The sequence below is a fragment of the Botryllus schlosseri genome, chromosome 11 (assembly GCF_051294905.1).
Source record: "Botryllus schlosseri isolate E-star chromosome 11, Bs_hap1, whole genome shotgun sequence".
Taxonomy (NCBI): Eukaryota; Metazoa; Chordata; class Ascidiacea; order Stolidobranchia; family Styelidae; genus Botryllus; species Botryllus schlosseri.
Window position 1 is genome coordinate 1413571 of NC_137246.1, and position 131356 is coordinate 1544926.

General features: G+C 39.9%; 5 protein-coding genes and 1 long non-coding RNA gene across 8 annotated transcripts in view; 2 read left to right on the forward strand and 4 right to left on the reverse strand.

The window, feature by feature from the left end:
- Positions 1–553: 553 nt before the first annotated feature.
- On the reverse strand, positions 554–28141 carry LOC145450235 (inter-alpha-trypsin inhibitor heavy chain H3-like). The gene is made up of 21 exons (XM_080328733.1): positions 27182–28141; positions 26686–26758; positions 25837–25872; positions 25684–25775; positions 23790–23918; positions 22458–22597; positions 20717–20881; positions 18835–18966; positions 18271–18415; positions 15995–16172; positions 15552–15672; positions 15368–15488; positions 13932–14118; positions 13326–13453; positions 11681–11769; positions 10555–10691; positions 10381–10493; positions 7799–7942; positions 6956–7141; positions 4087–4268; positions 554–1507 (listed from the first exon to the last, which is right to left on the reverse strand). The coding sequence occupies exons 2-21, from the start codon at positions 26714–26716 to the stop codon at positions 1333–1335; spliced, it is 2631 nt and encodes an 876-aa protein (XP_080184859.1). The 5' UTR covers positions 26717–26758; positions 27182–28141; the 3' UTR covers positions 554–1332.
- Positions 28142–38101: 9960 nt separating this feature from the next.
- Positions 38102–50228, forward strand: LOC145449941 (sulfotransferase 1B1-like). The gene is made up of 2 exons (XM_080328382.1): positions 38102–38335; positions 49638–50228. The coding sequence occupies exons 1-2, from the start codon at positions 38243–38245 to the stop codon at positions 50085–50087; spliced, it is 543 nt and encodes a 180-aa protein (XP_080184508.1). The 5' UTR covers positions 38102–38242; the 3' UTR covers positions 50088–50228.
- Positions 50229–54526: 4298 nt separating this feature from the next.
- LOC145451058 (protein SLC31A2-like) lies at positions 54527–62738 on the reverse strand. The gene is made up of 5 exons (XM_080329540.1): positions 62583–62738; positions 62408–62500; positions 62246–62352; positions 57229–57360; positions 54527–54728 (listed from the first exon to the last, which is right to left on the reverse strand). The coding sequence occupies exons 1-5, from the start codon at positions 62668–62670 to the stop codon at positions 54621–54623; spliced, it is 528 nt and encodes a 175-aa protein (XP_080185666.1). The 5' UTR covers positions 62671–62738; the 3' UTR covers positions 54527–54620.
- A 3375-nt stretch (positions 62739–66113) lies between these two features.
- Positions 66114–79544, reverse strand: LOC145451059 (YY1-associated factor 2-like). The gene is made up of 5 exons (XM_080329541.1): positions 79342–79544; positions 74876–74982; positions 71940–72019; positions 68080–68201; positions 66114–66397 (listed from the first exon to the last, which is right to left on the reverse strand). The coding sequence occupies exons 1-5, from the start codon at positions 79371–79373 to the stop codon at positions 66298–66300; spliced, it is 441 nt and encodes a 146-aa protein (XP_080185667.1). The 5' UTR covers positions 79374–79544; the 3' UTR covers positions 66114–66297.
- A 17158-nt stretch (positions 79545–96702) lies between these two features.
- On the reverse strand, positions 96703–116398 carry LOC145449451 (relaxin receptor 1-like). Of its 3 annotated transcripts, XR_013918262.1 has the most exons (7): positions 113154–116398; positions 109192–109321; positions 105988–106136; positions 105745–105926; positions 105439–105564; positions 97082–97243; positions 96703–97019 (listed from the first exon to the last, which is right to left on the reverse strand). XR_013918262.1 is itself a non-coding variant. In XM_080327810.1 (4 exons), exons 1-3 carry the CDS (start codon positions 101683–101685, stop codon positions 97237–97239), a joined length of 225 nt encoding a protein of 74 aa, XP_080183936.1. In that variant the 5' UTR covers positions 101686–105426; the 3' UTR covers positions 96703–97019; positions 97082–97236. The 3 variants fall into 3 exon arrangements, 2 of the variants coding, with proteins under 2 accessions (XP_080183936.1, XP_080183935.1); XM_080327810.1 differs by lacking the exons at positions 105439–105564; positions 105745–105926; positions 105988–106136; positions 109192–109321; positions 113154–116398 and adding exons at positions 98169–98244; positions 101544–105426; XM_080327809.1 differs by lacking the exons at positions 105439–105564; positions 105745–105926; positions 105988–106136; positions 109192–109321; positions 113154–116398 and adding an exon at positions 101544–105426.
- Positions 116399–127967: 11569 nt separating this feature from the next.
- Positions 127968–131356, forward strand: part of LOC145449452 (uncharacterized) — a 4933-nt gene continuing 1544 nt past the window's right edge. The window contains exon 1 of the long non-coding RNA XR_013918263.1: positions 127968–131276. This is a non-coding gene — a long non-coding RNA (uncharacterized LOC145449452). The remainder of the gene's footprint in view (positions 131277–131356) is intronic.

The following is a 131356-nucleotide window of genomic DNA, read 5'->3' on the forward strand; positions in this document are numbered from 1 at the left end:
TGCCCAAAACCCTAAACTACTCTTCAAACTTCCATATAGCAACACTGTCAAAGGCTACCGTGCAGTGGCAGACCAGATATTATGTTACATTACCTGTTCACGATGGTAAAACATGACCCGTTGAAATGATTTGTGACTGAAAATTGTGATTTCTACATATCCGTGATCTTCCGTACTCGGGCGGACTATGGAGTATATATGATGAAAATGTCTTGAGAGAGTCCGTTCAAACGTTAAAATTAGAAAAGGACTTGTGACTTGGAACGCCGTTGGTTACTAAAGCCGTGGACGCAACGAACTATCAGACTGTCATGAGGAATACTGATATTTAATATGGTCGTAGCCGGCGTTGCGTAGCGTAGCGGATTTCGCTTTCTAAGCAAGTCGGTATGGCAACTATTGGCATTATGTTTCCTCCTTGATATATAGTTAGTTACATCTTGGCTAAATCTTGGATCTCTATCCATGTTATCATCGCCAAATAAATGTGGAGATTAGTTAGTTCGTTCGACAGCAGTAACACGAATGGATTGTTAGGCTATTGGTAAAAGGGTACTGTCGTAGTTTTTTTATTCATCACGAAACATTGGCTTAACATATATTTCCAGCACGCAACATACAAACTTTATTTTTTTGCTGGCGAATAAAACGAAAGGAGAACTCTTACCTTCAGTTTGATGAAGGTTTGCATTTCCTTGATAGTTGCAGGCGAAAGTTACAAAAACAAAGCACAGCAAAAGTTACAACAACACACACAAAAACAACAAATAGGCCTACATTTATTTTTCAGATTCAGCACACAAATTCTCTGCGGTTCCCTGAGCATTTGCTAATAAGGAATGATTATTTTATCGAGGCCGTGGAATTGTTCACATAAAATATCATTGAAATCATGATCCAAATGATAAGTTCGAACTTGCGACAAATCCTCGCATGTACAAAAACAGATATTACAGAGAACGTCGAACAATGCTTGCAAATAACGATCAAGAATGCAGAGCTGGTATGGTAATTTGTTAGAAACCTTTTACAAACCATCAATTCGGCATATTTCATGACCACAGTAATTTTTGGGAAATAAATACAACGTCTCGCCTAAAAGTCTTGTTGAAAGCATAAGTAACTGACTAACTAACTGTAAATGCGAAGAATGAGGACATTTTGGGATTTTAAGCATCCTCGGAGGACCATTCACTTTTCTCGAGAAAAGGGGACGAAACCTGCCAAAGGAGGATACATGGTAAGCCTACGTAGTATTGGTGGTAATCTCAAAAAGTCCGAAATATCGTGAAATTTCGAAAGGACCTTTTTGACGCCAAAGTCGCGCAGAATTCAGGTATATTCGGCTCGCACTCCGTTGGGTATATCCCACAGAGAATGGAGTTTGAATGAACGCAATCTTTCTCCGAATAGATGTTGCAGATGTCCTTTCGCGAGCCAGCAATTCACCCTCGCTGGCAAATAAGGTAGCTTCATGCTGGAACGTCGCACTTTTATTTTGTCGCCGCTGCAAATATGAAAACATAAGATCAGTTTATCAGAGGTGTGGTCAGTTGGGCTGGTCAAAATTAAGTGCCCGGGTTAATTGATTCTGAATCGAGTATTAAGTGCCGAGTCGAGCATTCGAGGATCACTCATAATGTCGTGAACACAGCACGAATGATGCGGATAGTTCAGAAATATCTCTTTCATGCAATCACAAAGTTTCCACATTATTGGTATTATTTTATTAGTATTGACAGGGCCATATGTTACGAGTGTTATGAATTGGATATCACCCAAGCAGAAATGTGAAAAAGTGGGTGGAACAGTAGGGTTATTCAAATCAAAAATGTCACTCAATTTTAACCTAAGCGAAGTTATTGATGTTCAAAATTTAGGATTTTAAATTATAGTATATACGGTGGGGACATCTATAATAAATAATTAAATAATTTACCACCGTAAATGGTATATCTTTCAGACCCAGAATTTTGTAATCCGGTAACGTCGCTTCTAAAGGTTGGAATTGAGCCAAAATTTGCTTCGTTTTTTCAGACAATCTAACAATTTCATGGGGTGGCCAGTAAAATTTGAGAAAATTTTACATGTATTTTTATCAAATAAAATCTAAAACTTTTTTTCCTATATCGCAATGGTTCAATAGGCTGAAATTGAGCCATAATTGGTGTGCAGCGTTTGTTTCGGCAGCCTAACAATTTTATTAAGTAGTCAGAAAAATTTAAAACAAAAGTTATTCTTGAACAGCCCCATTGAACACGACTTTAAATTGAACAGTGAACACAACGACTTGGACTCGGACTCGGTCCTCTGTTCCCGACTTGGACTCGAGTCAAAACTATAAAAGTCAGATTGCCTTGTGACCAGTGCTGTGGAGTCGGTCAATTTTACTACCGACTCCAACTCCGACTTCGACTCCACGCATTTTCAATGTACCGACTCCGACTCCAACACCGACTCCAACAGTATTACCAATTTACTTTGAAAATGATATGCCACAGTGACGATTAAATGACTATCATATAACCATAGAACATATGCAAACATATGATTAACGATGGCATGCAAAATTGTTTCATTGTGGCACAGCTCGAAATATTCACTATTCTAGGGTTACCATATTTTGGAATCCGTAAAGGAGTACACTTTTTCAAAATTTTCAAACCGAGAATTCCCGAGAAAAATCTTGAGAAAATGGTAAACTATTCAAAATGGTCAACTTCCTCGCCCAGCACCCAAAATACAGTTTTTCTTTCACGTTTACAGGTATTTGACTGACAAAAGGGTCATTTTTCCGGCTCGGCTCCCAAAATGCCCGCCGAAGTTATACTTCAGTGCTGATTTACGGTATATCACTCCAATGTCACAGTCAATTTGACCAAAATTCTCAAAAGAGAGGAAAAAATCTCAAAAAAGAAGGATATTTGGGCGTCCTCGGAGGACATTTTCAAAAACCTGAAAAAGGAGGACAAATCCTCATAAAGGAGGACGTATGGTAACCCTATAACTATGCATGAAAGATTGTCTTTCTTAATATCCTTCCCTTTTTCATGCTTTATTAGTTTTTTTATAACATGGACTCTCTAATAACCTAATATGTATGTATCATTCAAACACGACATGTAGCCCATCCTGTATAATTAAAATGTAGATAAAACAATCGCAGTGTTGCTCTTATGTATGAGTCAGCAACTAATACAGAGATGCATCTTACTAATTTTCTTATTACACACTGTACTGATTACAAGCATACCACACTCTCACTACTAATAGACATTGATCATAAACGAAATTTAGGAAGTAGTCAAATAGAATATGTCTATTCTAATTTACAGAATTGAGTCCAAGTATACTCGCAATTAGGAGATAACGTTATCTCCTAATTGTGAGTATAGCTGGACTCAATTCTGTAAATTACGCGTATTTATAATTTCCAGAAAGGGCTCCAATACTAAATACAAGAAATGAGATAATAAATCATGCGAAGTGCTTAAAAAATTTCAAGTCAAATAAATCTGCTACGGAATATTCTACTTTATGGTCACATACGAAGATCTGCGATGAATGTGGCTGGTCCCTGGTTATGCCAATGCGTCGAAACTGATGTTTTAGTCGTCATCAAAATTCGCGGTCAGGCTAATCAAATTTCGTTGGACTTGCAATTTTACGTGATGTTATATTAAATTTCGGGAATTACCTCGCAAGCCACACCAAAACTTCTCGAGGGTCACATTTGGCCGGTAGGAAACGGTTTGGCCGCCCCTGATATGTATCGTTACTAGTAACAGTGATTGATGGTACATAAAAATCCTATTATAGTTATTATAGGTAATTCAAAGATACCTTTCATGATAAAGAAGTCGGAGTCGAAGTCAGGGTCATTTTCCCAAACTCCGACTCCGACTACAGTCAGTATTTTTTCCAGGACTCCGACTCCAGCCACAACAGTTTTCACGACTACGACTACGACTCCATCAAGCGAAAATTAGCCAAACACCGACTCCGACTCCACCGACTCCAACTTCACAGCCCTGCTTGTGACTTGACTACAACTCTGCTTTTAAATCTGAAAATGATTCAACTCACTTGTACAATAAAAATACTTCGCTTCTTTTCTCGTCCGTCACTATTCTTGCCTTGTCATCTCCATCATCAGTTAGTTGTAGATGTCCGAATACACCTCCGACTTTTTCGGATGAGTAGTTCGGCACTATGAAGTCCAGGTGATTGCGTGAGTTCGGCCGTCCGTTGCTGTATTGAACCTCCACCTGAGTGAAGTAATCATGAGAAGTTTTCATAGGTTTATGTAATGGGGAATCGCTACTTCTACTTCTACTTGAGTACCAACAGTGACTAATTTGACCCACTCTGGAAGTTTCTCAGCGACGTAGGTTTGATTTCTTTCAATCGTGTTGCTTCGACACCGATGTTCATTTTACACACAACCGATATTATCAGCGAAATTCCTCTGCACACAACCCGACGCGACGCGATCTCCCGCTGAGATGATCGCGAAACTAGGTCATTGATTGTCATGCTCTCGGCAATCGTCGCCGGCCTCATTCATCACGTCTCCAACAAGCCTAGTTCCGCTGACTTGAAGAATCTGCAATAGGCCCGGTGCGCGCTATACCATCGCTGGCCTGCACATTCGCATCTGCACTGGAATGGTGCCCACGATATCATCGCTGGCCTTCACAATCGCATCTGCAATAGGCCTGGTACGAAAGATATCATAGCTGGCCTAACTATCACGTCTCGGGCCTAGCATGCTTCGGCTTCTATCTCTCGATGACTTGGAGACAATGACGTTAAGTGTATGATGATTAGCGATTGTCATTAAAGAGCGACATCGCGAAACTGACTGACATCGAATGTCCGCAGACATGTGCGTGCGTACATGCGTAATTGATTTCTGCTAATACTTGAACATAACCACCAGATGATGTGTGTCAAGGCTTGAGTTATAAAAGATGAGAAAGGGTTGAACCACCTGAAATCGGTGCCGTTATGGAACAGATTCCATAACAACTCGGACATTTTGACTCGCGCAAATCGTCGCCGAGGCTACGTAATACGCATTTAAAGGCGTGCGTATATTTAATTGTTCACGACAGATCAAGGACTCACTAATTGACAGTACTTCCGGACTCGTTGGCAAGCTTATCATACGCGTATGTTCATCAACACGAGTAGATTGTATAATCGTCATTTACACATGTTTGAGTTGTTCAAGAATAACTTTTTTCCAAATTTCACTTGCTTAGTGATGAAATTGTCAGGTTAGCATTAGCAATGTCATCATCCAAACTCTAACACAGGCCTTTATCAAGATGTGAGGGCGTGAAAAAGGCATCACTCTCCCTTCAGACATGCCGGGAAAACGATACTTGGTCACACCGAAATGTCCAGGTTTGCCACCATACAATACTATTAATTTAAAAATGATCGAAATTTGGAGATGAGATTGCACGGCTTCTAATGATCAGAATTGATGCAGTTTTGGCGAGTAGCGTTTTTGTGGGCAACATGACAATTTTATTATCAAGCAAGTGAGATTTGGAAAAAGGTTATGTTCGAACAACCCTAACGCATGTATGTTACCCTAAAGAATTGATGCTATATTGGAAAATTCGAAAAAATTCGAACCCCCCGTTATTTCAATACCCACTTATTTATCGAGTGACTACGCGCCTGAACAGGAGCCTAGCTAAACGACCTATTGTGATCTATTTCTGTTGCATCTGTGGAACTTGCCACTAGGGCTTGGCAAAATCGAGTATCTGAGAGTTTCAATTCAGAATCGAGTATTTACGAGACGAGTGCTAGAGTATTCAAATATCATTCAACTCCGCTTGCAGTGTGATGTCTTACCAGCGCGAAGCGCGAAATCGTTTCATAATTAATGAATGAATTCGATCAATAATAATGTTTCTTGCATATATTGCGGGTCGCCTCTGTATTATGCTGGTCTCATTTGGATAGGAAATAATTATTCGGCGCTTGGACATATCAATATCGAAGATTTCGGTGAGCATGTGTCTATCATTTTGTGCAAAGGTTTCATCGCCGACGATCTTTCTGCGAGTGCTGACGCGAAGTCACATGTTTGACGACACGTTTTCTCATAATTGCGAGTATAGTTCGACTCAATTCTGTAAATTGGCGGTATTTTAAATATGTAGTTTTCTGGAGGGGGCACCAATACTAAAAGCAAGAATTCCAGTGACAATAAATTGCGCGAGGTGCTGAGAAAAATTTCCATTCGAATAAATCTGCCACGAAATATTCTACTCTATGGCCATATACAAAGATCTACGATAATATGGCAGGACCAGGGCTACGTAAATTCGTCGGAAATAATATTGTAGTCATTAACATCCAAAATTTCCGGGTCAGGCTAATCAAAGTTTGGTTAATATTGCAAGTTCACAATAAATTACCTGTATACATAATCTTTTTTCGATAATATAACTAATTCCGAAAAATACCACACGGGCTACATTTGGTCAGCGGGCCGCGGGCTACTGGTTGGCCACCCCTGTGCTACATATTTCGTATGCTGCGATGCGACCAATCGAGGTTGCAAGACTTCTACTGTACAGTGGCAAACATTCAGCTGATAAATGAAATCCCGATGGCAAGAGGTGCACAATTTCGGTTCTCGAAAGAATCACCTCTCCCTATTCTCGACTCGCGTCATAAAAATTAAAACTCGACTCACATGCTCGAATCACTGTGCCCATAGCACGACTCACAAGTCATTGGTGTTGCGCCTGTTTAACGTACCAGGTACCTGATCATTCGAACTTTGGCGTGTATCTCATTAACTGGACCTGATGATGGCCAAGGGTGGTCAAAGTAGTCACCGTTGATACTATAACGTTTCTTGTCCGAATACTTGATATATACTTGCAAGCTTTGATGTGTAACGAAAAACTATTTCAGTACCTACCACAAAAAGTAACTTCCTAATCCGGAGATTGATGATGATATGGTGTTTTCTGATTTCAGGTAGATGAATCTTCACGATTCCAAATTCGTACGATCGTCGATCAGTCTCGTGCAATGATATGTTCAGTGAATATGCTCCGGGGTCGCTTGGGTTTAAGTTGCTAATACTGATAAAGTCGCAGTCTATCTGTAACGTGAAATCGGTACCGACGGAAAAGAATGATGCTTTCAACCGTAGAGTTAGACAAGTAGAAAATATTCAGCTTTTACAAATTGAATTGTAATTATAATTATAGCGACACACTTTTCCAAATTCGATTGTAATTTGAATTTTAGCGACTCAGTGTTTCAAATTACATTAGAATTTGAATGATAGTGACACATTTGTTTCCAAGTTACATTACAATTAGAATGATAGCGACACCGCTTATCCAAATTATATGAGAATTAGAATTTTGGCTACATAGTTCTTTCGAAATTAGATTCGAATTATATTTACCCAATTCGGACAGACTGGGAAATTGAATTGAATTCGGAATAAGCACGAAATAGGCCTACAACAAAAATCAAGTTCAATTTATAGCTAGTCAAAGTTCATTCACACAAGCACGACAAGAGAAACTGTATGTACAATGAACTTGATTGTTCATTTCGCACTATATAGTTCTCACGTCGCATTTTTAGGAAATGTTGATTAGAATTAAAATAGAAACATTTCACAAATCATATTAGAATTAAATTGAAAGCATATTAGAATCAAAATTAGAATTATTTAGTCGTCCAGATCTGGTTTCAACAGGTAAGGACAAAGCGAATACTAGTCGCGTCAATGTGACAGCCATACCTGTAGTCGAACGTCTTCTTCAGGTAAAATAATCGCCAACTTTGTTACGAATAATCGGGCTGTGGGTGTTCGATCCTGTCCGGTCCCAGTGATCAGTCCATTGATGATAATGGAGTTATCATAGTCGTGCAGCAAATTTACAATCTGTTATAAAGATTACAATCCGTTAATGTATAAGAGTAGGTGTTAGCCCTCATCCCGTCGGCGTACAATATTGAAAATTATATACTTCAAGAATTTCATTGGCAAAAGCAATATACATTGTATATAGCATGGAACAAGCATTCGTTGTATGAGCAGAGGTGGTCTTAGCAGGCTGTGTTGCTACTCAAGTAGCGATAGAAGTAAAAGTATACTCTTAGCGAAAAAGTGTACATTGACACCCATGTACCACCCTTGATACACGGGTGTGTATATACACCTGTGATACACGAAACCCAAACCTATATCTCAGACTTACATCACACGGTATAAATCGAACATGACATTTTAACCCAACTGATGCTTGCATATGGGAGCGAAGGAAGTTGTGCACGTATAGGGGTAGGCATGTAGGATTTATAACCGGCACATACATAATTTTGAGTTAGGTCTGTTTTCTGTACCACTCTTTTGGCTAATATGGCGTGGTACTCAACTAGGCTCGGCCTACTCAAGTGACTATGTTTGTGGACTACTTCCCCTTACACTTTTTACGCAAAAGTTTCACTTTTCACACTTTTGATTTTGAAAAGCAGAAAGTGGCCTTGGGTAGGATTACCATACGTCATCCTTTAGGGGGAATTGTCCTCCTTTTTCAGGATTTTGAAAATGTCCTCCGAGGACGCCTAAATGTCCTCGTTTTTGGCAATCTCGTCCCTCTTTACAGCTTTTACAGCTAACATAATGGATAGATTCCAGTGAAAATGGGCATAAATGACGCTAAATAGGAAATTCGGGGTTCGATCGAAAGTGACGACCTTTTTCTTAGTCAACCCACTAAATTTTTCAGCAAAAATAGCAAAATCGGATGATTTCAGTTTTGATCGACTAACTTTTCTGATCTGGTTAAAGCGCCCTCCTTTCCCGATTCCAAATCATAGTAATCCTAGTGTTGGGATATGTTTGCATCGCTTTTACCGGTGAAATTGTTCCGCATGAAAAATATCCATCTATCTCGTTACTTGAATGTATCTTCGAAAATGGCGCTATTTGTAATATACTGTGCATTTTCGCGATTGTAAGAAGATGCGTTTTACAATTTCGAATTAAGCCAGCTGGGATTAACAGTTAAATTCGTGCTATAGCCTTCAACCTATTCTACTTTTTAAGCTACTGATTTGCGTACTGTCAGACATTTCATTTTCTGCTACCACTTGAAACAGTTTTAACTGGTGCTGGTAAAATAAACTTCTAGTTACATTGTAGCAGTGTTGGGATCAAGTCACTACCTTCGAGTCACGAGTCATTTCGAGTCATTGCACATTTTGACTCGAGTCAAGTCAAGTCAATCGATTTTCGAAGGTGACTCGAGTCAAGTCAAGTCACTCGTTTTTTGGAGTTGACTCGAGTCAAGTCGAGTCAAGTCAAGTCAAGTCACGAGTCAAGTCACAATTCAAGTCAAGTTGCCTTTTCGAAATATGAGGCATGGTTACGCCATTGCATTTTGCTAGCATTTTGACATACAGATTGAGTGGTCATTGATTTTGAACCGATGAACGAATATAGAGTTAAATATACACGCAAGAAGGCGCAGTATCGGTCACATATACGTATAACTGCTAAACTACGTAGGTAATTGCATAGCCTCAGTTTATAGTAACCAGCCAAAATAGAGAATTGAGAAACGAATTGATAAGATGCAATACATTACCCATTTACGAAATGATATGATACAATTCCAGCTTGCACCAATGGTTCAGGACTATATAAACTATATTCGAATTCAATTTCAATAGAACAAGAGGTTTGGTTGAGGTATAGACAGAGAACAGAAATAGACCTGTTGCTATTAAATTACTTAACTATACTAGTTTACGACAACGTAAGCTGCAAGGTCAATTTAATTGTGAGAGAATAATGGAGGCTCAGTTAAACGCACGATCATTGAATGATTGGTCGCTTTCGCGGGTTATACTAGCGTTTTGCGAACAATCCGAACATATGCAAGATACAGTGATTTTTATCGAAACCGATAACTTGATGACTTGAAATTGACTCGTGAAATTTGCTCCGAGTCACAAGTCAATCCCCATTTCTGATACGCCGAGTCTAGTCAAGTCAAGTCATTTTAGCAAAGTGACTCGAGTCAAGTCAAGTCATACGAAAAAGATGACTCGAGTCTGACTCGAGTCAAGTCATGACTCGAGTCATCCCAACACTGCATTGTAGTAGAAATCGGCAGATTAATTCTACCTGTACTTTGTTAACTACGCTGACGCTGACGCTGTATTTGTCAAATGTTTCCATTCCAGTCTAACTAATGAGGTTATTTACAACACCATAGCGTCGACCTGCCACAACTCCAAGGCCTAATGAACTAACTGTATTTCTATGATGGCTTCTTCATAGTTCATAAGTCCTATCCGCAACCAAATATTTACCTCGTTAGGTCTCCCGACCCAGTTGAAACAGACCGTAATGTCCTCGGTTAACCTGGCGATGAAATGCGGGTCACTATGGAACGACCAGCGAGGACGAGCAGCGCTTGCGGGTGCTGCGATGGATTATACTCTGATTAGCGCGGGGCAGTATTTCCCGTTATCTTCACAATGCACCTGAGGGGTTTGTCATTGATGCTGGCACTTCTGTTTTTGGTGTATCCAAAACTGGCTGCTGAGCTGATTTCGTGGAAATTTTGTCGTCATCAGGTTTGACCACCAAAAGTGACGTAACTGGCGTCACCAGGTGGAATCTTAAAAGTAATGGAATGTAACAAGGTCGGTGATGTCACACTTCGCTTCAACTCCATCCAGTTAACCACTGGCACCCTGCCGATCGGGACTTGCCCCTGGCGCAATTTCATAATCAGTAGGGGAATCTGGCTTTCGGACTGTAACGCTCTTAAAATGGGGAATATACACCTTGGCTCTTGAAATATTTCATATTTATGGCAAAATTGTAAGGTAGGAAATTAGTTCTTTGCAAATTTCAATTCATTTGCCTGATTTCTACTTTAAAGCGTGTTCTCTAATGATATTTAAAAGTATTTCCTTTTCGTAAAATTTAAAGCCCATCGCTGAGCTTTGGCCATTGATGTGTACTTCCTACCCCAAAGAAGAATAACCACTGACATACTGGGATGATTATTGTCAGTTATCATCTTCGGGCCACAATCCAAGTAGCTAATCCCCATCATCTCCCAATTCATATGCACTTTCTCTATAGGGGCTGGAAGATTTATTGGAAGTATCCTTCCGTTAATCTTCACTTATCTATATGAATGGGGTGTTTCTACTCTTTTGATTGGAAGTGGAGAATGATATTAACTGTGATCTTTCCCATACTGTTTCACGAATTCTTGAGATGCTGAGATAAAAGCCACGACAAGGTTTACGCTGACTGTTAAATTTGTTATTTGACTCGTATATTTTGAATATATTCTATGAATAAAATATTCTTCACTATTAACTATTTTAATACAAAGTGGAATATTTTAAACTGAAGTGCTGATAAATACAACGAGAATTTAATTTTTCTATTTTATTACAAGCATGCTTTTTGTGATTAAAAATGCATATTAAGATCAATTGGCCGTAAACCTAATCTGAAGGCAAGAACAATATAGGGCATGGGTCGAGATTAACTATGCGCTTTCATAACACGACTATATTTCTCCAATTCCTGTCGGATTCAAACAAGTCAATCGTGTATATACGGCCGTTATTTGAATGGTGAACTTACTCCAAAGATATGTTTATAGCTTTTTGCTTGAGCAGCGCCTTCTCTTCGGGGTCTTTCGTCGAATGCATATCGTCCAGTATTTTTTCTATCTGTGTAGATGCAAAAAAGTTGAAAATATCTTTAACGAGATATTTTGGAGATTAATTACGGATATTGGAAAGAAAACACGGGCATACTTTTTAAAACGAAGCTTTTGGAGAAGTTCTTTGATTCTTACAAATTATATTTCGTGAACGCGTTTTCATTGAACTTCTGTTGGTTTATATGCTTACATTATATAATAATTATGGAGGAAGGTGTGGTATATCATTTTGTTGGACTCAACAGTTAGTTACCAAGCTTTTCATGGCCTTTGGTAGGCCATGAGCTAATATCCATCATATTGGTCAGAAATAGGCTGCTGATTTTATTTAACAATTTAATACTACATGTTCTCCAGCAGTTTTAAAAGTCAAAGTACATGTTTGTTTGTTTGTTTGTTTTGAGGTATTCATGGTGTTTGTCGACTGCTACGGTCATTTACATCAGGCAGATAATCTTCATTATTTTCCGTAACTGCCGACTTATAGCACGGCCCACCTCTAGGCTTTTTGTAATCACCGTTTGCGCGGATGAGGTGGCGAGGAGGAGCCTAGGTAAACCTCCAACACTTAGGTAGCCTACATGTATTTACTATACAAGTTTCAAATTAAGTCTAGAAAACCTAGCTGTGAAATAGGATCACCCAGTTTATTGTGATATAGGGAGTAAAGTGTTTGTATATAGATTTCATCGTAAATACCATTTGCCGCTTCATAATTAACGCACATGCACTTTTACCTAAAAGAGTGCGTGCTCACACCAAAAAGGTGGTACACTAGGGTAACGATATTTTTTGAAATCTGATAAGAGGATACTTTTTCAAAATTTTCAGACATACAATACTGGAGTAAAATCCAGAAACAATGGTAAATTTTTCCCGACTTTGTGGTTGGTTGACTAAAAACAAAGGTCAACTTTCCTGCTCAGCTCCCGAAATAGCCGCCGGAGCGTTACTTCAGTGATGATTTACTGTATCTCAGTCCAATTTTACCCGATATTTAACCAAAATACTCAAAAAAGAGGAAAAATTCTTAAAAAAATAGAACATTTGCGCGTCCTCCGAGGACACTTTCGAAAAAGTATAAAAAGAGGACATATCCTCTTAAAAGAGGACGTATGGTAAACCTGTGGTACACAAAACAGAACCAAACACAGAATTATACTGCAGTATACATCAAATAAAACGTAATCCGATCGATGCTTGATAAATTTGAATAAGCAAAGATGGATCGCGAATTAAGGAACGTATAGGCACGTAGGATTCTCAGTGCTAGGTCCGCTTACAAAAGTTTAAAATGTGCTTCTGTCCGTTCTCTCACGATATATTTTACAGTTATCCAAATATAGTAGAGTATAACTATGCACAGAATCTGGTAAAGAGGTATTAGTAAAAGCAATAAAGGAAATGTATCTATTGTTCTGTTCGTCACAGCAAGCCGCTGACATTTTTTAAAATTTATATTGGATTTGATTTGGTTGAAAAAAACCAAGACGTCCAGAATTGACACTGCAAAGAATACACACTCTTTCGCTAAGAGTGTGACGAATATTCACATTACGTCACCTTCGTCATGGCGAAAGCCTTTTGGACGAATCGATCGATGCGCTTGCTCTCCATTTTCTCTCTTATGTCATTTGCTTGATCGAGGTAAAAACTCGTTGTTATCGTTGTCGACTGTGGAAGTGCCCCATCTGTAGAACAAGAGGAAACGTATCAGGTCACTATACCAGACTTGGACAACTAGATAATCTAGTAATCTTATTACTGTAGATTAACCACATAGCGAAATGCTGGAAATTCTAATTCAATTTAGAAAATTTTCCATGCTCTAATAATGATTAATCTAATTTATCGTTTTCCTGAAAATGCTAAAGAAGAACTGCATAGCGCGAAACGAAACAAGCTTGCTATATAGACATTTGTCGTCCTGATGCTAAGAAGAATGAACGCTGATTTGATATGAGCTGAACTTGATGCTTGTTGTATTTCTTTCAAATTCGGAATTTAATTCAATTTCCAAGTCTTTGTGAACTCAGTAATTCTAATCTAATTTGGAAAAGAAAATGCTTTAATTCTTATTCGAACCTAATGTTAGGTAGCTGAAAATTGTTTAGTGGTGCAACACCATATCAGTTGTTTTTTTTTCGTGAAAATGACAACAGAACATACCTGAATCGAATACAATCTCATGTGGCCCTTCCTGGTAGGAAGACAAATCATCACGCAATCGTCCGATGGTCAACAATTCGCCGTTGTTTTTGACATGGAGAACCTCTTCGACAACTTCCGGGTACTTTATGGAATCTACCAGTGAACTGTTAATTCCGCTCCTGAGTTCGTCGACGTAGTTTTCGATCTAAATATGGAATAAGCGGCATCATAAATCGCACCGAGGTTCCCAAGTTATAGCGCGACCAAGCTTTTATCATCATATCGGCGTTCCTAATGCACGAGAATCTTTCATTATTATTCATAGCAGGGATGTCTAGAACTAGTTTGAGATATCTACAGTTTCAGATATCCCCGCTGATTCATAGTAATCAGAAGGAATCTATGTACTGTGTATCTGAGGCAAGGAATATCTAGATCAATAGCTCTAGATATCCCTTACAGGAAGCGAACGACTAATTGTGCGTGTTGGGTGAGATAAGAATAGTATGGGTTGGGTATATGAGGGGTTAAAAGTGAGTGCCGTGAGAGATTTGAATTCTTTAATTCATTCTAATTCTTTCTTAGACGTAAACAAGTTTGTGTTAGTATTTTATTGTCTCTAGTTTTGTTGCTTAAATATGTCAGAAGGTTTAAATCTTACCAGGGATTAAGGTGCTCGGTTTTAGCATGAGATGCGTCATTTTAGTAATAATATTGATATTGAGTAATCGCGTATGACTAGGGTTGCATTTAAAACAAACGGTGTTTTAAAACATTTTAGACAGTGTTTTAAACAAATTCCTTAAACAGAACAATTTTGAAAAACGTTATCTAACTATGCCATAATTGTGTAAAACTTCGAACATGTATTAGATGTAGTATGATGAGCATACGGACGATTTTCACCCAATATAGTCGGCGTATACCATGCGGGGTGGCTGGAACACTCGAAATCGTCGTCGGTTCGAAAATTATAGCATGTTTATAAAGACACAATTGTCAATGCCAATCCACTGTGATGTCTCAATTAAAGATACGTGACGTCATGACTACAAAAACAAGAGCAACAAAAAATATATAAATAAATGTTTTAAACAACGGCCATGTTTTAAATTTCTCCAATCAATGACGTTTAAATGTGGAGCCGAATAACATAAATTTCAAAACACTGTCTATGAATTTAACGTTCATCTCGGCTTGTCGCCCCATGTAACAGTGTAACAGTGCTAGATCTTCATATTTGGTCTCTCCTTCTTTTTTAGATACTTTTCATTCAGCACTTTTATGGGGGCGCAGTCAGAACAGTGATATAAGGAAGGAAGAGACCATATAAACCTCCAACTTATCGACAAGTGCTACTTTCGAGATTCGAACCGAGATTGCCCACTTGGATTTACAAATTACTAAAACTCCCCCACACACGAAGAGCCAAGTCCTAATTGCCGACGCAATACCTGTAAAGCTGCATCAAGATCGCTCAGAATTTTCTTCCACCTTCCATGGTTGTCACGCGCGATTTGTTTCAACATTTGATCGTCTGCGCCGTTCCCGAATGATATCGTGTGTACAGTATATCTAATGGGAAAGTCACGTCAGGTTTTAACTGAAACTTGCAAGTTTAATGATGCAATACTCAACCGTTTTCTGTTCATTTTGTTTACGTTATTCAGCAGAATTTCAGGGCTAAGATTTCCTCTTCCGTCTGATAAGAGAATGATCAAACTGTCTTCTGTATTTCTTTCTTGGTTCAATCTATCGTCTGTGAAATTATGGAACACCTAGTCATTTATGTATATCATTTAATACACTGGTTCATAATATTTTTCCAGGCACTGACACAGAAATGCCTAAATTTGACGTATCAAAACATTTTGTAAGACTACGCATTGAACTATACAATGTGCCCATCCAATGTTTGCTGTGGTTTGGATCGGCGGACCTCAAGGTTTCAACACCGAGCCAGATTCATACTTTTTCTGACACGTCCGGAGAGGGATCGGAGCCGGATTTCATTTTGAAGAAACAGGATCTGAGTCAGACTAAGGAATTTGTAACTCGGACCCGCGCTACCACATGCATACCTTCTGCTGACATGATCTGGATTGCTTGGTGAAGAGCCTTCCAAATCGCAGTCGAGTCCTGCTCGTCCGGGCCTCGCACGAAGGATTTTGCGCTTCGTATGTTATCTTGAGATGCGTCTCGCATAGAATCGTCCCAACTTCGTGTCGAGGTCGAGAATTTCATCACGCCGATTTTGTCCTGTATTGGTAAGATCCACTTTATATAGTGTAACTAGGGTTGGGCACAATGATTCCAGCACTCGCATATGAATTGAGCATTGATTCCAACGATTCAAGGCGACTAGCGAGAGATCCTGTGTCCTAGTCCAGAAATAATACGCTACTTGCCACCGAGCGTGAATTTATCAACGATAACTATTAGGGACGGTGTGAACCTCTAAAAGATTCGGGCTCGTGTGAACGCCACGTGACGTCATATTGCTAATTCCAACCCTACATTTCAGTGAAGAAATAGCTTATATATTGATGTACACGATGCCTAGCGACGACTCGGGCCACATAATGTCACAATGCTGAAGTACATATTGACGTTTTAAACGTCGCCAAATGTGTCATCTGGGACAATCAAATGATATAATAATTCCATAATATCAAAATCTTTCGTCGTTTTGCCAGCAATTTCTACGAGGACTTGCAAGGGAATAAGGTTACGCCTTAACGGCCTAGGCCAAACGGACAATGTATGCGGAATCCGAGTATTGCTAAGTTGATATTGAGCAGAGCGAAAATAGGTTTATGTACTTGCTAACGATAGTACCCCTGTAACAAGTTACACACCAGTAGCCAACACCCCAATTGCACAGATTTGTTTTTTATGATACAATAAACATGTCAAATGAAGATTGACCCCGTACGCCTGCTAGATCTTTTTACAGCAGACAAACGATATCAATTTCATTGATTGGTTGAATAAGCATGATTCAGTCACGGTGACTACGCCTACTCTTACATGTAGTGCATTTCGCTGTTGATGTTGTGAGATTGCGGGTCAAGCTCACAGCATTGAATCACTTAATATTCACAAACGGAAAGCTGGATATTTCGAGCAAACTTTTGTAACAAAGCAAGTAAAATTTTTGAGATTGTCACGCTGCATGCTCGTTTAGTGTTGATTATTTATGCTGCCAGCGCCTTGCATAGGGTGGCCCGAAGTGGAAGTGCAATCAATTACAACCAAAGATGTTCTAATGAAGCGAAAATTGTGATATATGAAAAAGGTTCACAGTGCGGAACCTACCAAGGTTCGTTTGTGAACGTGAACCTCTAAATTTCCGACGTTCACACATAGAACGCGAACGTGAACCTCACATTCACACCATCCCTAATAATTATAGTTACAGCACTATTTTCGAGGAGCTTCTTGGAGGCACAGAACTTCAATATACAAAGCTGTTTCAAGAGAAGGAGTTCGTGTACATTGAACTCTCTCTTATTCGAAATTTCATGCTGGTGACGTCATATTTTGTCACGTCATTGTTGATATACAATGTTCTTTCCAATTCTCTACTAGTCGCTGACGATTACCCCTGAAGAATACTATTCTCCGCCGTGAAAGCTTTGGAACATCGATTGGTCGTATCGCAGCATACGAATATGCAGTACAAAGCTACGTACTTTAGTGGAAATGACATATATTCAGAATTGAATCATTGATATGTAGGCTACTCACATTTGCCTAGATTTATGTAGGCCTATAACGAGAAATTCATACAAGAATGAAATCGTTCAAAAATGATTGAAAGTGAATGCAATCAAAGAACATCGTTATCTGACAAGGCTATAGGGATCCCCGAATATTCCGTCCGATTACGCGTAATTTTGTACTTAAGGTAAGTCCATAATTGAGCAGGTACGGATTTCGGAGTCAAGTTACCAAATCGACCGATCGATATACCCTACGTTCCTTCGTACTCCATTTGGGCTTATTCTAATACGTCAAGCATCGTTTGGATCAAAACTGTTGTGTTTGATTTGTCCCACAATATCATTTTGAGCTAGCTTGTATTTTCGTGTATCACATTTAGGGTGTGAATAAACACTCTTTTCGCTAAGGGCACACAATCTTCGTCGACATGACTTGGCTATAAATAGCCTAACTCGCTGTTGCATAATCATTCTCAGGCTCAACCAGGCTGGTGAAAATTGTACCTCTCTCGAGTTCCCCAATCTGTTTTATCAAGATTTGAATCGCCAAATACACAAATCCTGTTTGGCTATACGATTACTTTACTATGCTATGTGCTTCAGGAATAAATGCTACTTCCGAGGAATCGTACCTCTGGCAGCAACTTGTCCAGAATATTGTACATCGCCTCCTTGACTTGCCACATTTTGTGACCTACCATCGACCCGGAGTCGTCAAGACAAAATATCAGCCTCCTCGGACGAATTGGGATGTCCGGACCGAAGTACATGAAATATCTGTATTGATATTGAAAAAAGGAACACAATTCTACTGATAATGCAGCTTCAAGCCAAAAGACTCTTCATGTATTGCATAGAAATAACAATTTGTCTTTATCACTAAAATTTTAAAGTTTATTTCAATCTCGACCTTTTCATTACCAGACAGGTAGCCCCCGGACTGTCTGCGGACTTACCAGTTTTACCGGGGAGGATAATAATAATAATATAATAATACCAAGTTCGCTGGAAAGTTCCCGTTCAATAAATGCATGTTAAATCTGTTTGTCCATCTTTGAAATGTACGAGTACAGTTGATAAAACGGTCATCTGTGAGATCAGCTTTAAGTTATGCTTCTCGTAAATCAAATGACGTAATGTTAACTATTGGGATTTGGGATACTATTATCAGGGCTTGGCACAAATTATTTACGTACCCATTATCAACTATCACGTCGCCCGATGTATGACGTTTTTCCAATTCATAGCTCACAGAGAATACTCCACCGCGTGCGAGTGCTGGGTTGGTAAGCGCATTGTTGCCTGCAAAGCTGACTCTTGCGGTATTGCTGCCAAATACAATAATTTACGTGTGTTTGTGGATTTGAAGAGGAGGTGATCGTCATATTAACAAACAAAAATCAGACATTCATGAAAATGCAACGTTCAGCACTATATCTTTTAATGCAAACCTGATGCAACGACGTCGCGACTCTGTGGTATTGTGGTCAGTGTTGGGATCAAGTCACTACCTTCGAGTCACGAGTCATCTCGAGTCATTGCACATTTTGACTCGAGTCAAGTCAAGTCAATCGATTTTCAAAAGTGACTCGAGTCAAGTCAAGTCACTCGTTTTTTGGAGGTGACTCGAGTCAAGTCGAGTCAAGTCAAGTCAAGTCACGAGTCAAGTCACGATTCAAGTCAAATCGAATTTTCGAAGTAAGAGGGATGATGCAAAGTCACTACATTTTGCTGACTAGGTGAAGGACAGACGAAGTGGCCTTTATCTTGAATCAAATGACGAATAAAAAGTTAAATATAGATGCAAAAATGTGTTGAACTGCTAATAGCATACGTGAGTGACGGTATAGCTTCATGCTACAGTCTGTTATTATGAGGATCAGATCAGCCAATATGGAGGATCGAATACGAAGCCTCGAGAAGTTGAACAAATTTATGTGGTACAATACACTACCATCCCACCAAAACATTCATGAGAATATAAACGCATAAGCTATATTCGTCCGATTTAAATCATACACGAGTGTTGGTAAAGGTAAGCACTGCGCAATGTCAGAACTGAGCTCTACAAGAAACAAAGATACGCTTCCATTAGATTTCTACTCCTACTGCGACAACGTAAACTGTGATGGTTACGTTTGCGGTCAATTTGTTTGTAATGTAACAATGGAGGATCAGTGAAACGTACAAGCAGTGAATGACTGGTTGCTCTCACAAGTGACATCGGCGTAACGCGAACAAACCGAACGTACACAAGATAAGGTTGATTTAATCGACATCGTTTACTTAATGACTTGAAATTGACTCGTAAATTTTGCTCCGAGTCACGAGTCAAACCACATTTCTGAGGCGCCGAGTCAAGTCAAGTCAAGTCATTTTTGCAAAGTGACTCGAGTCAAGTCAAGTCATAAGCAAAAGTTGACTCGAGTCTGACTCGAGTCAAGTCATGACTCGAGTCATCCCAACACTGATTGTGGTCAATTTATGAAGATAACGATCTTTATGTATAAATCGGTTTTCTAGTTTAACGTGCCTTTTCGCATGCTACATGCTTCTCCTTTCTTTATATAAAGCTTCTCTGGTCAATATATTATATGAGATCTGCAGGCCTACGTACAAAATTTTGACATCGCTTTCAAGAAGGGAAAATGATTAAAAGGGAACTTTTTTCCTTTCTACTTGTATTTTAAAACTATCTACATATACCATAGTAGAATAGAACCAGATCAGCGATTTCCAATATCTTTTGCGCCACGGATTAAAGTCACGTAGTTGCAGCAGAAAATTCCTCGTTAAACTGAAGTTTCCACCATTAACAGCATTTACTCTTGAGTTACGCACACTTGTCGTAATTATAATACATTTTGGGTTAATTATGATTTTAAAGGTTCGCCGCAAAATTTGTTTTGTGATTTTAACCCACTCTAACATAAAACAGGCTGCAAGCCACAGACTATAGATGACGTTTGATAAATTAGGGTTGTGTTTATAGACTGAAAAGGTAATCTCATGTCGACCGACCATTAAAGCTTTCTACATGGAGTGTGTTACCGAAACTCGAGAAGCATAATCTCTTACCCGTGTACATGTGTGGTGCTCCCGGCATCAATACTCCCGCCCCCGCCGTTAAGTAGAATCGGTGGTACGTCAAGGTTTATTATTGTGTTCCGCTCTTGTATATAAACATCCACCATGAGTAGTTCAGACAAGGAATCTCCGAATAGAATAATCTTTTCCGTGTACCTGTGTTTAAAAATATCTGTGATTAGTCTCTGAGAAGCAATTTCACACCGCACAGGTGCCAACGGATAAAGTGCGATAAAAGCATCATCCCCGGCCTTCGAAGATTCATAATTTGACGAGAAAAATGAATAATGGGGACGATTGCCGATATAGGTGGCTGTATTCGACTGTGGGGTTCTTTTCAAACGATGCTTGAAAATTTTATCGCGGGTACGCACACTTTAGTTGTTTACAAAACTAATTTTCATTATATGTTTACGACGGTGATTGCGCATATATCGTATAGCAAATCGCAATTGCTAATTTATCATTAGTAGGGCTAGTTTTGCAAGCTTTGCCACTTTTTTTTATACCTGCCGGGAACTTCCTGAATATTCAGAATTTATGTAGTATGGTGTTGTAAGCTGTTTGTAGGAATTTAATATCGCAACTTTTTACTGTAACTTTGCAAGCATTGCGCAAAATGTAAAGGATTGACTTGAAAAACATACTATCAAACTATGTCTAGTGTGGTTCTATTCTCTTTGATCTACATAACAAAGAGCTATGTGATGAATTAGCTGCATCTCAATTCTATCTATGATGCAACACTTGGCTTGCAGGCTAGAAGTCCAACAACCCCAGCCAAGCTGTATTTCATCTTTGAATCTTAGCCTAATGTACTAGTCTGCTTTTAGAGGCGCAATAATTGTATTGCGTGGGAGCTGTTGGATTATAAACCGGAACCTTTCGAGTATCACACACCCTTATAATTTTTATTAACTCGTGCATAAATTCAACTTCTGTTAAAATTAAATGAAACTTTCTCACAATTTTAGTGCAACAAAAACTTGCCCTATTCATTAGGGGAAGTAGTTTAGCGTAAATCAACAAAATGTTGGTTAGTCGGGTTTTCTAGTGATCGGCAACTATGACGTTGGTTGTTATTGTACTTGTATACTTGGTATAATTATAATTAGGACTTCTCAACAGTATGAAAATAAGAAATGTTCAAATACGTATATATTGCCAGTTCTGTATCACATTAAAGACTCCAGTTGGCATTTTTTCGAACATGCCTCTTATATTTCACTTTGTGACAAAGCTGTGGATTTGATCACAGCACGGATATGCCATTTCCAGTAACGTGCGTAGCTTTGTATACTCTATATTTCGTATGCTGCGATGTGACCAATCGAGGTGTACGGCCTTCCACAGAGTAAAATAGTATCGAATCTATATTTTTCGTAAATAAATTGTTATAGTAGCAAGCAGTGTGAAATTTCAGTACTCTTCCAGCCCTAATTTAATTAGGCTAATTATATTATGATAATAGGTTACTGTGGTCTTTTACGCCGGGTCAAAATGCAGTCTGAAAGTGTATTGCAGTTCTTCTCTTCGCCGCAGAAGAGTACAAATTTATCCAATGTACATTGTACATAGACTTCGGGGATATGATCAAAATTTCCGCTCGTGATGATAAAAGTAGCGGGCATACAAAACTGGATAGGTGTTTGACTTTCCTGTGAGTATTAATTACACAAAATGGGTAGTGGATAATGTGATTAGAGCGCGCACGTTTCCGAAATAGAAATACCTGCCGCCGACGCTCCTGAGAATTTGCTGATAGACCAATTCAAAAGTCACTGTCGTATAAGCGCCTACGTTCACATCGGTGGAGAAGATTTTTTCAGCCTTCTCCCGAGTTTCAACCAGCCCGGCGGTTTGACCTCTCTCCTGTGAGGGGTAAATGAAAAAAGACATTTTACTAGGGCTGGGCCCAATGATGGCTCGAATCTGAATAGAGTATAAATTCAAATAATTCGAGTCGAGTTGTGGGAGATGATTCTTATGAGAACTGAAGAGTAGGCTACTAAGAGCTAATTCATCAACAAATATGATAGTTTCGATACTATTTTCCGCTGTGGAACATAGTAAACATCGATTGGTCATATCGCAACATACGAAACATTTAGTACAAAGCTACATGCACTAGGATTAGTGAAAAAATATTTCTGAGAAGTCGGGATGAGTCGACATTATTGTTAAAAAATTCAATGAAATATGTATATAGGTATTTATAGGTATATGTCGATAAAGCACCAAATAGTCTTAAATGAGATGTAGCACTAGCATTGTATTCTTGGTGATCGCATACAAAGTATAATATATTAGGGATGGTGGGAACCACTGAAAGGTTCAGGTTCGTGTGAACGCGAACCTTTTTGAAAGGTTCTGTGTTAACGCGAACGTGAACCTCGTGACGTCGCGTGATGTCAAATTGGTAACTTCAACCCTACATTTAAATGAAGTGATATATATATGTACACGATACCTAGCGACGACTCGGGCAACATAATGCCACAATGCCGAAGTACACACTGGATTTTTAAAAGTCGCTAAATCAACTGGAGCAATCAAATGATACGATAATTCCATAGAATCAATATCTTCCGTCGCTTTGCCAACAATTTCGACGTGTACTTGCAAGGGAGTAAAAGCTTTCGCCTTAACGGTCTAGACCAGGCCGGGTTGTCAAGCAGCATGCTCGTTAAGTGTTAATTTTTATGCTGCCAGCCCCATGAATGGAGTGACTCGTAGTAGAAGTGCAATTACTTTTAACCAAATATGTTATAATCATGTGAAAATTGTAATATATGAAAAGCTTCGCAGTGCAGAACCTATCAAGGCTCGTTTGTGCACGTGAAACTATAAATTTCGGAGGTCCACACACAGAACGCGAACGTGAACCTCCCGTTCACGTTCGCGTTCTGTGTGTGAACCTCCCTAGTATATATGTAAACTTTCCACATTATTCATACTGTTATCACGTCATTATGAGTGATAATCTCGAACACTCGATTTAAAATCCACTCAAGTGTAGTCAATGTTGTCGAGCCGTAATTATGTAATTGTTACGCGACCTAACCCGCGCTTTTTGGAATTTCTTTTTAGCTGCCGCCTTCTCCTCGACCGCCGCCTCGTAGGTCTTGCCGTCGATTGTGATTCGAAAGCCGGATATGAAAGCTTCATTTGGCAGCATGATGTGGAATTTCACCTGGATGACACCCGAAGGACAGAAATCACATTCTGCTCTTTTGAACTAATTCTACAATTATACAGTGTAACCATAAGGATGGAAATTGGTGTATTGACAAAATTCACACGCGTCAGGTGCACATGGGGACAGCAACATGAAAACAGAACCCACGCTGTAAACGCAAATGGTGTATTAACCTCATTCCCACCTTAGAGTAGGGTGTAAATCAGGTAGATGTCACTTTCAGGTAGCGAATTGCGCTTTCGCTCACAATATAGGTGAAAACGAGTCAAATACACCAATTCGTAGGGAGATATATAGCACGGCAGATTAGATTATTAAATATAATTGTATAGATGGACAAATTAGAGCGAAATGTCGGTAATTTAATTCTAATCTAATTTGTGACATGTTTGTGTGCTCTAATTTTTATTTTTTTTTATCTAATTTCTGGTTCCAAGCTTCCTGTACAGACATTTGCCATTCTTGTGCTGATGAGAGTGCCTTCCGATTTGATATAAACTGAACTTCGTTCAATGCCATAGTTTACGGGAATGCAGTAATTCTAATTCTAATCTAATTTTGAAAAATGTTTACCGGAAACTAAAATCTTAGTTATAATCTAATTTTGAGAAATGTAGATATAATTCTAATTATAATCTAATTTGACAAAAAATACACACTCTTTTCGCTAAAAGTGCGGAATCGTGAAATATAGTTATAAAGAGTGCTATATATTATATGTTTTAGAGTGACTTATATCATGTTTGAGGGCAGTGGCGTAGGCCACTCATCAATCACTATGCACTAAACTTGCCATCGTCTCCAAATTGAGATGAATGATTTGTTTGCTTACAGTACAGCTACACCGACAAATGTTCGTTACTGATCGTCAATGGCGGAGGTCTCATTTGATGAGTCACTGTTCTGCTATTTCGCTACATCTTAAGGCAACTTATTGCCACACAAGAATTCATTGAAAGGCTGCGCATTCGCAGTCGTGGCACAATCCAGTGAATTTACGCCGAGAACCCTTTTAAATTTCAAAGTGAAATAACAACGTAATGCCGTAGTCTATGAATATATGTGAATACTGTCCAAGAGCTGCTTGGTGGTAGAGAACTTCAAATGCAATTGAACAATTGAATTTGAGATAAACTCGAATGTTATCATTTGACACTCGTCAGGGATAATCGTCAACAACCAGTAGAAAATTCGAAAGAACATGGCATATCAACGATCATATCACCAAATATTGCTCGCGTTTGGACGACTTATACATTCCAGTAGTGGTATGATGAAGCAGTACGATCATTTGGCTAGCGATTATATAAGATATGTCTTATAGTAAGGTCTGTTAAGTTTTACCTTGCGACAGATTCTCGCTAGTAAGAAGGCCCAGATATAACAGTGAACGTTGGTCAATGCTTAGAATATCAATCATGAAGGTATGGCTCGTAGACACAAACCAACATTTATTAAATCAGCAATTCATTATGTTTCATTTTTTTGGAAATAAATACAACTTCTCACCTATAAGTCTTGTTATAGGTATAAGAAACAAACTTGAAATGCGTAAAATAAGGATATTTGGGCAATTTTGAGCGTCCTAGAAGGACCATTCACTTTCTTTAAAAATCATTGGTATTTATGCGAAAGTTCCGCAGACCAAACATATAGCCTCATTATTAAATTGCAGCATCAGGTTGTATACGCACATAAAACGAATTTATTAGGTTATCGTTACGGCTACGGCAATTAATTTATATTCAGTGCAACTAACCTGCTGGGTCGTATTTTTGTCGTTTAATACCTCGCTTCTCATGGTGGTCTCGGCGAAATGATTTTGCACCACGCTGACAACAGAGAAACCTTCTATAAACGATGGTATACTTATTTCGTGGTTGTGAAGCAAGCTTGCAATGTAGCAACTCACTTGTTTGCACTGCTCCAGTTAATGCAATCCACATCCCTACAATACAGGATACGAAAGTGTACTGAATTATGTACCGCATACATTCCTACTCGCTACATATAGTCTGCTGATTAGTTTAAACTGGCCTGAGTGCCCGGACTGTCGTGTTATTAGTGGTTGGTCGTCTGTAGAACAGACAATGCGTTACTATAATATTGATCAATCGGAACGTATGGCCATTATAAGATAAATACAATCTCTGATATACTTTCTTATTTGAAGTGACTCTTGGCGGTATTGAAGTCCAATATCCAATTGAATAATATATTCATATTGAAATAAACATTGTTTACCAACAATCGTACCACCAAATTCTTTTCAGTTATCTATTATTTGCTACTATTTGCACATGCACGGATAGAACTAGACTAATTTAATTTGTATGGCTGAGACATATTGATTTGGAAGTTTATTTAAAAGTGCGACCACATATATGTGCGATCCGCGTAACAACGTGACAACGGTTGTAACTTAGAGGTTGTCGCCTCTGAATAACTAAGCTACCGGTTAATTTTCCCGCGAAAACTCTACACTGCATGTTCACTATTTGCTCTTGTCTGGTAACAATGTACCACATTTATTGTTAATGGTTATTAATTGCAACATAACGGTGATGATATGCCTTATGAGCATGTGATCATGGTTCGTAGATCATCTACTTGAAAGCATTCCTCCCATGCTAGCGTTTGATATAACTATGCTTATTAATTCTAGCATTATATTGAGTTCAACAGTATTGTATAGCGTCCCAGATGAATTCGTTTGGCGGGCCGTGTGTTTGACATCTCTTGATAAGACAGTGTCGCTCACCTGTGACAACGAGTTGAGCCAAAGCGTTCATCTCCGCATATATTCTTCAAGTTTTCTCAGTTATGTCAGCTACCTGAAGAGAAAATTTCATCATCTACTACCGTGCTTATCAGCTTCATGAGGTGGCATTTGGCAAGGGGCATGTTAACGCGATTCTCACATTCGCGCCAACTCCACTGTCAAGCATCATTTCGATTTGAAATTGTGTTTGATTTACATCGTGGTATGATTCTGAGTAGGCTCCATTTTCATTCATGTACCTCTTTGTGGGCGTGAATATCTAATCTTTTAGCTTCGAGTTTATACTTACTAATACATTATTATTGAGCCCACTTGCATGGACGACCGAATAAATGGACTTTTGTAGGAGTTACTGCCTTATTGATGACTTCAGTTGACAATGCTGTCTCAACCGGGCATTCGCGTTTATTAAAGCTAGCAACGAGTTGAAATATATAATCTCAAAATTGATTTCACACGTATTACTGACGTATACCTGTCATATGTACCCGATGTTCATCCGATTTCCTCGTGCGAATAAAGTTTACCGAATTAAACGGGTAACGTGTAATTGCTGCAACGATGCTACAAAATAAAAATATTTTGTAGAAGATATCTAGGTCCACTTACGGCGCCTGTGGCCCAAGGCCTGCAAACAATATTCAGGTTTCTATCGCATACGATTTCGATAAATCGATTATGGTAACGTGTGGTATCGACGCATTTAACCTTTTCTTTCGTCGGGAATTGCTATTACAAATTAGAATATTCATATATAGAACTACCTAGACTTGGGCAACTAGACAATTCTAGTTGTCTAATTGAACTAATAAGAGGGAAATTCCGGTAATTTATTCCAAATCTAATTTGTAAAATGTTTCTAAGCTCTAATTTTAAATATTATCTAATTTCCGGTTTTCCTGAAAAGGCGACAGGAGAGCCGTATAATGCGAAACCGTCATGCTTACTGTACAAACATTTGTCATTCTCATACTTATGAGGATGAACTCTGACTTGATACGAACTGAACTTGATTGAATCTCGTAATCGTCGCGAATTTAGTAATCCGAATTCTAATCTAATTCTGAAAAAACTGTGCAGCTGTAATTCTAATTCTATTCGAATTTGAAAAAATGCGTAACCTTAATTCTAATTCTATTCTAATCTGGAAGAAGATGTGTAGCTCTAATTCTAATTACAACCCTAATTCGGGAAAGTTGAAAATTTTATAGTCGGGTAACTCAACAAAATTTACTTTCATCTTTCACTTACTAACCCTGCTTCTGAGAATGCTCTATATACTATGTATTGTTTACAGCTACGCGGTGATGGTGCTGCCTTTTCACTCCTAATCCGTTGCGAGTGATACGCGCACAAACAGAGATAAGAAGCGGAGATGAACGGAGTGAACAAGTCAAAGAACTGCCGAACTGTATAATCACTGGAAGGCGGCCAACCATTTCAGTAGGATCCGACTTGGACTTGTTCTGATTATGAATCTCCGACCACACACAGTCATTCCGGTGTCGTTGAACAAGCGAAAAGTGTTGATATTCACAAGACGCGTATGGCGGAATATTTCACCCTATGATTGACCGTACGAATAAGTAGCCTATTAACAGTTAATAATTAGCCTACTCCAGTTCACCGTACTGCTTGCGGTAAACATCCAATCCACTGTTGGCCAACCCCGCTAAGCAAATGCATGGTAAATACCCGCCACAGGATGATTGTACGGTACAGTAGCCAAGTATTAAAAATTATATACGTGCAACTGGATTTTCAAAATGCTTCGACTGCACTCGCAAGGGATGGTTCTGCGTGCGAACCTCGGAAATTTAGAGGTTCACGCTCACAAATGAACCTTGGTAGGTTCTACACTGTCAACCTTTTTCATATATTACAATTTCCACTTCATTATAACATCTTTGGTTGAGATTTATTGTATTTCAACCGCGGGCCACTCTATGCTTGGCGCTGGCAGCCCAAAAGAGTCAACACTAACCGAGGATGCACCTTGACAATCTCAAAAATTTTACTTGCTTCGTTACAAAAGTTTGCTCGAAATATCCAGCTTTCTGTTCACGTATATTTAGTGACTCTCTGCTGTGAGATTGACCTGCAATCACACAACATTAAAAGCGAAACACACCACATGTAGGTAGTCTTGGAACGATGCTTATTCAACCAATCAATGAAATTGATATCGTTATCTGATGTAAAAAAAAATTAGCAGACGTACGGGGTCAATCTTGATTTCATATGTTCATTGTGTCATAAAAATTAAATATGTGCGATTGGTGTGTTGGCTACTGCTGTATAATGTGTTAGTGGGTTAATATCGGTAGCAAGTATAGAAACCCGTTTTACACTCTGCTCAATATCAACGTAGCAATACTCAGACGCCGCATACATTGTCCGGTCTGGCCTCTGAGACCGTAAAGGCGTAGCTTATTCCCTTGATTACCCTGCAAGTTTGGCGACGTTTAAGGCGTCAATATTTACTTCAGCATTGTGGCATCGTCGTCGCTAGGTATCGTATATACAATAATATAGCTTATCACTAGGGCAATTTTTTTTTACCTATAAAACGGAAGATTTTGACCTAAAAAATCTAAATTTTGACCTTTTTTGACCTAAAAAAACTGAAATTTGACCAAATTTTGACCTCACGTATGCAAATTAGGTATTTTCGCATATAATGTTAAAATTGTACTACTTATCTTCATTTCTGGTTGGAACTGTCTGTTCTTACAAAGTAGATTGGCCTGAAAAAACGTTTTTGGCTCGAAAACTGACAGATTTTTACACGAAAAACTAGTATTTTAACGAAATCTGGCCCTATGAAGAATTCTAGTAGTTACATTACGTATTCTGGTGGAAATAATTAAAATTTGTTGTAGTACAACGAAAGATCCTTTCCTACATTCTCGGGTAGAAAGTGTCTGTCCTCACTACGTAGCTTGCCAAGAACGGAGAAAGAACGTTCAACAGCAGCATTTGTTGGCTGACAACACTCAAGTTGTGTGCACACTGCTGGTGACAAACCGTGTTGCTTCATTCGGACAATGTTGTCTATATCACAATTTTTCAGCTTGCGCTTCTTGATATAAGAACCATGCAATGTCCAAGCAGTCTTGCTTCAGCTAGGATATTGCGGTACGTTGACCATAAAACGATGTCACTATTTGTTTCATTTGACCATTTATGATTCACAATGAGCAGACGATGGTCCGTTTACAACGGTAGGCCAATAAAGTAGGCTACAAGCTGTAAAATATCAAATGATAAGTTCACCGACAGCGCAAGATCTACGATACAAACGAAATGCAGAGGTCAAAAAATGTTTGACTTTGTAAACAATTTTGACAAATTTTTACCTAACGCTACAATTTTGACCTAATTTTGACTTCTTTTGACATGTCAAAAAAAATTGCCCTACTTATCACTTCACTGATATGTAGGGTTGGAATTAGCAATATGACGTCACGAGGTTCACGTTCGCACTCACAAAGAACCTTTCAAAAAAGTTCGCGTTCACAGTTCACACGAACTTAAACCTTTCAGACGTTCAGACCATCCCTAATACACACTCTTGAAGTCCTAAACTAGAGCTAGAGCTATACTTACTTTTCAAAACACGCAACTAGAACTAGAACCACTCACTTTTCAAAATCCGCCACTAGAACTACTCGCTTTCAAAACTCGCACCTAGAATTAGAACTATATTACCTTTTCAGAATACGCAACTAGATCTAGAACTAGAATGGCTCAAATTCAAAATCCGCATCTAGAACTAAAAGTACTCGCTTTGCAAAATCCGCAGCTAGAACTAGAACTATTCACTTTTCAGAACTCGCTACTAGAACTAGAATTACTCTCTTCTGAAAATCTGCCACTAAACATAGAACTACTCGCTTTTCAAAACTCGCAACTAATTTTTATTTCAGCGTAATCGGATCGGCTTTTCACATGAACAACAACGAAATTGCTGAAGACTGACAAATACGGAAATATCGGGATACAGAATAAACTATATTACGTTTTCACCCCCTTTCTACGCACTGTTATATAGTTGAATAGTTCATTCATATTGAAATGAACCCGAATATTTTCGGTTAACACTAGTCAGGGGTAATCGTCAGCAAGTAGTATAGAATTCAAAACGAACATGTTTTATGACGCTGACCCCTGACGAGGGTCAGCCGAAAATGTTCGGATCAATTTCGATAGGAATATACTATTCAATTGTATATTGAAGTTATGTAGCCTACCTCCATGAAGCTCTTATATAGTCGTGGTAACTCTGAGCTAGGAAGTCTGAATGCAATGGAGTTTTTCTGCTCTGATCGTATCATGAACTTGCTGAATTCGCTGCTGCAGTGTTGTCCAAACCCGGACACGCTGACCTCATGCGACACACGTGTCTGAATTTTATACTACTAGCGACAAAACTCGCAGTACATTACGATTCGCGACAATTTAAGAAGTTCCCAACTAACCTCAGCTCATCATTTCAAAATGACACAAGATTGCGATATATTGCAAGGATATGTAGCAGTCGAGACGACATGAATTAGTCATTCAATCAGACAGCTAGGTCTGACCTTGAACATATAAATAATAGGCATGTACGCTAAATAGAGAGTTACAGGAAATTCCATAAATACGACAAGCGACGAAAATGGAATGGCATAGGTCTATAATCGAAAAATGTCAGATTTCGTCCGGTGGTCTTAGCGACAATTGGACAGGCAACAGAACAGTAGTTCTCAACCATTTTGTCTTCGCGGACCACCTTTGGACCGTCACGGAACCACTTTGGACCGCCCCATCACACACACACACACACACCTACACACCAAGTTACAGTTCAAATATAGATCAATTACCGTGCAACCGTCACCCGTCATGAGCAAATATTAACTGCAAGCTAGTGATAAACAGCAGCTACAAAATGACTTTTCTTCAAAATAGCATTGTACTATTTATGTAGATATTGGGAAGACTTTTTTTATTCCAAAGTGAATTATGTTGCTGCATTTCTTGAAATACGCGACCGTGGCCGTGTGCTTAAAATTCGCATCTTCAATATGATATGAACGAGTGCCAAAAGTCCATTTCGACAAAGATAGGTGTTGGCGAATGTAATAATAACGCGTAACGCTTCCGATCACATCTTTGGGTATAATCGCACCATATATGGCACCAAAATTGAGAATCAGGTTTCTAATGAACATATAGCGTCCAGCCTAGTCATTTCTGTCTAGCAGTTCACCTTGAAGTTATTCTGGAAAAGCGGTTAAGCATATCACGCGAGAAAACGGATTATTGCAAACATATTATTTCTTAAACCCCCAAAAAACATCTCTAAACAGCAACATATTTATATCAGAAGGCTATTGACAATTTTGCAATTAAATTGAGTCTGCACAGTAGAATATTTCATTTCAGACGGCCATTCCGTTCATGTTTTAGCAGTAATTAAGCGAAACGGCCTTCTGGTTTTTCTAATTAGAATAAAACACAAATTAGGTTATCAATAGGGCGATTTTTTGACCTGAAAACGGAAGATTTTGACCTAAAAAATCAAAATGTGGACATTTTTTGCCTGAAAAATCTTAATTTTGACCAAATTTGACCTAATGTATGCAAGTGAGGTGTTTTCCCACATAATGTTACAATTGTACTACTTATCTTCATTTCCGATTGGAACTGTCTGTCCTTACGAAGTGGTTAGGCATGAAAAAAAAATTTTATGCCTCAAAAACTGACAAATTTTTACATGAAAATACTTTATTTGTCGAAATCTGGCCCTATAAAGAATTGCAGTAGTTACAGCACGCATTATGGTAGAAATAATTAAAACATTTTGTGGTATAACGTAATATACTTTCCTACATTCTCGGGTAGAAAGTGTCGGTCCTTACATAGTAGTTTGCCAAGAATGGAGAAAGAACGTTCAGCAGCAGCAGTTATTAACTGGCAGCGCTGGTGACAAACCGTGTTGCTTCATTCTGGCAATAGTTTCTACATCACAATTTTTCATCATGCGCTTCTTGATATAAGAACCATGCAATGCCCACGCAGTCTTGCTTCAGTTGGGATATTGCGGTACGTTGAGCATAACACCATGCCAACCTATTTGTTTCATTTGAATGTTTATGATTGAAAATGAGAAGACAATGGGCCGTCTACAACGGTAGGCCTATAAAGCAGGCTGCAAGCAATAAAATGTCAAATGATAAGTCCACCGACATTGCAAAATCTACGATACAAACGAAATGCAGGTTGCAAAAAAGTTTAAACTTTGCAATAAATTTTTACGTTTTTTGACCTAACGCTACAATTTTGACCTAATTTTGACATTTTTGACTTGTCAAAAAAATCGCCCTAGGTATCAACCATTTTTTATAATTGGAGGTTTAGCGGACCACCAGAAAATACTTTGGGTACCTTCATGGATCCGCGGACCCCATGTTGACAACCGCTGCAAGGGAGCAATCTAAATAAACCTCGGACACGTAGGTAGAAGTTATGAATGAGATTATGGCCGAACTCAAACCCATATCCCATTAGCGTTGAAGCAGTGTGTTGATCGCCTTCATGAAATAAATCATAGATTCATAGATTCACACAATGTGAACCAAAACAGGAATGATGGTATTCCTGACATTGGTGGCCAGTAGCGAAGTACTTCAACTCTAGTAAATTTGTCTACCTGCTCTTATCCCGCGAGCAAGGACTTTACACTATTTACCCGGGTATTATTTTTATACTATACTCATAATTCTACTTTTTCTACGGAATATGTTTGTATCATACTTCTGACTGGAATTGTCGTAACAACTATTCGAAAGATCAATTATAACGAGATCGTGAAATTGCTTCAACGACATGGAATTGAAATTATATACAACCGTCAAGATTCTCGAAACTTTTCCGACTCATAGGCTGGCTGCAGTAATTTTTTGGAAATAAATACCATTCGCCTAAATGACTTTTTGCAAGTATAAGCATCTTGTTTGCTTGCTACATCCTGTTTGTAGGCGCCACTGCTTCTCGCACTGTACAGACATTGATTTTAACCACATATTTAACTATAGTTGCAACATTCAAACACTCTTAAAACATAGCCCGGATCGTAATTAACTACGAGTGATGGGAATACCAAATTGAACAAAGAGCTTCCGTTTAGCATCGAAGGCAAGGCAGCCGTGCGCGGTGCTATCCAAAGTTGACATTGGATATTGGATAGAGCCAGTTAACAGTCTCAGTCTTATAGGATGCTCTGGCACAGGACTCAAGACTTGAGATTTCCAAAATCGATTACCTGAGTGCATTATTCTTCGAGTAGTGTCGAGTATTCGAGCATCATCTCGTTACGACGACACTACAGTATGAATGATACGGAAAATTCAATTATGTAACTTCTATCAGCCTTGGGCGACTATAATGCTAGTTTGCTTTTATCAACACGCGGTCGGGTCATATTTTATGGCCCGCGATCTGATTCGACATTTCGGAAGAAGGCTTAGAATGGCATTTTGAAATACTGGAATTGATTTAAGTTGCAATGTGTTGTTATTGTCGTCGTTCAAGTTAGCTGCTCTCCTGTTTCCAGCATCACTATTCCTCGCTAGCTGAAAAGGCTTTGGCGATGGTGACAGCAATCCATTGAGGCAGAATCAGCTGATATGGACGTGCTTTAGGCACATTGCTTTGAAGTGAAATGGCCCAGACACTTTTGAGACCGAGACGCTTAAAAAGCGGTTTTGGGCTTCCCCAAAAGATCAAGCCGTGCGAGGTTATATTCATTCAGCTAGTACCGTGCCTCACTATCCCCAATATCAATTCCTCAGTCGCTGAAAAGCGTTATCAGGTATTGCTCATAATTCAAAATAAAAGTGATGATCTTGACACTTTTTGTTGTAGTTGTATTTCTTTCATAAAATATTATGTCTTTTGTGGTAACTATGACCGTCGCCCATGTTGGAGAGCATAACGTTGTACTCACGTAAAGTATTAAAAACGTGACTGTTGAACTGTGTGGCCTATTTTTGTCTCTATATTGCATTCTCGCAGCCTGCAGCCTCGCAGCGCAGTATGTTAACAAATTTGACTCAATTTCAACTAGTAGAAGCGGAGTCATTGGAGTTTTTCGTTGATATTTAACGGATTATCCTTGATTGGTGGATAATCCGAGGATTATCAACGAAAAACTCCAATAACTCCACTTGTACTAGTTGGAATTGAGTCAAATTTGTTTTGCAGAGTCTCTGAAGACAGCTCAACAATTTCACGGGGTTGACAGAAAAATTTGAAAATTTTTTTTTTAATTTTCCTGTTTAAATTAAAAATTTTAATTGGATCTGCGGAGCCCTATACTTGTTAGAATTGAACCAAATTTGGTGTGCAGCGTTTTTTAGGGTAACCTGACAATTTAATGACTGACCGACTGGAATCCAGAACAAAAAGGTATTTTTGAACAGCCCTACTGCACACTGTACAGTTGCACTGGCAGTTTTCATGACATAATTGTTATCAATTTTAACGCGTAGTCATAAGTCTTGTTTTCAATGTTGCCTAATTCGGTTCCTTCCTGTCGGACGACTAAAATAAAAGCTCATCAACAGGCAAGTTGCCCGCGCAATGGTTGGTAAATCTCATGTTGGCCTTTAGTCGAAAAGCTTGGCAACCCAAGACATAGAGAGAATTAGACATCATTTGCAAATTACGATTCAGTTGCATGGAAGAAGAAAGAAGCAATATGAATCTTCGCGATGCAGTCACAAATTTATGGAATTTTTGGAATTATACCATGATATTGTGACTGAGCAAATATATCGTCTGGCTGTAAAATCGATGTAAATATAACCAAACGCTCCTTCCCACTAGACAAAATTAAAAATATTTGTAGTAGCTTAAGTGCTTGGCTTGAACAAATAATTAAGAAAGACTGCAAGTCCTAGTCCTTTATTACTTGACCAAGTGCATGTAGACTAGATATAGGCCCTATGCTATTTGACTATACTTCCTAAATTTCGTTTATGACCAATGTCTAATAGTAGTGAGAGTAAGGTGTGCTTGTAATCAGTACAGTATGTAATGAGAAAATTAATACGATATATTTCCGTATTACTTGCTGACTCATACATAAGAGCAACATTTCAATTGTTTATCTATATTTTAATTTTATAGGATGGGCTATATGTCGTGTTCGAATGATACATACATATTAGGTTGTTTAAGAGAGCCCATGTTGTAAAAACTGATAAAATATGAAAAAGGAAAAATATTTAGAAAGGCAATCTTTCACGCATAATGAATAATTCGAGCTGTGCCACAATGAAACAATTGTGCATGCCATCGTTACTCATATGTTTGCATATGTTTAATGGTTATATGATAGTCATTTAACCGTCACTGTGACATATAATTTTCAAAGTAAATTGGTAATATTATTGGAGTCGGGGTTGGAGTCGGAGTCGGAGTCGTTAGGTATAAACACTCGGGAGTCGGAGTCGGAGTCGTAATCGATACATTTAAAGACTCAGGAGTCGGAGTCGGAGTCGGTCCATTGAAAATGTGTGGAGTCGGAGTCGGAGTTGGAGTCGGTAGTAAAATTTACCGACTCCACAGCCCTGATGCAAATGTAATACCGTATAACTAGTAATTGCCTACGAAATCCGGTGACGCAGTATTAGCAAAATAAATAGGCAAAACATATTTATCGCAGTGTTGGGATTGAAGTCAATACCTCCGAGTCACAATTCATGTCGAGTCATTTTAACTTGAGTCAAGTCAAGTCTGTCGATGTTTGAAGGTGACTCGACTCAAGTCAAGTCAAATCACAAGTCAAGTCGAGTTAAGCTTTCGGAATATGAGCCTATGAGGCATGATTCAAAGTCATCGCATATTAGACAGGGTTACCATATGTCCTCCTTTAGGAGTATTTGTCTTCCTTTTTCAGGAAATCAAAAATGTCCTACGATGGCGCCCGAATGCCCTCCTTTTTGGCAATTCGTTATCCAGCCAGGCATTGTGAAGGCACAACTTAAAAACGCCATAAATGACGCCAAATCTGGATTTAAACGGTATTGACTGCATGGATGACTGAAAAAGGTCCACCAGAACCTAAATTACGTTAGAGCGGGTCTTTCGGAAGTCAAGTAGTAAAAACAACTGTTTCAAATTTTTCTAGTCTACACAAAAGTATTCCGGTCAAAATGTTTAAATTACTTTCATTTTCGTCATTCATTTAAAGTTTCGTGAATTGTAAAAAGTGTCCTTATTTCTATATCTCAAAATATGGTAACCCTAGTACGGATTGGGTTCTGAATCGAATATCGAATATAGAGTAAATTATACGTGTATTGTATTGTATTGAAAAGGTGCGACGGTAGTGCTTATATAGCTAGGGGTGAGCAAAATCGAGTACCTGGGCGATTCGATTCTGAATCACGTATTACGATTCGAGTCGAGTCGAGCATTCGAATATTACTCATTATGACGTCACATCAGAATGTACTATGTCAAAATTAAAATATGAACCTTTCATGCCACCGCAAAGAACATAATGCCTGTTATCCGTCACTTACTTTGGTATTTTTTCGACAGTACCGATTACATTGCACTTCTTGACAATGTTGTGGGATGACCACGCCTTCGGAAATGTGTTATTTCCAGTAACGTTCGTAGCTTTGTACTATGTCTCGTACGTTGCGACACGGTCAATCAAAGTTTTAAGGCTTCCTCAATGGCAAATTGTATTAAAATTATATTAATCGTTAGTAAATTAATTTTCAGTAGCAAGGAGCGTATAATTTCAGTACTCTAAAAAATCACCTTGTACTACTCGAATCGAATCAATAAAATTAATACTCGATTGAGATTCGAGTACTCGAATCATTGTGACCAGCCCTACGTGTAGCCTTATGAGGCTTTGTGCTCCACGACAATGGCAATTTAATCAGTTCAATGCATTTATTCCATGGCGACTTTTCTTTCACTCCCTCTTCCACGAATCAGTCATTTATCATTCATCGGATCTTTGCAGCGGCTGTGAAGTTCACTGTCTTTTCACCGTCACTTTCTGGGCTTTTTAAGTCACTGCAACCGCAGGAAGACCGGCAATGAGGATCCTAGATAAATCTCCGACACATAGAAACTTGGTAGAGCTGAGACTCTAATCAACAACCATTGTGTCGTGATGGCGTCGCTTAGCACACTGCGCCACTCGTGAAAAAGTACGCTGTGTCGCGGGTCCACCAGTAGAGATTGTGACGTCAGTTGGTGAATTTAGATGATGGTAAAGTTGTAATACGAGCCATACTGACACTCACGACAATTAGTATTAACATTCGATGCTATTTACAATTCAAAATGACTCGCTAGTTTACGGCTTTATGCAGACGTAGCTTGTTGCAGGTGTATCAAGACCCATCTGCCGTTCCAGCTTTTGCCCTACGAAGTACAAAAAGAAGCCGTCGGAAAATTGATTTACATTGCTCGAAATCCTAAAGACAACTGCGTGTCATTCTATCATTTCCATAGAATGGCCAAAGGAATTCCCGAGTCTGGATCGTTCAGTGAATTTTTTGAGCGTTTCACTCACGGAAACTTGCTGTTCGGCTCTTGGTTTGACCATGTCGATTAATATTGGCAGGTATGTGTTACGTTTGTCGTAGCGAATATGGAATGTTACCGAAATCTCATATGAAGCAGCTATTCTGAGCATATATTTTCTAGGGCCAGGGTTGTAACCAAGTCAGAAGGTTCTGAATCACAAGTCGATCTCACTTTTATAGTTTTTACTCCAGTCAAAACGAGTAATTTTCAACTCACCACCGAGTCAAGTCCGAGTCCAAGTAAGCTAGTAGAGTGTCGAGTCCGCAGTGTTTTGACTCGCGAGTCTGAGTCCAAGTCATTATGTTCACTGTTCAATCATTAGTTCAATCCGCTTCAATCCACTATTTTCGACTCTGTTCGGATGATATAGAATGGCTCGAATTCACAGTATCGAAATTTGCTGCAGTTATAATAGTTTCTAGCCCTATTTTCCAAGTATCAGGACTGACAGACAAAATGTCAATCATGTGGTGACTTCACTATTCTTCGAACTTACAATGAAATGTCTGTCTTGGCTGTCCTAGTCTCGGGTCACGTGACTTGATTCGAGTCATACGTAGTTCGTCGATAATGTCGAGTCCATATCACACTTAGAAATAAATATCGCTATCGGCAAATTGGAGGAAAATATATCGGCAATTACCTTGGCGTCACAACACAGTATAGGACAGGGGTGTACAACATACGGCCCACGGGTCGCACCCGGCCCGCGAAGCAATTCCGAGTAGATGAAAAATACGTTTACTACCCATCACATGTCCAACCAATGTTGGGATTTTTCTAAGGAAATACCTCCACTATTACTCCATGACGGCGGCGAGTATCTCATAGGCCGCATTATAACCATGCGACAGCGGTATGGTGGTCTTACCAGGACCGTAACATGCCGCACCCAAACCCCTAATTGGGTGGGGGGGACGATCTCGAACGGGGCCCAAAATTATTTCGTAAATTAGCATAAATTACAGATTTTTAGGGGGGCATAGGCTATATGCAACTATTTAAAAAATCAATTCGCGCTAGGCGCGATTCTTGGTTATTGGGTACTCACCCCAAAAGAAAAACTACGCATGATTTATACAAATAAGCATTTCGGCGTCGGCCGTTACCGCACCACGACGCAACAAGACGTGTACAGTTTCAGACCATGTAAACTGGGCCGAAAAGGACAGCCCTTTTGCTGACAGAAAACTTCTATATATATATCAGACATGGGGTAATCGCGATTAGTAATCGTAATCGATTACCACGATTACAGCATTTTCAAGTAATCGTAATCGCAATCGATTACATTCGAAAAAATTCCGAAGTAATCGTAATCGTAATCGACTACTTCGCATATTTAATCGATTTCTTTGTGAAAGAACGATTACTTTTTATTTGTACGACGACTGTGACATAAACTGAACATTCGTTAACAAGCAAGAGATATTATGCCAGTTATTGAGTCACAAACGTCTGATTTTCAAATGCCATTGCTTATTATTACGTCAGAAGTAGCCTATTAGCTTTGCTAGTCTTTGCGTAAGAAGTATCCACATTCCACACTTATAGTAAATAGATATTCGATGTACATTAGTGTGATTGTAAAACACCCACCGTTCAGTATATCGGGTTATCAATACATTTCAGACGCCACTATGTACCTCGCTGCAGGATAATTGATCATCTCTCTGCCTAGTTTAAAATCGCAACTTTTGTGTTGATGTTTGGTTATGCTTAGTTAAACGCAATTTGACCGTTGCTGCTTGGCGAGCAGTAGGCCTATGTGCTGGTACGAACGTACACCAGACAAAGAGTTGAAATTTTGTACTCGTCAAATAAAATATTACGGTTTCCACAACGAAGCATTAAAAATCAACAGCTGCTGATATACATCATAACCGCGCCGTTTTTGCCGTTTCTCGTAATGGCCGCTTGCATTACATTATCTGTATTAAGTTGAAGGCAGAATTTTATTTTCACCTTCTCTTATTCTCATATTATTCTACTCAAAACGGGCGTCAATTGCTATTTCACGATTCTTTACTGAAGATTTGGACCTGCCACCATAGCCATCGGCTTATATACCATGTTAGCGTGGGTTGTAGCTAGAATCAGGATCAAAACAGCAAAATCGTCCTCCACTCCAAACGTTGTTCTTGGGCCCCCAAAGGGTAGTCAATTTTTAACTTGAAGATTTAATTTCGTCAATAACATTGGTAATTTCATTATATTGCATTTTTAATCCTATCTCAGCCCCCGATGGTCAGACTTACCTGAAGAGCAGGGAGCTCGTAATCCATAATTATAACATCTGGTATCTTGCAATAATTAATGTAGTGCATGTTGTTAATTCGTGACCTCCGGTCTGTTATATAGTCAAAAGATATTGTAGTGACCCAAACTTAGAAGACTAAAAGAAAAACTTTCGTGAGACGCACACACAAATTGTCATGTCTAATGCTCTGTGGGTGCCTGCGTGGCATTTGCATCGTGGGCTCAGATTGAAAGGATCAGACTGTTAGTCTAGCCCACCCAGCGCGGCTATTGACAATGGACACTCGCCCCAAATTTCGGCCAACGCCTTTCTCTGATAGCACACTTCGTAGAGTAGCATGTTGGCCGAAACTGCACATGTCTTTTGGTGTGTCGGGGCGCGGTATTGACTGGCACCAAAATGCCTATTACTATGAGTTATGCATCCTTTATTTCTTGAGGGGAGACATTTGCATTTCGAAATCAAGCTATCTAGAGACATTTAAATGGCAAAGCTCAAAGAGAATTTTCAAGTTAATGAAATTTGTCGAGAATACTCTATAACAGTGCTTTTCAACCTTTTTGAGCTCCATTCGCACTTTTTTGGGAAATAAATTTCATTCGCACAAACTAATCGAAAATTGTTATACAAATAGATGAAGATAGACCTACTCAACATTTGTTCAGATGTGCAACAAATTGGATAACTATGTAGGTTAAGCTATCAAATGTCTCATTAAAAAGGCAAATTTTTTTCGCTCGTTTTACTTCCAATTATTTCAATACAATCCTTCTCGACCAAACAATGTTGTTAGTAATTTGTACAAGAACTTCTACTAGCGCTTGGATGGCCAGGTCTTAAAATCTGTTCTGCACTCCTATCCAAAATACAGCGTATTTTTCGCGAGTGAAAAATGCTTGCTGGCAGAAATCGTTTTTGAGAACTGACACATAGGTCCCGTGAAGCTCCAGTTTGACGATGAAAAACCCACATGTTTGTGCTGAGGCTTTTGTCTTATGTCTTTGGAACATAAGGTGCTAAACGACCAAGGAGAGTTGTCACATTAGAGCTCGATACCTGATGATACGTTGCTGCAACTTCTGTCTCGCAAGTTTATGGGAAGAGCAAACAACTCATGGTACTGCGTGTTCTACTCTTCACCTTAATCTAACTTGAGAATTCATAACAGTTTATTAACGGTAAACAGCTTTTAGACTACCACCAAGATCTGAGTTTTTGTGGCATCTCGCGACCCGAGCCTCACCCATGAAGAGCAATTTATATTTTATATTACAGTTGTATGCTACGATTTTACGGGCATGTATGACATACAGAACGCGCACATCACAATTCTAACTAACACAGCTCTACAACACGTGTCTGACGTACGCGATTTCAAATTAGGGCGAATTAAATTCATCTACGTATCACAGTTGTACTATACTGTCTACTCAGATTGCAAGAACGCGACTATTCCGTGCCGACAACGGAGCATATCCAATCCATCCCGAACGGTTTGGCCATCCAGCATCGGTCATTTTTATACCGAGGTTTTGTCGCCGCTCATGTATTTGGCACCGCATTTTATCACCCGTTTATTCGCCAAAACTTTACGTCTTCATGTGCCCCGACGCAGAAGTGGTTGGCCTCGAAATGAATGAGTCTCATAGGCCTGAACTCGCTGGTTGCACACCCCTACACTAGTTCATCCCAACGGTCTTCGACCATGATTTCCAGAAAAAAAATTTGCTCATGAATTCCATGCCATATACCACATTTGCTGCGCGTCTCATTTTTTGGCTACAGTACCCAACACAGTGACCTTGGATATGTAAAAACGATCGCAGGATTTTTTGCAATAAATTCAATAAATATTGCACACACAATCACACATTAACAGATTGCTATGGCACCGTGTCGACCCAAAATTATACCCTTTACGGTCTCTACTTTAATAACCATGAAGGGGTATAAATTTACGTTGCAGTAAACTTGCGAATGTGAGTCGCTGTGATGATGGTATTTAGGCTACTACTATCCTCGTACCCCGCGCTAATCGAACAGTTGTGACGAAAATATGATGATTGTTTAGCCAAAGAAAGCAGAAAGTCAATCTGACATCATTTTTCGAGCCTGTCGCAGGGTCAGACGGACTGATATGCTATATGTCTGCCACTATAGAGATTGTAGAGATCTCTATACTGCCACTACACCAACTTACAAACCAGACTTTTGGTGACGTAATAATTATAGTGTGGGAATAACAATTCCCTATGGCTTGTAAGAGCTACGATTAGTGGTGCGTCGTATCAAGTTTTTACAATTGCGTCGCACTTACAAAAGTTACACTGATTCTAAATTTCCTATCAAGTTTATTTGAATTATTCCTCGTCAGAAAAGTTAACAATTAATCACGATTTTCATTCGCACTTGATCCGGATTTTCATTCGTACCATTCGCACCACCTTCGTCATTCGCACTTGACCCGAATTTTCATTCGCACTATTCGCACCACCTTCGTCATTCACACTGCATTTTTTTTTCATTCGCACCAGTGCGAACCGTCACACAGGTTGAAAAGCACTGCTCTATAATTTATGTTGGTTCACGAAATACTTTTTAGTCCCCTCCGAGCACGCTCCCCACCCTATTGGGGAATTTGGGGTGCCGCAGTTATGGACCTGGCAAGAATGCAAATCATTGGGGGCGATAAATCGTCCTTTATAAAATGGGCAATATGTACATTATGACGTAACAAACAAATGTTTTAAAGAAATATGTTATCTCATTAGGCCTTTTCAGCGCAATCCATGTATTGTCTTCCAATATAACTGCTAAGATGCAAAATAAATGTAATCGTGAGTAATCGTGATTACTTTTCCAATGTAATCGTAATCGTAATCGACTACTTCCTGATTTTGCTGTAATCGTAATCGTAATCGTAATCGCGTGATTCCGAAGTAATCGTAATCGCAATCGATTACATTCATGAAGTAATCACCCCATGTCTGATATATATATATATATATATATACATATATATTTAATTGTCCATAGGCGCCTAAATGGTAAGCGAAGAATGTTCCTTTCCTGACAATCGGAACCCCACAAGAGAAATGCCAACCTTCAGTGAAAATTTAATTGTCAGTGAAGAAATACCAATTTGAAATTGTGTGCGTCTTTTAGTTTAGTACGTTTGGGAGATTTCAATATCTTTCGACATAGCAGACAGGAGGTTACGAAACAATATCATGTTATGAAGGTATTACACCAAGGTAATTACACCTCTCGAATATGTTCAACTCTTATTTACGGGCCCAAGAGTTTCCAAGACACCTCATTCAGCTCTACCGGGAAATCTGATTACGTGAACAGGAAGGACAAAAAAAATTTGATAGCAACATATATGCAATTCCCGATCATATTGACCGATTCGATCATGAATTGTTGAAAACTTAAGGCGAACTAACGCGTCTCACTAAACAGTACAATAAATGATTGTAATAAGTAGCGGCAAACACGAACAACCTGATGGGGAGGGGGGTCTGGGGGTCGAAGCCCATCGGAAGTTTGGTTTATCATACTATAGGTGGCCCACGACCAACATTTTTTTTTTCGGGGAGGAAGGGGTGCTGACGAAGTGCTGTTGTGGTCGTGGGTTTTATCATTAGGATCAAGTCGCTAACAGTGACTCCCAATTCCGATTAGGCAAATAAGTGCATACATAGTTCATAGTTTTATGGGAAAATCGACCCATTACTAATTATTAACATACGCGAAAGCTAATACCAAACCGCTATATGCAGGTTAAATTAAAAATATATTATAGTTATATAATATAATTCAACTATCTGTGCATAGTCGCACTGCTGCATCACCTCTAATTCGAAAGATCCCAGGCCTCAAGAGAAACCCGAGTCGTGATTTAATAATAATGAAGCAAATTCCAAAGTAGGCGTTTACAATTAAATCTCTTGTATTCGCCACAACGCATACGTAGCTCAGACGCCAGTATGCGACTAAAACAAAGGGAACAGCTTCTGTTTAAGGGTTTATAACTGTATTCAACCACCCTGTCATCGTATGATTACTAATTCCATTGTATGCGAATAACTGTGCAGCTAGTACAGTGGTCGGGAACCTTTTTCGTCCGAAGAGCCATCTTGACCCAATATTTTCCATTTTAACTCCCAAAGAGCCATACATGTCAATCAACTATTGCGTCACAATTGAAAACTCGTGACGCCATGGTAGCACAAATTCGAAATCGCTGCATGGGATTCGTAGTTTGCAACTATTTCCTCGGTGATATCTCGTACTAATCATGCTAATCGTCTTATTTGAGTAATGAGTATACCAAACTTGAGTTAAAAAGATCTTTTGCAAGTTATATATTTTTAATCGTATTGCACTGAGTAGCCTGTGATATTTTTCAAAGCTCAAGACAATTAACATTTAGAATTCCAACAGACCTAGACAACAGTAAAAGTATGAATATACTTTTACGCGCTTTTTACATTTGATGCATATTTTGGTGTTGCATGTTATTCCTGATGGCCTTGTAGTCTGGTTGATATTTGTTGTTCATAAAAAATTTGAGACTTTCTTCAGTTCTACGAGATCGTAGATTCGTCTTGATGCGAGGACCCATGATGACATACGTAGGTGGAGAAAAACATGATCACTATACAGCAGTATACGTATACACTGTAATGTGTGATGTGTCATTGACGTGGGGTCAGGGGAGACAAGTGAGGCAGCGCCTCACCTGTCTACTAGATTTTGAACTTTTGACTACCAAATTGTTCGAAAATAAAGAGCGAAAGGAGAGGTATAAGGTACATGTGAGGCACGGCCGGGACATGCCTTACCTGCGATAGCGCAATTCGTCGTATATATCTTAGAATTTATAATAACTGATAGTGATCGAAAGTAACTGTCGCACTGATTCCGATTCTATTTCTGAATTCTCAACGTATTCAGCGATAACATAACGTTGCGCCACACGCCTATATTTTGACAGCGACTACAAAGCTACGTTATCAATCAATAAGGTGGATCGCTATGGCGTTGTTTGTATAATTTGAATGTGTAATTGTGAATGTCATTTCCACCCACGACAGTTAATTTCTTGCCGTAGATCAGGTGGAAAAGGTGTATTTGGAAACTGTATTGTGATACAGGCGCTGCCATGTCTCCTATAGTCTCTTCCATCAATCAACGTATCGTGCAATCCATGATTTCGTGCTGGGTATATCGAAATCCGGAGTGATATTGGTCGCCGGCTTACATTTGAGGATTTTGAAAAGGGGGTCCGAGCCCCAAACCCCAGGCCGTGTTTTTTTGGCATATGCCAAAACTGCCAAAAATAACTTATTTTTGGCATTTTGCGATTTTTATTTTTGGCAGTTTTGGCATCGTCCTCTAAATAGATAGTTTCAGCCTCGAATTAGTCACAAAAACGCTTTATTTGGGCTAGTTTGTCAAAAGACACCACAAAATTTGCAGCATCCACGTATAATCAGTGCCAACAAACAATAAGAAGAAGAAAATACCTAACGATTTCATAGGTTAATAATATCAAACGAGACCAAAAAATATGCAGTATCCATCGGAATCGGTGCCAATAAGCAAAAAAAAAAAGAAAGAAAAGCCTAACAAACACGGTCAGCAGCTGATTGTTACAGCTGTTGAATAGACTTAAATCGTTTGCACTTGTAACAGTGCTTCCAAACTCAGGTCAGCTAACTTTCTCCTAAATTCATTTCTCGGCCAGCGAATCTGGGAAATATCGGCTTCAACAGTAGCCGTTGAGGGAAAGAATGCTGCCAGTCATCCACAAAAGGTTTTCAGAGCTTCAAAATCTTTGGAGGGCCGAACCGGCTTCCATGCATCATGAAAGGAGATCACTTCGCCAGTGCCATCGATCTCATCGCGGAAAGAATTTTCTTCCCGATACTTTTCCAGGAGTTTCCTGTGTTGTCTCTCAACACATTCTATTTAGTAGCCCGACTATCATTTTTCCTTCAGTCTACCGATAGATTTTCGGAGGACTTTTGTCACTTCAGGTGGCTTTAATATTACCAACTAGGAAGGTTAGCTTGTTTAAGAACATTGAAACAGGTGGCTTTAATATTACCAACTAGGAAGGTTAGCTTGTTTAAGAACATTGAAACAACAAGACTGTCTGGCAAAACGAGACTATGCAGCTCAGAAATAGACAGACAGTTTGTTGCGTCACAATGTTCAACTCGATCACAATGCAAAAATCGTGGTTGATTTTGGGGGTTCCAGTTCTAATGAGCAGAATATAATTTATAATTTAATAATCAGTACTGCGGCAGCTTCTTATTGATACCCGTTTTATCAAATTTAGCGCTCGACAAGCCGGTCAAAAATGGTCGTAGAATTGCCTTTGGACAAATGGAAAGTATGACGTAAACCAAATGCAGTCAGCCGTTCAATCTCGCTGTGCCCACACCATTTAGGACACCATGCTTTCACCCCTAATGGGTGGGCTGGACCCAGATTAAGAAACCTGCCTTTCACAAACGCTCTTCTCGCTTGTAACGCGGTCCTGTTAATAGCATTTTCAAATTTTTATTTTTGGCAGTTTTGGCATCCGGCTGCTGAAATGCCAAAAATAACACGGCCTGTCCAAACCCTGAATACGCAACTGTATAAACCTCTCAAAAACATGTTTATACTACCACAAGAATAATTATACTGGTGGTGCTGAAGATTTAATAACAGGTTGCTGCAGTTTTGATAAATTAACCACAAAAACTAAAATTTCGAAAAGAGCCATATCTTATGCCCAAAAGAGTCATATATGGCTCTCGAGCCATAGGTTCCCGACCACTGAGCTAGTAGAACCCCCATTATTCGTAATATAATGTGATATACTATTGCGCATAAAAGCTTGAAAATAAAGTATTAAAATGAAAAACAAATGCGTAGAGTAGGAAGTAGGAATTTGGAATCGTTTGACTGCCGCGATTTGGAGGTTTGAATCCGGCCCGCGACTCAAGTTTAGCTTGACACTCCTAGTAAAGGGAGTCAGAGACTCACTATCGTCGATTGTTAAACTGGAAATAGTCAAAGTAGCTATCGCTGGTACTCAAGTCAAAATAAAAGTATCGTCATACATTTACATTCAAGTACAAGTAGTAGCGGTGATCTCTATGTAAGTAAAAAATTAAATATTGCCGGCATATAATTCTGAAAGTAGAAGTATTCTAAAATCATAACCACTTGAGCAATTAGTGCAAGTAGAGAAAACTGACTGTATTCTGAAAAAATGCTATCGATTTTTGGAAATGCCATATTTTTGAATATCGGTGAATATAGCGGTGTTATCGGTGAAGGTGGTAGCAGGGATGGTGTGAACCTCTGAAAGGTTCAGGTTCGTGTGAATGCGAAACTTTTTCAGGTTCCGTGTGAACGCGAACGTGAACCTCATGACGTCACGTGACGTCATATTAATTGCTAATTCTAACCCTACATTTCAGTGACGTGATAGCCTATACTAATGTACACGATACCTAGCGACGACTTGGGCCACATAATGCCATAATACTGAAGTACGTATTGACCGTTTAAACTTCGCCAAATGTATCAACTGGAGCAATCAAATGATATAATATATAATATAAAACCAATATCTTCCGTTGCTCTGCCAACAATTTCGACTTACAAGGGAATATAAGCTTACGGCTTCACGGTCTAGGCCAGATCAGACAGTGTTTTCGGCGTCCGAGTATTACTACTACTACGCTAAATATTCGCAAACGGAAATCTGAATATTTCGCGTAAATAACTTTTGTAACAAAGTAAGTAATTTTTCTTAGATTAGCAAGATGTATGCTCGTTTAGTGTTGATTTTTTATGCTGCCAGCGCCATGCAGAGAGTGTCCAAAGTTGAAATGCAACGAATTTCAACCAAAGATGTTACAATGCCGTCCGTATTATAATGTATGAAAAAGGTTCACAGTCCAGAACCTACCAAGTTTCGTTTGTGAACGGGAACCTCTAAATTTCGGAGGTTCACACACAGAACGCGAACGTGAACCTCACGTTCACACCATCCCTAGATGGTAGATATCTGTTTTATCGACATCGACTTAAAAATACGATATCGGTCGGGCCGTAATATTTTAGAGTGGGACATGGACGGGAAGTCGGATTATATATCCGGCCGGTTGTTCTCATTTTTAGCCGGAGCCGGAGCCGTACTTGTTTTGATACGGCCGGAGTCGGATCGGACCCGGATCAGTACTTTCTATACCAATAATAGGGCAGCATTACCAATCTCGATCCTCGAATCGACAGTTAAAGTGAAAAGTTCATGGAAATAAACAACATGTTAAGTTCAAGTTGACATAACTACTTCAAATAAGGGTCCTTGATCCTTGAGTTTTTATTTTTCCTGTTTGCATTGTTTCAATCAATATTCAATACCATCCTGTGAGTATAGATCGGATCGGATCATGGTTATTTCTAGAAGCCGGCCTAGGAGTCGGACCAGAGTCAGGCCTGAGCTTTAAAGAACAGGATCGGAATAGGAACAGAGAATTAGTCGATCACTACCTCACTATGATATTTACATCCGCTGGGATTCCATTCTCCTCTTAATGTGCTATGTGAAAGCTCTATGTGCGGTGGTCGTACGATATATGTAGAGTTGCATTTAAAACAGATGTTTTAAAACATTTTGTTCTGTCGAAAAAAGGCAATATAGTATGAGCCTTAGTGCGACTTGCACTAGATTTTGTCGACGTATACGATATGGAATGATAGGAACCATCGAAATCATCGTCTGATCAACAGTTAAACCACGTGGTATATCACCGGAACGAAGTATATGTTCTGATGATGATGGCCGTAAAATGCTGCATGGCAATTTAACCCTAGTAAAAGATATCCCATCGGCGGAAAACCTCTTTCTTCAAATAAGCCACATTGACCCCATATTTTCAATTGTAATTCTTAAGGAGCCATTGAAATTGCGTCAATTTAGATGTCGCAGGAATGACCGAGCTCGATGTACTTCGTATCGTACGAAGACATGAAAAGAAACTGAAAAGAAGAGATCAAAATGTTAGCCAATTTCCTGGAGAAATATCTGTCCGACATGCAAGTCGACGTCATCGCCAACCACGTGTCGTTCGAGAACATGAAAGACAACAACTGCGTGAATTACTCCCGTATGGTGGCAAATGGAGTTTTCGACGCCAACATTGCGAAATTCATGAGGAAAGGACAAGTCGGAGACTGGAAGAATCATTTTACTGTCCGTCAGAACGAAGAATTTGATGCGTTATATCAAAAAAGAAAAAAAGGACGTAGTTTATTTTTGTCCTTGATGTTTTTGCGGCATATACACCGACTCATGATACACATACACACGATCTGCGCATATGCATACCATGAGTGCATGATGTGCATATGCCGCTGGACAAGGAAGTGCAGACAGCCTTTACGGCTTTCTAAGTCATGCACCACCCCTCCATGCTATCCCAGTAATGCATGAGCGCCAAGCAGGGAAGCCATGGATACCAGTGTTACTAATCAGGTCTTTGGTCTGACCCGGCCGGGAATCGAACCCACGACCTACCGGTCAAGAAGCCGGACGCTTAACCATTACGCTATCTTGTCGGTATATCGAAAAAGACGAGGGATTGGACGCTGGAATTCGAGTTTGAGATGAGATTTAATTATATCACTCCTTTCAAATGGAATGATATTTTCTAGAAACACTAGCTAGGTAACGCTAATGTTTTTATGAGCATTTCATGTTTCATTAGGGAGTTCAATTATTTCGGAGCTATATTTGTATACGTTACATGGCGTATTTTTGACCACATTTCTTGGTCATGCCTAAGGAAACATTCTGGATACAACTCTGTCAAAAGGTGGTCCCCACGGCATTAACCGATGATGTTGGGTCTTTTTCGTTCTACTGCTGTATTGTTTTGACATCTGAGTATAAAGAAAATCAATTAATTGGTGTAGGGGAGATGTGGTACCGATGAGACACCGGGACAGAAAATACTTGAAAAATTCTATGTGATAATCCCATGATTACAGTACGCGACTTTGTCCACAATGGTATGCTCGCAGAATCTTTCCTCACATGCCAAAAATTTCGACCTGCGTGAGTTATAGGGTCTGTGACAAATGATTTACGTTTTAGGGGGTGTGAAATAAATTTGGATCGACATATACAATTTTCCATTTCACCCTCCATAGACTAACAAACCCGCAATAATTTTTGAGGTTGAGTATAGGGATTGATTCAGAGTATATACTGACACATATTTTTGAATCAATACCATCCTCGAGTGGACAAGTTTCAATTCAATTACAATATTTATAGGGTGGGAAGCCTATGGTACCATATAGCCAAATCAAGCAAAATAGCTGGACCAATTAATCACACAACAGAAACACGCCTACATGTATAGAGGCTGTAAATCATAGTTACTGAGGTGTTTTATCGCTATTACGAGGTATTTGAAAGTCAAAATGTCGATTTGCCGGTAAAATGTATGAGCAATTAATTCTGCAAGTTTCGACGGAAATCAAAACGTGATTTTATCCCAACATTTGAGTTGATATATTTTATTTTATTCTTGAAGGTGGCGACGAAACATTCTTCATTGGCGTGCTAGATTATAATACACAACAAAACAAGATGAAGAATTTGAGTTTTGAGCGTAAGTCTCATAGGTCCCATGATCATGTGCCATTGGACCCGCCGGGTGGGGACCGATGATACGTTCGAGCAACAGATTTTAAACGTTTATAAATATTTTGAAAAGGAGGATATCCATGTATATGAGCGTGATCGGTGGAGCTTGCATCAAAGTGTTGAGACAGCAAATGATCTACTATTCTCGGCGGAAGATTTGAGGTCTAGAGATCATTTTGTAATTTTTGATCCGACCGTACCACATCTAACTTTCTTCCAAGCAATATAGGGCCTTTACTACTTCAAGATCGCCTGCGGCGCTGGCAGTTGAAGTGATCTAGTATCATATATGCAACATCTCGGCAAACTGCGATCCGGCGGCCAAAGGCGGCCCGTGACACGTGATTCTGAGCGGCTCGTGAAAAACTGCTTGGAATTTTGAACATAAAGCTAATTTTGAATGGTGATGCGTGGACTAAAACCACAAACTGAGCCGGAAATGCGATTACTTTGAAGCCTGTTACGCGTGTGCAGAAGGTGAAGGGTGTTTGTACCTTATTGCAATGAGTTCCTAAAAATGATCTATGAAAGTCATATTTAATCTACGTTGTCAAGGTTGCAGGGATGGCGTGAACCTCTGAAAGGTTCAGGTTAGTGTGAAGGCGAACCTTTTTGAAAGGTCAACGCCAACGCCAACGTGAACCTATCATGTCACGTGACGTCATGATGCTAGTTCCAACCCTACATTTCAGTCAAGATATATAGATATGTAGGCCCTACATTGTACATATTAGTGTATTGCCAACGATAACTAGCGACGATCCAAACCACATTATGCCACAATGCTGAAGTAGCCTACATGGTGATTTTCTAACCGTCTCAAAATGTATCAACTGGGTCAATCAAAGGATATATTAATCACATAAATTTCGACGAGGACATGCAAGGGACAGCAAGTTTACGCCTTGACGGTCTATTAATCAGTCAATGGACAGATAATCTTGTCTTCTGCCCAAGACACAATGACCGGACAATGTATTCGGCGTCTAACTATTGCTACATTGATATTGAGCGGAGTGCAAAACGAGTTTCTGTTCTTGCTACCGATATTACCCATTAACAAGATATACAGTAGCCAACGCCCCGATCTCACGGATTTGGTTCTCACGATACATTAAACATATTAAGTCTAGATGGATCCCTATACTCCTGCTACATTTTTACACCGATTATTCTTCATCTCAATTTTATCGATTGGTCGAATAAGCATCATTCGCTGACTATACGTACATGTAGTGTATTTCGCTCTAGATGTTGTGTAATTGCTAGTCAAGCTCCCAGCAGAGAGCAAATAATTTCAATTGAAGATGTTAAAATGACCTGAAAATGGTAATATATGAAAAAGGTTGATAGTGCAGAACTTACCAAGGTTCGTTTGTGAACGTGAACCTTTAAATATTTGAGGCTCCCACACATAACGCACACGTAAACCTCGCGTTCACACCATCTCAAGTTGAAACCCTGTTCGTTGCCATTGTTACTTTAGGAATTACGTGGTATGTGCTTTTAGTTGTTGTACCATACTTTTCCATATTAGTAATTCGTAAATCAAGTCAATCTGTGTGAGTGATTCGAGGTCATCGTCACCATAAGCGATGTACGGAAATGGGCATGTTGAAATAAAAGAAATATGAACGCCGAAAGCAGAGATTTCAAGAATATTGGAGCAATGAATGTTTGTTTACTGAAGTCAGAAGTAAACCCTTCTGTTTAGTCTGTGATGAGCAGGTCGCCGCGTTCGGGGAATATAAAATTGCAGTGGGCATTGCGACAGAAAACGAATGGGTAATATAGACACTTGGCAGAGGCTGAGAGAGAGAGAGCGAATTATGGAAGACCTGCTATCGAAATAAGAAGTCAATTTTACCAAGATACACCGTTCGGAATGTAGCGACAAATATCAGTTTTGTAATATCTCGATAAGCACAGTAATTAGGCCATTCCCGGAGGACGAGTTTGTAAAAGAAATTCAGGCGCGCTAATATGCCCTGAGAATAAGAAGAGATTTGACAATGTCCCGATAGGCGAGCCGCCGTCTGAAGGATAGAAGGCAACGCGGAAAGTCCGCAAAGCAGATATCGAAACGAGTGCATTCAACTCGGCCATGGAAATCATTTTCGTCTTGACATTGTCCTCATTAGGAAATATACGTGCCCATCTCTAGTATGAATGGTGTAAATACGGCATGTAATGGAGAGACTATAAACTATATTGATATCATATAGGACAGTGGTCGGGAACCTTTTTCGACCCAAAAGCCATATTGGCCCAATATTTTCAATTGCAACTCCCAAAGAGGTATACATGTCATTCAACTGTTACGTCACAATTGAACATCCGTGACATATTGATAGCACTAATTCGTACTATTCGTATAGTGTGCGTCATATTTTTCTGTCCATATGACTGGGTGGAGCCAAACATGGTCACTACAGCAGTACATAACCCACGTGTGTTACGTCAATGACGTGGCGTTAGGGGAAGCAAATGCGGCAGTGCCTCACATGTCGTCTGGGATGAGTGAAGGAAAATTGTGAACCCTTAAATGGTGGTTGGCACGTTCCAATGATTTTTATGAATGACTGGATTTTGAACATTTTTATTCCCAAAATCACGCATTTTAAATATTTATTGTTCGAAAATAAACCACGAAAGGAGAGGTAAGGCTCAGATGAGGCACAGACGGGCCACGCCTCACCTGTGACAGCGCAACTCATCGTAAATCGCTTAGAATTGATAATCACAGATCTTAATCAAATGCAATTGTCGCGCTGATTATGAAAATGTAAGTATTGATCAAGTTCTAGAATATTCTTCTGAATGGGAAGATCGAACGCGCGAGTGGTGTTAGCTGCCCGTGCGACAGCAACTTTAATTTGGGGATTTTAAAAAGAGGGCGCTACGAGCCCCTAACCATGGACACCCCACTGTCTTGACCACTCAAAGCCATGTTTATGCAGCCACAAGAATAATATTTATTCTCGCCGTCTTGAAATTTACTGACAAGTTGCTGCAATATTGATATATCAAGCACAAAATTGAAAATTTCTCAAAGAGCCATATCTTATACCAAGAAGAGCCATGTATGGCTAGAGAGCCATAGGTTCCCGCCTACTGATATAGCAGGAAGCGTATGTATTTGAATATATATTTCCCTAGGATGGCCTGCTCAGCATTGTATAACACGCAAAACTATGCTAAAAAAACACCATCAGCGATAAAGGAATGCTCAAACGTGCAATTATTCGTATAAAGCCGCAGTTTATAATTGGAACTGCATTTATGCAAATAACGGATATAAAGTTCAGTAAATCAAAAATCACAATCTGATAGGTCAGTTTTCATTCCGCCGTTATCGTAACCCTGACTCTTCACCTTTCCATCTACAGTTTCCAAATTCATCGATGGATATGTTTTACTCTGAAAATATAAAACATGACCACCGTGGCGACAGATGTTGCGGAAACTGACGCCTATGGAAGACTTGGACAACTGGAAAAGTGCCAGCTTCTGTGAATTTGATTAGAATTAGCATTATACTAATACATTTGTTTGCAAATTAGACGATAATTAGCATGATAGCTCCACAGCTGTTTTCGAATTAAATTACGCTTAGAATTACTGAATCCGAGTCATCTTAAACTACTTGAAGTAGATGTAGAATTGACTGACTTTAAATCTACTCAAGTACGTAAGTAGTTTTGAAAATTGTCCTGGTTCATTCGCATGGACTATTGAAAGCTGCAAATTGAGCTATGCGGAAGGTGCAGACAGCTTGGTTCGTAATGATGCATCACAGGAGGAGTCAGTTTTCGACAGAATAAGCATTTGTCCGCATCATGGGATGCAAATTATACTGTTGATATGAAAATGCGAGACTAACCCTTAATTTACTGCAAACCCTTTTTTAGAGAATATCATGGCATGGCGCCCTACCCCATATTATAAGGCCCCAAATTTAGGCGAAGGGCAATACGGAAAAGTTATATCGGATACGGTTTCAACACTTTGCGCGATTAGTATACGTTAATAACAAATATTGTGGATCGTAAAATTTATATTTAGTGTAGCTTTATTTTCGGAAAATAGAGACATTACTAAATATAGAATGTAAACGTGGAATGCCAACGACCGATTGTGCAGCTTCGTTCCGCTTCGCTGCAGCTTTACTCTGACTTATTTTACGGCAGCTACTGTAGGATTTCTGGCGATCCAAAAGTTGTCTTCCAGAGCTCAGAACTTACTGAATCTGATCTTGATCGAAAGCTACTGTCGCACTGATTCCGAAAATATCAATCAAAATACGGTTAGGGTCCGTACTTAGATGAAAAATCACCCTGTATTGTTCAGAACAATCGGATGACCGCAAAACAATGACTATAACAATGACCCATTGCGGCTCTTCGATTGTTCGGACAATGCCGATTATTCAGACTTGGAGGGCGAATTCTAAGCGGTTCAGTGCCTGATCATATTTTCATTTACATTTTCGGAGTCAGTTTGACAATAGCTTTCGATCAATACCAGATTCAGTAAATTCTGCGCTCTGGAAGACGACTTTCGGATTGCCATAAATCCCACAGTAGCAGTCGTAAAATAAGTCTGAGTAAAGCTTCAGCGAAGCGGAACGAAGCTCCAAATTCGGTCGTTGCCATTCCACGCTTATATTCTATATTACTACACCTGCTTTTATGCTTCAACATATATGTTCTGCAGACAAAATAACTTGAACATAATAAGAACTTCACTCAATGTATGATACTCGGAATTGAAAGTGAAATACAAATACCATTTCTAAAAAGCGGAAGATATATTTCATGTCTTTTGTCCATAAAGCTTCAAAGGTGATCTACTATATAAAACAGGTGTAACGTTAAAAAAAAGTCAAATTTTCCAGATTAGCAGGACAGGTCATGGGCTGCTAGTTTACGATATCGGAGGTAATTGCTAGATTGCGAAACGGTAATTTCAAACGTTATGATGGGCCATATTTACCGTGATGAAATATTTGATATGCGCGACAATGCGGTGTGAGAGGAACCAAGCAATCCAGTACCTAAATTATATTCACTGATACTGTTGCGAAAACATATTTGTCACTCCATAACTACTGTGCGCGAAGCGCAACAAGATTTCTGGGCTTTACTTGACTTTTATGAATATTAAATGAAATTTCTCAGACCATCTTTCGTATTGGAGGATTCAACTACTTCTACTTAACAAACTGAAAATAGCGAAAAGTAAGTAAGTAGATCACAAAATATATCGCAGTAGAAATAAAAGTGGATAAAATCCGATCTACTCGAATAAGTATCAGGAGTAGAGGAAAACTACTTGAGTACTTCCAAAAAGTAGAAGTACTTCGCAACTGACCACATCTGGTATATCCCCACAAAAACTTAGCAAACACGGAACGAATACATCTTTGCTAAATTTTGTTGTTTTTGAAGACGGTTCAGCGTGTACCAACTTGGAAGATTCTTGGGCTTCAAATAATGAAGATTAGAATACTCAACACGTAGGCTACTTGTGCGCCTTAGGTTTGCACCATCTCACATAAGACTGTGCTGCGTTAATTTTTATATTATTTAAAGTATCGACGATTCTCAGTGTACTTTTTGATGCTGAATCCAAAACTGTTATCCATTTTCTTCGATCATGTCCAGTTTTTTGGCAAATTGCATTTGAAATTTTCGACAACTTCGGCTTTCATCGTCTTGCAATAGAGATTTGAGATGTCCGATAAATGATTTAGCAATTGAATTAAGTTTTGATGAAAAGAGTCTAGAAAATGTTATGACGAAGACCATTCCCTGTAACATTGCAGTGTACAACGCCCATTCATAAAGTATTCAAGTATTGCTGCAGTAATCCGATAGTGTTATTACAGAAAATAACATGGAGAGATCGTAGAGCTTACCTGGTCTCGGGATCCTTTGCTTGTAACAATGTTACTCACAGCGTATCCAAGAAACAGCCCGACTACGACGGATAGAAATAGCCATGAGTTATATGTCATTACGATTAGCATGAACAAATATCCGGAGAATATCTGTGCAAAACATAATTACATGTAATGGGCGGCATGTAGTTGCAACCAAGTCACTCGGTTCCGAGTCACAAGACATATTAACTTTTGTATTGCCTTGAAGGAAATATAGACATTTCCACTTCAAAACTTGGTCAAGTCCGAGACCTATTCAGGGAGAGGAGGGTCGAGTTTGGGTCATAGTGCGGATACTGGAGTTAGAGTCCAAGTCCCTGTGGTCGGTTCAGTTTCGAGTTCATGCCATGATCAACACTACAGCTCTGATCGGGAGACATCGAATGCCACACATTCATAATATAGAAAATTTCCTTACTCTTAACGGTTTTGGACCTATTTTCAAGTACCATTACTGATAGATGAAATACTAATAATGTGGTAGCTTTACTATTCTTCGTAGTGTCTGTCTTGTTGAGATGAGCTTGGATTGGGATTTGGATTGGGGTAAACCGGATTTGTGACATTTTGACGGATTAGGACTGGATTAGGATTTCAGATAATTTTTAAGAGAGAGAGAGAGAGAGAGAGTCTTTATTTTCATCCAACCAAAATACATAAAAAAACGGCAATGATAGTGGTATAGAAAATATATATGCACAAGTAGAGCTGTTCAAAAAAAAACTTTTTTCCTGAATCTTACTGGCTACGTGATTAAATCGTTAGGTTGTCTTAAAAAACGACGCACACCAATATTGAATTCATTCGAGGCCTGCAATATGCAAAACAAATTTGCCTCAATTCCAATCCTTGATAACCCTGGATAATCCACGAATTATCATCAAAAAAACTCAAATACCTCCTCTTGTACAGGTTGGAATTGAGTCAAATTTGTTTCGCCTCGATTTTGAAGACAGCACAACAACTTCATGGGGCTGACTGAAAAAATTTGAAGAAAATATGTTTTTGCATTTTTTAAAAATTGAAAAAAATTCAAATTGCATGAAATCCGCCATTACCGGGTGGAATAAATTCAAATTTGGTGTGCGTCGTGTTTTAAGGCAACTTAACGATTTAATCACGTAGCCAGGCAGATTCAGGAAAAAAGTTTTTTTTTGAATAGCCCCAATGCACAGTATTCGGTATTAGATAGGAATGATCGATACGGCCGAGAAGGTCAACTAGTCTGATCAGACCTGCGTTGAACAGGTACACCTGACTGTATACAGTTTGGCTGTAACAAATGTTGGTTTAAAAAGGAAAATATAAAAGAAAACGTAAACGATGGTAGCAAATGGTCAATAAAGCAATGTCTGGGCGAGATAGGACGACAGTGTTAATATAACGACAGCAGGTGATTAAGTAGGTATTTTTTGAATCTATTATAAGGCAATAACTCACGAATATATTGTGGTACTTCATTCTAGATGATAGGTCCTGAGAAGTCGATAGATCTCTAGGTTAGGTTGCTATTGGGTGGGGGCAGGTAGATATTTCCCTTTGATGGGGATCACGTGTAATGGGAGTGGACATTTTTAGCAGGTACGAAAAAGTCATAAAACACATGAGGCAAACATTTGGAAAAATATTTGTGTACAACTTTTGATACTTGGAGGCGATATAGTTCGTCAACTCGCAAAATTTGATGCTTACGGTAGTTGGTACGTAAAGGTACAGATGAGATTGGATTTACCGATGTTCGGGGAGATTGATGTCCTGTGGCGAATGTTAACAAAGTTTTTCGTCCTACCAAATATACATCATGCTCTTTGGCACTCATTATGCGCTTTATTTCTCTTTTCAGAATTATAGGCATAAGGTGTAGACTTTCTAAGAGGAATTATCGGATTTCTGGATTAGGACTTGGATTAGGATTTAAAGTTTCAGATTCGGAATGGATTAGTACTTTGATTAGGATTTGAAGTTTCGGATTTGGATTGGATTATGACATAGAAATTTCAAGTCAGCTCATCTTTGCTGTCTTGGCCGTCCGAGTCTCAAGTCATATGCGCAATGGTTCGAGTACAAGTCGAGTCAATACGAAAATTGACTCATGTAGAGTTGAATCATTTTCCGTATTTCCGAAAATGACTCGAGTCAAGTCGAGTCACCAATAAATCGCGAAGTATGCAGAAATATTCTCGGTTTCCATTTTACCTGACCAGCGACAAAATATGTCATCTGTATTGTAGGCTAGAGTGTAGACCAGTAGTTCTCTAACTATTTTCGACACGCCCGGTTGGTTGATAGTGAAAATTTTCGCACCCCCCTTATCGCCATATCAAAAAATACAAAAAAGAGCAGCCGTAATGTTTGCAATCCCAGTGCGTTGTATGGTGGCATGGAAGGTGTTACAAGTAGGGCTGGGCACAATGATTCGAGTACTCGAATCTGAATCGAGTATTAATTTTAATGATTCGAGTCGAGTAGTAAAAGACGATTTTTTCGAATACTGAAATTATACGCTTCTCGCCACTGAAAGTTAATTTATTTACGAGAATGATAGTTTCGATACTGTTGAAGCCTTGAAACCTTGATTGGCGGTATCGTAGCATACGAAACATATAGTACAAAGCTACGAAGGCTACTGGACGTAGCACATTTACGAAGTCGTGATTATCCCACAACATTGCCACCAGGTGCAATGAAATCGGTATGGTCGAAAAAATACCGAAGTATCTTTTATGAGATGGATAACAGGCAATATATTCTTTGTGGTGGCAGAAATGGTATATATTTGAGCTTCAAGTATTACATTCTGTTATGACGTAATACTGAGTGATACTCGATTACTCGACTCGACTCGAAGCATATTTCGTGATTCAGAATCGAATCATCCAGGTAGCCTACTCGATTTTGCCCAGCCCTAGTTATAAGTGTTGACACACTTCTGAAATGCGGAATTTGGACTAAAAAGATAGCAATAATTATGATCTGTAGCTATATCGCACGGAGTAGCCTACGAAAAAACTTCCTGTTGAATATTTTGGTAAACATTAGCATGTGCAACGGTGGCAGTAGCACTAATATATATTTGCGAGTTTCGTGTCTAGTCCTTTCTATTACCCCGCTATACACGCATTCACCAGTTCACAGCAGAGAGTCACTAAATATTCACTAACGGAAAGCTAGATATTTTGAGCAAACTTTTGTAACAAAGTAAGCAAAATTTTTGAGATTGTCGAGGTGCATGCTCGTTTAGTGTTGATAATTTTTTTTATGCTGCCAGCACCCTGCATAGAGTGGCCGCAGTTGAAATGCAATAAATGGCGTGAAAATTGTAATATATGTACAAGGTTCACAGTGCAGACAGACAGACAGATAGATTCTTTATTCGTACGATGATTGTTCACACAAATATGTAAAAAAGACAAACACAGCGATATGACCACATCAAGATGTGTAGTCTTCAAGTCAGCTGTAGTCAAGGCGTAACGTTAGAACATTTATATCATGCAACTGTCGGTCAGTAACACTTCAACAAAAGATTAAACAACAAAACGCAAACGCAAAACAGTGGTAGTAGAAAAAAAAAAACTGTAACACTAGTTCAAAATAAATACCAGATTATACTCTCAGGTCTCAATATGTAGAAATGAGCTGAGACTTAAAATTCCGACAGAATGATGCAAATGACAGACCTCTGTGCCAAGGTTCGTTTGTGAGCGTGAACCTCTAGATTTCTGAGGTTCGCACACAGAACGCGAACGGGAACCTCACGTTCACACCATCCCTACAAATAAGCCTACCACTATATATTCCAGAGGTCTCAAACTCAAATGTGCCCGCGGGCCAGTTTTCCGGTTTTGACGACGCCGCGGGCCGCAGCATTTATAGGGGTATTCTATGTCTTATTTCCAAGTTGGCGGTAATGAATTTTCCTATTGAAAGTAAGCCGATCCGGCAGACTGACAGTAAAAACACATCGTCAAAATGTGATTTACTCTTGCATCAATTTAGGACTGGTACGAAAAGAATCGTCACATTTATAACTATTTGAATAGAATTATTGTTGTAGGCCTACTTGATATAGATTAATTATAAGATAGAGACACCACATGGGTGGACAAATGTATATGATGCCATCATAAAAGCTATCGGGTTATAATTTTTCAGCTACTATGAATATTTTGAATTTAACAGATTTTTCGGTTGAACATTGTAATTCCAATCCAGGATTCGGGTATACTTCTGATAAGTAGGCTATATTAATCTCATGGCCAAATATCTTCAAATATAGGAGCAGAAAAAAGATATAAATATAATATAAATATATTACTGATTGTGTCCTAGTGATTGAAATGTCGGAACGCCGAACGGCCCGTTGCTGTTACATCGTTGGAGCGTACCACTACGGTACTCGGTACCTTTAAGTGGCCTAAATAACATTGATTAGCGACCGAAGATGTAAATAACAGATTGCCAATGGTTGCCATAACTACTTGCTTGCTTAACGAAATACCAAGCTGCGACCTTCTAATTTATTACTATTTGTTGCGTCCATGGTTCTAACAAGTTCACGGCATTCCGAGTCACTCTAAGTCCACTCGAGTCATCTTCATTTTGCCATCGAGTTAGCCCGAGTCTGAGTAATTCTTAGAAATGTCGCGTCCAAGTCACGAATCGTCTAAGGGTCAGGTTTTGTCATCATGAATTGGAAATGTGGCGAAAAAGTGAATCTTCCACTGCATGGTAGCGTTTGCAAGTGATGTGATAGTGAAGTTTGGTGAATAGTTTAAGCCTTTCGGTGCAATATAAGAGATAATTTTCACTTTATAACCTGAAAAGATATATGTGACACTTATTATTGTCAAATTAATAAAACTCTAAAATGTCGTCGCGGGCCGCACAAAATGCTCTGGCGGGCCGCGTGTTTGAGACCTCTGATATATTCGATCATATTTTACCCCGTAATAATTACAGCTACGCAATGGAGCTTAAATTTTGTTATTACCTGAATAGCATATAACAAGCTGTTCAGAAGATGCAACATCCACAACGCCGTAAATAATTGCGAGTCGCGTTTCTCCTCGGGAGTAGATATTTGTTTCCGCAAACGATCTGATGATTGTAAATCGGATGCAGCTGCGTAATAACCATTATTTCAGCATAATACCTTGATGCTGGCGTCGAAGCTCCATTCTAGTGCGCTTCAAAACCTCATACACGGCTGCCAAAACGGCTATGCCGAAACATGATGTAATGAGTCCTAAAACGGTAAAAATTGACAAAAATCAGCTTACATTTCAAAAGTTTACCATTGGCCAATTTCCTAGATTCTACTATTCTACCTGAAGTTTCTTTCACCATCCATTCTTCAAAGACTATATGAATGGGAAGCTGATCTTGAAAGTACATCGCGTGCGATGACATATCCATGCTGGTAGACAAGCAATAGGCCTATTTTCCCACTTTATCTTACACTGAAGATGTGATTATAAAATAAACGGGAAAGGCGAGATGAAGAGATCTATCTTTTATCGACTATAGTTGGCCCTCTAGTCTGACCACGACCTGACCTATCGATCTCTCCTTCCGACACCTCTTTTTTCAGGCTGTCCTTTTATATTATCCTCTTTCACTTTTCATTCAGTGTGTAGGTTATGCCTCCTTTTTTAGATCACCTAGGCCAGGCGGGTGGGTGTGTGATTTCTAAGACTACTCCAAGTCGTTTTGACACCTTCCTATTTTTCATTGCATCACACAGTCTTGTGGTGTATTGAAATGATGAAATTGTTAGAAATAAATTGAATCGAACTAAATGGCTAATCAGCGATCGAACATAGCTCGTAGGCTAGTAACTTTAGAGTATATATTACGACATCAGCAGTTGTTGCACTGTATTCGAATAAAGACATAGCCTACTTGCATAATATTGACTTCCAACTTATATTAGTTATGTATACATAGTCGCTACGTCAATTCGAGTCGATGTTTGCGATTAGACTAGATGCGGGCGGTACAATGCAAACAACAATGTCAATATGATACCAGCAAGTTCAACATGATAACTTTATTATTATTCTCTCTTTACATATGACTTTCTTCATATTGCTATAGTAGGCTTATCATACGTCCTCTTTTAAGAGGATTTGTCTTCTTTTTTAAGATTTTGTCCACTTTTTTGAAAATTTAGGTCAGATTTAGAGGAAATTGCGAGTGATATGCCGCAAATTAGCACAGAAGGTAAGCTCCGGCGGGTATTTCTGAGTGAAAAACGGTGATTTTAGCTCTGAGCGAAAAGATGACCTTTATTTTTTTTAGTCATCCACCTGGCAATGTGGAGAAAAAAATGGTATTTTGAGCTCTGAGCGGAAGTGATGACCTTTTTTTTTAGTCAACCGATCACGAAGTGGGAAAAATATACCGGTTTTTGAGAGAGAGAGAGAGAGAGATATGATATTCTTTTTCGCCTGCACCATCGAGATGCGTTGACGACGGAGTTGCGATACGGCCCCATGAGGTCATCTAGTCTGCGCCCCCGTTTTTTTTTCTCCTCCATGCTATCCGTGATTGACCCGGCCGGGAATCGAACCCACGACCTACCGCTCGAGAAGCCGGACGCATAACCATTACACTATCTTGCTGAGAATTCTTCTCCGATTTTGCATGTCTGAACTTTCTGAAAAAGTGTCCTCTTTTTAGATTTCCAAAATATGGTAAGCCTATGCCATAGCAATGTCGGCTCAGTTCTTCAATGGAAATCAATCACTGAAAGTAGTCAGTGACAGAGTTGGATCAACTGTAATTTGTAATTGAGCTGAATGTAATAATTATATTTTTCATGAAATTGTAATTTAAGCATTTTTATTTTGTGTAATGATAATTGTAATTTTAATTTGATAAAATTTTTGCATAATTACTATTTCAATAACGGTACGTTGTTTAGAGCCCTGGCTCTCTCTCATATATATATATCGCGTGATTTATGTCTTTTCCTCTCGCACCACGTGGCTTACCATTTATTAGCCCTTCTAGGCTTTTGTAAGACACCGCTTGGAACAGATGGCGACAAGTAGCTTTGATAGCCAGCGTGTGAAGATGGCGAGTGCGATAAGAAACAGGTCACTAACTTAATCAGCTAACCTTGTAGGTCTTTTATGTTTGCGAATCTTAATCCAAGGAAATCTGCGTCCCCAATCAAAATCATCAATCTAACCCTGATTTTCCACAGACTGAATGATGTCTTGAACCTGCAAGTCCGATGTTAGTGTGGGACATATTTAGTTTTGCTGATACAGTGTCCACTGTCCATTTCCATCTTATAAAAAGGACATTGGGCGAGCATCAAAGGGCAATAGCGAATGTAAAACCAAAATTTGGATCTTGAATTAAATATTTTTGTGCTTTGAGCAATCTGTATATAACTGAATATTAGGGATGGTGTGAACCTCTGGAAGGTTCAGGTTCGTGTGAACGCGAACCTTTTTCAAAGGTTCTGTGTGAACACGAACGTGAACCTCATGACGTCACGTGACGTCATATTGCTAATCTCAACCCTATCTTTCAATGAAGTGATAGCGTATATTAATGTATACTATATCTAGCGAAGACCCGGGCCACATAATGTCACAATGCTGAAGTGCATATCGGCGTTTTAAACGTCGCTTAATGTATCAACTGAGGCAATCAAATGATATAATACTTCCATAAAATCAATTTTATCCGTTGCTTTGCCAACAATTTCGATGAGGACTTGCCATGGAATATATGCCTACGCCTTACAGTCTTGGCCAGACCGGACAATGTATTCAGCGTCTGAGTATTGCTACATTGATTTTGAGCAGAGTGTAAAACAGGGTTTCTAGACTTGCTACCGATATTATCCCATTAATAAGTTATACAGCGGTAGCCAACACCCCAATCGCACGGTTTTATATGATACAATAAACATATAAAGTCAAGATTGATTGGTTGAATAAGCATCATTCGCTGACTACATGTAGTGTATTTCGCTCGTGACGTTGTGTGATTGCGAGTCGAGCTCTTAGCAGAGAGTCGCTAAATATTCACAAACGGAAATTTGGATATTTTGAGCAAACTTTTGTACCAAAGCAAATAAAATTTTTGAGATTGTCAAGGTGCATATTCGTTTTGTGTTGATTTTTCCTGCTGTCAGCGGCATGCACAGAGTGGCCCGTAGTTGAAATGCAATAAATTTGTACTGAAGATGTCAAAATGAAGTGAAAATTGAAAATATATATGAAAAAGGTTCACAGTGCAGAACCTATCAAGGTTCTGTTGTGAACGCGAACCTCTGAATTTCCGAGGTTCACACACAGAACGCGAACGTGAACCTCACGTTCACACCATCCCTACTGAATATTTCACCAAAGGAAAACACGTATATACGCATTGTAGGATGTATAATTGCAACGGCTAGATAATTTACGTGTGTGTGTATGTGGGGGGGGGGGGGGTCAGTGCCTCACGAGCCATGAACCTTACCGCACGTCACTGTGGCACACAAGTGTGCCGCGACACAACGCTTGAGATCCACCGAGTTAACGTGATAAAGCGGCTCTTTCCCTCAATTCTCCAGATAATTGCGCACATAAATGCGATTCACAAATACATTTTGCCTAATTGGACTACGATCTAAAATAGTTATGATATTGGCTTACAGTAGATTTTTACTTATAAATTGCTGCTTCAGTTACAGTAGAAAGTGACGTCTTTACCTGAGTAGCAACAACTACTTTGACCACACCCGAACTTACTCAAGTACTCTGCAAAAGTAGAAGTACTTCGTTCGTGACCACCTTGTATGCGATCATAACATGAATCTGTAAACACAGGCCTCAGTCCAAACCACGGGCGACTGACTTTTTATGCAGCGATTTACTTCGAAAAACGACGCACATTATTATAAAATCATAGGCATAGTGTCGAAATAGTAACATGGGTAAAAAGAACGTACAAAACGAGAAATATCTGCGTAAAAAAGCATCATCGGTCACTCGGAATAATGAGGAATGCAGTTCATGGGGCCAAAGTTTGGTAGATTCATTGCTTTGGCTGAAACTCCATGAATACGATCGTTCGGTCGTTGACGGTAATGTTGTACTCGTTCACAGAATTCCTGTCTATCCCTCGGATATGGCACCTGCAAGAGTACATGGATGTCTTGATAATCTAGAACAGGGCTACTCGAATATTTTCAGCAACCACACAGTTTCAAAAGTCTAAAAAATTGCTTAGGTCTGATAGTACTACAATGAAATAATTTACTGTCATACAAATGTAATACGGTGTATAACTAACTATATACAAAATCCGGTAACATTAGCAAAATAAACAAAAAGTATTCATTGTTCTGTTAGTCACAGCAACTGGGAGGATTGGCAATTTTTATTCCTTGCTAGCTCATTATATCTTAGTTGTAAATGAGCAGTGCTCAGATAGGTCTCGCTAGGGTTACTATATTTTGCGATCCGAAAAAGAAGAAACTTGTTACTAATTTCTAGAGATAGGCTAGTGGGCGAGAAAAGGCGTATTTTTAGTCAACCCGACCAGCACTGTCGACAAAATCCAGATTTCACGCCATTTATTATATTAGCCTACCCTTTTTAGTTGTCCTTGTACATTTCGCCTGGCTCTCAAAGCTTAAAAAGAGGACGAATTGCAAAAAAAGAGGACATTTCCGATTTCTTGAAAAGAGAGGACAAACTCCAGTTCCGCACGCTTGCACCACTTACTCGTGTCATGTGGTTATGGTTCAAACTGTTTTTGCTTCTACTTTAAAAAATTTTCAGGCAAAATACCTGACACTTTGGAGAAGCTTGAAAGTAGTTTTGAGATGAGATTGTTTCACTTGTATGTGACCTGTGGGATATCGTCATGAGAACAGCGTGAAACAGCCCTGTATCTTAGTACAGTAATGAAACATATTTTCGAAGATTACCCAATTTCTAGTTGCGTCAGTCTTTTTCCCTTAAACCGATTGCCGGCCAACAGTATGCAAATTATCGACAAAATCTACTTTTCAATACCACTTACTTTAGTACTCTTCAGACCTTCCATATTCTACAGCAACTTCACGATATTTTGACACGTTTTGGAAATTGCTATTTGTACTCGTAATTCCGTACAAATGCGTACCTCTGCTCGAGAAGTGACACAGACTACTTGCACCACACCAGGGTCTCACTGGCGGTTGACCTGGGTTGTAACTTGTAACCAAGTCACAAGGCTCCGAGTCAATCTCACTTTTATAGTTTTGACTTGAGTCATTTTCAATTCACCACCGAGTCAAGTTCGAGTCCAATTCATCGAGCAAAGGGCCGAGTCCGAGTCCAAGTCATTGTTTTGACTGCTCAGTTTCCAGTTGAAGTCTCGGTAAACTCACTTTTTGTAACTCTGCTTGTTGATATCGAATGGTTCGCATTCATAATGTACTAATTTTCCTCAATTTTAGTAGTTTCTGGTCGCATTTTCAAGTACCAGTACCAATAGAAGAAATCCCAATAGTGTGGTAACTTGACTATTCTTCAAAATTACAGTAAAATGTCAGTCTTGGCCGTCTCAGTCTCGAGTCATGCGCAATGACACGGGTCCAAGTCGAGTCACTACGATTGACTAGAGTCGAGTCATTTCCGTATTTTGAGAAAATGACTTGAGTCAAGTCGAGTCATCAGAAAATCATGACTCGAGTCATTAGAACCCTGCGGGAGTCTTTATATATTAGGCTACTAATAAGCCTATTGAAATTGTAGCATCAGCAAATCATAAGATTTTGAGCATGAGTCGCATAATAATAAACCGGTACTAAACTATATGATAGCATACCTGGCTTTCTTAACCTTTTTGTACTTGAGCGTGTGGGAATGCTTCGAAGTATCGTGCGAGTCATCTTTCAATTTTTTAGGCACCGGGACGCCCGATGCTGGTGTAGACGGACCTGGTGGTATCTGACAGTAGATCACATTCTATGTAACAAACCACCAGATTTCCAAATGCCCAACTAGAACTAGAACTGAGCGTATGAGCATATAAAGCAGCGTATTAAGCAGAATAAACCGAAATTGATTCGCTCAAAAACACGCGCAAATGAACGCACGGAGCTCGCATGCCAATACAAATTAGCTGCTAAACAGATTGTTATGACAATTACCAAGCAACTGCTTCGGCGATTGGTCAACATTTAAGTGAAAACCTCGCCTGCGCACAACACTATTATGACAATAATGTTCACTCTCATTGCACGAGGCAGATCTTTATTTCATATAAAGTGTTGGAGTGGAGTCTAGCATTATGCAATTGACTAAACCTATTTTATGCAGACTAAAAGAATTTCTCTATAGCTGACAAATTTCTCACTAGTTTGTTTCGTTTTGTGGTTGTAATTGTTTAATGTTTATTTACAAATTGTGCTACTATAGCAGGGGCGGGCAACTTCTTCATCCGGCGGGGCGGATAGGGGAACATGAACATGAGGCGGGCCGGATTCCTAAAATTTTTTATGATTTTAGGGGAACTGCCCCCGTGGTAAAGAGCCACAGATCCGTCCATCCTACCCGGCACTACCCTTTGTACATACAATTCCGAGACGCACACATTCCTGCAGTTGCGAACTATATTTGGATTGGGCGTCCGATTCACGGGCGAGCCCAAATCGGTGATATGAACGTGATCAGAAAAGTCAGAGTGCACTCGGCTTCTAGTCGCGCGAGGCGCGAATTTTTTTTTGCATAAATGAATGAATTTGATCAATGATATTGGTCAGTGTCTGAACAGGTGGTTTTTTCCAAAATTTACAGCACCGACAATAATAATTTTGAACATTGATCATGGCATAAGAATAGCCTACATACATTCATGAGCTTATCGCAGATTATTCACTTCGGGCGGGTTCATTCTTATTAATTACTTTGTTGAAAACTCCTGCAGCCAAACGGCCTTGGGCTATTATAGTGTATCTATGGTACTGTATTCTCATAATCATGACATGTACGTAGAGACACTAAATCGCGCGAAGCTCGCGATTTTTTTTAGTTTGAATTCATCTACCCGAAAATATTCTACTATTCACAGATATTACGAATATTTTCATAAAATCTGGGAATGGCATGGCCCTATTCGCCCCTGGCCACGTCAATGCGATGAACATCAGTTGTGTTGGAACGTCGCTTTGTCTTGCTAATGTTCATGATCGGAAATGTTTGTGCCTAATTGCCTGTAGACGGCGACGCGGGCCACATCACGTAAGACCGTAAACTGTTGTCGGGCCGTACAAAGTCCCGTAGCAAGCCGGATCCGGCCCGCGGACCGTATGTTGCCCGCCCCTGTACTATAGTATGGTATACTTTCTCATGGTCTGTGATTTTGAATGTTGCGTCATACTTTACCTTTTTGCTTGTGCTTTCAAATCTGTTTAAATCCCTTTAGTGTGCAGTGAACTCTTGAAAAGTCATCGAGTTCAATAAATATTCTACCACAATGGATGTTGTATCGAAAGCTAAATTCAAACCAGCCATTTAACTACAACTAACAAAAAAATCCGAAACAAACTGAAACACAACAACTGCTAGATTCCATTCCAACCAACTAATACGAATCCCTAAATGAAAATTTGCTAAGAAATCATGATTATTGTAATCGGCATTTCAATTGGGAAATGGGTGAAGTTTCGACCTCCCAAACCTCACCCCATGGCTACGCGACTGTTAGTATTGATGCCTCATTTTTAAAAATCCGCAACTAGGACTAGAACTCCCCAAAACACGCCAGTTAGTTGGCAGTAAACTTCCTTATTGGTAGTTTGTACAAGTCTGCTCGTAAGGTGAGATAATCAGCACTTGTAGCAAGTTATTGATGTTGAAAATGATGAGTTTTCTATTGCTTGAGATTGGGAAATTGTTAAACTGCTGTACATTGCATATCTGTGGTGTTGTGTTAGCCTTGCCCCTCTTACCCCTCGGTATATTCTGGACCTTTGGTAGCCAACTATAATCTCTAGTAAGCATAACTATGAGCAATGCATCAACCCAGTTGTCAGGATATTCTTTCGGATATGGTATTGTTTCGATCTTCTGGATTATTTATTGGCAAGGCTCGACACAATGACTCGAGTGCTCGAATATGAATTGAGTATCAATTCTAATGATTTAAGCAAGCGGTAAGATAACTATTTCGAGTACCGGTAAGTTACCCTTAACTCTTACGAGGTGGGCGTATCATATATGATATGGCATGTCTCCGACACCGATCTCTCCATGTTGACACGCCCTAGACATCAGGTAGTACGCTTTTTGAAAAGGTGAGACTCTTCCGATGCATTTGGTACCTTACTCAAAAATTTTGGTTCGTAAAAATAAAAATAAATAAAAAATAAATGAAAATATGGTTATCACCTAAAATTTCCAGATATTTTTCGAGTGGGAAATATTGTTGGAATATCTGCCAGAACATCAGCAGTCGAAATGTACAGTATTCTGTGTAAATGTTCACCGTCTCAAACATCAAAACAATTTCTGGAGAGTTTTCTGAGGGGATTTATTAATTTTGGTCACGTTTCAGTGATTTTCAAGATCTGCGTCAAGTTCAAGTGCAAATTCAGACAGCATACGAGTCATAAACAGGTTTACTATGCCTGAAAATGGTTGAATATGACAAAAAAAAGCATATCGCGTTGTTTCATGCCATAAACCGGACAGTAGGGGCCGATTGAGTCTTGATCATGACTCGACCTTGATGACCACGCCAATTTGTAAATTTTATATGTATTTTCCATTTTTCGATATCTGACGAACCGCGCGGTTTACAACCATGGTTGACGGCTTGTTTGAAACCAGGCAACAGTGGCTCCGCACTGAAGCATCATATTTTTCTCTCTGACGCCATCCCGAGGGTCAGCCTTGAAAATTGGGAGAGAGATTTTTTTTGGGAAAAAGTTACTATATTTAAACTTATTAAAAAACCTTAGACATGTCATGGGATGTCGATCAAGAGTGGAATCGGTAGAGGGCTATACTCCGCCCACTTTTAAACTGGAACGGCCCAGATTCAAGTCTTGATAGGGTCACGGTCAGAATTTGAAAAGTGAAGGTCAATTCTGCAAAATATGGCCCCACCTCGTGTGGGTTAAGTATAAAGTTATCCCGGTTTACGGTACTCAAATTATAGGCTCCTTGTCTCTTGTCAAAGACTTGATTTATCAACAAAAATTAAAGTTTCCATAATATTTTAAACCGTGAAAGTCTTGAAAACTCGGTTGGACGTATTGCGGCATACGAAACATGCAATAGTAGTACAAAGCCCCTGTGAGGTTGTGATCAGCCCGCAGTATTGTCGCAAAGTGCAATGAAAGAGGCATACTCAGAAAAATACCAAATTAACGTTAATGTGTTGTAGAAGTGGCTATACATTCTTTGGCCTACATATTTAAAAATACCTCCAGATCTTTCATACTGTTAACACATTATAATGAATGATGGTCGAAAGGTCAACTCAATGTGTAATACTCGATTCAGAATAGAATCTTTTGTCTTAGGGACTCGTTTTTGCTTGTCGCTAATCACGATTAGAGCGCGACTAGAGTCATGTGGTGACAAATCATTTCTTTACAAGGTTCTGTACAATGGAATACGGTGTATGTGGGTATTTTTATAGACCAGTCATCTCTATATTGGCTCATACTAGTCAACAACCTGTGATATGGTAACCAGTCTTGTTGCTTCTTGTTGGTCGACGATCTGTTGACTCAATCTTGGCTTGCGGGTGGAGGTGCCTGAAAATAGATGTAGAATAGTAATCACTAGAGGGCAAGTTTTGGTTGCACTAAAATCGCGAGAAAATCGCGAGAAAGTCGCACTTAAGTTTGACAAGAGTTGCGGTAAAAAGTTGTGTTTATCATTTTTGTTGAATTAGTAGGGTATGAGATACTCGAAAGGTTCCGTTGTATAAACTAGTTCTTGTAGAGCTGTCGAATTTGTTACTTTGCCATTTCACGGACATTCTGGCGAGACCGCCAAAAATTATATTTTTTCCAGGTACACAGCGAGAAATTTACAATGCGGGAATAACTTTCACCCAAAAACCTAAAACAAGTCAAATAACCACAACCACCCCAAACCACCACCTGCAAACTTGACCCACGGGTTGCAGAAAAACTCACTCTTTAACAAAATCAGCCTGAATAAGTTAACCCAGTGAAAATGTAATTTTTGACAGGCTCGCCTGGGCGTTCGTGAAATGAGAGACGATCTCAAATTTAAATGACAGAATTAATTAGGTGATTATTTACATATTGTTCGGACACGGTCGTGCTTGGCAGGGGTAGATGAACGTCTTGCTTGCAAGCCATTGTGTCAAATATAGCACAGTGGGATGCAGCTAACCCATCATAGCATCAAAGAGAATACAACCAAAAGAAAATAGAACCATACTAGAAATAGTTTATAGCATGTTTTTAATACATTCCTTTACACTTTTACGCAATATTTGATAAATGCTGCAGTAAAAATGGGTATGAAAAATAGAGAAAAGTTGCGAAAAATCCCTCCAAACACCCTAAAATATCATAGTGCAGAGATTCTGGGTATCTAGGAAGCTGAAAAAAAAAGTTGCAAAAACTTGCCCTAGTAATCACCTAGGCTACCGTACTGTTGGCAATTGAACTACCTTAATCTCAAACTTTAATAAACACTTAAACAGTCATGCCAAATCAACAGTCTTCCATTTCAATTTGGTTCAATTCTTTGATTACTCAACAGTATTAGAATTTGTGATTGACATAATTGCATGATTCCGCGCCCATCAACCACAGCCAGAGTTAGACAACTAGAAAATTTTAAGCTCTTCCAAATGAGATTACTATTAGAATAATGGATACAATACATTGTTTTTCCCAAATTAGATAGAATAAAAAATATTGAGTTCGCAAACACTTGGAAATAGAATTCAATTCCGAATCAAAAAGAAATATGACAAAAATCAAATTCGGTTCCTATCAAATCAGAGTTCATTATCATAAGTACGAGAATGGCAAATGTGTACAGCAAGCTTGGCTCGTTTCGCACAATACAGTTCTCCTGTAGCATTTTCAGGTAAACAAAAGAGTTGATTAGAATCAAAATGTGAGCATAGAAAATTTCACAAATTAGATTGCAATTAGATCAACAGCATTTCGCTCTAATTAAACAGCTAGAATTACCGGTACCTAGTTGGTCAAGTCTGGCTGTCATAGTGGCAATACCAATGTGCTGCACCAGGGGTGTAGCCTACATTGTACACTGTACAAGTAGGCTACAATGTACATCAGAGGTCTCAAACTCAAATGTGCTCGCGGGCCAGTTTTCAGTTTTGACGACGCCGCGGGCGGCAGCATCTATAGGGGACAGGGGTATTCTATGTCTTTCCAAGTAGGCCATATTTGACGGGGAAGAGTGAGCTGATCCAGCAGACTGACAGTAAACACACATCGTCAAAATGTGATTTACTCTTGTATTAATTTAGGTCTGACACAAAAAGAATCATCACATTTATAACTATTTCAATAGAATTGTTGTTGTACTTGATATAGCCTATATTAATTATAAGATATAGACACCATATGTGCGGACTAATGTATGATGCCATGCCATCATAAAAGCTATCGGGTTATAATTTTGCAGCTACTATTGAATATTTTGAATAACAGATTGATAATAGAGACTGATCTGATATGAAAACATTTTTAGGTTGTGCTGTAATTTCAATCCAAGATTTGGGTATACTTCTGATAAGTGGGCTATTAATCTCATGGCCAAATATCTTCAAATATAGGAGCAGAAAAAAGATGTGAATATAAGATAAATATATTGATGAATGTGTCCTAGTGATTGAAATGTCGGAACGCCAAACGCCCCATTGTTGTTACATCGTTGGAGCGTACCACTACGGTACTCGGTACCTTTAAGTGGCCTTAATAACAGGGTTTAGCGTCCAAAGATGTAACTAACAGATGGCCAATGGTTGCCATAAATGCTTGCTTAGTTAGCGAAATACCAATTTGCCACCTTCTGATCTATTGCTATTGCCCTTATAAGCGATTAGTTTGTTGCGTCCATGGTTTTAACAAATTCACGGCATTCCGAGTCACTCCGAGTCCACTCGGGTCTTTTTCATTTTGCCACCGAGTTAGCCCGAGTCTGAGTAATTCTAAAAAAGGTCGCATCCAAGTCCAACTCACAAATTTCAGTCACGCATCGTCTAAGGGTCAGGTTTTGTCATCATGAATTGGAAATGTGGCGAAATAGTGAATCTTTCACTGCATATGGTAGCGTTTGCAATTGATGCGATAGTGAAGTTTGCTGAATAGTTTCAGGCTTTCGGAGCAATTTAAGAGGGAATTTTCAATTTATGACCTGAAAAGATATATGTGACACTTATATATTGTCAAACTAACAAAAATCTGAAATGTCGTCGCGGGCCGCACAAAATGTTCTGGCGGGCCGCGTGTTTGAGACCTCTGATGTACATAATCCAACACTAAATTCCAGCACTAAACACTGATTTCATAACAGGGAATAACACAATAGATTCCTCTTGTTATCTGAGTACCCAAACATCATCTAGTAAGTGGAAAAGCATGTCGTTTTCCTACCCTTTCTGACATCGCATGCGGAGCATTTAAAAGCTTCTGGCGAATTCCGTAACGTACAGACACCGCAGTCCCAATAGTCATCCTGCAATGCTCTGGCAAGGCGCTTCCTGCAAAGGTAATTGATGCATGAGATTGCAATTAAAATTAGAACTGTGACATCAAGCACAGGCATTTCACTCTGCAACATCCCGTGCTTGTTTATGCGCACTTGCTTTAAATAGCAAAGAATGACAGAAACATATTTGGCAGTATACATTGATAAATCTCTACAAGTTGGTTACTATAACCACATCTACAAATATTATTATTGAAAAATATCGTTCGTCCAGAATAGAAAGGGCCTATGTCCATTTTTCATAATTTCACTTTTTTTGATTTTTTTTAGTATATGGATACAGCTCTTTCAGATGGCAATGAGACCTTCTCATATATTGGGCCCGATCCTTGACTTGATGTGACATAGGCCAAATACTTTTGATTACATTTGAGAATAGAAGGGGCCTATGTCCAAGATTTTTGGACATAGGCCTTTTCCATCACCTTGCTTGAAGTAAGTAATTGTAAATAGGCCCATTTTATTGTTGATGCATTGTGACGGACAATGGAAATTTTTATTTCATCTCATGGGGAACAATGAACCCTATCTAATTTTTCAGTGACAGAAAGAGCGATCTAGCTAGGGTTAGGAAAACACTACTCGCATTGATTTGAGAAGCTAAATTCATTCCAGGAGAAATGAATTTTCAAAACACAAGCTATCAGTATTGATACCAGTTGCGCTATAGTTTCTTTGATTGAAAAAGAAGCTACAAGAAGACATCCACCCTCGTACAATAGGAATCTATCATACTCCACTCTCATAGTAAGAATAGCAAACAGAAAACAGAAGGCAGCAGGTTAAAAAACAAGACATTAAAAGTAATTACAAGTTAACTTGGGTCCATTCAAAGTGTCTTATACTGCCACAACGGATACAGCTTCTTGAAGAGTGATTCATTTGAGGTGAAACAGTTAGGGGATTTATTAGGAATAGGTAAAATGTCTTCACCATAAATTGTTAATAGAATCATGATGTATGTTATTGACTATATTTAGTCGTTTCTCAGTTTCAAGTTTGTATAAAACAAAAACGGTGGTTGCTGAACTTGCTTCAATTTCAAGACCTATCAAAACTGCGACATTCTAATGGACTCGGTACCAGTTGTCTACAACACTTGTGGTTGAAAAATGCGAAAATACATTTCTTTTAATGGTTAACTGTTATTGCTCACAAAATACAGCATCATAATGTCTAAAAAGACGGATTGAAAAGGATTGACACATGGGCCTATGTCCCAATATTGAGTCAAATGGGCCTATGTCCCAGTATATTAGTGAGCATTAATCATGGCCTATGTCCATTCGGGGAGGGAAAAGCCGTCATGCCGAGTGATTTCAAAATGGACATTTGTTCCCAAAGTAAGTTGATTGACAAGGAGAAGGATGAAAGAACTAATAACAGAAAAGGCTTTGAGATCTTTCAATAAGGAATATGTAGAATCTTTAAATTGAATTTTCTCAGAACTACGAAATGTGACATAGGCGCTTTCTATTCTGGACGAACGATATATTTATATTGAAATGAACCCATATTTTTTGGCTGACACTTGTCAGAGGTAATCGTCAGCAACTAGTAGAGATTACAAATTACATTGTATATCAACAACCGTATCACCAAATATGGCATTATCGGCATGAAATTTCGAATAATCGAGGCAAAGGCATCGCTCAAGCTCAATGTAGGCTACCACACGAACACCTTCTATTGGGACAAACTAGAAACTAGGTTGGCGTATTTTGATTGACGTCAACTCGATGGCACACCAAAGTATATATTATATGACAGGTATATATGTCGTAATTGCTATCAATATGATTTTAGAAAGTACACAAGAACAATACATGTATGCATCAGTGTGACTTCAGCTGTTTCCTTTCTGATACAATTCAGAAATGTGAGGCGTCACAACATCATGATACCAATTGCATAATTGCAAATGATCTTATAAATATTGGAGATGACACACCACCACAACAGTCGCAATGTGACGATTGATCTGACCTTATTGCCTGCGATCAATGATGGCATGGCCATTGGACAAAATACAGGTTATCACAAATCATAGGCTATGTTTGAGTGGAGTGTGTCTCTTGAACTTCCGCGAATCTCAGACTGGCTCAGGAAACTCATGAGGTTCCCGGGAAGCTTGTTAAAGAACCCCTGGTCTAAAAGGTTTGATACAAAGGGATGATGTGGCACGTAGAGCTATAGTATGCAAATTAATAGGCCTAACCCACAAAAAGCCGAATAGAACGAATTGTTTTGCAATTTGGCCTGTTAAGTGCAAACACATACCAGTTGATATTAAATTCTACGATGATATGCGTAGGCTTGTGTGCTATCATTCGTAGACCTATTTATCGAAACTTATAAATTCTCTGTGTAAAGCGATTGATAAGAAGCGAAACACTCTGCACCGCTCGACTTGGCCAAGACGCTCAACGGCATCACAATCAGTACGAGACGTGAATCGGACATTCAGCTCGGGTGCCTTCTTGACCGCAACCTAACAATGGGGGCGTTTTAGGGGGGTCCAGTATAGGCGGACCAGATTTTAATTTCTATTTTCAGAACCAGTGCAAAACTTGTGAAAGTAGCTTTCTCTTGAGACCGGTTCAATTAAATTTTGCGCTTTGGTCGTCAGCTATAGGATTACCGCACAAGCGGCTCAGATATGTTGTGAATGGATAAATCAAATTACTGAATCATGTTTTCACAATATTCAGATATTGAAAGACATAATTAAGTATGATTGAGCATCATTAAGCATGTTTAAATCTTCAAGAATTTTACACCAGTTAAAACGCGTCATCGACCACATTATGAGTCATGTAGTTACTGCTGAGTGCTGACCCCTGATACGATACCAGCAGCCAGTGGTGGTCCTACGGTTGGGGGGGCCCTGGGCGAGACTACCCGAGGGGCCCTATAAGCATGTGATCGCAACTTCTGGGGGTATCCGCCCCCCAGACCCCCCTATCGCATCTTTTATTACCTACTTCATATTAGTGCACCATATGGAACGGGATTGCGTGATGTGTGTTTCACACTATAACACGGCTTTGAAGCAGGCTTAAACGTGGAATTGCTCTAGCTCAGAGCCTCCTTTTATCATACATTGTCAAATTATAAGAGAAGTGACCTAGTTAACCATATAGCTCATAATATCGTCATGTTGAATATGTATGGCATGCAGCGTAGAATAATAGAATGCCGATACAACTGCTGCAGGATAAATAGGTACCTCTCATCTGGCATGTTATCGACTGACATTTAAGTAATAAAATAAGCCAGCACACCACGTCAAGGTTTGAGCCACACGCTGAATTAGGCCATGTCTATTATTCCCTGTGTGCACTGTGCAAGTATAGATTACATGAAAACTAAGTAACTCTGCCGCATGCAGAGACGTGATGATTATCGGGATAAGGGACTTTTCTAAAAAATGCAGAGATTTATAATGATGATTGACCCATCTGTACGGAATTATATCTTCTTGAATATTACACGGATTTCCACGTAGCGCTTAAACCAAAGAGGGGGGCCCCTTCGACCAGGGGGGCCCCGGGCGACCGCCCACCTCATCCACCCCAAAAGGCACCACTGCCAGCAGCGAGGAGTGAGCCAGTGACCACACCGCAAAATTCTAGAAATTACTACTGGCCTCTTCCGTCTAATATCATTGTATATAACGCAGAGCGAATGTTTGTAGATGTTATAGTTGTGTTTTATCTGACTCCAGAAGGTTGCGTTTACAATTCGCTGCGTGTTTCTTCTTTTGACGGACCGGCGCAACCGCGCAGTACGGCCTTGTTGGCTGACGTACCACGACCTGTCTATTTCACACGTATTCGATGGATCACAATGACGAATATATTCTGTTTCTGTCTCCACGACTTGTAACTTTATTGAATCACTGTACGACGACGTGACAGTACTTCCGAATTTTGTCAATTGAATAGAATGAATGAAAATCTCTACGTGGTATTACCTACGCATATCTCTCATAGCCACGAGAGAGAGTAGGCTACATGCACAAAACATCGTACGATTTCATATTTTGTTATCTACGTTCACACGACAAAATATACACCTCACAAATGTCTTACCGGGTTTTCACTTCAAGGAATTAGGTAAGGTTCACAAATCACAACACTCCCTATTGCTCAAATCTCAAGAAGGCGTGAACAATATACCGGTATTTCGTTAAATTGTACATTACTAACACATTCATTCGAGAGTTGGTTCCAAACAAGCGCGATGTTAATTTCACAAGTGAAAAATGCACTATTTATTATTAAACTACGGTACCGGCACCATTTAGTACCTACGGCTACGGTATATAATCTAGGCCCGAGGAACCAACCTGGCTTGGGCAGTTGGCTTGCGTTCCACCATTTCTGATTTTGGTCATATAGTATATCCTTCTCCAGTTGTATAGCAAGATTACATCCACTGCTACGATACCACCAGCCCCTAGACCCTGCACCCAATTCAAACGCCACTTGCACTGCAACCAATAACCAAATCGAATCAATATGCTTTCCGCGTACTTTACTGCAGTACGATATATTATTTATTTATTATTCTAGCGTCTGGCGGGCTGAGGCCCTCTGGTGGAAGAAGGTGGTGATTGTGTTGAGGTAGGTTTGATATCAGTTCAGTTCAGTTTATTCAGTGTCAGTATCAGTTTATTAATATTTTCATCATTTCAAAACACCACAAGACTGCGATACAATGAGAAGATAGGAAGTTGTCGAAACGACTTGGAGTAGACACCCACCTGGGCCTAGACGTTGTAGACTGGAGGCATGCACATTGAATGAAAAGTAAAGCAGAGAATTTATAAGGCAAGCGACAAAGTTAGGTGCATGTGGCGGAAGGCGAGATCGATATGCTAGGTACTGGTCTGGTAATCCTGAAGGCTGACTAGGATTCATTTAGATGAAATTGCATGTATTTCGACTTGAATGCGGCAGACTTGGACGACTAGATAATTTCACTGAACTTCCGAATATGGACCTCTCGGGCTTAGGAACTAGGAAGTCTTGTTTTAAGCATTTAAAGGATCCGTAAACCAGGGCTTTGGAGCCGTAGTAAAGAGTCTAAGCTCTGGAAACGTTATATGATGGTTTCAACGGAGCTGAAGTCAGAGGCCTAGAACCAGAAGTTTGATTAACAGCTCCGGCATCGATGTAGCCTATTTCCTAGGATGCCATGCTCTATTATTGACTGAATTCAACAACAGCAACGTCAGCAAACCGCCTTCACAAAACTACAAATTGTTGCCTCGTTTTCGCCATCAAATGTTCATAGTGCGGGATATCCCGAGATCACTCGTTCATGATATTCTGCTATGTGTCGCACAAAGCCAACATAGTTGAGTGACTTTGGTCTCGCATATGAAACTACTTTGCGTTGTGATGACTCGAGACCACTGAGCTATGGGTATATGGACTAGTATATAAGTGTAACACGTGTTATAGAGACTTACTTAGATTATGAAACTCTACACGCAACTACAGGGGGGGCGAGCTCAAAGGGGGCCCAAAATTATTTCGTTAATTAGCTTAAATTATAGACAACAAGAAGTGTGCCAGAACGATCGGCAGCGAGAAAACCTTGGCCGAAGAGTACTGCCCCAATGCTGACCGAAAACCTCGTTATATATACAAAATACTGTCTTGGCAATCTGAACCTCACAAGACAAAAAACATCCCACAAGAAAAAATTATATGCCACTGCCAGTGAAGAAATACCAATTTGAAATCGTGTGCGTCTTTTAGTTTCCTAGCCTACGTTATGGCGAATCTATATTTTTTTATATAGCAGACAGGAGGTCACGAAATAACATCATGTTAAGGATTTATACCAACGGGCCCTACAGTTTCCAAGACATCTCACTCAGCTCTACAGGTAAATCTGATTACCTGAGCAGAGAGGACTAGAAGTTGATAGCAATATATTTGCAATTCCCGATATTATTCACCGATTTTATCATGAATTTTCGCGCTGGCTCACTCGGCAGTACCACTCATTTCTTGACAAAAGCTAACAAGATGATGTGGGGTAGGTTTATCTCCCTATGAGAGCCCAAGACCCAAGATTTTTGGTGTGACCTGACGAAGTGCTGTTTCGTACCTGCCAACGGGTATACGCCCGAAGATGTTCAATTATAATATTATAATATATTGAGGGGTCCTACCTTTTCAAACACACCTCACTCAGCTCTACCTGTAGGCTAAATCTGATTACGTGATCAACGAGAGGATAAAAATTGATAGCAACATATATGCAATTCCCGATCATATTGACCGATTAAATCATGAATTATAGAAAATTTTCACGCTTAGCGCGTTTAGGCGAGTAAAACTGACCCACTAAACGGCCATCAATGTGCATAATATGTAAGTAGCGGTAATTAGCGAATAGCGTGAGGGGGATTCCAGAAGTTCGGTTCATCAACATGGGGGGCCCAAGACCAAAGTTTTTTTTGGGGGGGGGGCTGGCTGGCGAAGTGCTGTTACGGCCCTGCATATATCTTTTACGAAGAAGGGCGAGACCGGGGACAATTGTAACAATTTTTGTATTTTCCAACATTACGTGTTGTTCTCGTATGGATATTCCCTTTCCAAACTTTTATGCAAAGAAGCCAACAACTCGATAGTTGATATAAAAACTAAAATGGAACTCAATCAATAGTCAATCATGGAAATTTTGGGGCGCGAAAATCGTCGCTCAAATGTTACAATCGCCCCGTACCCCGAGGAAATTGTAACAGTGTTATTTATATCTAAAACAAACGAAATGAACAACAATAATGGGAGCACAAATTGTACTATTGAATTAAACTAAAATAGAGAAATTTGAACGCTTCCAGGCTACCCCCCATCGCATTTTTGGCATCTGAATAAATTATCATCCTTCGTGCCTTCTGCATGAGCTCAAAGTGTACATAAAACACACTCACTCCATCATCTCCCAACACATATTCGGCCTTTTCTACCAAGGTGCTGTAGTCCAGCGTGCATTATGGGTTGGGCATTCGGTCACCTGCGAAGGCGCGAAACTGACCTGGCTAAAATATCTTTGTTGAATGGGCCGATGATAGTGTAACAAAACGAGGACACAATATTGTGTGGCATCAAAGCTAATGGTATTCTTCTGTTCCGTACAAATTAAAACAAATTGTTCACACCAGATGACAAAAGGTAAGTGCGCCATGCTCAAAGTCTCAGAGGATGAGGATTCAGTCATGGGCAAGTTCTTAAGTGACGATTGAGGGTCGACACAACAAAAGTCAATCAACATGAGATAGGGTAGCAGAATCACGGAAAAACCTGACCGTAACATTCACATCACCACTTCTGTATGGCCGTTCTGACAGAGTATCATGTTAGAATTGGTATGACCAGGTAGAGCCTGATCTGGTATTGAACTTCTGGCTCCTGCAAGATTCGCCTGCAATAGATAAGTGGCTATACCAACGTATCAACACCGATATTCAGCATTGAAAAGATATTGTAACGGGACACAAGTAACATAGTGTTACAATTGCCCCTGACACGCTCGACCATGATTAATGTCTCAGGATAGTGCCTTCCCAGCGACGCGAGTCCTATTTTCCCTATTATCACAGTAGACTATGGTAACATTTTCCAGCTACATATTTTGCATTGTATCCACTTGAGGTTTTATTCTTCAGAACAAATTATTTCAGAACAGAAAATATTTACTCAAGGGTCCAAAATTTCGTTTTTTTGAAATTATTTCGGGTCTCGCGTCGTAGCTCAACGTCACTTCAGGTATATTAGGAGACATGGGCCTACCTACCGCATGTGCACTCGATATATGAAGGCGATTTCTCCATCCTACTAGCGGTGAGGTCGATTGTTACATTTACCCCGTGTTACATTTGTCCCCGGCCTCCCCAACTTCACCGCAAGGCAACAGCTTCTCGAGTTAAGTATTCAGGTATAGCCAAAATCCCAAGATATTTGGTTAGCCACACTTTTAATACAGATCACCAGAGACACTAAGCTTCAATTGCTGCGATAGATGCGACCCATAGTACTGGAGCTTGAGCCGGAGCACTGGTATGAGCTCCGGAGTTGGAGCCTTATCATTTCAGCCGACTACAAAGCCCTACGGTAAACAAGGCAATTGGTTTCAAATAGACCGGCGGTTCTCAACCTATTTGGCTTCGCGGACCACTTTTCGACCGCCTCGGAATTCGCGGACCCCTTCAACTTTTAGTTCAAATTTGGCTCAATTAGTGCGACCGTCATCTTCGTCTTGCGCAAATATGACCTGTGGGCTTGTGATACACGCAGCAACTAAATGACTTTTCTTCAAGATAACATCGTACTATTATGTAGGAATTGGTTAGACTTATTGTATTTCAAAGCTAATTTTGGAGCTGTATTTCTTGAAATACGTGGTCTTGAAAATACGCGTCTTCGATTTGATATGAACTGGTGTGGACAATCCATTTCCACAAAGATGGATGGACGCTAATGTAATATTAACGCGCAACGATTCCGACGACACTTTTGGCGTGATTGCAACATTTATGGCACCATAATGGAGAAAAATATTTTTAATGAACAAATCACGCCCATTCCAGTCATTTTATCTAGCATCTCATCTTGAAGTTATTCTGGAATAGTGGTTATGTATATCACAGGATAAAATGGATTTCATGGGAAGATTTCAATTCATTCATAAGGTAAAATTAGGGGAAATAGTTCAGGAGTTTTATTTCAAACGACTGTTCACTAATTTGATGACACTGACAACTTAAAATCGATAAGGTTTTTCAAACATTACGAAGTCGACATGGTTGATTTTACTATCTCCCTATTTTTATTTTTCCCACAAAACCCCAACCAAACGTGTCTAAACTAATATGTTTGCATCAGTAGGTTATTGGGAATTTGACAATTAAAATGCACAGTAGGATATTTCATGTCAGGTGATTATTCCGATGACGCGTATAATGAGGTTTTACAGTTGTAGAGGAAAACTGCCTCATGTTTTCCCTACTTTAAGAAATTAAACATTAGATTATCAATCTTTTTGCAAATTTAGAGGTCTCGCGGAACCCCATAAATTGCTTCGCAGACCCCCGGTTGAGAACCGCTGAAATAGACCAGATGGCATGCAGCGTAATCGAGGACCCTTAATTTTTTATCAACGCCAACAGTAGCCCTGGATGATGATGGATGCGCAATTTTATCGGTCCAGGTTATTATGGGATCTGTTCGAGCACCAAACACTGCCGGGGTTGCCTATGGCTAAAACATTTCACCACCCTTTTGGATTACAGGACTGTTCAAAATCATTGAGAAGAGGGATATATAAAATTTGGAGAAAAATAGCAATATGAATCTTCAATTGGGCCTATGCAGTCATTTATCATCTTCATTATATTATCACCATCTCTATGCTGCAAAATGAGATAAGTACAATGAACGATTGGAAAAACATGACGGAACAGCTTTCATGCACATATGCCACCACTCAATATCCGAGAGTTAAATAAATTGGGATGAAATGTTTAAACACTAAATTCTACATAATTTTGTATAGAACAGGGGTGTCGAACATAGCCTTCGGCCATCGGGCTGCAGCCGGACCACCAAACGATTTCATCCGGCCCGCGACGCAATTCTAAGTATACAGAAAAATGCTCATCTTATTCATCACATTTTTAACAAATGTTGAGATGTTTTGAAGGAATTATAACCATCCGACCGCGGTGTTGTGATTTCATTCTAGTCGGAGACATTAACACACAATTTCAAGAAGGCAAAAAAGTGCACATTTAGTTCAGAATTTTATGGGAAGATGTATAAAAAGGTAGCTATCCACAGAACAGAAAACGCCAAAGCCGACCCGCTAAATGCAGTTTACATGGAGAATATATCAGTCACACAAAAATACATTTGAAGATGCAGATGTCGCACTGTTGTGCTGTTTCATTTCTGACATAAAGGGTCCCCGGAATCCAGAGACGCACTAATCGTGATTTAATAAATGAAACAAATTGAGGGTTACCATATTTTGGGAATCTGAAAAGAGGACACTTTTTAAAAATTTTCAGACCTTCAACAGCGGAGAAAGATCCGGAAAAATTGGTAAATTGCCTCCGAGTTTATTGTTGGTTGACTAAAAAAAGGTCGTCTTTCTGGCTCAACTTCCGATAGAGCCGCCAGACCTTGATTGTGATTGCTGATTTCCTATATCTCATTCTGAATTTCAAATACAATTATTCAAAATTTTCAAAAGGAGGACAAATTCTCAGAAAAAAGGACATTTTGGCGTTCTCCGATAACACTTTCAAAAATGTAAAAAAGAGGATAAATCCTCTTAAAAGAGGACGTATGGTGACCGGGTTAGGGGGTTTCGGGCCAGGGCCAGGGGGGTTTCGGGCCAGGGAGAGGGGGTTCAAAACCCTCTCCTTTGGAGCGCGAAACCCCCTCCTTAAACGCGAAACCCCGTCCTTATCAAATGGCCGTTGCGCCGCTAATACTAGTTTGCAATTCAATAAGTCGTATTATCAGTGTTGCGCGCGTCCAATTAACGAAAGGCGTGTTGCCAATTAGCGAAATTCGTCCGTGAACATTGCACTGCACAATGTAACGCGACATGATCTCCCGCCGAGATAATTGCGAAATTAGTTCATTCAATGCCGCGCGCTCGGCCATCGTTGCTAGCCTGATTTATCGCGTCTCCAACAAGCATAGTTCCGCTGGCTTGAATAATCGCATCTGCAATAGGCCCTGTGCGCACGATATCATCGCTGGCCTACACAATCGCATCTGCGATAGGCCTACGAAAGATATCGCTAGCCTAACTACCGCGTCTCCGGCCTACCATGCTGTTGCTCTTATTTCCCGATGGTTTGGATAAAATGTCGTTAAGTATATGCTGAGCAATTGTGATTACAGAATACAGAGTGACATCTCGAAACTTAATGACATCGAATGTCCGCAAACATGTGCGACCATAAGAAGCTGTGTGCCGAGGCTCGAGTTATGCAAGGGGTAAGGTTTGAACCACCTGAAATCGTCGTCGTTGTAGCACATATGCCATAAAAACTCGTACATTTTGACCTGCACAAATCGCCGCCGAGGCTATGTAAGACGCATTGATAAGCGTGCGTATTTAATTGTTCTTCGCGTTGATAAGCGCGCGTATTTAATTGTTCGACTCGTTGATAGGCGCGCGTATTTATTGTTCACGACAGATTAGTCAATCGCTAATTAACATCACTTCCGGACTCGTCGACAAGCTTATCATACGCGTATAATCGTCAACACGAGGATGTTGTATAATCGTTATTTACGCATGTACTTAACCCTAATGAATTGATGCTATATCACTAAATTCGAAAAAAATCGCACCCCCTTTTATTTCAATCCCCCCTTATTTTTCTGCAGGCTACGCGCCTGGGTAACCCCATCAATTAGCAACGACCGTGTTAACAGTTGAATGTTTTCCTCACAACGCATATACCGGACTAAAGCCAGATTACGACTAAAGCTAAAGGAGCATAGAATATGCCGACTTATATAGTCGTTCCCGGTTCAAAACCGGCAATCATCGTATTTTTACCAATTCCATTGTTCGCATACTCAAATACTCGCAACTCAAATAACTTCGCTTCTACTAGTTGTAATTGAGTCAAATTTGTTTTGCATCGTCTCCGCAGAGAACTCAACAATTTTATGGGGTTGTAAGAAAAATTTGTTTGTTTTTTTAATTTTCATAAATAACTTAAAATTTTTAATTGGCGGCTTATACTTGTTAGAATTGAACCACATTTGGTGCGCAGCGTTTTTTTAGGGTGACCTGACAAATTTAATCAGTGAATGGCTGAAATCGGGTAAAAAAGATATTTTTGAATAGCCCAACCGCTGCTGCGCACCAAATGTGGTTCAATTTTAACATATAAGCTGCCGCAGAGCCAATTAAAAATTTTAATTTATGTATGAAAATTAAAAAAATCATTTTTTTGCTTTATCCTTGATTGGTGCATAAACTTGAGCTACCAACCCCAAAGACAGACCTGGGCAAAGTGTGGCCCGCGGGCCGAATGCGGTCCGCGAAGCTATTCTGTGCGGCCCGCGAAAGGTAATTTGGAATTGAAAACATAAAAATTGCATTTTGAATGGTTAAAACCATAGGCTGTATCAACTGAGCAGGAAATTTGATTACTTTGAAGCCTGATCATTAATATGTCACGATTACGCTGCCTATATACGTACCTTGCATGCGTATTCCAGCTTCCAAATAAAGGCAATGTGGTAAAGTATGAGTAGCAATTAAAGTCACCAGAAATCACTCGTTTCCATATAGTTGAGTTCAAACCTTTTTTGCCATTGTCACATTTCGAATTATACGGTATGTGTTTCAAATTGCTACGTGATGCCGTTCCCAAATCACTAATTCGTAAAACAAGTCAATCAGTGCTCGTGATTACTACATGACTCATCATATCTATCACCCAAAAAGGATGACAAAAAAGAAAGCCTAAAACTGAAATTCAAAGACGGTTTAGAGCACTAAATATTTGTACACTGGAGTCGGGGGAAAACCCGTCCTTTTAGTTTTTGCCGATGATGTCGCCTAGATTAAGGATATGAATTAATTGGGGTTTTGTGACGAAAACACGAAACATTCGGTAAAGGGAAGGCAAATTTTAGAAAAACTGCAAGCTTCGCTCAACATCATGGCTATTTAAGCTGCACACTGTTCGGAAGGCAGCGACCAATACAATAAGATTTTTACTATCGCACATAAATTCCAGTGCAGTGGTTCTGGATTTTTTTTTCGCGTTCGCGCGATCTACCCCCAGCTTATACTTCTTGCTCTTTGTTTTGTTCGACTTTTGTATCTCAGAATTCTCCCATCAACAGCCATAACCTTCAGTGCCTACCAACTATCCGTTGGGATTGCTAGTATTCCGGTTGCACTTTTTAATATTTTGTGATATCATGACTAGGGGCGCGAAATTTTTCACTATCATAAACGGAGGCGTGCCTAAAAAAGTTTGAGAACCACTGTTTTAGAGTCTTAGAGTCTTAATAAAAGAACGTGGATCGGGGTTTAAAGAGAGTTAGAAATGTACTATGTTAACATTCTTTCGAATCATGACGACAAAGATATATTTTTTAAAATAACCGTCACTTTCTCTTCATCTAACATCAACACATTCACTAAGCAGAATTTATTAGCAATATCATTTAGAAATAAAATTGAAGCACGCTGGAGAATATAACTACAATTTTTCACTCGGCCCGCCAACGTATTTTTTTAGTTCTCATTTGGCCCGCGGAGGAAAATAATTGCCCACCCCTGCCAGGAAGGCCAACCAGAAAAAATTCAACCCGGCTCCAGAGAGAGAATTTCTGTTTGATTTAATTACGGACCCTGAACGATTGAACTAGAAATTTTGCTGCAATGTAATCCACAATCATTTCATGCTCGAAAACTTTACAGAATGGATTGATTATCCCATGAGGAATTTGTAGTTAGAATGTGGTCTGAAGTTATATTACCATACTTGAGCAGTTGTTCGTGATGATTGCTCTTTGTTCTACAGAAATCGGATACGCGAGCTGGTATAAAGCTCATGCAAGCTTGACAATTGTGAAAGTTCACGTCACGCTAAATTTCGGTGATATCACGGGGTCATTACTGAATCCGGAAAGTGTCATCTTCACCTTCGACCTCAGGTTTTTTCATTACTAAGAACGAGTATAATCGTCTCATAAAACCTGGATAATATATTCGTCAAGTAGAAGCGATATCCTTGCTCGCAACCATAACGTTTTGTGCGAGGCCATGGTCGCAGGACAGTGAAAAATCCACGATCGTTTGAAACAAAGAGCAAAATCGCGCAATGCAGTTTCTATTCAAAAGTAATTGCACTTCGCCGTGCGCAGCAACAACTGCTCAAATGCTTCGTATAGTACTCCCAGCACACAATCGAACCACGCTTTCTAGAAACTCTGCCGACAACCGCATCAGTCCATTGATGGGCAGGATCATCATTTTCAAGAATCAATCGACTTATCCGGTACAGCTGATTGAATAGACCAGTGGTCGGGAACCTATGGCTCGCGAGCCATATATGACTCTTTTGAATATAAGATATATGGCTCTTTGATAACATTTTATTTTTATTACTTAATTTATCAATATTGGAGCAACTTGTTCGTAAATTTTTATGACGGCCCGAATAATTATTCCCGGGGCAGCATATACATGTCTTTCAGACGTCAAGACAGTGGGGTAACCAGGGTTAGGGGTCGTTACCCCATTTGAAAAAATCCTCAAATTTAAGTTACGATCGCGCCGGCGACTAACACCACTGGTGCATTCGATCCACCCGCCATCGCGTGCCTCGTACCTGGAATGCACGATACCTTGATTGATACCTTGACATGGCTACAGGGTTGGTTCGATTATGTTCAAAATACGAACAGTCTCATCTTCACAATAAGAACAGTCGTTATATTCACAATAACTTCAGTCGCAGCATCAACATATCTCCCGGACACGATGTCCTATTGGCAACACAGTACGAACACACTCCAGACATGATATCCGAACACCCCCAGACACGATATCCGAGCACCCCCAGCAAACACAAAACCGTAAAAGGATCATCCGGGATCATCTCGATTAGGTTCTGATTTTCTAAGTGTCGAGGGAATGTCTAAAATACGTAGTAGGATGGTCTTGTGGTTATATTCAATCAGAATAAATTCATACTCGGTGTTGTTCCATCTCATGCATTAGGCTTCGTTATATCCGGTAGTTAACCTAATAATGCAAATTTTCTATCTCTCGCGGGTACGACTAAAATACGTAGAAAGGATGACTTTGTCGGTACATTCAATCACGATGAATTCTATCCGGTTTTGTTCGATCTCATGCGGTAGCTTCGTTCTATCCATTAGAAAACAATGTTCTCCCTTCGTTTTATTGCGTGAGGATGTCACCGGTGTTGTATATTCGTGTTGTTGCTCTAAGGTCGAATAGTTTTGTTTTCCTCTGATATATATGATCTTCATTATATATATATTCGCTCTTTCGGTAATCTCGCATGTTCAACGAGTATGGTTAATAGTTTTATTCAGAGAATAACTAAATAAAGTGATATGTTGTACGTTTAGGAATATGATTATCGATGCGTGACTTCTAGAATATTTCGGCGATTCAAATTTTACGTCATCGCGCCATAAAAAGATTTGAAGCGCAACAGGTCGCAGCCAGGCATAGTTCGCTCTTTCTGTATGGTAAATGCCGTAAATATATAGGAATTGTGACTGACTGAGGTAGCGGGTTAAAGGTATATATGCAGTAGCATATAGCTTATGGGGTATTTCGAATTGCCTGTAGTATATGACGCCTAGAGCTGTTTGACTTTCTGCAAAACAGGTGTAAATAACTATAGAAAAGTTTCAGCTTTTCCAGGTTAGAATTAGAGCTAAACCGTTTTTCCGAATTAGATTACAATTATATTGCTGGCATTTCGCTCTAATTTAGTGAAATTAGACCACTATAATTCGCTTCAAACATCTGAATTACCGGTACCTATACCTACGGTATATCATAATATTTATGCTTGAATTTTCTAGGTATATAAGTCATATAGATACATTCCTGTAGAACACTGATTCATGATTTTATAAAAGTTGGTGCAAGAATGGACATTTTCAACTTGATGTTGATTAATGGAGCAAAATTTGATATTTGAGTGCAATTATACCTCGAATCCAGTGACAAGATTATTAATCGTTGAAACCAAACGCAGCTTGATTATGTTGGCCCAGAGAATTTGGCTAGCCAGACCATATTGATGGAATATGGTCACAGTAAGATAATATTTTGGGCTATTTTACATGAACTTTCCAACATTTGATTTGATATGTCCACTAAAACAGTTGTTATTCTGCTTTCGAATAAGACCTTAATTGCTGGTTTCAATGGTAACTGTGTTTGTCAAAGGCTGCAAAGGTAATTTCTTTTCCTTGTTAAATGTTTATTTGTTTGTTTGTGGTGTTCATGGTGGTGGTTCGACTACACTGGTCATTTTACACCAGGCCGGTTCTTCTTATTATTATTCCGTATCTGCCCGATTACCAGTGAACTCGGCACTTAGTGAATTCGGCCGCACAAACTCGGCACTTGGTGAATTTGGCCGTGGTAGATCTCGTAGCGGTACCGGTCACCATGATTGGTTACTGGAATGTTTGCCGGTGAACTTGGCACTTTGAGTGGTTGTCAATGTTGTACGGCGGTCAGGGCATGTGTAGATCACACAGTCACGGCGTGATTAGATCACAGATTGCGTAATTGCGGGAAATAACGCGACGCTCTTCACTTGGTGAACTCGGCCCTTGGAGGAATTGGCACTAGAACACCTTCGCATTAGAAATGCATTTAGTATGAATGAACAGTATCAAAAAGGAAATTTAAACGTGTCGTGGCTCGTGGTAGATCTCGTAATCTTGGGATCCTTCAACCGTGTTATCGAGACACCCTAATCCCAGAGTGGAATCGTCTCTCCAAAGGCAAAAAATAATTTATTTTGACGTGATCATGCGAAACATTTGTTGATGAGGAACACTGGCTTGTCGTGATCGATAAACGAAGAAGCGCCGCTTGATGTTCCACAGTTTTGATCTCACCTACAACGCCAAGATCCATCTTCTCAAAACTTACACGACACAGGCCCGTGACTCACGCCATCGATTCCAAGCAGACCGCGCGTGGTCGGTATATGAGCGCTGTGTTATTTCCCGTGGCTACGCAATCCGTGATCTAATCACGCCGTGACTGCGCGATCTACGGATGCCCTGACCCCCTTACAAGATTGACGAATCACTTGATAATACTATTATTAGTTTGATAATTCATATTAATAGCTGTAAATACACTTCATTTCAAAATTTCCCGAGGGCCGAATTCACCAAGTGCCGGGTGCATCGGCAACCATCTGCCCACTTACAGCACGGCCCACTCCTAGGCTTTTTAAGACATGGCTATGCGAATCAGATGGCGAGGAGGAGCCTAGATAAACGGCCAACACTTCGGTAGGAATTATGGAGTCGACGTGTCACGCTAGAACCCGCAATTCATTGGTGTTAAGCTATAATAGAACGTACCACTACGTTTCCTCGCCATACCTTGTAAAATGAGACCGTAGCATTTGGCATTTCGTGTGGCAATTGACTTTTGTGTGGAAAATTGTGTTCGTTTTAGAACTTATCCGAAACTTTTATTCCGCCATAGATTGTATATGATAAAACAATATCGGAATTGATCCTAGAAGACTTCCAAAGCAACTCACCACAAAGGAGGATTTAAAGAAGTTTGCAAGAGATGTGGTATGTTGAATCTGTTTTGGTATTTTTAAATAGGCCTACTTTGTTGTGCCGATAGCAGACAGTATATATAAACGTAAGATGTGGAAGCTATCAAGGTGTTTTTAGAAATTCAGTCAGTCAAAGTGGACGATCGTATTGCTTGGATTATATTTAGGCTTATTTTAGCATCTTTGAGATGCAACTCTAAACGTGGACGGTCATGAACAGTAGGGCTCTTCAAAAATGACTTTTTTTCTCAAATCGTACTGGCTACTTGATAAAATTGTTAGGTTACCTAATTTAAGCCTACAAACAAAATATGGTTCTATTCCAGCCAGTAACCGCTTTGCTACAAGAGAAGAAAGTTCCTATTTATTATATAAAAATGAATAATAAAAAATTTGAAGATTTTCTGTTAACCCCATGAAAGTGTTAGGCTGTCTATAGAAACGATGCTCACCAAATTTGGTTCAATTCCAACCAGTGGAAGCGGAGTTATTGCTGTCGAAAAATTTGGATTTTAATAAAATAGTACTTACGGTGAGCACAACTTTAATAAGTAAACAAAGAATCGGTCACCGTAAATACTATTTTATTCAAATCCAAATTTTTCGACGGCAATATCTCCGCTTCCACTGGTTGGAATTGAACCAAATTTGGTGAGCATCGTTTCTATAGACAGCCTAACACTTTCATGGGGTGAACAGAAAATTTTCAAATTTTTATTACCTATTTATTTTTATATAATGAATAGAAACTTTCTTCTCCTGTAGCAAAGCGGTTACTGGCTGGAATTGAACCAAATTTTGTGTTTAGGCTTAAATTAGGTAACCTAACAATTTTATCAAGTAGCCAGAACGATTTGAGAAAAAAAGTCATATTTTAAGAGCCCTAATGTCCATGTCAGAGAAACGTTTTAGGGTAGGCCTACTCATATGTCTCGCAGCGTTCTCTACATAATTGTCAATTGCGATACAAACTGTTTGCTTGTATTGGTAAAGCCATCTCACTTCGAATTGTAAAATGTTGGGAGACTTGATATCAAATTTTTGAAAGGTGCACTTTGAGAAGATTTCGGAATCTGTCAAATTATACAAAAATTTAGCAAATTCTTTGACATATTTCATCTATTTGGGACTCGATCAACGTAAAAGAATTGGTAATCATTTTATTCAATATATTGTATTTGTAGTTGAAGTATAGTAATAATTCTTATGGTTACCGCACTTGTAACGATTCACGGCCATAACTGGAATAATTAGAATGATGTAACTTTCAAATTGTCATGCATTTTGCAACAACATTGTTCTCAATTTTCAAGGTGCTGACCATTCGAGGAAGTATCACCCACCGGGAATTCACGATCCGTAAACGCGGCCGACTGTTTCTCTCCTCAAGCGGAAGCGACAGAGAAGAGGAACGAAGAGAAAAAAGGAGCAGAAATAGCAAGAGTGTGACAAGTCGCGTCCGTTCGCTTTAATGCGTATTTCCATCCGCGAAGTAGTAGGTGGGAAAACGAATGGGCGTTTGGTTAGGGCTTATATAAGGTTGACTCCAGCGCTGTATTTGCTAAATGTTGCTATGAAATAGGGGTGGTGTCATTTGGTATCAATATTGACTATTGAAAGACCATTTGTTAGTGGTCATGGATTTGTTCGGCCAGTATGCAGTAATTTCTGATGGTCACTTCCCGGGCTTCTGTTCTCTAACCCCTCATGATTGTTATTCTGCTTCTAGTAAGACTGTCGATTCTAATGTTTTATCGTATCATTTGTCGGAGGTTTCGCTCGCTTTATTTACAACGTTTTGCTCTCTGCTAGGTCAATTACTGGCTGAGTATCACTACAGCCTAAGAAACTGCACTAATTCTCATTTTAATGTCTTGCTGGTTATCTTGCTGTCAATTCTAATAATTTATTAGTGTCTATACCAGTGCCTCCACTCAAATGTTTTGTTCTCTGTACACAATATTGTTAGGTCTTCAGCTTTCCAGGCAGAGTATCATTCCACTTTCTAGACTTGAGTATATATCTCTCCAACTAGCTGCCAAATAACTGATTCATTTGGATTGTTGAATTGATCATTTTGGACAGAATGTGAAGAAATTTTAGTCAAGAATTCTTTTTGTGTTAGTGGCTGTTTTCAAAGAGTGCTGAAGTAGTCATCGTTAATCTTGATAATCAAGTAGAAGTGACGATTGAAGTCAGTTCTCTAGTCATATAATATTAAAAAATATAATAATAAAACTTGAAAACTTGAGTGGAAATAGTTCAGAATCGAATCCATTTTAGTAAGTATGGGCGAAAAAAATGTAGGAGTCATTCGTTAGTCGCTACCTCTGCCATTTTCGCAGTACGAATGTCTTAGCTATTAATCATCATTTTCATTTTATTTCTGCAGGGTGTTGAAAAAAAAGGCCGCATGCTGGTTATTTAACTGGCTCATCAGAAGATGAAACCTGATGATAAGGACTGTTTTCACTTTCTTTTTAAAGACATTCGTTCGTTTGTTCATTTTATTTTTTACAACGGCATTATTGCCAATTCGTTTGAAATTAAATTATCACAAATGTGATTAATATGTAGTAAATAATGTGGTGTGTGTACGCAGCCGTGATCAGGTTAAGCCCATAGTGGTAGAAAACAGGTTATTATATCAGGATCTTCTTCTTCTAACGTAGGATCTACATTCTACTCACCATGTTTAAAGGCTGTAGCATCTGCATAATATTTACATTATTGAAGGACATGGAAAAGACGTTGAATTGAGTCGACACAAAATCCCCCTTTCTACGACCTGCCGAGATCTAATATCTACTATATCGGCTCGGCTTTTCTACATCTTTGGTCTGTACTGTGTTTGCTGGGCCAAAGCAGTCCGGGCACTCCCCGGACATGATGTCCGAACACTTCCCAAACATGATTTCCGATTGGAAACAGTCCGAACACACCTCAGACATGATGTCCGAACACCTGCCAGACACGATGTCCGAGTGTCAACGCAGTCCGAACACACCCCAGACAAGATATCTGAGTGGCAACATAGTCTGTACACACCCCAGACACGATGTCTGAGTCACAATACAATCCGTACACACCCAGGCATGATGTCTGAACACCCCCAGATGCGATGTCCGAGTGGCAGCACAGTCCTAACACCCCAGACATGATGTCCGAAGACGCCCTAGACACGATGTCCGAATGGCAACACATTACGAACGTAGCCTAGGCACGATATCCGAGTTTCAAAACTGTCCAAACACACCCCAGACATGATGTCCGAGGGGCAAAACAGTCCGAACTCATCCCAGATACGATGTCCGAATGGCAACACTGTCCGAACACACCCCAGACATGTTGCTCGCACACACCCCAGACTCGATGTCCGAACACGTCCTGCTAGGACTGCATTTCCATGTACAACGAAGTGTGCTCTTAAAACTGCAATTTCATCCCTTTACAGTTTCAAAACCAAAATCAAACAGCATAAACGAATTCTCCTTGAAGCAAAATTTCATTTAAGATCGTTTTTTCCAAAATATTTTAATATTTTTTGGAGCAATCCGCTGTCTAAATCGTGTAACGCCTGAATGAATTTAGATTTCCCCCTCAATTTAACCTTTGACCCTAACCTCCAGGGTTGAGGTTATTAAATTTCACTCGGAAATATAGACGATCAGACAAGCTTCAGATAAATCCAAGTGCCGTATCTCAACTCTCGTTCAACATCTAGCTACACCTTCTTGAATATTTCATTGATAAAACCTGAGATGTGCAGACCCAAAATGAGCAGAAAATTGTCAATTTTCAAAGTGACGTAACTTTCGGCCCCAAAGTCCAATTTTCATAAAATAAAGTTCATCCTGTTTGGAATAAGCTCATCTCTGTGTGTACCAAATTTCAGGACATTTGAAGAGGTAGTGATGTGAACATCGTTAGTCTGTGTATGGAATGGCCCTTCAATCAGGTCATGAATTTTCAATTTGACGTAACAGTTGGTCGACATGTAAGGCTCTTTGGGAGTTACAAATGGAAATACCGTTTCAATATGGCACTTTGGTCGTAAAAGAATACCGAACCCTGGAATAGACCGACGACCGTAAATTGCCGTGACGGAATCGACTTTGCATGTTTAATGCGTATTTGCGTGCTTCATTGATCAATCTTATCAACACTACTCAGTTGTTGCGTTCTAAACCTACACCGATCCCATTTGCTCTCACCTCCCAATCTCATAGCCAGCGTCCCCAATCGACCATCTAATGGCAAGTGCCCCCTTCACGCACGCCAAAGCTCCCGTGGGTGCTAGCGCCCACTGCGGGAACCACTGCTTTAGACGAACAATTATTTTGCGGATGTTCTATTTGGAATGTATATCTAGTTGGGCAACAAATCCAATAATCCCTACACCGGTTTTGTTGCTATATTGGTATACAATAGATTGCTTTGTGGTAGTATGCCTAGTGTTGAAACCAATATACTGTCTCATTTATGGTCATCACAAATATTCGGTATAAGGTGTTGCGGTATTGAAAGAAATGATATCTTTGTAAGTTTCAATTTTCCTGCTTCCTTGATTTATACGTCGGCCCGTCTGTTCTTCTCAGTCGGTTACATTTCAATTGCTTCTACTCGGGATGCAATTGTGTTCTGTTCCGGCCCTTTTAAAATATTGATTACCTGTTAACTACAATCACATCGATGTGGTGTATTAGTTACTGACCGCTTATTCTACGAAAGGATTTCTCGGTTCACGACACGAACTTGCTTTTCTGAGCTAGTAAGACATCAGGGAGGTCGGAGTAGAGAAATGGATTCAGAGCACTGTTTATTGGAAGGATAAGCAAGCCAGTCGGTAGGTATGCATCGTCCGAGATATCAACACCTGTAATGGCACAAAAATATTACAAATACCTACTTTTTATTCATCGAACAGCGTTGGGGTGACTCTAGTCATATTTTTGAATGACTCTACTACTAATCGGGTCGCTCCCCTAAAAATACTTCACTGGACCAGCGGACCCTAGCGTATTGAAATGGACTTAGGACAGAGCCGGGCGCTGGAGAAGTCGTAGATTTAAGCTGCTCCAGCTCCGGCTCCGGAGCTCTCATTTATCATAAATTAGCTCCGGCTGCAGCTCCGGCTGCAGCTCCGGCTCGGGCTTCAGTAGTCGGCAACAACGGCTGCAGCCGTAGCACAGAACTGTCATTTTTGTGGGTATGGTGAAGTCCAGTGACGTGATAAACACTCCGTGTCGTCTGTTGATGATATTAAGAGAACGTACGTTACTCCACGCCATTGCTGTGTACCGCATTAACACTTTTATTTGACGACTTAATACCGGTACTGTACTCGGCAATACCAAGCCATACAGTCGAATTTAATCTGGTACGATTATTCAAGTGGAACTGCAGCAAGAGCAATATGAGCGCATGTCGCTACCTAATTATTAGAAATCCGCTTTCCACCAGCTACCAAACAGTTTGAAATTATATATTGGTATGCTCGTTATCATTCCGTTCGGTGTCGATCAAGTTTACTCATGACTTTAACTGCCACACTCCAAACCCTCTATTGCGGAAGGGGTAAGCTCGAAGTGGGCACAAAATTATTTCGTGAATAAACATAACTTATAGAGCATTTTTTCTGAAAATATATGCCACGATTTTGCAATATTTTCCGGGCATTGCATGATGCGCTGTTGCTAGACGTCGTTATCGTTAGGGAACCCTTCCTTCAAGAAGAAAAAAATCGCATGATTCGTAGATATAAACATTTCGGCGTCGGCCATTATCACGTCACGACGTACCATGACATATGAAGTTTAGTCCAGCATGGAACTTCCGAGAACTGTGTCAAAGACATGAGCAGCGAGAAGACCTGGGCTGAAAAGGACTATACTTCATGTTGACCAATATATATATATGTATAAATTTCCAAAGGCGCCTATAAATGGTTAGTACCAAATCTTACTTCCGGCAATCTGAACCGCATAGAAAAATACTTCGCGCTTCGGGTGATTAGTCTACAAGACTCGCTGACTACCGAGCGTAACAAAACAAAATTCGCCCATAAGCATTTGCTCTTAATTCAGAGAATGGACGGTATTTTGCAGCGTGCTAGCCTCCAAATCGACATGTGCAACAAAGTCTCTGGTTTTTATCCTTCGGCGTCGCTTATATATTCGTCTGATTGATAACTAGTTAAATTGCACAGCTCGCATAATCTTCAGTACAGTTTTGTGAAATGCACAGTGATCATTCTATTTTGAACCACATTAGCCATAGGTGTTGCGCTGAAGACGAAATTGCAGGTATGACTAATACCCACAAGGCCACAATACGGAGACAGTCGCGGTACATCTAGCCTACCCAGCTTTAACGCATGTATGAACAATTGAACATGGATAGTTAGAACACGTGGTGCCAAAGAGGAAACAATTCTTAATTTTGTGAACGTACACCGCACAATTATGTGAATTCAGCCAATAGTAGTGGCATAGCATCTCATGAAATACACCGGGGCCAGAGCTACTTCTGAAACAACCGGCTCGAGCTCCGGGTCCACTCCAATGGCGTAGCAGCATGTGCTGCCGCCCCTGGCTCGCGCCTTAAATGCCGCCCCCTCCCCTAAGTAGACAGCAGCAAATTTCGACATAGATTCATGTTCAAGCAACCTTGTCGATAAAAATAATTACAAACAATATGCCACGTCTCAGCCTCACCGTCTCAACGTTAATAAGGCCAAAAATAATAAAGACAAGAAATAGCGAACGATTGTATTGTGCAAATAAAAAATCAATAGCCGCCTCAAAGCAAGATCAGCGATAATATCCTAAATTTCAAGTGTTTGAACGTAGTCTCTTTTTATAGACAGAATGGATAAAGCTAATAGCCGATTCATGGTAGAACGTAAATACGACTTGATCAGTTTGAGTTTTGAGAAGCTCGCCTCACACAGCTTGCAATTGAAACACCAATGGTCAGATAAAGTTTCAGACACGAGCATAAATATGGTGTCGAATCAAGTAGCTTTGCATTAACTAACCACTGTAAAACATCAAACGCTGTTGCACTACGATCAAACGTGGCTTCACTGCTCCGCACCAGCCTCTTAACCCTTTTAAAATCTCAAATTGAATAACTTCATATGATCATATCTTAATTTGTGTTCGTCCTAGAGGCCTCATATTGGTTTGTACGAAAAGCTATAGCAATCTTCTGATTTATATGATCCCTAATTCGAAGGTATAAGGCATGACAATTTTTGCAGCTAACTCCAAAAAGTCCACCTAGTTGTCATAGGTGCTTTTAAAATCGCTGCAGCAGCGCGTGGGAATTCAAAAATCCAAACATATCATTTAAGTGGAGTATGTCGGTAAACTTAGTATCAGCTTCAAGTTTTAATCTGTCCAAAGCTTGAAACATGCATCGTCTGACTTCTTCAACAACACTGAGGCCAGCATCTTCTGATTGTTCGCCAGGCATTCTCCGTTTTCTGAGAACTCTCCATACAATCGGCATTGACGGCTGTTTCGGAGTGATTCTATCGCCATGTTAACATATTAATTCGTGTTTTCGGAATCAGCGCGACACTAGCTTTCGATTGAGACATGTTTGATTAAATTTTAGCTCACGGGGCGCCAGCTATAGGACTACTAAAACGCTTCTTTTAGCCGGCTGTGTACAGACTGTACACTGTGCCGAGCGAGATAATGTAATGGTGATGCGTCCGGCTTCTTGATCGGTAGGTCGTGGGTTCGATCCCCGGCCGGGTCAGACCAAAGACTCGAAAACTGGTATCCGCGGTTATCCCCGCTAGGCGCTCAGCAATCACAGAGGGAAAAAACGGGGGTGCAGACTAGATGACCTTATACTATACATAAAAAAGTCCGTATCGCATCTCCGTCATCAAAGCATCTCGATGGTGCAGGCGAAAAAGAATACCATATCTCTCTCTCACTGTGAAGCCACATTTTGCCGCCCCGTTGGAGCCTGCCGCCCCTGCCGCAGAGCCAGAACCGCCAAGTGGCTGCTACGCCACTGGTCCGCTCCACTTGAAATTTTATTGAGAGCTCCGGCTCCAGCTCCGCTGAAAATGCACGGCTCTGGAGCTGCGGATCCTTGCTCCGACTCCAAATCGCTGGGACAGAGTGATGCGGCTTGGCGGATGGAGAATGGGCATCAGTCTACTTCACGAAACACACTCTAATAACATAGGGGAGATGTGGTACCGATGGATCACTGGGACCGAAAATACTTGAAAAATTATCCATGATAATTCCATGAATACACTCCGTGAATTTGTCTACAAGTACATGCTGACAGAATCTTTCCTCACATGCCAAAAAATTCGACCTGCATGAGTTATGGGGTCTGTGACGAATGATTTACGTTTTAGGGGGTGTAAAGTAAATTCGTATCGACATTTGCATTTTTTTATATCACCTTTCAGACTAACAAACCCGCCATAATTTTTGATGTGAAGTATAGGGCTTGTAACAAGGTATATAATGGCACATATTTTTTGAATCAATACCATGCTCGAGTGGACTATTTTCAAGTCAATTACAATATTTATGGGGTGGGGGACCTATGGTACCATAACCAAATCAAGCAAAATAGATGGACCAACTAATCACTTAACAACAGAAACTCGCCTACATATATATAGGCTGTAAATCATAGTTACCTGTGGTGTTTTATCGCTATTACGAGGTATTTGAAAGTCAAAATCTCGATTTGCGGGTAATATGTATGTGGCATTAATTTTGTAAGTTTAGGCTTAAATCAAAACATGATTTTATGCCAATATTATGAGTTGATATATTCTATTTTATTCTTGAAGGTCGCTACGAAACATTCTTCATTGGCTTGCTGTGGCTTAGCTTATAGTACACAACAAAACAAGTTAACAAATTTGAGTTTTTGAGCGTATGTCTCATAGGTCCCATGGTCGTGTGCCTTTGGACCCACCGGGTGGGGACCGATGACACGTTCGAGCAACAAATTTTAAACGTTTATAAATATTTTTTGAAAAGGCGGATATTCATGTAAATGTCCGCGATAGGTAGAGCTTGTATCGAAGTGTTGAGACAGCAAAAGATCTGCTATTGTCGGCTGAAGATTTGAGGGCCAGAGATCATTTTGCAATTTTTAATCCATCGGTACCACATCTCCCCTACCTGCTACTTGCAAGAATCCCATTATACACACTGGCATCAAACAAAGGAAATCAGATGCGAGTATCCTGGTGAGTTTGCGCTGCATTGCAACACTTTGTTTGTTCCTTTGGCTGATAGCTGTTGTTGATTCCAGAACCGTCATATCTTTCGCCTTTCTGTTGTTGGTATAAGGTTATAACTGATACTGACCAGACATGGGGTGATTACTTCATGAATGTAATCGATTGCGATTACGATTACTTCTGAATGACGCGATTACGATTACGATTACAGCAAAATCAGGAAGTAGGCGATTACGATTACGATTACATTGGAAAAGTAATCACGATTACTCACGATTACATTTATTTTGCATCTTAGAAGTTATATCGGAAGACAATATATGGATTGCGCTGAAAAGGCCTAATGAGCTAACAATCCTTTAAAAAAATATGCTTCATTGGCTTGTTACGTCATGATGTACCGATTGCACATTTTTATAGAGGTTCGATTTATCGCACTCAGCGATTTGCATTCTTGCCATGTCCATAACCGTCGTCCCCTCAAATTTCCCAATAGGGTGGGGAATGAGATCGAACTAAGGGGACCAACATAAATTACACAGTCTTTTCGAGAGATTTAATTAACTTGAAAATTCTCTCTGGATAGCTTAGTTTTGAAATGCATACGTCTCCTCCTAAAAAGAAGCATACATAATTTATAGTAAGGTTGCATTTAGAACAGATGGTTGTCTAAAACAATTTGTTTAAAACATGTTTGAAACGGTGTTTTAGGAACAAACTAAATTGTGTTTTTAAAGTTGTAACATTATGCCATAATTGTGTAAACACTTTCCAAAAAAACATTTTGTATGACCCTACGAACAATTACCACCCGATTTGGCTGACGTACATTGATAGGCCTATGGGATGGTTGGAACCCTCAAAACAGTTTGTTCAACAGATATAGTCCAGATATTTCGTCAAAGGAGCCATATTTACCCTATATTTTCAATTGTTAATCTCAATCCACTAGGACGTCACAATTTTATATTCGTGACGTCGTGGTTTTAAAAAAAAAGTTTTTAAACAAGGTCTTGTTTTCAACATGTCCGTTTTAAATTGATTTTTGTTTTAAATGCAACCCTAATTTTTGTTAATAGGCATTTAGGTGCCAGTCAATACCGCGTCACGACACACCAAAATATATACCCCGTTTCGACCAACATGCGACTTCACGAAGTGTGCTACTAAAGAAGGACCTTGGTCGAAACTTTGGGTATATGTGTCCATTGTCAATAGCCACGCTGGGTGGACGTGACTAATAGTCCGGTCCTTCCAATCCGAGCTCATAATGCAAATGCCACCCGGGGCACCCACGGAGTTTTGAAGACATGACAATTTGTGTGTGCGTGTCACCAAAGTTCTTGCGCCACTTCAATCTCTTTTGATTATATAACAGACCACTGGTCACGAATTAACAATATAAACTAAAGTAATTATAACTAGATACCGGACGTTATAAATATGAATTACGTGCTCCTAGCTCTACAGGTAAATCTGACCATCGGGGCTGAGAGAGGATTTAAAATTAATAGTAATATAATGCAATTACTAATAATATTGACGAAATTCAGTCTTCAACTTGAAAATAACACCCTTATGGGGCCAATCACGAACGTTTGGACTGGGGGACGAATTGCTGTTTAGGTCCAGATTCTAGCTACAACCCACGCTGATATGGTATAGAAGCCCATGGCCATGGCGGCAGGTCCCAATGTTGAGTAAAGAATTGTGATATAGCCTAACGATTGACGCCCGTTTCAAGTAGAGTCATATGTTTGTTTGTTTATTTAACACATACAACAGTGGTGTTTATCGCCTATTAAGGTCACCACGACAATGATATCAGTAATGTTCAGGATCTTTGCTTTTCGCAATCTTTCCGGACGACTTCCACACTCGCGCGCTCCCTACTTCAGTCTCTCTCTCTTTCATGCATCCGGACTTGTACGTTACTGCCGACTGGCGCGGCTCACCATCGTACTGGGCTTTTTGAGACACTGCTAAGGCAGTGAGGTTAGCGATGAGGAGCCCAGATAAACCTCCGACACATAGAAGTTGGTTCGAACCGGAATTCGAACCACTGCCATTGGTGTCGTGACGCCGGCGCTTGAACAACTGCGCCACTCGCTTCCCCATTGAGTCATATGAGAATAAGATGAAGCCGGGGCCCGATGAAGCGAACATAAAATTCTGCCTTCAACCTCATAAGATAATGTACTGCAACCTGCCGCTACGAGAAACGGCAAAGACGGCTGGGTTATGATATATATCATTAGCTGCTGATTTTACAGCTTTCTTGTGGAAACCGTAATGTTTTATCTGGCGAGCACAAAATTTCAAATCTTTGTCCGGTGTACGTACGTAGTAGCCTACATAGAGGCCTACTGCTCGCCAAGAAGCAACGGTCAAACTGCGTTTAACTAAGCATAGCCAAACATCAATACATAAATTACTATTTTAAACTAGGCAGAATGGAGATTAATTATCCTGCTGCGAGGGAGCGGCGTATATGGAACGTGTTGATAACCTGATATACAGCACGGCGGGTGTTCTTACAATGACACTAATGTGTAGGCTACGTACATCGAATATATATTTATTGTGGATACTTCTTACGCAATGACGAGCAAAGTTAATAGGCTACTTCTGACGTAATAATGAGCAATAGCATTTGGAAATCAGACGTGTGTGCTATCGCGAACCTGGTATAATATATCTTCCTTGTTCACGAATGTTCAGTTTATGTCATAGTCCTTGTACAAATAAAAAGTAATCGTTCTTTCACTAAGAAATCGATTAGATATGCGAAGTAGTCGATTACAATTACGATTACTTCGGATTTTTTTCGAATGTAATCGATTGCGATTACGATTACTTGAAAATGCTGTAATCGTCGTAATCGACTACGATTACTAATCGCGATTACCCCATGTCTGATACTGACCCTTGTACATTAGGGCTGTATAAAATATATTTTTGTCTCTTACTAGACTTACTTTACTGGCTAATTGCTAAAATTGTTAGATTGCCTAAAAACGCTGCAAGTCAAATTCGGCTTAATTCCAATCAGTATAAGCATTTTATATGAGAGGACTAAATTTAACTGCATGCCATATAGAACTGTTAGGTTGCCTAAAAACAGTGCAAAAATAATTTGGCCCAATTTCAGCACGCGGAAGTCAAATTATTCTGCTATAAATTTTTTTCTCTAAAATAGCATTTATGGTGGGCAATTTTATATTTATTAATATTTAAGATTTTTATACCGTAAATAGAGTTTGTCAAATACAAATTTTTCCACTACTTCGCTATAATTTTAGAAATATTTTGACATATCGGGTTCATTTAGCAACTGTTGCTGTGATCATATGAAATATTGAAATAATTAATTTACGTGAAATACGAAACACAATTGATATATATTTATATTAAATTTCAATCGAATGAACCCGAAATATTATGTATAACTAGCATTGTCTACTAGATGTAACGCTCTGTGCTAATTATCGCCGTCCACCATAGGAGAAAATCCAAATCGACTTCAGACCAACCTCAACCTTTCTCATAACTTAAATAGGCTCAGGGGATAAGCTCCACATAATACTGGATTACCATTGCAATCACTAAAAGGGTTAGTTCATTGTGATCTTATTCTATTTTTCAAAGTTGAGGTATACTTTGATGTTTTTGGGTTTTGGATAACTACTTTTCCCCTCACATAATGTATACATTCACACTTTATGGTATTACCATTTGGAAGGTCACACGACGTCATTGGTTCGCTTTTACAGCGAACCTTCTGTACAGTAGTTCGTGTTTCCACGAGCCAGAATAAAATATTTTGGACTTACGATACATATTTTAGAAAGTAATCTTCGAAGTAAGGGATCATTGGCATCAATCCAAACAGCAGGGAGGCCATCCAGGAAATCGCGATTGCTAGAATAGCTCGATTCATCTCTGGTCTCGAAATTGGTCTGAAATGAACGAAATGAATGCAGTGGTGTCCCTTAAAGAGGGCAGGCAGAGGGAAAAGGCTGAATGGTCAATAAGTTGTCACAATGGCGTATTCTAACATGATGATGTGAGTGCTTTTTAACAGCCCTGACGTAGCATACTGGTGTGCAACGGCCTGCATATCTGATCTTCGTCCATACCTCATGACCGCATGCAAACGATAAATTGTTATCAAAACCATCGTAAGAACGGACTGTTCAGATCCTATGATCAGTACCGCCCCCAAAATTGAACATGCGGTGCTAGTTCTCCATTCAATATCAACGGTGCAGTATTTGCCTTCCACTTCGATGGCTTTGATACAAATGGAAATCGTGTAGACCTGCAAACGTGTGCAAATAATGTAACGCAAGAAAATGCACCACTCCCATTCATGTATACACCCCAACGAGTAAGTCAGAAACAGACAGATTCAGGATGAGCAGTTTGTTGATGCTTGAATGACGTGAGTTAGCACCACGGCTGTCAGTCTTCACGATATCATGCAATGTGGATGCAACTACTGAGATGCATCCAATGATCGAAAATATACCTGAAACATCATGAAATCGTCATGTTAGCTACTTTTCCCATCAGCGTTCGATAGAACATGTCTGGAAGGCAAATTGGCTTGTAGCTTTCTATTCACGTTGGGATAAAGGGGGAAGTGAGTGGTGCAGTTGGTTATGCACCAGTGTCCCGACACCAATGGTAATGGTTCCGCTTCGGACCTACTTCTAAGGGTCGGAGGTTTATCTGGCCTCCTCATTGCTGACCTTACTGCGTATGCAGCGTCGAACGAAAAGCCCAGTTGAAGCAAGTCGGACCTTATATAAAATGAGTGACAGAGCATCCGAGATTGCTCCTTTCGCAGTGGATTCTGTTGTTTACGCCCGTAAACGTTTGGCAATGGGATTGGCATGCTGTCCCAACTACTTTTCGTATTGCTTGAGACAGTTAAATCCATGACGTCAAAGACATATTTGTGTTTTTGGACAACATACTTGTCGGATCTTCCAATTGGGTCAATTTTACCCCGATTCAGCACTCAGCAGACACTACCGTACAATCACATGAATACCTTCATAAACATATTTAATTACGACAAAAACCCCTTAAAATGCCCCTCCTTCCCTCTCTCTCTCTCTCTCTGGTACAGGGGTGGCCAACTTGCGGCCGTGGAAGGAAATTTATGTGGCAGTGGACAATGGACACGTAATTCAATTAGTATGTGCTGGCGGCCGTCGACATGACAGTCGAATTTACGAATTCACTTCCCAATTTTTGAGATATTTTAATTAATCTTGAAATTTTCTTCGCGCCATACGCGATTCGCAGCGACTTAATTTTTCGATTTTAATATAGGCTAGTCGTAGCGCCGTTAGCAATCTGTGCTCCACAGTACAGATGCGAAGAGCGTAGGAAAATGATGCACCCCATACAGAAATATACCAACTTGGAATCGAGCTATCCTCAAGAAAGAAATTAGTTTCTAGTACGTTAGAGAGTAGGGATGGTGTGAACGCGAGGTTCACGTTCGCGTTCTGTGTGTGAACCTCGGGAATTTAGAGGTTCGCGTTCACAACAGAACCTTGTTAGGTTCTGCACTGTGAACCTTTTTCATATATTAAAATTTTCACTTCATTGACATCTTTGGATCGAATTTATTGCATTTCAACTGCGGGCCACTCTATGAATGACGCTGGCAGCATAAAAAACCAACTCAAAACGAGCATGCACCTTTACAATCTCAAAGATTTTACTTGCTTTGTTACAAAAATTTAGCTCGAAATATCTAACTTCCCGTTTGTGAATATTTAGTGACTCTCTTATGTGAGCCAACCCGTAATCACACAACATCACGGGCGACATACATAACATGTAGAGAGCGAATGATGCTTATTCAACCAATCAATAAGAATGATATCGTTTTTTGATGTACAAATCTAGCTAGCGTACGGGGTCTATCTTCACATCATATGTTTACTGTATCATTAAAACCAAATCCGTGCGATTGAGGTGTTAGCTACAGCTGTATAACTTTTGTGGTAGCCTAATATCGGTAGCAAGTATAAAAACCTGTTTTACACTCTGCCCAATATCATTGGAGCAATACTCATACACCGAATACATTGTCCGGTCTGGTCAAGACCGTTAAGGCGTAAGCTTATATTCCCTGGCAACTCCTCTTCGAAATTATTGGCAAAGCGAAGGATGATATTGATTTTATGGGAGTATTATACCATTTGATTGCCTCAGTTGATACATTTAGCGACGTCTAAAACGCCAAAATGTACTTCAGCATTGTGGCATTATGTGGCCCGAGTCGTCGCTAGGTATTGTGTACATTAATATAGGCTATCACTTCATTGAAAGATAGGGTTGGAATTAGCTATATGACGTCACGTGACGTCACGAGGTTCACGTTCGCGTTCACACAGAACCTTTCAAAAAGGTTCGCGTTCACACGAACCTGAACCTTTCAGAGGTTCACACCATCCCTATTAGAGAGATTCCACTATCTTTCCACTATACCAGTTGTTCTTAAACTAGGGGGTATGGAAGCATCCGAAGCATGGCGCGAAAGTGCTGTCAACTGAATAAGTTTTTCGCGCTCGGCTCAATTGACCTTCTTTTCGTGGTTATTGCTTTGCGTTTAGTCCGAATTTTACATTTCAAAATTCTCTCATCAACAGCCATAGCCTTCCATGCCATCAAACTATCCGTTGGAATTACCAGCATTCTGGTTGTATTTTGGGATATGACGATCAGGGGGCGCGAAATTTCTCACTACCACAAAGGGAGACGTGTCTTCAAAAGTTTGAGAACCACTGCACTAAATCGACAATCGTGATTCGAGGTCAAGAAATAACAACACGAGGATGCATCATCACTTATACCTCGCCCTAAATTTTCGAAAACATTCCCTACATCAACTCTACCGATGAATCTGACTCTGAGAAAGGATAACTAATTGATAGTAATATGCAAAACCACGAATATTAATGACGAAATTCATTCGTGAATCGGAATTTTTTTTCGCGCTTCACGCGACCATGTCCGATTCCAGTAGTTATTTATTCATAACATGACCACTATGTAGCGATTTCAGTGCGTATAGTAAGACGATACGACATGCACTGCGGACAGTTTAACATGGGTATTTCACGTCCAGATAGTTCATCATTACTAGTGTCCTGGGATGCGGCCGTAGGACATATAAGTTATCGAATCGCGGCCGTGAATAGCAAAACGGTTGGCATCCATGCTCTAGCAGCCTACGACACTTGCAGAAAAACAGCTGCATCGATTACATTTGGGGTTGATTTCAATTTTTTAAGATCCACCGGTCCACCAAGTTTATTTTGAAATTTTACCGGCCCGCGAGGTGAAAAAGGTTGAGAACCACTGTACCACAGTATAGACTCGCAATACTTGATGCCATGTACCCGCAGTACCTCGAAAACGACAGAAAACACAGCACGTTATCTGTACAGTTTCGATGTGTGCATTTTCGTAATACGCCGTATCGTGATATGCTCATTGCTCATACTTGACAATTGCAATTGTTTACCAAGATATATTTCAATGACGTAAATGTTACTTACTGAATATCCACACCAGTGTCAGCAGACCTTTGTTGGTAATCAGTGACTTCTCATCGGAAAAAGCACTCTGTATGCAGCCCGGCTGACATTCGTCCAGTCAAGATAAACAATCTTTGTAGCCGTTGCATACCTAGAAAATCAAGAGATCCATTTCACACCTACACATCTCTCCAGTGTTGGGATGACTCGAGTCAACTTTTTCGTATGACTTGACTTGACTCGAGTCACTTTGCAAAAATGACTTGACTTGACTTGACTCGACGCTTCAGAAATGTGGATTGACTCGTGAGTCGAAGCAAAATTTACGAATCAATTTCAAGTCATCAAGTGAACAGTGTCGAATAAATCACCGTATCTTATGTATGTTCCGATTGTTTGCGATACGGCGGTGTCAACTTGTGAGAGCAACCAGTCATTCATTGATTGCACATTTCACTGGTCCTCCATTGATACATCACAAATTAATTGACTGCAAACGAAATGATTACAGCTTACGTTGTCGTAGTGGTAGTAGTAGATTAATCTAATAGCAACGGACATTTGTTTCTTGAATGTCTCAGTGCTGACATTGCTGAGAGCTCCCCTTTACCTACCCTCTCCTCCTCGCCACCTCATCCGCGACCGCGGTGTCTTACAAAGGCCTAGAGGTGGGCCGTGCTATAAGTCGGCAGTTACGAAAAATAAGAATAATATCGACATGGTGTAAATGACCATAGTAGTCGACAAACACCATGAATACCCCAAAACAAACCTACCCTCTGGTATAATTTAAATCGAACGAATGTAGTTAATGCGTTTTATATTGTCATGGATGTGTAAATGGGTAGTGCATTGTACCGTATCAATTTGTATCAACTTCTCCCGGCTTCGCATTCGATCCTCTCTATCTTGGCAGATAATAACAGACTGCACCATGTAGCTATATACAGTTACCCGTGTATTTTATTAGCAGTTCTCGGTGTGCGTGAGTGAAACAACGTAATTTTGTGTGTATAGGCTACTCAACTTTACATTCGTTATTTGATTCAAGATATATGGCCAATTAATCTGTCATTCACTCAGCTAGCAAAATGTAATGACTTTGAATCCTCTCTCATACTTCGAAAATTCAATTTGACTTGAATTGTGACTTGACTCGTGACTTGACTTGACTTGACTTGACTTGACTCGAGTCACCTCCAAAAAACGAGTGACTTGACTTGACTCGAGTCACCTTCGAAAATCGATTTACTTGACTTGACTTGACTCGAGTCACCTTCGAAAATCGATTTACTTGACTTGACTCGAGTCAAAATTTGCAATGACTCGAGATGACTCGTGACTCGAAGGTAGTGACTTGATCCCAACACTGCATCTCTCGCCCACCGAATTGGTCATTGTAATGTTTGAACACTCGAATACTCTCGTCACTGATGCAGCGTTAGATGTATCCATTCAAAAACACGCATAGCGATTTCTCCCTTGTTTCTATTAAACATTCAATGCTATTAGGGAAAAGTAAAATTATTTTCGCTAGTATAGGCTATTAGGTAAACCGAGACATTGTACCGATCACGGGTCAAATCTGACCGGCCCGCGAAAAGTTGCAGAAATTAAAACCATAAGATCTTTTTTAAATGTTAATGCGTAGGTTAAAACTATATGGGCTGAATAAATTGAGCTGGAAATGCGTTTACTTTGAGCTTTAGTTCATTTATCTACTGTTATTACGTGATCTGCGTACGATGCGTGAGTAATACAGATTCAAAATATAGCCAATACAGCAGGTTAAGTCATCACTAGGGCAAGTTTTGGCAACTTTTGCAACTTTTTTTACAGCTTGCGACAGCTTCTTAGATACTCAGAATCTATGTACTATGATGTTTCAGGCTGTTTGAAGGGATTTTATAGTGCAACTCTTAGCAACTTTTCTCAATTTCTCATACCCAAATTTTACTGCAGCTTATATCAAATATTGCGTGAAAATGTAAAGGAATGAATTAAAAAGAGGCTATAAAGATAAAATATTTATAGTAAGGTTCTTTTCTTTTTGATTTGCATAACAAAGAGCTATATGATGGATTAGCAGCATCTCAATATCTATGACACAATGGTTTGCAAGCAAGAAGTTCAACTACCCCTGACAAGTACGACCGTGCCCGAACAATATGTTAATTGATCGCGTTATTGATTCTGTCGTTTAAATTTGAGATGGTTTCCCATTTCCCGAACGCCCATGCAGGCGAGACCACCGAAAATAATATTTTCACTGGGTCACCTTTCTAAGACTATTGATTTTGTTAAAGTTGCCAAGTGTGAGTTTTTCTGGAACGCCTTGGGTCAAGTTTGCAGACCTAGGGGATTTGGGGTGCGTTACTTGACTTGTTTTAGTAGAAGGGGGTTATCACTATGCTGTTTGGTTTTTTTGGGGAAAATTATTCCGGCCATGTGTGATTTTCTGGCTGTGTACCGGGAAAAATGTCATTTTCAGGCGATCCCAACACAATGTCCGTGAAATGGCAAAGTGACACATTTGATAGCTCTACAGAAACTAGGTTAAACAACGGAATATTTCGGGTATCCCTTACCCTACTAATTGAATAAAAATTATAAATGTAACTTTTTCTAAAACTTTTTTGAAAATTAAATGCAACTTTCTCGCATTTTTAGTGCAACAAAAACTTGCCCTAGTCATCACTGTTTAGTGGCTATTACAACTATTGGGATAACCTTTTTATTACAGTCAGCAACTAAAGCTTTTATTAACTGAAAACGAGCACAATACGCAATACATCTAGGCCAGCAACAAAGTTAACAAGAAACGACAAATTAGGTGCCACACAACATATAAAGAAGATAGGTAATCAAGTAATGCTAAATGTAAAGGACGAGACAATCGTACAGAAGAATTCACCACAATAGGGTGATTATATTTTAACACGTCAAAAAAGTCAATATTTTGTCATAATTGTAGTCAAAATTGTAAAAATTGTTTAAAAAGTCAGATTTTTTTGCAAACTGTATTTCGTTGGTGTTGTAAGGGTTGCACTGTCGGTGGGCTCATCATTTCACATATCCACCTTGTAGCCTACGTTAGCTACAAGTAGATAGTTTAAATGGGCCGAATAAGTGGTTTTCACAAAAAGCACCCAGCGTGGCGTGAAAGACCAGATCCCCTTTGCCGGGCAATTAGTATGGCACTGCGTTCAGATGTTGACACTGTAGGCTAGGCTAGGCTAGGCTACTGCACGATTGACATTCTTCCATGGCACTTTTTCATGAAATTCCTAATATTCGGCCTTGCGATAGCACTTTTCATGGACGGCCACGGAATATTTCTGGCCGAACACAAATGAAAATGCGTGACCAGTGAGTGCATGACAATGGGAATGCTGAATGTCCGTCTCGGTTTTGAAACGTTTATAACAATATTGCATAAAAGCTTTACGTTTCGGGGGTCGCAGCATCACGGACTCATTGGCATCGCTTTCACTTGGCGACAGTGATGACAAAATATATGTCCCAGTTAGATATCGTATAATGTTGCTTGTGCCATATTGACATGCCGTTGTTTATAGTAAGGGGATTAATATGGGCATCAACCGCACTACAGTGGCTGCCTTTGTGTGTAATTTATGTATCGGTAAATTAATCTTGAAAGAAAAACTACCAGCCACTGCATAATAGTTAAAGGATACCCGTATGGGCAATGGCAAAATTATTCCGTTTAGCTTACAAGTTTCGCATCTACGTGAAATTAATATGACATTTTTTTTGTGATTGCATTTTCCAATGAACGTGCATCCCCTATGGTACATTCTCGTGGAAGGTCAAAGGGTTCTTGACCTCCTGATGTAGAGATACAGTATGACAATAAGCTTTGGCACCCCATTCACATTAAACACTGCTAAGATAAGATGTGTATGAGCATTACGAATTCTGACATTGGATCTCTGTAATTATATGAAATCAGTAATTCTTACCGCCCCTGAATGAATGTACTTCGCGTCGACATCATGATCACAATAGAAATAAGAACAACCGCACGCAATTCCACCCTAAAAGTAATTTCAAGCAGTTTATAAATTTAAACAGGTGAAGAATTGTTTTACATATTACCAAAATATATAGATAGAAATTATATTTGTGTCCATTTTGCAATTTGTTTCCCTCCATCAGAGGTAGTGCAATGATATCTTGAACGAAAATACCCGACTACTAGTGAATGTGAATTCGGATTAATTTCTCGTTCAGGCCCAAAGTTTTTGATTAATCAGATTTCTGCAATCTTCAAGAGAAATATGCTGAATTTAGAGCTTACTCTTTACCAGTGCTTTCAACCTTTTTTTAGCTCCATTCGAAGTTATTTTGTAAAATAAATTTCATCCGCCCAAACTGATAGAAAATCGTTAAACAAAAAGGAGATGAAGATACTTAACAACGTTTTGCTCAAATGTTCAATAAATTGGCTACTACGTAACTTAAGCTATTAAGTGTCTCATTAAAAAGGCAAGGTGTAAAACCCACATGTTTGTGTTGAGGCTTTTGCCTTATGTCTTGGAAAATAAGGTCTAACAACAATCAATGAGAGTAGGCACATTAGAGCTCGCTACCTTATGATGCGTTGCTCCAACGTTTATGAGAAGAGCAAATATACGCACGATACTGTGTGTTGATCTCTTTAGTTAAAACAAACTTGGGAATTCATAACAGTTCAATAACGGAAAAGCAGCTTTTTAGACTACCACCAAAATCTGAGATTTTGTGCCAACTCGCGACCCGAGCCTCAGCTATGAAAAGGAATTCATTTTTATTATTACAGAAGTATACTACGAATTAAGGACATGTATGACACACAGAACGCGAACACCACATTTCTACCCAACGCAGCTCTACAAAACATGTCTGACGCACGCGATTTCAAATTGGGGCGAAATAAATTCCTCTGCGTGTCGCAGTTGTAACCTACTACTCAAACTATTATCTGCCCATATTGCGAGAACGGGACTATTTCGCGCCAACAACGGAGCATATCCATATCGAAAGGTTCGGCCATCCAGCATCGGTCATTTTTGGCCAAGGTTTTGTCGCCGATTAAGTTTTTGGCATCGCATTTTATCAGCGGTTTGTTGGCCAAAACTTAACGTCTTCTTGTGCGCGACGTAGAAGGGGTTGGCCTCGAAATGAACGAGTCTCATAAAAGCCTCCACTCGCTCATTGCACACCCCTACACTAGTTCATCTCAACGGTCCTCGACCATGTTTCCAGAAAAACCAGTCGGACAAATGTTATCATGAATTCCCATGATAAAGTCATATTTTCTGCATGTCTCGCTTATTGGCTACAGTACCCAACACAGTGACATTGGATTTGTAAAAACAATCGCAGGATTTTTTGCAATAAATTCAACAAATATTACATGCATAGAACAGATAGCCCCGGCCTAGCACCGTGTCGACCCAAAATTATACCCTTTGCGATCCATACCGTAGTAGCTCTTGAAGGGGTAAATATTTATGTTATAACTTGCAAATGTGAGTTTGTAATGATGGTATTAACTACTATCCTCGTGCCTCGTGCTAATCGAACAGTTATGACGAACATATGGTGATTGTTTAGCGAAAGAAAGCAGAAATTCAATTTGACGTCATTTCCTCAGCCCGTCGCAGGCCCAGACGGGCTGATATACTGTATGTCTGCTATTACACCAGCTTCCAAACCAGACTTTTGGTTATAGTGCCAAAATATTAATTCAGTACGTCTTGTGGGAGCTACGATTACTGGTGCGTCGTATGTTAAACAAGTTTTTACAATTGCGTCGCAACAACAAGAGTTACACCGCCCTTGGACCTATTCGGTTTATTTGAATTATTCCACGTCAGAAAAAATTAACAATTATTCACGATTTTATTCGCACTATTCGCACCACCTTCGTCATTCGCACTGCAATTTTTTTCATTCGCACTAGTGCGAACCGTCCCTCAGGTTGAAAAGCACTGCACTATACTATAGGGATGGTGTGAATCTCTGAATGGTTCTGACTCTTGTGAACGCGAACCTTTTTGAAGGTTCTATGTGAACGCGAACGTGAACCTATGACGTCACATGACGTCATATTGCTAATTCCAACCCTACATTTCCGTAAAGTAACATTTTAATGTACACGACTACTAGCGACTACTGAGGCCATATTATGCTCTTTTCAAACGTCACCTAATGGGTCAACTGGAAGAATCTAATGCTATATTAATTCCACAAAATCAATATCTTCCGTCACTTTGCCAACAATTTTGACGATGACTCGGCTAGACCGAACAGAAGTATTCATAAGAGTGAAACACAGGTTTCTATGCCTGCGCCATATATTATCTGAAAAACAAGTTACAGGGTAGCCAACATTCCAATCGTACGGATTTGGTTTTCATGATACAATAAACATATCAAGTCTAGATAGATCCCGTACGACTGCTAGATTTTTTACATTAGACAACGATGCATTGACTGACTGTCTTGATGTGTGATTGCAAACCGGGCTCACAGCAGAGCGTCATTATATATTCACAAACAGAAAACTACATATTTCGAGAAAACTTTTCTTTCAAAGCAAATAGACGTTTTAAAATTAGCAATGTGCATGCTCGTTTAGTGCAGTAATTCTGTTCATGCTGTCAGCGCCAAGCAGAGATTGGTCTAAAGCAGCGGTTCTCAACCGCGGTTCCGCGAAGCCTCAAAATAATTGATAACGTAATTTTGTTTTAAATTCAGAAAATCACGAGGCAGCTTCACTGCATTACTAGTAAAACTCCAGTAAACTAGTAAAACTGACTTTCACAAAATTTGTTCGCCAATACGTCCTGATAGGATCCATCAGCGGTGCAATTGAATCTGTGAAGAACGAAGAATTGTATATGTCCAGACTGTTGTGAGCACAGCACATTCACTCTTTTTCACATTAGAATATCAATGCCACACTCTATGAGAATCTAATCGTTCCACTTCGCGAATTCATGTATAATAAGATGCTGACAGAAGCTTCCCTTGCACACAATTACCTTAGACTGGAGTGAGTTTTGAGGTCGTGCAAGCGATTCTTAGTATTGTATCATGAGATGCATTGTAATACGACAATATCTTTGCTTTATCTATTTTACTTTACCTAATTTGAATATTAGGACTAGTGATAACAGTGCGCACACTGGTTTTTACTATAGTTAAGGCTCATCTCGCTCCTGTAGTGATTGTAGTGTCTTGGCATTGTGGGTAGGAGTCACATGACCGTGGTGCGCGCGTATGCATGAGACGGATAGTGAAGCGGGTGATAGAGTGATAGCGGAGTGAATAAAGGATCGGAATAAGACTGCATATACGTGTGATATCGGACACCGGGTAGGATACTACATTTGGCGACGAGGATAACGTGTTCTGAGACAATGGCGGATGAGAATAATCATGAGGATGTTGCAGGAAACTTGGCCGGGGCAGCTAGCACTGTCGAATATAGCGCTAGTCCCATGCCAAAATTTGAGATGACTGGAGATCCCACTGAGATTGCCACCAATTGGAAAAGGTGGAAAAGGGGATTTGGCCTGTACACATCAGTGAAACGCATCACAGCCGATGAAAGGAAAGTCTCGGAATTGCTGCACACAGGTGGCTTCGATTTGCAGGATCTATATTATTCACTAGTCCCAGAGACTGAGGTTAAAACCTATGCCGAGGTGATTGAAAAACTTGACGAGTATTTATTACCGAAAGGCAATGCTGCTTTCGAAAGATACCTCTTCAGGCAAGTGGAACAAAATCCACAAGAAACTATCCATCAGTATGTTTGTAGACTGAAGCAAAAAGCTAAGTCTTGCAATTTTAAAGATGAAGACGAAGCAATATGTGACCAGGTATTGGAAAAGTGTACGGATAGTTCGCTGAAAAGGAAACTGCTTGAGAAAAGTACTGCATTAAAACTACCCGATTTATTGCAAATATCTGTAGCGCATGAAGCAGTTACTAGGCACCTTATGACCATGAGTCAGCAAGAAGAGTGTGCTGCCGTAAGTGATGACCGTCACAGTCACACAGGCTCCGGTAGAGGGCGAAAAATTACTCGGTCAAGGCGTAGCAGTGACAGAAAGAGAGTTGATACTTCCGTGCGTTGTTATCGCTGTGACGAAACTGGTCATATCTCGACTGACGTGTCTTGTCCGGCCAGGAAGAAGAACTGCGGTCGCTGTGGAAAAAAAGGTCATTTTGAAAAGCGCTGCAGATCCAGACGACCGGCATACCGAGTTAAAGAAACGTTCTCTTCAGATGGATCTAGTAACTCGTCAGATGATCAGGAGGACACAATCTGCAATGTGCACAAGGTTCAGCAGAGGAGTAATTCAAAAACTGCCTACTCCACTGAGGTTGGGGGTAAGGATACTAGCAATGGATTTATTGACTTGACATTGGGGGGAGTTAAATTACAAAGACTCATGATTGACAGTGGCTCAGGTGTCAACACAGTGGATAAACCCACATGGAAATACTTGATATCCAAAGGCTTCAGACACAAAGTGGTTAAGAAAGATGGCAATTTGTTTGCTTATGGACAGGATATACCATTGAGTGTATGGCGTGTATTCCATGTCCGTGTCAAGTGTAAAGAAACGACGAGATCATGCAAATGTAAGTTTTACGTGATTAATAAACGTGCAAAGCCGCTGTTAGGGAAAAGAGCTGCGGAAGCATTAAATCTGCTGCGAGTTGGACCTCCAACAGATGAGCTAGCTGGAGAAGTTGTACTACAGCAAAAGGACATTCGTGAGAAAATGTTGAAACAATTCCCGGCTGTGTTCAATGGTATTGGCAAGCTGAAGAATTATCAGCTGCACCTGCACATAGATGGTGATGTCAGACCAGTAGCCCAATCTTGCAGGCCTATTCCATATGGCTATCGAGACTTGGTTGCAAGAAAATTGGAGGAGTTGCAGGAACACGGGATAATTGAACCCGTACCGAATAGTCCGACGACTTGGGTATCTCCTTTGCATGTTGTCCCAAAAGCAAATGGGGATGTTCGCCTTTGTGTGGACATGAGGATGGCCAACAAGGCAATTGTGCGAGAGCGTCACCCAATTCCAACTGTGGAAGACGTACTCAATGAACTGTCTGGGGCAAAATTCTTTTCTAAGATTGATCTCAAATGGGGATTTCACCAGATAGAACTTGATGAGGAGTCGAGAGAGATCACAACATTTGTGACCCACGAAGGACTTTTTCGCTATAAAAGGCTCATGTTTGGTATAAGCAGTGCACCCGAGAAGTACAACAAGATTGTGACTGATATGCTGAGAGACTGTTTTGGGGTAAAAAGCATAGCTGATGATTTAATTGTTTTTGGGGCTAGCAAAGAGCAACATGACAAGAACCTGATAGGAGTCCTGAAGAGACTTGAGGATGTGGGACTGACTGTTAACGCTGATAAATGCACGTTCGGTTTTCGAAAACTCACATTTTTTGGGCACGACCTTAGTGCAGATGGAGTTTCTCCCAGTGCAGAGAAAGTGGAGGCGATTAGGAGTGCTAAACATCCTCGGACGGCAGCTGAGGTACGCTCGTTTTTGGGATTGGTTCAGTACTCTTCCAAGTTTTTACCCGATTTCTCACAAACTGCTGAGCCTCTGAGGATGCTTACAAGAAAAGGTGCTACCTTCGTGTGGGGGAAGACTCAGGAAAAATCATTCGAGTTACTGAAAGAAATGATTACAAAACCAATGACACTGGGATATTTTCGCAATGACTGCCAAACCAGAATAATAACAGATGCTGGTCCGGCTGGGTTAGGTGGCGTTTTGACACAGCTCCAAGATGGACACTGGAGAGTCATTTCATATGCGTCACGTTGTTTGAGCGAAGTGGAACGCAGATATTCCCAGACAGAAAAGGAGGCTCTGGCAATTGTTTGGGGATGCGAAAGATTCAACCTATATGTGTATGGAAGGAAATTCGAGATTGAAACAGACCATAAGCCTCTCGAGTTCATTTATGGGGCGAAGTCGAAGCCTTCCGCTCGAATTGAAAGATGGGTGCTCCGATTGCAGGGGTATGACTACAAAGTTGTATATCGACCGGGAAAAGGAAATATTTCTGATGCATTGTCACGATTGAATCCGACTAAGCAGAATGATGATAGTGGATCAAGACAGGATTGGGTACGCGCAGTCGTCAAGGCATCCATGACAGGCAGCTTGTCAATAAAGGAGATTGAGGATGAATCTGGAAAAGATGAGGAACTACTTACGTTAAAAGAGTTCATCAAGTCTGGAAATTGGAAAACTTGCAAGATGCCAGGATATCTTGGGGTTTTTGAGGAATTATGCGTTTCTGGAAACTTGATATTACGAGGGAATCGCATAATCATACCGAGAAGTCTGCGGCCGCAGATACTGAAAATCGCTCATGAGGGGCACCAAGGTATTGTTAAAACAAAGAATCTCTTGCGCACAAAAGTTTGGTGGCCAAAACTTGACAAAGATGCGGAGAGAATGTGCAGAGCCTGTCATGGCTGTCAAGCAGTTTGTGGATATGCGAAACCTGAACCTATGGAAAGAACTGCTCTACCAACTGGACCATGGCAGGATCTCGCGGCAGATATCCTTGGCCCTATGCCGACTGGAGAGTCTCTTTTTGTAGTAGTCGATTACTACAGCCGGTTCTTTGAAGTCGTCATCTTGAAGACAACTACTTCTTCGAAAATCATCAATGCATTAAATGAGATCTTCGCAAGATTCGGACTTCCAGTGTCTTTGAAGACTGATAATGGTAGCCAATTTACATCGGAGGAGTTTGAAGACTTCCTTCGTGAATATGGTATACAACATAGAACGTCTCCACCACTCTGGCCACAAGCAAATGGGGAGGTAGAAATACAGAATAAATCCCTTGGCAAGGCGATGAAAGTGGCGCATGCCGAAGGAAAGCGGTGGCAGGAGGAACTGTTTAAATTCTTGCTGGCATATCGAGCTACCCCGCAATCGACGACAGGAGTGAGTCCTGCTCAGCTCATGTTTGGAAGGCAAATTCGCAACAAGCTTCCACAGCTTTTGGGAGAAGCCAAACAAACGGATGAGGAAATCCGTGACAGAGATTGGCAACGTAAAATGAAAGGGAAAATTGAAGCTGATGCAAAACGTGGAGCTGTGAAGTGCAACATATTGCCTGGAGACAAAGTTCTACTAAAGAATGACAAGCAAGGAAAGCTGGAACCGAGATTTCGAATTTCACCTTACACTGTGAAAACACGGTGCGGTCAAGAGCTGACTTTGGAATCTAGCGATGGAGTTCGATGTCAAAGAAATAGTTCCTTTGTAAAGCCTCTTGTGCAGTTGGAAGAAGATGTAGAGAACGGTTCAGCGAATGATTCTGGAATGAACGACTCTGTGAACGAAGGAACTCCTAGTAATAACATGCCTGCAACAGAACAGCCTCCGGTGCCGGTACAGCCATCTCGGGCGATGCCAAAGAGACATCCGAGAAGGCCTATCAAGTACAAAGACTACGTTTGCGGCAGTGTTTGGTATAGGAGGGGACACAAGTATGGGTAGCTGATTTGTATTTGTATTCGCCATTTATACACATCATTGTAGGGAACTGAGGTGAGCCTAGCGCCCTCGGGTAAAGACCGTGAAGGTCTGTAGATCTTTCATATTGTTTTGGTGTTGTATTGTATGTTTCCTTGATATTGCTTTCCTCGAAGAAGGAAAGAGAATGTAGTGTCTTGGCATTGTGGGTAGGAGTCACATGACCGTGGTGCGCGCGTATGCATGAGACGGATAGTGAAGCGGGTGATAGAGTGATAGCGGAGTGAATAAAGGATCGGAATAAGACTGCATATACGTGTGATATCGGACACCGGGTAGGATACTACAGTGATTCCAAAGCAACCCGTATTCGATTAAGATCAACATAGGGTATATAATTGATTCCTCGAGACTGTTTCCACCGTCAAAAATATAATTACATTCGACTCCGCTTATTTTCGTTCCGCTCAATTTTGACTGAATTAAACGAAGAAACTGCTGCCACCGAATTAAGCGAAAAATCAATTGTTCGCTTCATGGTCATGCGTAAAAGCAGACAAGACATTAACAGCACTGTACCAGGGTTGTAACCAAGTCACAAGGCTCCGAGTCACAAGTCAATCTCACTTTTATAGTTTTGACTCGAGTCAAGTCGAGTCATTTCAATTCACCACCGAGTCAAGTCCGAGTCCAAGTCAGCGAGCAGAGGGTCGAGTCCGAGTCATGGAATTATGACTCGAGTCCGAGTCCAAGTCATTGTATACACTGCTCAGTTTACAGTTAAAGTCTTGGTAAACTCACTTTTTATAATTCTGTTTGGTGATATCGGATGTTTCGCATTTATAATATATCAATTTACCTCACTTTTAGCAGTTTTTGGTCGCATATTCAAGTACCAGTACCAACAGACGAAATCCTAGTAGTGTGTTGGCTTCGGAATTACAATGAAATGTCGGTCTTGGCCGTCTGAGTCTCGAGTCAATGACTTGGTTCGAGTCATGCGCAATGACTCGAGTCCAAGTGGAGTCAATACACAGTTTGACTCGAGTCGAGTCGAGTCATTTCCGTATTTTGAAAAAATGACTCAAGTCAAGTCGAGTCATCAAAAAATCGTGACTCGAGTCGGACTCGAGTCGAGTCATGACTCGAGTCATTACAACCCTGAACTGTACTATTCCGTAATAAATACATTGTCGCTGCGCTATACTGCAAATACTTGGCACTTATAGCATAGAGCGCACAAGAGTCGTACCTTCGGGTTAGTAGGCTACTATGGTTCAATATTTCGATACCAAACGATTTTTAACAAATACTCTATCCTGTGTTGCTGTGTAACACACAATATTGCAGTATTTCTTCAAATACAGTACTAAGCCCTGCAGCTAGCGGGCTGGCATGGTATTTTCACTTGATAAAGGTAGGGGAGATGCGGTACCGATAGATCACTCGGATTGAAAATCGAAAATTATCCATGATAATACCGTCATTACACTCCGTGAATCATGCTGGCAGAATTTTTCCTCGCATACAAAAATCTTCGACGTGCGCGATTTATGAGGTCTTTAAGAGAGGTTTTCTGTTTTTGGGGGTGGAGACCGAGGATACGTTCGAGCAACAAATTTTGAACGGTCCTAAATATTTTTTTGTAAAAGGTGGATGTGTAGCTCATATATATATATATGCGCGATATGTAGAGCTTGTATCAAAGCGTTGAGCCGGCAAAAGAACTGCTGTTTTGGGCTGAAGATTTGGGAACAGGATATCATTTTCCAAATTTTGATCCATCAGTACCACATCTCCCCTACACCACAAACAGTAATAATTAAAAGCAAAAAGATTTTACCCGTTGGGGAAAATCATTAATAGAAAAACCAACAACCCAAACTAATGGCTAAATCTACAATTCACAATGTTGATGAACGCATTGACCGGCAGTGAAAGCGACTATGAAGGTGGCACATCCATGGCCATGGGGTCATTGTCGATTACTACTGCATTGACCTTCATAGTTTCACTACATATTAACTCATCTTGTGTAAAAATGAACGAAGTACTGTTCATTCTGTCAATATATAGCGATAGGAACTGCTAATCTGTGTCCGAATTAAGCAGAAACACTGTCCGAATTAACGGGAGTAATTCCATTGTAATTTTTGCTCTTGTTCCGTTTCCGAGCAATTAGCCAAGACCTGGGCAAAGTGCGGCCCGCGGGTCAAATTCGGTCCGCGATGCCATTCCGTGCGGCCTGCGAGAGGTTGCTTGGAATTCATAACATGAATGTTTACGCGAGGACTAAAACCATACATAGGCTGTATCAACTAAACAGGAAATTCGTTTACTTTGAAACCTGTTCATTAATATATGTCACGATTACCTGGCTACGTACCTAGCACGCGTAATCCAGATTCAAAATAACGGCAGTATGGCAAAGTATCAGTAGGGCTGGGCACAATGATTCGAGTACTCGAATCTGAATCGAGTATTAATTTTAATGATTCGAGTCGAGTACAAAAATATGATTTTTTCGAGTACTGACATTTTACGCTCCTCGCAACTGAAAGTTAATTTACTAACGATAATTATAGTTTTGATACTATTTTCCATTGAGGAAGTCTTGTAACCTTGATTGGCCGTGTCGCAGCATACGAGACATAGTACAAAGCTACGAACGTTACTCGAAATAACACATTTCCGAAGTCGTGATCATCCCACAACATTGTCAAGAAGTGCCATGAAATCGGTATAGTCGAAAAAATATCAAAGTATCTTCAATGGGATGGTGAACAGGCATTATATTGTCTTTTGTGGTGGCATAAAAGGTACATATTTGAACTTTGTCGTAGTGCATTCTGTTGTGACGTCATAATGAGTGATACTCGAATACTCGACTCCAAGCGTAATACGTGATTCAGATTCGAATCACTAAGGTACTCGATTTTGCCCAGCCCTAAGTATCAGTTACAATTTGATTCTCAAGAAATCACTCTTTCCATGAAGTTTAGGTCAAGCATTATACGGTTCGTGTTTCAAATTGTTACGTGAGGCGACTCCAAATCTCTAATTCGTAAAAGAAGTCAATCCGTGCTAGTGCTCTCGATTATCATATGACTCGTCATATCTATCATGGGCGGGTCCATTACGGACGAACGGGCATGTCGAAAAGAGAAAACTGAAAGCTCAAATTCATCTAAGATGGTTTAGAGCACTACTGAAGTTACGGGTAAATCCGTCCTTTTTTTTGCTGAGTATAGGCTATGTCGCTGAGGTAGAGGATTTAAATTATGACAAAAACACGAAACACTCGGTCAAGGAAGGACGAGTTTCAGAAAAACTGCCAACTTCGCTCGACATCAAGGCTATTTGAGCTGCACACTGCTCGGAATGCAGCAATCGAGACAGGCTTTGAACTATCCCATATACATTTCAGTGCAGTGGTTCTCAAACTGGGGGTGAAAGCAGCTGAAGAGAGGCGCGAAGCTGAAGTTGAGTGAATTTTTTTTTCGCGCTTCGTGCGATGTAACCCAGATTATAGCTTAGGTATTCCTCTGTGTATTGTCGGACTTCGATATTCCAGAATTCTCTCATCACTAACCATAACCTTCCATGCCACGAAACTGTCCGTTGTGATTTCTAGAATTCATAGGTTACTCTTTTCAATATGTTGTGATATCATGTTGGGGGTGGGCGCGAAATGTTTCACTATCACAAAAAAGAGGGCGTTCCTAAAAAGAACCAATGTTTCAGTTTCATAGAAGAACGTGCATGCGGGTCTGAGGAATGTTACAAATGCATCATGTTTAACATTGTTTCGAATCATGATATACGCTGGAGAATATAGCGAAATTTTTCCACTCGGCCCGACAACGTATTTTCTACTTCTCATTTGGTCCGTGGAGGAAAATAATTGCCCACCCCTGATTTAGCCTAATATAGCGGTTTTCCTGTTTCTTCCGTGTACGAATCAAGCAGATTCCCCTGTATAAAGGAGATATTGGGCAGCTGAAAAAGTACAGAAATGTATCATATATTTTATGGGAGACTATAGGTATGGTGTGGAAAATTTAAAAATGGTAAATGGTACGAATATACGTAATAACTCGGTAACCTGCTGTGATTCGTACCTCACAAGCGTAGTATGAATGGAACTAATGTATTCATCAATGACTCTAATACCCGACTTATTCATAACTACCATGCACTCGCCCTCGAGAAGGCATCGCTTCTCTCAAAACTCGCACGGGACAACTAAATATCCAATTTTTCCAATTTGAGAACATAAGTGGCGAATTATGGCATAAATTATTCAAGAAGTAAGCAAAATATAATGTACCACAGGTTGCCTGGAGTTCAAGACACACCCTCTTGACCGTCCAGTCGATTAGACCCGATCTTCAGTTAAATGGAGACTGTTGTGGTGGTAGCTCGTGTGTTGTGGCGAACGCGGGGAGGTTGAAATCGAAACCTCGTCCTTCCGAAATGCCAATATTTATAAGCTCATTTGCAATTAAGCAATTGGTATCACGCTGTTGCGTTTCTATGGTACAATACGATCACACTTACCAATAGAAAAGTCTCGTATGTTTTAACTAGTCTCTGAAAGAGAACAGCCCAAGTCACACTGATTTGCAGTAGCCTACATATTCATTATCATGTTTTCGTTTTGTGTGAATGTCGTATTTTAATGGTTTACATATTTTAACACTATGTTAACGCACAGTTCATTTCGTGCACCAATGATCTATTAGTATAATGACCTCAGATGTGTAGCTTCATGTGTTAGCTACTGTGGTAGAGTTTTTACCACAGCGAAAATTTGATTTTCCTGACTGTCTGCGGATTAGCATAAGTTTTGTGAAGATTAAGAATCACTATGGCTTAGAACGACAGTGGGCCGTATAGTCCTACTTTCGTCGGTCGCTCAAGAATGATGATAAATATATATGTAGATAGATTTCTATACAGGTATCGGAACATCTTATTTACTACACAATAATGAAATGCTCTCGGATGTACAAAACTTCAGTATTTATTTGAATAGTATCTTCATATTGAAATGAACACAAACATTTTTCGCTAACACTCGTCAAAGATAATCATTAGCAACTAGTAGAGAATTCGAAAGATCAATGGATATCAACAGTCGTATCACAAAACATGACGTCACCAGGAAGAAATTTCGAATAAGAGAGCGTTCAATGTACTATTTTCAGATGGTAAACGAACTTGTTGACAAAGCCTTGTGTGGTGTATTTTGTAAAAAGTCGACTCCAAGGCACCCACATTTAATGATAGTGACATCGTAGAGAGAACGTCGAACAATCTTTGTGGTAAAAACCATAGATCAGGGGTGAGGGTTTTATCTGCTGTTTCTACTTTAAATTGTCTGCAACATCAAATACATTCCGAGTTTAAGAAACTTCATATCTCTCAGGGGACTTCACACCCGCTTCAGATGATTTCACGCCCCCCCCCCCTTCCGGCTCGAGAACCACTGCCATAGAGGTAAAGCTCGTTGAGTAATTTGTAGTCAAACTTTTTAAACCAACAATGCAGCACAGGTTTCGTGGCTAGTGTCATTTTCAGAAAATATTACGTCTCGCTTAAGAGTCTTGCTGAAGGTATGAGCAACTTACTTAGAATGCGAAAAAAAAGACGATATGTGGACCAAGAATTTTTCTAATACAGTTCATATGTCACGCTTATATAATACGGAATCTACATTTATAGATCGTATAGCGTGTGAATTACCGCAAATCTCGCATCTTACACTCGTCAACAATCAATATCTCGAATAAGATATGATATATCCTATATGACAGACGTAAAGAGCACTATAATCTTTATTTCCACAGTTTGTTGCGAAAGTCAAGCAATGCTGCAAAGCTGAAACCTTCGCGACGAATTGGCTGGCTATTAAGTTTGGATTGTCCGGCCGTCCAGGAATTGAGTCCTAGAAAATTGTATTGTCCAATGTATAATAGACATATTGACTTCCTGCGCCAACTGTTCCGGCCGCTTCACTCCTTTGAATGCCGGCACCATTGAGATGTACTCCTAGGTTCTATTGATGTATAAGACCATTCATAAAGTCGCAGTATTATTTCCTAGTAGTGATTACGTTATGCCAAAAATTGTGCAAACCCCTGCCCGTGCTGTTGAGGTTCGTGTCAAGTGTCACACCATCGCTATTGCAATATGGTTTGCAAGATTTGTATCGTGCGATTTCTAAATTCTGTCATTTATGCGGCAATGGGAATGTCAAGCAGTGTAGCGCAATCATCATGCGCATTTATTCATACAGCATCTTCGACTATACAGCGAAAATGATGCTGTGTGTCACAGGACATGTATGCGGAAGGAGAAGCATCGATTTTACAAATCATGCATCTGCTATCGTCTAATAATTTCAGTTCGCAGGGAGGCAGCTTATCGTTATATATATTCGAAAGAGGTTGTCATATATGTACAGTCCACTAAATCGAAAAATCGAAAACTTTGGTTCGTTAGTTAGGGGTTTTGACTATTAAAACAGCTGTGGGACTATATGACCGCTTATAAGTTAGCCCAATGCTATGAAATCTATTCATTTGAAGTTAACCCAGTGCTGAGGTTAAACCGTACGGATCGATAAACTCTAATTTGTGACCCCTTGAATATGACGGCATGTTAAGTTATGACTGGAATGGCCATTGCTATGAAAAGAGACGAAAACAGATTTCTACGAGGTTTATACTTTTAAATTCCGAGTGCAGGTCTTACACGACGTTACCATATGCAGGCCTGTTTTGAATTTTATAGAAATTTTTTAAACATTTTCATGTTTTTCTAGTCTAAATACATGAGAGCCGTCTAAATTCAAAGTATTATGAATTGATAATCGCTGATAGTTTTCTGTTCTTAGCTCATACACTCTTAGCGAAGAGAGTGTATATTTCCACCATTGTACGGGTGTGAATATACACCCATGGCACACGAAACCAGAAATTACCTCAGACTTATATCGCGGTATGAATCGAGTTCAACACATCAATCTAAATTATGCATGCACCTAGGAACTTGGAAAGAAATGTAGGTATAGACAACACGCAGGAACTATGACTGCGAAATAAATATGAGGTAGATTCTGTTTTCGTCTATCGCCCTTTTCGGCCCTTTGGCTGTGAATACACACTCTTTTCGCCAAAAATGTGGACGGCGCTGGAAACCTTTACATTATGCACTAGAAGAGGGGCGGGCAACTTCTCCAGTCGGCGGGCCGGATATAGGAAAATTAAGTACTTGGCGGGCCGGATTGCTGAATCGATGCAATATTCGCCCATTCATCCTCATGTACAATGAATAAATCGTATTTAATGAATGTATTTCAACGACCGCAATGTCACTTCAAATCCATTTCTCGCCAATGTAGATTTGAGAACAGCATTGTCGTACAGGCACCGCCATGTATGCTTCTCTCTGATCAATCAAAACACGGTGCAATCATAGTGTCCTATGTTGTGTGGACAAAAGCAAATCTCACCGCTCTGTGAAATTGGTCTACGTCACACTTTGCATTTGGTCAAAGGCTTGCCGAGCATTGAATTTGACCAAATTGGTATTAATCCAAAGCCATACCGTAGCACTGATTGCGAAAATATCAATTTTATTCTGCTCGTGGTCCTGGAACCCCCCAAAACGACCATCGAATGTTGCATTGTAACAGAGTATGGTATTGTGATGCAACGATGCCGTTTGGGAGCAGGTGAGAAGCAGCGTAAACCGCAAGCGTATTGGCCATTGTTGCGCAACCGTTTGAGCATTCACACTCTCACTCTCGAATAAGATGGCGAGGAGGAGCCAAGACAAACCTCCTACTCTTAGGTAGGAATTCTGGAGTCGGAGTCGAACCGATAACCCATTGGTGTTGTAGCTGTGGAATATACCACTACATTATCTCTCCACCTACACAACCCTAATGAATTGATATCTTGGTAAATTTGGGGTACTCAGCTTATCGAACGCCTCGAAATCTTAATTAAGGATTGCACCATAGTGTTGACACAAGCAAATCTCACGGCTCAGTAGAATTGGTCTACGTCTCACTTTTCATTTGGTCAAAGGCAATATGACGGTAATTTCTGACCGGCTTGCCGAGCATTAAATTTCATAAAATAAGTATCAATCGAAAGCTACCGTGGTACTGATTTCGAAAATTTAAATTTTACTCTGCTCGTGGTCCTGGACCCTCAAAATCAGCCTCGAATGTGGCATTGTAACGAAGTTTGGTATTGTGACGCAACCATATGCCGTCTAAGCAGCTTAGGAGCAAGTGCGCACGAGAGTGAGAGTGTGAATGCTCAAACGGTTGCGCTACAATGGCCAATACGCTTGCGGTTTACGCTGCTTCTCACTTGCTCCCAAACGGCTTCGTTGCATCACAATACCATACTCTGTTACAATGCAACATTCGATGGTCGTTTTGGGGGGTTCCAGGACCACGAGCAGAATAAAATTGATATTTTCGCAATCAGTGCTACGGTATAGCTTTATATTGATACCAATTTCATCAAATTTAATGCTCGGCAAGCCTTTGATCAAATGCAAAGTGTGACGTAGACCAATTCTACTGCGCCGTGAGATTTGTTTGTGTCCACACCACATAGGACACTATGATTGCACCGTGTGTTGATTGATCAGAGAGAAGCAGACATGGCGGCGCCTGTACGACAATGCTGTTCTCAAATCTACATTGGCGAGAAATAGATTTGAAGTGACATTGCGATCGTTGAAATACATTCATTAAATACGATTTACTCATTATACATGAGGATAAATGCGCGAATATTGTATCGATTCAGCAATCCGGACCGCCAAGTGCTTAATTTTCCTATATCCGGCCCGCCGACTGGAGAAGTTGCCCGCCCCTGGCATAAGCGGTGTCTTACAGAAGCCTAGAAGTGCGCCGTGGTACAAGTCGGCGGTTACGGAATCAAAAATAAGAAATATCGGCCTATGGTGTAAATGACCATTGTAGTCGTCACAAACAACATCAGGGTTGAGTAGCCTACATCGTAAATGCTTTTAATGCAAGTCGTCTCGCTTCGACAAACGTACGCGTAATCTCCACTCTCGTACGCTACGCACACACGTATATAATAACACATAGTCGTTGAAATTTGACGTAGTTATCAAGAGTGGGGGATCTCGGTATACTGGGGCCGCTCTGGCCACATTATCATGTAAGACGGGAAACTGTCCGCGGGCCGGACAAAATCCCGTCGCGGGCCGTATGTTGCCCGCCCCTGCACTAGAAGGTATTCTTATTATAAACTAGTAACAATATATAATAATAATGTTAATATTAATAATATTAATAATCGTAGTATTTTATCTTCATCTGATCAAGACACCCACAATGTACAATGCGATACACATGACACAAAGTGATGTAATGAACCGAAAGACCATTTGCGGTCTCTAGATCTCTCATCCACCTTTGACTGGCGCCCTCTCACGGTTTGTTCGATGGTAATCTTTGTTCGGCGATCTTTTGTAGACATTGTTGTCTAATTGAGAATTTTCATTCGATTTCTCTTTGAGTACGTTCTTCGTCAGGTCTTGCATGGACTTTATTGTCGCCGCAATAACGATGACACGGGGAACAGGAGCCCAAATTAACCTCCGGGGCGGATTCGAGTCTGGTTTGCCTGGGTAACTGGCGCTCTAGCCAACATTTTCGTCTCTTGATATACATATATTTCTTATTTAACTTACGTAGTTGACTCATCCTGTGCAGTTACCTCTATATGACAAGTTCACTATTCGCAGCAATAGCACAACGCAAACGATATTTATTGAATTACTCCTAACAGTTGCAGTATACTCATCACCAGATCACTTCGCTGCAGATTCATCTCGCAACTAATATATATATACTATGAGATATTTTCTGTGTGACTTGTAGTTCGAATTGCGTACCTTAAGTTTCTGGTACTCTCTCTCTGTCTCTCTCTCTCTCTCTCTCTCTCTCTCTCTCTCTCTCTCTCTCTCTCTCTCTCTCTCTCTCTCTCTCTCTCCCTCTCTCTCTCTCTCTCTCTCTCTCTCTCTCTCTCTCTCTCTCTCTTACAAGACAATTTGTCATCAGGATTTGAATTAGGCTGTTACAATCGATATTGTTTGTTGCCTACCTGAATACTGAGTTGCCTTCGAAACCAAAGCCCCTACTGAATTACTACCATTGAAACTTTGTCAGCCAGCTATCAATAAATCACGGTAATGTTTAACACTAACTCGAATTGAGTGGCGCTATATATATACCGAGGCTGTCAAACTCATCTCAACCAATGATTGTATAATGTATATATATATATAGAAGTGCGATACAAGTATGGTCTTCGCCTCTTAGATTGCAGCTTATATAATCATAATGCGATTCTTCATTTTATCAAAAAGATAGCCGATACCTCTATCGACTCGTCGCAAAGTGACACCAGCAAATCATGAAGACTAGCTGTATTTTCCTGTTGTTGTTAGTTACCGGCGTCTTCGCTCCACCTACCCGCCGCTCAAGTAAAATTATTGTATATTTATCAACTGTAAACATCGCTTTCAATGATGCTTGGTCGGGTTAGCTTATGAAAATGAATTGT

Bases quoted from the DNA above. Each gene is read 5' to 3' on its own strand.
- LOC145450235 (XM_080328733.1), bottom strand. From the start codon at position 26,716: ATGAACGCTTTGGCTCAACTCGTTGTCACAG. The intron at 15,489-15,551 runs GTTGAGTATTGC...CTTTCCCATTAG, and splicing joins AACAAAATGAACAGAAAACG to ATATACTGTACACACGATAT. The intron at 14,119-15,367 runs GTATTGCGTCGG...TTCCATATTTAG, and splicing joins ATCTTGATGCAGCTTTACAG to ATCGAAAACTACGTCGACGA.
- LOC145449941 (XM_080328382.1), top strand. From the start codon at position 38,243: ATGGCCAAAGGAATTCCCGAGTCTGGATCGTTCAGTGAATTTTTTGAG. The intron at 38,336-49,637 runs GTCGATTAATAT...AAAAGAAACTGA, and splicing joins TCGGCTCTTGGTTTGACCAT to AAAGAAGAGATCAAAATGTT.
- LOC145451058 (XM_080329540.1), bottom strand. From the start codon at position 62,670: ATGGATATGTCATCGCACGCGATGTACTTTCAAGATCAGCTTCCCATT. The intron at 62,501-62,582 runs GTAGAATAGTAG...TTACCGTTTTAG, and splicing joins GATGGTGAAAGAAACTTCAG to GACTCATTACATCATGTTTC. The intron at 54,729-57,228 runs GTAAGCTCTACG...TTATATTTTCAG, and splicing joins GCAAAGGATCCCGAGACCAG to AGTAAAACATATCCATCGAT.
- LOC145451059 (XM_080329541.1), bottom strand. From the start codon at position 79,373: ATGGTGGAACGCAAGCCAACTGCCCAAGCCAG. The intron at 72,020-74,875 runs GTAGGAAAACGA...ATCTATTTTCAG, and splicing joins CGCATGCGATGTCAGAAAGG to GCACCTCCACCCGCAAGCCA. The intron at 68,202-71,939 runs GTTGTTGACTAG...ATCTACTGTCAG, and splicing joins GACTGGTTACCATATCACAG to ATACCACCAGGTCCGTCTAC.
- LOC145449451 (XM_080327809.1), bottom strand. From the start codon at position 101,685: ATGACGGTTCTGGAATCAACAACAGCTATCAGCCAAAGGAACAAACAA. The intron at 97,244-101,543 runs GTAGGGGAGATG...GTGCCATTACAG, and splicing joins GGGATTCTTGCAAGTAGCAG to GTGTTGATATCTCGGACGAT.